We start from the raw sequence: 121,896 nt of genomic DNA on the forward strand, positions 1-121,896 counted from the left end.
CGTTGATAAAGGCTTTGTAGTCAGTAGGTCTGATTGTTTTCAACAGCCATTGTAAAGAAAGTAGATGCTACCATTTCGCCACTTAGTAATAAAGTTCGCAAGCATCAACAACCTATACAAAACTGTAAGACGCTGTGTGGCTGTTCAAATCTCCCGTCTGTGAGAATTGTGGTGCTGAAGACAGAGATTCTTCACACCACTCAAAGGTCCAGTGTGCAACACTTTAGTTTATGAGCAAAACTTGAATATACTACCCAGAAGTACATTTTCATAAGTGTATAATCACTTTAAAATGTATATTGTTTTGCTTTTGTAGCCTTAGAATAAGCCTTTTATGTGCACTTCAGGCTAATGTTGAGCTTTAATCATGTCTCTACAGCAGCCTGAAAGGACAAACCACCAGGAGCATGGGTTTCACATGGGTGGAAGACTTTCCTCAAGATTTTGAAGTGAATTTGTGTCCATTCATTGTGTAGGACATTTATGAGGTCAGGCACTGATGTTGGACGAGGTGGCCTGGCTCACGATCTCTGTTCCAGTTCATCCCAAAAGGTGCTCGATGGGGTTGGGGTCAGGGCTCTGTGCGGGCCAGTCAAGTTCTTCCACACCAAACTCAAAGTCAAACCAGTATTTTTTCTTTGTCATGACTGATGTTGTTTCTGTTCCAACATCAGTCATGTTGGAACAGAAAAGGACCTTCCTCAAACTGTTGAAGTATAAAATTGTCCAAAAAAAGAGACTGTCCTTCATTGGAGATCAGAGGCTAAAAGACCAAAGCCTGATTAAAACGCGTGATTTCTGAATACTTAACAGGTGCAGCCAAATACTTTTGTCTATGCAGTGTATATTATGTAGAATCCATGTCCACAGCAGTGAGCAGTAACTGGCCTCAGGCTTCCTTCAGGCAGACAGCAGGTTTGGGATACATCACCATCCTCCCTCTGTTCTCCAGCGCAGCACACTCTGTTTCATTCCTCCACAGATTGAAAAGGAGAAACAGCTTTGGACGTCAGCGAAAGTTCTGAAAGTGCACCGCGTACGTGAAAGTGTTCTTCTGTTCCAAATATTTGTCTAATTATCCCGAGTTAGAGCGACGGCGAGCTCGTGTGAATGCTAAGTGACTCTCGAAGGAGACGCCTGCAGAATGTCCGTCCTCGGAGGCAGGCTGCAGTCACCGAGTAAGTCCAACTCCCACTGGACACAAACACCTCCTGTTGTTGTTGTTGTTGTTGCTGCTGCTGCCGATGAAACGACCTTGGACTTGTTGTGCAGGAAGAATGAGAAATCAAGCTCATGACGAGTCTTGTTTACTATCAACACTCGGCTGCCGCCGATATTGAAGTCCTCGGAGAGCCACACGTTTGCGGCATCAGTGAGTCTGTGTGGAGCTTCAGAGCTGCGGCTTATTATTGAGTTGTTTAAAGCACAGATGCCTCAACAGTTGCCAGTAACTTTATTTAAATCAACTCATGAATGGGTCGGCTGATAAGAAAAACAAAACATAATTTAAAAAAAACAGCCAATATGAGCCGTTTACAGGCATTTTAGTCTCAGCTTTGTCCACATGAAAATCATGATTTTACCTCACATACTGTATACTTGTATACACACACTAGTATAGTGAAATTAGATCAGGATGGATCGTGAGATAAGGTGACTCTAATTATTATTATTATTTTTTGTTTCCATTTCACCTCAAAATTTCTCCGCTCCACCCGAGAACAGTATTTCTGATTTTCCTCCAATCACCACCAGAGGAAGCTCACAGCACGTACCGCAGTTAGAGTACCTTGCTTTTACAAACAGGATTACATGTTTTTAAAGGTCCAATATGTTTTAGCATGTCAAAATAGAAACATTACCTTCAGTAATGCACAGTAAAGTAATGTCTTTGTTCTTGTAATGTCTTAGACCAGCATTGTGGGGACCAGGTTAGCACCGCTAATATCTTTATTTATATTATAATAATGATCATTGCAATTGTAAAGGCCCATCTGCATGTTAATATGTCAAGTTATAAGTGTTTTTAGCTATCGTCGACGTGACAGTTCGCTATTTCCTGTTTAAACGGAAGTTTATTTTGAAAGTCTGTAGGTGTGTGGCGTTGATGCAACTTAACAGCGAAAAATACGAAGAAAACGGAGAAACGTTACAGGATAAACATTACAAAGATTAAGAGACAACGCATTTAAGATAACAGTAAGAAAGATTATTAGCATCTATAAAGAGTGCCAACAAGGTAAATATTGTTTTGTGTCTTTGATTTAATGCTATGTGAACTTTTGTGTCCGCTAGCTTACTTAGTGATGGAGCTCCATCTGATATCACTGCAATGTTATTTGCTACGTAAATGCTAATGTTGTGTATTTTCTTCGAAATCAATAAACTTTTTTACCATCGGTAATGGCTCCCCCTTTCTTTGACTGGATGCTACAGCGATGTACATTTATCTTCTTAACTTAGAGCGGAAGTGTTCGATGTTTTTTGGTGTTGTTGGCCTTATTATTCCGCGTCTGTGTGGTGTTTGTAAAGCATGTACTCGGCGTCCTTCATCTGAAAACAAACAAAACTGTGAGACAACCTGAGAATTCTCTTCTGAAGCTTTTTCGCAGACATTTCTTTGAGTTTTCAGTCAAACTACAACCTGCAAAGTAAAAATATCTTTCTTCACATATTTCTGTCTCATGTGTCACAAACACAGCACGCCCTGTTCCTGTTTCAAAGTAAAAGCACTCAAGTGTTTTTTTTTATTTCTCTGATATCAGTCCAGCTCTGTTGTTTATTGGCATTAACAGTATAACATTGTACACATACAGATCGCTTCCACATTCTAACAGTACATATTACTGCTGTGTACTTGTGTGGAATAAAATCTCTGATTTACAATTCACATAAGAGTCTAAGACTGTAAAAGCATTAAAAGCTTTGCTTCGGCTTCATTTTGCGACCGTCCTGAGGAGTAATTATAATCTGCACTACGAGTGGCTTAAGTCATCAAACGGTCTCTGTCCTGCATGCGACGCCTGAGCAAACACACAGAGAGGAAGCCATATAGTGAGTGTAGTAACTGAGGAGGATTTACCCCGAAAGCCACTGATTAAAGTGTACTGGATTTTTTTTTTTTTTTTTTTAAAAAGTGACTGAATACAGAGAGAGCTGACTGTGAGGATTTCATGGCTCGCTGGAATGGCAGACGTTGAATTTAAGGAACTGACAATTGTTGGGAATGTAAAGAATCAGAAAATAGATTCACACACACACATACACACACTGTACTCACATGTACATGTTGGAGGTTTCAATGGAAACACTTTGTCTTTCACTGTGAACAAAGTGATGAGAGAATCTTCAAGCAGCAGACATTCAAATCATTAATTATGCAAATTCTTACCTGAATTGAGGAGAGTTTGATTGCGGTGGGTAATCCATCCATCCGTCCATCGTCTTCCGCTTTATCCTCCACATGAGGGTCGCAGGGCTGCTGGTATCAGCTTGGACTGGCGAGTACAAGATTGGGTATACCCTGGACAGGTCAAAGGGAAATCCAATTAATCTCTGCATGATTCTGGACTGTGGGAGGGAAATCAGAGAACCCAGAGAAAACCCCCACACAGGAAACAGTGAGGAAACAGTGCCCTACAGTGGAGACCCGGGTTCACGACGCGGTCAGAACAAGCAAAGAGTTTGCATGTTCTCCCCGTGTGTGCGTGGGTTTTCTCCGGGTTCTCTAGTTTACTCCGACAGTCCAAAAACATGCAGATTAGGGGATTATGTAAATTGGACACTCTAAATCAGTGGTCAGCAATTGGTCCGCCAGATTAAATTATTTTATTATCTTCACAAAAAAGTGCTGATTGAAATAAATTATGTTGACAAATAAATTCAAGTGTTTATTTGCATATTTTAGGTTCAAAGAAGAAGCAGTAATTCTTAAAACTGAAATAATGCACAATAAATATTAAGAGTATGTACCACACACTATTAAGGATAGTTTATAACTCAACAATTCCAATGACGGCACCTCCAAGTATGAAACTAATCAATATTTTCATTAAAGGGTCAAACTCAGATGACCTGGGGTGGGTCAATGAAAATCTTGTTTGGTCGTGAGGGGGTCAGTTATGTGAAAGAGTAAATAGAGGTGGATGATGTGAACTAAAAATCGTACCAAAAATCATATTTCGTTTTAAATTTCGTCAGTAGTCTAGCTCCTTGTTGGCAGGTTTAATGTGGAGGTCTCACTCAAGTGGTTGGTCGCAAAAGATAGAACGGGGGGGCCACATGTGGTCAGCAGGCCGCAAGTTTTACAACCTACAACAGTGATGATATCAGGGGCTTTTTTACCTTGTGTTGAAACTTTTAGTCTCCTGAGCTCAAGTCTGAAGGAAGTTTCTGATGAAGTGACAGACGAGATCAACAGGTGGAGCATCTCCTCTACGCTCTGCGCTTTTGTTTCCACTGGGATTGTCTGTTACACTGAGCCGCTGCAGATGAGAGAGTGCAGCGAGCAGCATGTTCGTACGTACGGTGACACCGAGGCAGTGATGCTCGTCTCTCTCTGCTGCTCCTGTCGCCTCTTCCTCCTCCTCCTCACATGCCCGCCCCTTCCTGTTGGTGCAGAGACAAAGAGTAAAACTACAGCTCCCAGTAAAACCAGTTAGAGCCAACACTTTCTGTCTGACTCAACTGATAAACTCTTTCAAAGGATTATCAGCAGTAAACAGCAGCACAGCTGCATCACCATCTATAATGGAAAAAAGATTAGTGGAAATTTACATAACTCAGGGAGACTGACTCTCTCTCTCTCTGTCTCTCTGTGTCTCCGCATGCTTTTCTTTTCATTTCTCTCGTTTGATCCTGCAGCTTTGATGGCAGCATTATTCTTGGCTCCAGAGTTAAACCTGTTAACTTGCTTTACACAGAGTGAAAAAGAAAGAAAGAAGAAGAGTCTCCCTCATTTAATCCACACTGCTGTAATTTCCAGGAGAGTCGTGTCGCGCTCTGGAAGGATTCAGCTAAACTGTGATTAGTGAATGAAACATGGAGGGAAATGTCTTTTCCTTTCAGAGCGGCTCTGCAGACACAAACAAACACACAGAAGAGTTGTCTGTCTTTTCCACTTCATGGTCTGAAGAAGACATTGAAGGTGAGGAAGGGCGGGTCACTGTCATTACATCATCTGTGTGTGTGTGTGTACCTGGTATTCCTCATGTTGTGGGGACCAACATCTGTTTACACAGTCACATTATGTGTCTTCTTATGAGGGCAAAAATACAGTCCCCATAACATAAATGACTACATTTTAAGGTGAAGACATGTTTTAAAGTTAGGTTAAGGTTAAGATAAGGGTCAGGATTAGGATTAGGCCAGTAGTAGTTATGGTTTACGGTTAGAGGAAGTCTCCAGGAAATGAATGTAAATCAATGCAATGTCCTCTGAAGTCATGGGAACCGGTGTATGTGTGTAACCTATGTTTGAGTGGACATTTTCGAGCTTGTGGAGACATTTTGTCTGGGCCCCACAACTTTAAAGGGCCCTTTCAGGGTTAAGACCTGGTTTTAGGGTAAGGGTTAGGCACTTAGTTAAGTGATGGTTAAGGTTAGGGTAAGGGGCGAGGGAATTTGTTTCCGCTTTAGAACCTTTTGTGGCATAAACACTGACCTTGTCAGGACCAGTCGTCTGGTTAAGCTTATTTGAGTTGAGGTTAGGTTAAGGTAAGGGTTAAACGGGATAAGGCTTTGTTGAGGCCGTCCAAATGAATGGAAGTCAATGCGGTGTCCTAAGAAGAATAGCTGTGAGGGGAAGCTCTTCAGCTCACAGCACATTTGTTTTCTCCAACTATTAATAGTAAATGTCAGCCTGAAGCAACGCAGACAAATCTCTTCTTCCAGGATTCACCTGCACAGCCTCAGCACAGGAAGTCACCTGTCAGCTGCTTCACATTTAAAGACTTTCATGACAGTGTTTTGAAATCACCTTTCCTCTCACTGCTTTTGGGTTTTGCCCGAGTCGGTGTGAGAGATTTAAATTGTGCTACTGTACTTTTAAAAGGACAGGAGCAAAGAAAGACGGTTTAATGTGTCAGAGAGGCAGCCATTATGTAAATGACTCCAGGAATCAAAGCGTGTGATATTTGCTGCCAGCACTTGTTGACAGTAAAGGACTGGTGAGGTGGAACTTGCCGGGAGTAATCAGGCAAGACAGCGGCGGCACGACGCCGACACCGTGGACAAACTTAACTGAGCATGTGAAATCACGACGTGTCAATTGGTCCTGCTTTTATTCGACAGCCTCCCCGCGGAGCAGGAAGCTCAGCGATCTAACCGAGCGTGCGATGTTAACAGATGCTGTGACGATATGCAGCATTTATTTAATGATTTCACACGAGGTTCAACGGCTCCAACAACAACACCACCAAAAAAACAAAAGCAAAGCATGAGCAGTGACCAATCAGCCTCACATTAGTCTGTGCAGTACATAGTGGAATTACAGTGGGATAAATCCGGAAGATTTTTGACACTGGTGCTAATCGGCTCTATTATTTCCTAATGTTTAACATGGACGGAGACAGTTTTACTCTCCGGCTGCTGCTGAAAGTGTTATTCACTGCGTCACCACCATCACTGAACATCTTAATTTGACCTCAGGTTAAGAGTCTTTCGTACAGTTGGAGCGCTCGGCTGATTTGTAGAAGAAAACACGGTCTGTTGAGCAGCAGCCAGCGACTTGTCATGTCATTAAAAGTGTTCCAGATATTCTTTTCACAGTGGTATTTAAATAATCTTTTTATAACAAATAACCAACACCAATGTTTTGGGGACAAGACTCAGCCGTACACCTGCATCTACAGGAAAAGGGACACTCTTTCGAGGATGCCAACGTTCGTATTTTGGGCAGAGAAGACAGATGGTTTGAGAGAGAGAGAGAGAGAGAGAGTAGAGGAAGCCATCTATGTGCATTCAGAGCGACTTTCCTTGAACAGAAAGGTGGATTCAAACACTGATTGTCAGCCACCTACAAAGCTCTTTGACACCACGTGACTTTAAAGACTCTCATGGTAATCAAGAATGACCCTAATGAATCATATGACCTTAGCAACTCACATGGCGGTAAGTTAATGACCCCAAGGCGCCACCAAGGGTTTGAAAACCAAAGGCACTGCTTTGGGATGAGAGGGGAAACGTCTTCAAGAACTGAAGTCCTGATTTTATGGTGATCTGTCATTATCAGGTGAGATGACCAGTGATGCAACCTCTGGAGTCAGTGATGAGTTAAGTCGAATGATTTTATTGGACAGCTCAGATCGCTCACTTCGGTTTTCCCTGCTTCTTTCCTCGTGATTCTGAGGACTCTGACCTTGCTTTTCCTCTAACAGACAGTGTTAGACAGCCCACAATCTCCCCACTACAAGACATTGAACCATCACAAAGACTCCCAACGCTGTTAAATCCGAGTAAACATCCTGCAAAGTTCTGCTTTAAGTGGCTACAATCAGTTTTTCCCTTCTGTCACTGCTGGCAGGTGTTGGTATGTTGTCAGCGACAAGCACGACGGCATCAGTGTTGATCATATGCCAAAGCCTCATTTAACCACGCTTTTTAAAAAAAACCATGCATCATTTCACATAATCCAAATGTTCAATCCATTCTGTTGCGCATCATCTCTACCAGGAAAAAGTTTCTCCCGACAGGAAACTCATTTAAAGTCACTTCTGTTGTGTTTTTGTTTTATTGCTCAGTCTGCGGGGAGGGTCTGTATCCGCGTATCGATCAACCCGCAGCGCCGCAAATGTCACAGTGGATCAGCAGCTTGGCGTTTTCTTGATGAATCTCATTAACTCGGCAACTCGGCTTCTCCACCTCTCCGCTGACGAGCATGACATCAAACCAAAATGTCAGGAGAAAACTTGCCACCTTTGCTCCAAGCAATTAAATAGTTAGGAGCCAATCGATTTTCTGTGTGAAGTCATTACGTGCGTGTTTTCATTTTCAGCCGGCGAAACAAGTACACTGCTCAAACACCGACAGCAGGGATTATACTACTTCATATTACTCACTGAACAATGAAACAACAACAACACAGACACCTAATCATTTGGAATAGGTTTTAAAACTATTATTTTAACAGTTCATTCATTTGCAATTGTCTATAATCAAGGTCAAAGGGTTATTTATAGCACACATTTGCACATGCTTAAAATAGGGTTGAAATGTGGTTAAAAGAAAAACAAACAAACAAAACATAGGAAAGAAGTTAAAAAAAAATCATGAAAATGCATAGATAAAAACCAGCAACTGTTTCCACGATTGATTGGATGGAACTTTTTTGAAATTTGAGCCTGTTAAATATGAATTTTAATTATATTTTTGTCCAGTTTCTTTACTCCATGCAACAAAGAAACTAGAAATGGGAAAATTGTTGGTTTGTAGGAAAACCAAGACATTTGGTAATGTCGTGAGAACTGATGAACATGGACAAAACGACTCATAATTGAGAAATGAATCAACACATAACTCATTCATGTAAGTTGTAGCCTAATGTTGTCCAAACCTCAGCAAGTCTTCTTTTAATCTTACATGAAGCATTTGCAGATTAATGCAGTTGTTGAAAGTCAGTGATTATTTACCTTTAGTTGCAGCACTTGTAAACACGAGTCCACCTGTGTGTTGTGTTACTTGTTAATGACCACCTGAAATCCCACCGCTGCATCAGCAGGTCATCAAAAACATCCACAAAGGTTCCACCTGCTCCTCCTTTCTGCAGAAATCCTCTCCAGCAGCAGTTAAAACCACCTGAATGCTATTTTCCGGTACGTGGGCAAATGGAAGTTGTGCGTTTGCATTTTCTACATGTGGAAAAATGCAACGCCACGACTTTCATTTGAAAAGAGAAATAGATGTTATTTTGAGTCGCTCCGGTGAAGGAGAGCAGATTCAGGGGAAATAGAACACGGGTCTGAAGGAGCAGGGTGTGAGATTTATTCAGAGTTTTCTGATAAGCGATAAATAGAAGGGGAAATTCAGAGCGGTGCTCAGAGGATGAGAACATCCTGAGCAGAATCTGCTGTGGCCGTGTTTTTTTGTTTCCTTCAAGCATCGCCTGAGTAATTAATATCAGTTATTAAAACTGGCCATAGTTTGGTTTTGAAACAAAGCAAATGATGCAATTCTGGCGTCTTTGTGGGACACACGTCGTAAGATTCACATCACTTTTTGGTACGGCTGACATGACATTTGCATTTACTCCCACTTTTGCATTGAAAAATAAATAAATAAATTGAGTTATGCAAATGTTTTGCAGTATGACTGATTTATTACCCTGGCTGCGCTGCACCTGACATGTAAAGACGCACATCGCTGCTCTGCACGGAGGTAAGTAGCACACCTCGCACACATTATGGGTCAAATTTGCTCATTTAAAAGGCACTTTAGCTGAAAAAAAAAAGTGAAAATGATTAATATCCAAAACAACTGTTTAACACAGGGGTCAGCAACTGCATCAGCTCCTTGCCTGGCAGATGAATTAAAAAGTTTTTAATTTTTTTTTTTTTTGTTAAAGAATTCAGAGCTTTTATTCTGAAAAACAAAAATATGAATGAGAATTCCTGTTGCTGATAAAAGTCTGATTTCAAAAATAAAAATGAAACAGTGCAGTTGTAATGGATAGCCATGTTCGGAGAGTAAATGTCCATAAAATTATATTAGAATATGTTCGGCTCAAAGAAGAAGCAGTGATTCTAAACACTGAAATGACACACAATAATTATTAATGGTGTAAACCATGTTGTTAAACAATACATAGATAAGATAGATAAACTAAATTCTCCACTTGAAGAAAACAAACAAAAACACACTCCAGGCTGTGAGGTGCATTCAGTGACACTCAGAAGTTTTAATACTTCTGCAAACACGCATGCTGTCCACGAAACAAACACATGCTGCTGCTGCTGCCACCATGTAGACATAGATGCTATGCTAATTAGGTAGTATTGTTCTACTCACTGATGAAACATTGCTCAGTTTCTTGACTGATGTTGTTTTTATTCCCTTTGACAATGTGAAGTAGCCATTAAAAGAATCATCCTCTATGGGGTTCTTCATGCTTCAAATTGGTATTCTATTGGCCTTCTGAAAATCTGCCACTGGTCGACATCTTGTCCAAACGCACCATTACTGGTAGAAACCAGAGGCTGGTTAACAAGATAGCGTCAAGGTCACAGGGATTTGGGGGTATTTGGTGGAAAAGAGTTGAAGTGCACTGTGTTTTAACACACCTGAATGCCAGAACAGGCCACCTGGCTGCTCTGGCATTCAGCCTGTGTTAAGAGCAGAGTGGTGAGCTGGTGCTGGCAACAGAGATGTCTGTGGGGAGGGAGTGTAATCATCATGCAGAGCTGCTAACAGGAGTCACAGATGAACCTCTGCAGCAGATCCAGTCAGTGTGAGTTTGAGTGCGTGTTTGGAGCTCCAAAGGGGAGATGTCATCATTACCATGCAGAAGTAGTCGTCACAGCGGAGGTCCTGTCTGGATCTGCGTGTACGGATGGAAGGGACAGTTCCTCTGAACACACACAGACACAACCTGTCACTGTCATCTCCCATCCTCTGTGGCCGTTCAATGAAAGATAAATGAATGTGGGAAATCGTGTTCATTAATGCAATAGACAGTCAGACATTCAGTCAGAAAACACCTCAAAGTGCAATACCTGTTCAATGCATGGCTGTTATTTTACTGCTATGTCTTGCATTTCTGATCCAACAACGTCAAAGTCCAGTTTGATGCCTGTCAAGTGACCGTTGGACAGTTACACGAATAACAGACATTCCTTACATTCAGAGCTGCAACTTTCACACCTAAAACCCGTCCCACATTAGAGGACAATTGGCCAGATTTCAGTCCCGATCAGTCCCCTCCGACAATTGTGATTTTAGACCAATTTGAACAGATTATCTGGCCAAACGATCCTGTAGTGTCAGGTATCGATATATATACGACTGAACACAAATTGGGGTGTGAGCTGAAACGAGCAAATAACCAATGAGAGTGAGTTGACCGGGAAACGGATGTTGCATACCTTTGATTAGAACCGTAACTTGCAAACGGTAAGTCACATGAGTTTCTGTGATCTGGAGTCCGATTTAAAAATCCTGTGGTACTTTCTTTATGTAGAAACTGGAGGCAGATTCCCAAAGATGTCACTATTTTTAGTCGTGCGAGTTATGAAATTTGATTCCTCAAATCCTTTTTTTTTTCTTTTCTGTCTGTAATGTGGGGTAGAATCACCAAGTCACCAAAAATAGGTTCTCAATCTCAGTAAATAAAGGTCTGCCTGTCTTGAAAACTGTCCCTCCTGTCCTGCAGCTTTCCTTCCTTGCAATCGCCTGATTCTCGCTCATGAACCTGCTCTCCTGCTCCCAATCCCCTCATCAGCTGCCAGGTTGTTTGGTGTTTTCAACCTCTCTCCATCCCTGAATCTGCGCCAGCCTCATTCCCGTTCTTCCCGGTTTTTTCAATTCCCTCACCTCGTCTTGTCAGAACTGTTTTGCCTCCTTGTTTTTAAAAACCTCCATGTTCACTTCTTGCTACCTGTGCTGGACTGTGTTTGTGGTGAGTTCAGACCGCTCTCCAGCAGAACTGGGCAGTGTATTCTACATACTATCCACAGTTCGAGCATAGAGTCAGTGTTAAGCACTACAAACTGTTAGTGATGTGCACTCAAACCTTTCCAGCAATCCAGGCCAGATTCCTGTGTTTGACATTCCCCATGCAGCCACATATACAGCATCAGTTTATCTCTATCAGCAGGAGCCACGAAGCACTGAGGCTGAAAGGAAGTGAAGTGTGGGTGTTGAGCTGGAAAAGGCCCTGCAGGGAGTCACTGACCGATCAGAGCCTGAAACTGGGCCTGGAGAACCTGGACATACAACCACAGCAACAGTTATTTTTTATTAATATTATGTACTTTTACCATTAACAAAAGATCCTCTTCATTCTGTAAAGCACAAGCTCACAAAGAATGGATGTTACTGTATCTGTCCCAATTAAAAAAACATGAAATTAATTATACATAAACGCTGCAGGTGGCTACATGAGGCGTAAAGTTCTCGGCTCCATCGCCAGTGTCCGATACCTTCGTGTCATTAAAATACAGAATATTCACATGAACTGCAATAACATTTAAATAATTCACAGCGGTTATCGGCGGCTGATTTTTGTATTATTTTTCTGTCTGGTATAATATGCAGTGGACTGAACACACCCCCCAAAACAACCAGAGTATTCCACAGTAATAGTTATAGGCTCTTATCATGACTTTACGTCCTTTTCAAAATATAAATTCAGCTTTTATTCAAGCCAACAATTCTATAAACCATCCAGGATACATTTCTCTGCTGAATGCTGAGTGTGACTGCTGAATGCGTCCTGATCATAATGACCACATAATGCACGTGTACATGATATTATCTGGTTAATGTGTAGGAGAAAAAAAAAATCCACATACCTGAATAGAATTAAAACTCCTCTGAATAAGACTTTATTCAGGTCAAATCACCAGAGGAATCTGCGGTTGTCCTGACCTCATTTCTAAAGGTGCAACACTATAAGTGGAGCGATTTACAATTAGGGCGGCACTTAAAAAAAGAAAAAGGAAAAAGTATGAGAACATGCAAGGAAAGCAAAAACTCTGTTGTGCCTCCAGTGAAGGTTTACACTATTCTGAGACTAAGTAGGTAATAACAGCAACAGCAGTTAACGTGCAAACACAAGGTGTAAAAGACTGCTATAACATATTCTAATGCAACATTTTATTGTGTTTTAAATGGAACTGGAGCTTGTTGAAATTAAAACGCTCCATTTTCACTCATGACACTTTTATACTGTATAAAAATGAACGTAGTGTTCAGTTTGCAACTTGAAAATTGCAAATGTTTTTCTAATACCATGACAGTGAAACTTTTTTCCTCTGGAGTGTGTGTGTGTGTGTGTGTGTGTTTGTGGGGTGGGGGGTGGGTGGGTTACAGGGCTATTGGCTGATTCATCTGCTCTCTGCTTGTTCGTGCTTCAAACTGCTGTCACTCTATTGGCCTTTAAAAGTCCACAATCGTTCAGACAAAGTGGCGACGGGTCGCGACGTCATTCATGAGGATCTCAACTCCCGCTCTGAGGCCTAAAGAACTGGTGTTTTCAGATGTCACCGAAAAAAGCAGCCTCCCCATTTCACCTGTGAAAAAAGAAAAACAGCCAAACATGTCATCCACAAAATTCCACATCATGTATCTGCCATTGGCTGCAGTGATTTCTGAAGATTGACACAGTAAAACCCATTAAAAAACCACAAAGAATATGCCCCTCTATTAAAGGTCTTTATTCCAGTTTGATAAAGCCGACAGCATTTACTTTGCAAACTTACATTCACAACCTTCCATCTACCTGATTCACAGGTAAACCACCTCATCCACAGTTCATTACTTCACACCTCACGTCACTTCACCCTCTTTACCTTATTCTTAACACTCCAGGCAAATGTACTTATATTTACTATTTGTACAACATGTTGTCAGTAAATTCATTCATCCATCCAACCTCCCCCCTCCCCCCACACACACAGACACACATGCACACACACACAAACATATACACTGTACAAATGTATCAATGGAGACACGTTCAAGGGCCGTTTGCTTTGTATCCATGAGGAGAAAAGCAACAGCTGAGTACCAGTGTTGGTTTTCAGGTTTATGTTCTGACCACTGTGAGATGATTTGTTCTAAAAAGCCAAGAGGAGAAGGTGGCATGCAGATATATAATACGGAGTTCTGTTAAAGGGATAGTTCAAGTTTGGTTGAAGTGTGGTTGTATGCAGTGCCGTCACACAGAGACCCAACTGTGCCAAGAACCAGTTTAAGGCAGGCACAGTGCTTTATCTCACGGTCAGGCAGACTTTTCTGACTGGAAAGAGAAGTTTGTAAACCGTTCACTCTCACGTTCTCCAAATAGAAAGCTAGTGTTCAGGAGTTGTTAGTCTACTGCTGCCTTGTTATCAGCTAAGTTTGTGTCTCTTAAGTAAATCCAAACAAAGGATTTCACTTACTGAAGTCACAAAATAAGATATCGGAGCGTTCTGAACAGCAGTGGATCAGCAACGCCTGTGTGCTGTGATGTAAAATTGCACATTCTCTCTATGGACTTTGGTGCAGGGAGTGAGCAGTTAAATAAAATAAAATTCAAATTCAGATTCCAGGAAAAAAGGCTGTCTGACGTCAAGATAAAGTGGCATTCTTTTTCAAACAAACATATCGTAGTCTAAATCAGGCATAGATTTTATTAGGTCAGCCTTTTGATAAGTCTTTCTTTTCTTCTTAGCGTCACTGCTTGCAGCCATGTCAGCAAGCTTGCTGGGTTAGCGCCTTTAAATGATCCCTTTAACCTGATGTGTTCAAAAGAGCATTAGTCCAGTATATCAGGGGAGAAAGAAGAGAAAGGGGGCAGAGATGGATGCAGAGAGAAAGAGAAGAAAAAAATCTTTTAAAATCAAACAGAAAATAAAAATGGGAACACAATGAGTACTGAAAGACAAAAAGATTTTCTTGTAAAATAATAATCCACATCCCTTCTCCTTGTTCCGCCTCTAACGTCTTTCTCGCTTAGTGTCTAAACTCTAAAGCAAAGCTGTCATTTACCCAGGAAAGATACAGTACAAACACGTCATATTCAGCATCATAAACCTCCAATACTGACACCTCCTGTGTGATGGAGGCTGCTGAGGCTCCTTTGCTCTCAGCGTGTTTGTGCAGTGGTCCAGGCCTGTTTGGTTCCGTGTTTTATTTAAAATCCAGTGTCAGGACAGGAGGACGTCACCTTTGCAGTACAGAGGCGACACAAATGCAGCGACAGAAGAAAACGAGAAACTGAAAAAGTGCAATGAGTCAAAAATGTTTTGGTCACTAGTTTGGTCCACATATTGTGTGTTTGGAGAAGCCGCTGCCCACAGGTTGGTTTGAGATAAAGATGAAGTCGACAACAATGAGCAGAACCGGGCTGTGTGTGTGTGGTTTTTTTTTTAGCAGGGCCATGCTGCGTTATTGGAGAGAAAATAGAACACGTAGGCTTATCCTCTGTTGCCTCCGTCTACCTGCCAAAAAAGCTCTCGTACTCCAGCAGTGTCAGCTCCACTATCTGGTTCTGGTAGACCATGTGGACGGCCATGTTCCAGGTCTCCGTCTCAGGCCGCAGCAGTGTCGGGCCGAACACGATGGCCATGCTTTGAGTGTTCATACGGTTTTCTTCACCATGATCGATCACCCTGGAGGAAAGACAAACTGTTAGATTCTCTACACGCTGAGAAAAAACACAAAATAAAACCTATCAAAAGTTTCAGCCCATCAAACTATAATCATAATTTCAGGCACTGACCTTTAACATTACCTTTAACGACAAACAATAACAGTTTAAAGCATGTTTAGCCTTTTATTCAACTATGTATCAAACTGGAAGTATTGATGGACAGCTCATAAAATCAGTACATCCCTAGTATACACATTTTTAAGTGTTCTAAGTAAGGTTGTCTTTGAATTAAAAAAAAACACAGATGTTTTTCTTACTTCCTCATGTGTTTGAAGAGAACCTGCATGGTGTCATGGTTTGGCTTAGGCAGTTGTTTGATCAAGTTTTTGATGGACTGAACCCGCTGCTTGTAGTCTGATATTTCTGTAGAGCAAAAAAAGAAAACAAACAAGTATTAAAGCCTTGGTAGAAACATGTGAACCATCAGAGTAATGCGTATTTACATTGTCTTTGCTGGTACTATACTATATAGACCCAGACAAACTGAATAGTACTTAATCTTTATGGAAGTCATTTTATAAATAGGGTTTAGTGATCTCAGTGGTGCTTTTTGACTTTTATTTTTCAACAATAATATAACTGAGGTAAAGGAAGTATCTATCTCCCAGTATTCAGTTTAAATTTCAGCACAAAAAAACAGGCTTAATGAACTTCTTTCCATGATTGGAAGAGATTTCAATAAAATGCCAGTTTGGGGAGTTTTGCCGCAGTAAATGCTTCTGTTATCCTTTATATACTAAGTGTGTTGCTGAGTGAGTGCAGAGACATATTTGTGGTGCAGCACATACTGATGGCATTGACAAAGTCATGGAAGAGAGTGTAGGTGAAGAGCGGCTCTGGCAGCTCTCTGAAGTACATCTTTAACGCTCCTGTGGTCACATGGATGTCCTCCCACTTCCCGTCTTCCAGGCTCACCTTCTCATCTGGACACACACATACAAACCACTGTTTTAGGAAAAAGTCAAGTAAAATATTTACATTACACAAGTCTTTTTTACTTTAATCTCCAACCAAGGATTACAGAAAAACAACTTCATCGCTCACTCAGTCACTGTCTCCAATCCCAGCTGATTGGGCAGGGTAAAACCTGTACAGGTGTCAGTTCATCGCAGGGCCGACAAACAAGCGTTTGGTCCCACATTCAGACCTACGGTCAATTTAGAGTGTCCAATTATCCAAATCTGCATGTTTCTGGACTGTGGGAGGAAGCTGCAGTACCCAGAGAAAACCCCCCCACCACAACCTAAAAACTCCACCCAGAAAGGCTCAGACCTTCATGCTGTGAGGCAACAATGCTGGCCACTGTGCTGTGTAGCCAACTATTTAATCAATTTTTGCAAAACGTTGTGGGTATAAAATGAGGATGATCGAACATTTAAAAAATAATAATAATAATTTAAAAAATCACTTTCATGTGAGATAAGAAGAAAATAATATAATATAATATAATTTGATGATCTACATTGTAGTTGCCAAGTCAGTAAAGCAACGCAGTGTTAGTGCACAGTGTCTTACCGTGATTGACAGCATATCGTAGTTTCTGTATGACGGCCAGATTTCCACTGACTCTGTACAGACCATCCACATGCAGACCTGCAGGGCATGATGGGAGAAAAACACCAGTGAAGAGAAATCTATAATCTATCAATACTGTCAGACATAGTTGAGTATTTATACTACTTTACAACTTGTTAGGGAGTAACCGCTTATCAAACATTAGCTGTATAATCACGTAACAGTAAACCAATCCCATCTTTTACAACAGGCACATTTACAGAAACTAGAAACCTTTCCTCCTAATGCAGATGTGATGGTAAACACACACATGTAGACTCACCACTGTTCTCCACATGGTCGATGCACATCCTTACAAAGTGTGGCACTGTGCTGTTCTCCCTTTGACACAAACTGGACAAACTGCAGCCAAACACCTGATCTGAAGACACATAGTAACAAAAGACAGCATCACAAACAGTCCAAGGTCCTCGGTCAGCTGTCTACTACTTCCAAATTTGATTGTTGATGGTGTGCAGTTAAAAAAAATGTTTTCAGATGTGTGATAAAGCATTTTCATGGCAATTCTTAGCTTAGAATCAGGAGATTTTTCTCAGCAAATAAAGAATCATCTTAATCTAAAATGCAGAATCACCAATAAATCACTATTTTCATGTTTCATGTATTTAATCTAATAAATGTATAAAAGTACAACTTAAAAGTCTCTGTTACCTTTGATGTATCCCTTATCTCTGACGGACTGTAGTGTCGGACGGCGGATGAGGAACTTCTTCAGCTTGTGTCTGGTCTTCTTGTTGTCGGAGGAGTCCATGCTGGTGGAGGTCTTCATGGCTGCTGAGGAAAAAGGAGATATGAAAGTGTAGTCCACTACTCGTCTCAGCACGCTGACCGCCATTACGGCTGCTCTGTGTTTTAGAGGAATGACACTGATAAGCAGTTGTTTTATAGAGCGGGTGATACTGATACGTCATCGAGCTGTTTTTGTACTTTGTGCTTTCGATATGCGCTGCCAAATCTGTCCTACAGTCATAATTATTCTACTTTATTCAACATTTAAATCTTAATAATCCACTTTACAACAACTTTACCTTACTTTATAAGAAGTGTTTAAAAACATAACGTAATAACAGAAGTTTAAAGCCATAAAGAGCACAGACCTCTGCCTTTCTTTGAGTCTCTATGTTCTTTCTCCTTGTCATGTTTCTCAGAACCAGGAGACTCGGGCATGTCCTCCTCGATGGCCTCATCAGACTCACAAGCCTAAAAACACACACAAACACAAACAAGATATTGTTGATGTAAAGACGTTCACGTTGCTACATCGCTGGACTCCCAGGGCAGGAAAACAACAAAGTACAGCTACATTTTTTCAAGTCGAATCGGTTTGATTTCACTTGTGATCAACACACCAATGTGTTGAAGTAACTTTGTTATTTCCTGTGTTTCCACACGATGGAGTTCCTGAGATAATGATTTTAGCTTCTTCAATAATGACTATTTTACTTTCAGTTTTTCAGTAGGGTGGCTAATATTCAGCAACATTTCCAAATCTTTCCACCTATAAACATCACACATTGATATCATAGTGTGGATACAATGAGCAGCTCCTAATAAGTTCAATATAACATGAAAACACATTTCAACATTATTTATATACAAAAACAAAGTCCTCTATTCATCTAAAATGAAGTCACAATCAAACAACACATGTATATTATGTTTTTGACCTTTGTTTCCTTAAGTAAACTAACTCTGAGAAAGCGTTGTTCCTTACGTGGGTGCTGATCGTGTCCTGCAGCGCTCTGAACCACTCAGAGATGACATTTTCATTTTCTGACTGGATCAGCAAGTCTGTTCCCTGCCGAGTCTTCAGCTGCAAACAGGAGAGCGACACACAACAATGGTGAGATCGTTTTATTTCTTCACATAGTATGTTCACAATGAGCATGGACTCTTAAAACTCGTAAAAATATTTACTTAAAACCCTTCAGAGGATTTCTGAAACATTGTTTTTTGTATTTAGGACCTTTTTGCACTTTGAAGTTGTTTTTCAAAGGAAAATACAAACAAGCAAAAGATCAGAGAGCATGCGAATGTGAAGTGAGCTCTGTCCCACCTCTAATACGTGCTTCTTGCTGGATTTGTCCTTGGAGGCCCATTCCACTGAGCCGCCCTTCAGATCCACAGTGAACTCGGGTTTGGACTGGTTTCCTCCAAACTGGAGAGGAGAAAAGAATCCGAACAGGGCAGAGTAAACACCTTTGTCACATATCTTACTCATTTTAAATGTGACAATTTATGCAGCTGTAAAAAATAAAGCTGTAGCCTTATAGCTCTGGCTTTGACTGTCGTTGCAGTTGTAGTGCTGAACCTTTAAATACAAACAAAGGTCTATTACACTCACGCCGTCTTCAAAAGAGTTAACACAACGCTGACTAAGCCTATCAGCTCCACATGACACTCTGCGTGTTTCTCAATATGACGGTGTTTAGATCTCGCTCCACCTGGCGACATTCACACGCTGCACACAGGAAGTGATTTGTTTTATATCAAGAGAGATGGAGGCAACAGTGTACTAGTAAAGCGAGTCGGCTGCAAACAAGGGGGTATGACTGAAAACACAAAGAGGCGCCAACGTCGATCAGCAGTTTGACTTCTCGCCCTCACTCGCTCCTGCTCTGCTGGTGTGTATACTCAAACACTCCCTTAGTCAGGTATAACATAAAAAAAATAAATAAACTGCAGCCTTTAACTGAATAGCCGAACAACTGACAAACCCATTAGTTCTACACAGTGTATACACTTATTTGGCAGTTCATTAAAACCACCAACTGCAACCACTAGCAGGCTCTGATTCAGCTGTGTTGTGATGATTTCAGAGGATGTAGCTTGTGCTGCTCCATTACACACAGAAGTGATTGTGTTATGTTGTCTCATGTCACTGATATAAAGGGGGTGAATAAAAAAAAACACCTTTAAGGATGAAAATGACACAGTTCAGCACTGTATCAACACCTGACTGTCAAACAAAACCGGATCGTTAAAACCTGCAGGAAGGAGGATTTAATGGTTCTCTCTCACAGTAGACAGCAATCGATTTAGATAGGTGAACCCAGTAAACTGCCAAGTGAGCGTATATTCTTCAATTCCTTTAATTTAAAGCCTCTCTTAATGTTTTGGCATACTGGGCTTAAGGAAAAACACAGAGTCGCCATTTATTTTATCCTGACAGCTCATTTATTGCAGGGAAAACTTTGCAGTAAAGACTCAGGAGTGTGTTCCAGCCTCCACACACATGCACATGCACATGCACACATGCACACAACTAAAAACGGAAAGTAATGCTGCCTGTGTGTCATGCTCCGTCCACGTAACAAGACGCATGACGGCAGACTTCCATCTGAACTTTAAAACTTCTCAGCTTTTCCGACTGAATCCGTTTCTCTAAACTCTGCCCTCCATGTTGTCAACCCTTAGCTTTGATGTGACCGATAACAAAGGGGTCCGGGGTCAGAGCACGACAGACAGGACAGATGTGTCATGCAGAGAAGGAGGTAGAGAAGAAGTAGAGAAGCACACATAAGGAAGGAGAAAGCACATACAGAGGAGGCTTGAGGGAGCTCAGTGCAGCCATGGCAGACAGCAGGATGCTTCTTAGCAGACGGCCTCCAATTACTCAACAGTGACAGGAGAAATTCAGGGAAGGAGTCACTGTGATAGTATGACTGCATGAAAGGATCGAGGAGGGGCAGTGAAGAAAACAGAGTGAGGGGGTGAGATAAAGAGATGGAGGCATGGAAAGAGAAGGGACAAGAAACATCCAGGAAGAAGAAAGTTCAAATTTAACTTGTAATGACCCTGTAATGACCTTATAAAAACCTTGAAAGCTTTTTTTTTTTTTTAGGAACTGCACTGACAAACCAAACAACACCCTCTTTACAGAGCCTGGTTGAAACTAAAGAACAGAAACAACAACAACACAGAGATGAAACAGACTTGTCCTTGCCTCCCTTTTCAATGCCTGAATGGCTGAGAACAACTCTTCTTTTGTTAGTACTGTACCTATGTCTAGACATACAGACTGAATCACTAACATGATGAGAAACATTTTTTCCGTACAGAAAACCGTTTCTATCACTCACCCAGCTGCTTCCACCTCCTTGTCCTTTGGCAAACAGCATTATGGACCCTTGGAGAACTGTCCAGGAGGAGGTCCAGTTCTTTCTGCAGCAGACAGTTCATGGACAACAGTCATCAAACGTGTACTTTCTCCTTTATGTGTGCTCACATTTACAAGAATTTAGACAAAGGTTTTCCTATAACTTTGGGCAAAGAGAGAATTAACTTAGGAATCACAGTGGCACAAGCATCTCAAAGTTTTGATAGACAGCTGCACTCAACAGCAGATTTACTGTCACTCCTATAGATGTGAAAATATTATTTACAGCAACGTAGCTAATAAACAAAAACGTACAGTTTGATTTCAATGTTCGCACTGTGATCCAAATACAAACTATATCCTGTGGCACAGCACGGCATTCAGAATCAGAATACTTTATTGGTAAATCACAATCTATTTTGATCACAAACAAACTGCAACGAACATCACCAGATCAACAGAAGGGCACATACTGTTACACCCTGCTCAATTAGACACAGCAAAAGTGTCAGAGTCAGAGTCACTCACCGCACTTTTTTGCCATTCTCTGTGATTTTTGTCACATTCAGAACCCCACACTTTTCAGATGGCTGGAGGAACAAAAACAAGCATTAGAGTGCAAACGAAACAAAACAACACTTTACAGAGACTCTACAGAGACACAGCAGGATCGCAAAGGACAAAGCTGCTGTCAAAGCTTAATATTGGTGAACAATAAGTAAAACACCACCACCAAAAAACACCATGCAACCAGAAAAATCATTCCCTCAGGAAAGGCAAGTGACCATAAAGAGTGGACTGGAGAGTGTATACAGATGCCAACGTACATTACATTTAATTATTCTATCAGAGCTGCATTTAGCCAGTGATTATTTGCCTTTTCTGATTATGAGAAAAATGGGTTATCAACCCAACCATAAACCGAGCCAGATAATGACATAAATGTCTATAATGGCGTATTTCCACCGGCTCTACTCGCCTCGCCACGGCACAGTTTAAGTAGCGTTTCCACTAGCATAGTACAAGGTACTATTTTTAGGTTCCAAAAGCGTGCCGAGTAGGTACTATGCGATGATTGATCAGACTGCAGGAAGAGACGGCCGACACAGAATTCAAGCCGAACTGTAGATCAATTAAAACTACTTAACAATCCTAAAAACGTGGGTTAATCTCCAACAACTACCAGGAGATCGCGACTGGCATCACAGACCCTGCCGCTGTGTTTCAGTCCAGTGACTGTGTCAGACGGAGTCTGTGCTCCGGTCATGGAGGAAGTACTATTAACTGATTCTGTAGTGGAGATGCAACCTAAACCGTGCCGTGTCGAGGTGAGGCGAGTAGAGCCGGTGGAAATACGCTATTAATGACATTGACATTTGACCAATCTTCAGTGTTTCTTCGCAGACTCCAGTTTAAGATTTCTTAAAGAAGTAAGTGGGTGAATAAGGTGCTCATGCATCATCAGTGTGTTATGTACAGTAGACAATGTTCAGTTGGAGAGGGAGACGGGAAATGTCAAGGTAATTTATGGAATATTTTGATGCAAAAGGAGACAGCAGAAAAAACAAGTATTATAACATTATTACTGTATGCTATATTTGGATTGTTTTCAGTGGTATACCATGCTGTCAGACAGCCATTTTTAAGTATAACCCAGACAATTTATCCGCTGGATATACAACTTCTGCACTATGGCGTTAATGCATGTAGGAATAGGGTGACAGTTTTTCCCTCTCCAAACAGGTGAATGTGGTCTATTGTATGTAACACACCAACTATGCTTAAGAACCTCAAACCCTCCACAAAAAAAATCCCCCTGAACTATCTCTTTAACCATTTCCCAGACCAGTGTAGGAACCTTGTAGTAAGCTGCAACATGTGTCACTGCCTGTAACACAGGGACTGAGTTAAATAAACCCCTGCAGGACAGAGTCTGGTGGGTGACGTGAGCAGGTGGAAGTTAGGGGTGAGTACTAACAGAGTCAGGGGGCTTTGGAGACGAAGGGCAGGAGTCAGAGTCAGGAGAGGAGGGTATGGGACCCAGAGGTGCATCCTAGTGAGGAGACAGGAATGGACAAAAAAGAAAAAAAGAAAAGAAAAACAAACACTGTGTCACATGAGGTAACAACAGAGTGTTAATGAGACGATGATGAGATGAGATGTGATGAAGAAGACAAAGACAAGTGTGATTAGCATTGAGACGATGGTGGTGATGATGATGATGATGACAGTGATTTCCAGGAGAAATTAATGGATTATTAATCAGATATGCATACAATAGTGTTTTTTGAAAGGTTCATGCATATAAAAAGGTACTTCATGTGTTTCATATGTGTGATATTGTATTTTCTAAGAATGTTTCCGTCGCTGTGGTCAAGTTCTTTAAAGCTGCAGTAGGCAGGGTCATGGTTCCCACTATTTCCTTCAAATCAATTTTCCAGGATATTTTCACCTGCTGCAGTTTGACTTACCCCGCCCCTAAAAAGTCTAACTTAAAATATTTGCGGTGTATGACTATAACTTTAACTTACCTATGAAATGATCTCTAACATACTTAGAAGTTCTAGAAATAAAAGAAAAATCACAGAATAATAATTTATGGTGTAGCACTTGATTAGCATAACCATCTTAGCCATCATTTCAGTCTGGCTTTTATGTTGCGTCTTACTTTTATAAATGTATGTTATGTTATTATTGTGAGTGTATTTTTTGTTGTATTATTATTTGCTCTGCTATCAATATTTTATTTATATATATTATTATTAGATTTTAGTGTTTTACTGTTTCTGGGTAAATAAAATTTACATATTTTATGTCTTCATCACTATAATATTAAGTTAAAATCTTTTATACTTTTAAGTGCATTATTTTATTGACTTTTTTATTGCTCAGTGTGCAATAGTTGCCAAGTGCATTTTTACTTTATTTGCTTGTTTTTGTTTAATCAGTCAAATTGCAGAGCACTTTACACAGCATTTGATAAGTTTGAAAGGTGCTACATAAAGACATTTTGACTAACACGTTAATTCAGCACAGCTGGGAAAAAGAATGGCCAATAGGAGGTGCTCTCTCATTGTCACTCTCTTTGTTGTGTAATTGATTATAGAAGGCCAGATTTCCTCAAGGTCTAGGGGAGGTGCTTATGTCTAGTTCTCTCTCTGATCACTTGGTTTACATGAAGCTGAAATGTAAATAACAAAAAAACAAGCTGCCTACCACAACTCTGAAGATGAACTTTATGATTGATTGTCCAATTTTTAAGTGAAATGATTTAAAAAAAACAAACAAAAAAACTGGTTCAATCAACTCAGGAAAACATGCAAGAAAAAAAAAGTGATTCAACACGAAGATGTGTAATTATGACTCATGTATTGTGATTGTCTGATTGTCTGTCTTTTAGGTTTAAGGATTAAGGGATAAGACAGTGATTTGTCGGTATGACGGACTACTGACTTTGTGTTTGTACGGGTGTAGGCGGGCAGAGACTGCGCGGAAACGTCTGGTTTTTAACAGCCGCTGCAATGTAACAAGTCTACAACTGAAACTGTTGACTTAACAACCGTTTTCACAACAGATAGCAGCAACACGGTACAGTATGTATCCAGGATTGAATAAGCACAACTGACAAATGTTAGAAATGGGTTTAAAAATTTACTTTTTAGGAGAGTTTTTGTTTAAATATTAGACAATATTTAGTGTTTTCTTTGCAGATGCGGGTGTCAGACCTTGTCGTTTGGCTCTTCAACGTGAGAACTATGTCTCCACTTGGTCAGGACGATGGGCTCCAAGTGTCTCCTGTCCAGACTGCGAGTTTTTGGAGCATCTCCAGAAGGCTGGGGAGGGGAGATATTGTACTGAAAGAAGGAAATGGGGAATCACAAAGCATAAGCATTCAGTAATCTTTGTTTTTCCTAAATTAAACTGAATACATCTAAAAAAAACAGGTTTGAGCTGATATGTTTGTGCCTTAATCTGCCGCATGCTTTCATTTTGTTACAAATAGATTTTCCGCTCATAAATAATCATTGCAATGTGGGTAAACAAGGATAAGCACAGCATCTCCATGAAGTAAATGTACATCCTGTAACATGCTGTTTATACATACCTGTCAAATTACACTATCACACTAATTAGAACACATCCGCAAATACTGGATTAAATGTCAACATTATTTTACTAGTAAGTCAAATTGAAAATAGAATCTTAAAATACAACTAACATAATAGGTTGATTATTGACAAGAAAACGTGATATGATATGGCACTGATCGAAAAAACCCTAAATATAATAAATACGTTTATTTCTTCTTTAAGGGAGGAGAATATTTGTAACACAGTGGAAGAATTATGTTTTTCAAATTGCTGGCTATGTCTAACTGGTAAATGCACCTGCATTAATGTGTTGTGAACAGCCAAGTAGTTTTGGTTTGAACGAATAAAGGTTTGTCTTTCGTCTCCTGCTTGTTGTGGACAGAGTGTCGAACAAAGTAAACTATTTAAAATTATGACTGTGGGGAAAAAAAAATGTTGTAGGTATTGAGCAACAAGAAAACAAAAAACAAAAGAATCAGTTATCAGTCAAAATATTAGCTGTAGCACTTGTGATCACATCAATTATGCTCTCATGCTTTTGTAGGTTGATAACTGGACACAATATAATTTTTCAGTAATTAGGGTCTAAATTTGACCATTATTTTGAAGTGTTTTACCTTTGGCAGCTCCCATTCTGACCTGGAACCATCGGCGCTGTAGTAATAAGGTCGGCCCTGTTCATCAACATGTTTTAACCACTGGTGACACACATGGAGTAACAACATCAACATCAAACACGCTGATCAAACACGCTAAAAATAAATAAATAAATAAAAACATTTTTGCATCATTCACCACATGAGGTGTTAAACGTTAAAAGTGGTTGATATTGCTTTTTTAAATTTATATGCATTTAAGCTCCTGAATGTTTGCCGTGAGTGCCTTCTAAGAGCTAAACATTCTGTATTGTCGACATTTCTCCTGTGGTGGTTATATCTCTCTCTCCAGCTGTGGTGTTACAACATTGTTGAATCGGTGCAAGAAGGAAATATAGGCGGAGAAAATCATCACAAATTCCATTAATTCTTTCATCCCCAGAAACCACCAGAGTCAAGAGGCAGAAGATGAGCACTGTGCAGCGGGTACCTTCTCGTTAGTATGGTCGCTGACGAACAGCCTGTGGCCGTGCTCATCCATCTCCTCCGACCAACCACGCGGCGGCGAGCCATACTGACTGTCAGACTGGCTAGAGTAGGTACTGAAGCAGGTGTCCTCCGATGACAGAGGCTTAAGTCGACCGATGGACAGCGAAAGGAGGGGGAGGAAAGAAGGCGAGAGCGAGAGAGGAGTAGTCTAGCATAAGTGTGAAGAGAGAGAGGAAGAGAGAAGAGACAGGGCATCTTTCACCATGACGTTATAGAGGAAAATAAGCAGTCAAGCACCCACAACCAGTACACCATTAGATTTTACAGAACAGAAAACCAGAAACCCCATAAGAGAGTCATTGTGGACTGTGTAAATCTAGAGGTGGTTGCTACAGTTAACTGAGTGACAGTGGGAGCTTTACACCTGTAGGTGGCAGTGTGGTGCATTGTGCATGTACTGGAATTGGGAAGAAAATGAGAAGTGACCACCTCATGACCCAGTCTGGTATGTGTCAGAGTACTGCATGTGTGCACATGAAAGAATCTTTCACTTAGTCATAATTGTGACTCTTGAAAATTGTAACACTGCCCTGTGCAATTTCCAAAATTGCAAGTCTATTTGTATCTACACGTGGGACTTTTTGTTTCATCACAACTTTTCAATGAAACACATGTGGTGTTGATACAGCATACATGTCGGAGGGATTTTATTTTCTCTGAAATACATTTTGCCTGACACTTAACTCTGTCTTATATGCTGCATTTTTAGCGTTTTTAAATCTGTCTCTGGCTGAGAATATACAAAAGCGTGGGTGGATTTCTCTTAATTCTTTTGGCTGACTATACTTTGGTCTTTTTTTGTGGTTGTACCTCCTGTTCTGCAGTAAAAATGTATGTTTTGTGAGGATTTTAATTTAAATAATAAATTATTAATTAAATTAATTATTAATTAAATTTTAATTGCACAGATCTTGAGATACAGTATATTGTCCGTTTGTCCTTGTTATTAAGTTTTTAGTGATGTTGTACTTGTCTCCCTTTCTGACTGGCTTTGAGTCTCCTTTGCACTTCAAGAAATTGATAACTTAAGCCTTGCCGGAAGATTTGCACACTGTCTAAAACTAACTCAGTGCTGACATGGGGAATAAACTACATCCTCCGTTTATTTAAGGTACTGAAAAAAAAATTGACCATCTTCAAAACATCACTATGTGGTCACATCATTGGCTTAGTGTTTTCATAACACACAAGCTAAGTAGAATGCACTTGTAAGCTGGGGAGTGTTTTCAGTCGTGTTTTAAGTCATGTCACTGGAACCTCTTCATAAACAGAAAGTCTACATTTGTATGGGCATACAGGGCATGTTTTGTACCTCAGAGCTCTCTCCTGCACTGTGGTTTTCTCCTCTGGAGTTGCCGCTACTGGTCTCCCTGGCTCGAGGCGGCTTCCAGGTCCTCTCTTGGGTGGAGCGGTTGTAGTAGAAGTGCCTGCCACTCTGGTCCTTGTAACTCTCCCAGTCACCCAAAGTCTGAAGGGGGGAGCCTGAGGGCAGAGGGGGCATGTGTGTCTGGCTGATCTTCAGCTCCTTGAGATTGGTGTAGACGGGCGAGTCACCGTGGCCATGGCCTGATGAAGACACTGTCTGATGGAGGGAGAAAGAAGCATAGAAAGCAAAAGGTAAAACAGTGAATCATTTGTGACTGGATTTCAGTCTGTTACAGGGGTGGGCGATAGGACCTAAAAAAAAATCTAATTTCACAGTTTTACATTTTGATATTACAATAAAAGGCATCATTTTTTCCTCTATCTCTGTGCTGCCTGTCTAGTAAATTCCGGTCATACTTTGAAACAAAACACATTCTCGCTCTTGTTTTGGTCAAAAGACAAAAGAGGATGAACTCCTATTGAGTAATCACTGCTTGAAAATACAATATGAGATCGAGTATGTATGTGTGGATTACTAGACTGGACCCTTGGACCCTTGTTTAAATGGGAATGGAACTGCAGATGTGTATGTGGATGCAGAAATGAGAATTGATGCAACAGCACATCAGAGAAACTTGTTGTGGTTTGGGTTAGACACCTAATGTGAAACACAAGGGCTTGGTGTGTTCTCTCTCAGACCTGAGCTGTGCTGTTATTATTGATTATCCGTGACACATCTACCTGTAGCAGCTGCTGCTCTACTCTCCTTCACTGAGTCAGCCACTAAACCACTAAAAAAAACAACAAAAAAACATATCCAAAGTCTGAGTCCTCGCCTCCAATTTCCATGTCCGAATGTAGTCAATGCTTGAATCCGAGTCCTGGACCAAAAGCAAACCATGTGCCTATTTCTCACGATAATGACAATATTGCAAAATCAATATTAGAATGTGTTATTTTTGCAAACTCTGCAATTAGTGATAGTAAAAATGACCTCTGCATTTATCCCATCCATTTTACACCCCAGTAGTGATTACGCACACAAGCCTGGTGCAGGAGCAGTGGGCAGCACTTATCTGTGCCCAGGGAGCAATCACAATGGTGACGGTGATGTCACCGGTATACTGGCCACCCCTAGTCTGTTGCATAATCAGGGAAAAGATCCTGGACAGCGTGATGCAACACAACCACATCTCTCACAGTGTAAAATCAACAGCTGCACATGCAAGCTGCTGCACACCTTCATACAAAACACCTGTCAACACCCTCAGCACCGACATCAAACCTCCACACTGTCAACGCCATGTTCCCACTGAACTGAAAACGTATTAAATGACAGAATCTTTACAGCAATGTTGGTGCAAGGCAGTGAGTGGCACAGGAACTTAAAGTGTCAAACAAGCTGACATAATCTTTGCTGACCAACGAGGAGCAGAGAACTGAGTGAATCTGGAGAAGGAGCACGGGGGGAAGTGCTGCTCTTATATAAGTGAGAGTAGCAGATAAGGTAAAAATAGGGAAGTAAAACTGACTATGAAGACGCATGCTGAAAAATTAGGACACTTTGTCCAAGAAGGGAAGCTGTGGAAATCAGGAGATTAAATTAAAGTTATCTTTTGTGTGAGCTTATAAAGCATGACACAAAGTTATTCCACCAATATTCCTGTAACCTGCTGGAGTCAAGATTCAAACCCCTGATGGAGGATTGATCCAGCAAATGGATGACTTGTCATGTTTATTTCATGCTAGTTTTACAAAGAAGCGGCCAGTCTGCAGAGCAAAAAATAGTAGACAGGTTCATAAATAATGCTGTGACCTGGAGGGCTTTTAACATTGGCTCTGTGATGCTTTTATTGCACAGGGATCAATAGGGATGAAATATACAGGAGCCCAGTGAACAGCTGGAGGTACGCATGAAAATACACATGAATATTCAGCAGATGAGGAGAAGCCTGTGAAGTTTGCTCAATACCACAGCATGAGGAAATTACAAAACACTAGTAAATATACAATTGTTTCAACCTGCATGTATTAGAAAGAGATTGGTTAGAAAGGCAAGACAACAATTGAGAACCTCTCCACTGAGGTAAACCAGACCTCCCAAGTACAAGCGTGCTATCACCAAAAAGGTCTGTGATGCTAAAACTGTACACTTTGAAAAAATATTCTGCTTTAATGTTAAGTGGGGTCCAAACAAATATATATATAAAGTATTACCTCTATCATTGAGCAGCTAGTAAACACATCGTCCTCTTCATGTGCCAAGATTGCCCTGAGAAAACTTTTCCTCAGACGGATCATTGCAATTTTTGTCCCGTTTTGATATTTGCAGCTTGAGTGGTGCTGTCAGCCGGTGTTCAAGCCTGGCTTCACTGTTCTGTGCTTTTCCTGCTCATGTGAGATTCAGTGCATGAATCCGTCAAAGAGGAAGTCCTGGTAGTCAATCTGCCGTTAAAAGACAGTTAGGTCGCATCCCACCTCGGTGTCTGCCACAAAACTACATTTCCCCTTCAACTCTGTTCTGGTGTGCAACTTGACAAACATCTTATATGCTCAAACTGCAACTTAAAGTTTACACTGACTGTCCCTGATGAGAAATGACTAGTATTAAATGCTTATGGTGATTTCTTTGGTCTTGGCTCCTAATTGGTGTCCTTTGTTGTACAGTGAGAGGTTCAAACATGGCCATTATCACAAACATGCAAGTGAGAAAATTGAATAAAAACAATTGCGTTATAAAAGTCCCATTATAGTTGGACTAAAACAATATTTTTTTGCAGAGCAATGTAGGTTATGTTAAGTAACAGCTGCATGAAGCTATCAGGTTGGCTCATTAAAAATGCACGGTATGTCTCTGTGAAAGCAGCAGCATATTCCTGAGCAGCTGGTGAGAACAGACCGACCGCCTAATCAATACCAAGCTCTCAGATCAATGACCCGCAGTGGAACACAAATACGGTGACCTCTCATTCTGAGGAAGATGCCCTCTTGGATAGAACACTGTGCTTAAAGGAAAGGTCGCTGACTGGACAAGTGTCATGGTGTATGACAGTGCAACTTAACTAGATAAAAGATGTGCTGTTTTAATGCAAGGGAAATGTCAGGTGATTAAAGCTACATCCAAACTAGGGCTGCAATGCAAATCAATTATTAATCGATTACAAAATGAATTGTCAATTATTTTGAGAATTGATAGTAATAGACAGATTAATCGCTTTACTAATTGCAGCCCTTATAGAAACTAATATGTTTTAAGTTTTTCCAGCACCTTGAATGGAAAAATATGGGCAGCGTTTGGATGGCCTGAAAAAAACATCTTTGAGAGTAGTGGCCCAAAATGGCCCACTTGTAGTAGTGGCATTTTGACTGGTGCCAATCATCTACGAACTGTTCTTTTCTTTCTTGTGTTTTTCTTTAAAAATATCAATTATCAATACAAAATATAAGTCAGTCCTTTAGATGGCACCCTGACGACAAGTTTGTGGAGTTACAGAGCAACACACCAGCCATGAAGCAGGAGGAGGAGGAGGTGGAGCTACACAGGTTCACCTCCTCTCTCCTCCCCTTTTCACTTTGACACAGATGAACCTGCTCTGCTGCATACCACAGGGAGCTGGGAACACCAAACAGGCACACAAGCAATATAAAGACACTGGATCCAAAGCTTTAAATTAAGGTTAGACCAACACATACATGCACACATGCAAGCTCATACACATGCTCAGACATGCTCTCACACACACACACACAAACACAACCGTTAACATGCACAATGAAAACACCAACCTCTTTAACTTCCTTGTGTGCTCAAATTTTATTTTCACTGGGACATAAAGCCACGCACATTTGGACAGTCTAACCAAAGCTGACCTTGACTACAATCAGTTAATGTCTAACCTATAACCAAACCACAATTCTAATGTTGGCCTTAAACTTCACCAATCCCTCAGAGATAAGGTTTTGGTCCTGACAAGAATAGTGTTTATGCCAGAAAACATCTAGAAGATGACATAACTGTAAAAAATGTATGTCAATGATTGAAATAATCCTAAATTGTGGCACCATAAAAGAAAATATGATTTCCATCCATCTAAGCTGATTAAATATAGCAATTTGGGCTGAGACAAGTTACCAGCATATACTGCAGGTACTACAGCAACAATCCATGTGGCACAAATAACTAGTGAAACCAGTCATGAGGCGTGACAACGGCTGATCGAAACAGGAAGACAGGAAGAGTTGTGGACATGGAAAATTGCCAGGCTTTCTTTCCTGATGTGATTACATCACAGATACTATGACACTGTAAAAGCATGACAAGGTAATTAGGTAATGTAAACAAATAACATATCAAAGGTTTTTAGGATTTTAATGCTGTGACATGGTAGTTTACTAACTAATTATTGTTATTATAGCTTTTGTTTCAGTGTGTTCCCTTAGTCTAACACTTCAAGTTCTGACTGAAGGACTAGGTGCATAAAAAGGGAAGAAAAAGGAACCTGTCGAAACTGATTACACTTGCTAGGAGTTAACCAGAAACAGAGATAAAAACACAACATAAAGACGAATGACAGCCGACCCTAAAGAAAAACACACACGTCCATTATAGCATGGTGAGTCTTTCACTCTGTTCGGAGGTCATATCAGTAAATCTGACTGAACAGGGATTAAAACAAACTACCCACAAAACACTGCAAGTCAACACAAAAAGCTCTTAAAATAGTGGCACCACCCAAGGCAGTTACACAACTCCAGTGTGATTACATTCAACAGGAGAAAAAGGAAACGCAGAAAAGCCCAGGAGAGCTTGTACCCGAGGGACCTCGTGAAGCTTTGAGGCTGCACTGATTGAACACACCGTGTTTTATCTTAAAGAATCTACAGTAACTAGGCTCTTAAAACATGTGTTACACATTCAATGTTTAAATCAGAAAAGAAATCAAACACAATGTTTGTTTGCTGTTTTTATTCCCATTGCAGCTTGATCTAACCGTGTCTTCAAACCAGGGCTGAGAATTCCCACTCAGGCCCTTCATATATAAATGCTGTTTTAGAAATTTGTATTAAATTCACTTTATTCCATTTAAGTTAATTTCATATTGATGGGATTTGAAAGATTGGCAAGTTCATTTGCTAAAACTGAGCTGTGACATGTCTCAAATCTTACCTCAAGATAAGATTTAGTACAAATGTACCCAAAAGACTGTGGCACAAGTTTCTCATGTCCACTTCATTGATTTCACAGCAGTGCATCACATTTCCTACAGCATTGGATGCTATGTGGGGTCTGTATACAGTTGACTGGATTGAGTCAAGAATGAGTCAAGTACACACAAATGAATTAAAGGAAAGTAAGACTGGATTAGTCAACAGTGTCCAAATCGGAGCAAAATGATCTTTTCCAGTACTGCAGTTTTTGACCATATGTTTGTGAATGTGGAGCAAATGCAGATGTCTGGATGCTGCTGCTGCTGCTGCTCTGCCCTTCTCCCCACAGAGGACAACAGTTATTCCTCGATGCTCAAGAATCACAGACACCCTTTTCAAAATGCAGGAAAGTCTCAATATACAAGAGGCACTTTTGAGCTTTGGTTTTGTGGCTTACAGTTCCAACCAGAGATGGCTAAAACAAGTGAGGAAAAGTGTGTTCATAAAAACTCAATGACATCTTTTTTCTCTCTGGGACTGAGAATTTACTTGCAGTGACACATGAACTTTTTCTCACACATTCTTTAAAAAAAAAAAAAAGGATCTTCAGAGTTGACTCAGCCTCACATGTAAGATCAGTGCTGTGTGTCAGAGGCTCCAGAGGGAGTAGAGAGCACTGAGGAGGATCACGACTGAATGATTCATCCTCCTTTTCCATCTACCTGACTGGTCACAGCTAGTGATGCTAATTCTCCATCACTGTGGATGGCTAAATGCTGGAGGGGGTCCCCACTAAGGATGGTGGGGCTGATTTTGTAAAAGGTGGACAGGTGTGGTCAGTGGTCAGGATGCAAAGGGAAAATTGGATGTGACTTAAGATTATGCCTAGTAGCTTTTCACTCTCACTCAGAGGCTCTCCTATTGTCATTTGATGCATAACCACTGTTGCCAGTAGGGCTGCACTGATTTGTTAATGATTCATTGATTATAAAATTAGTTGGCAGTTACAAATTTAAATAAATATAATTCGAAATAATTGAAAATGAATAATATTGGTTTGTGGACAAAACAAAAATATTTGAAATATTCATTTTAAGGTTGGACATTTCATAGACCAAAAACAACTAATGAATGAATCATTTGCAGCCCTAGTTGCCAAGAAGAAAATTAAGCTTTTTTTTCCACACTGGTGGCTTTTCACGTTTTCACAAAGACCCAGTAGAGAGCAGACTATCTGCTGTCCCGTGTTTGTTGACCTCTGTGACCACATCACAACGGGGTTTCAGATCCAATCTAAACCACCACTGATGGATGTCTACATCTTGACACCTGTTATCTTAATCCACCTCTGTTCAGCCGTTAAAGCTGAGCAGCGGGATGAAGATATGAAGCAGAGATAAAGAGGCTCTGTCAATGCCAGTCTCAACATTTTTGTGCAGGTAATGTCAGGACATTTTGTTATTTTTACTACCAAACCACGAATATTAAAGCTCCAGTGCGGAATCTCTGTCGTCCCCCGGAGGAATCCTGAGTGATGACCAAAAATGCGGCTCAACACATAACTTTACAGTTCTATTTACTAATATTCTCAGTCAAAACTGGACGTTTCATGCAGCTGAACTTATTAAACAAGATAAGCTAATGAAAATGGACTTCAACACACAACTGGACTTGTATCACAACTTGTCAGATCATATTACAACACACACAGCTTCACTGTTGAACCAGCTGGGTTCACTGAATAAGTTCAGACTGAAGCCAGTGGTGGGAGAAACAAGACTGAGTATTATTCATTCAAACACAGACAAAGTTCCTTTAAGGCCATGTCCAGATGTATTTGATGTTCATTCATGGACATAAATGAGGTTATATGCCCATTAACCCAGAGAAACAGGGACACATCGCTGCCATGATGCTCAGCTGAGCTCAGTGTGTGTGACAGAAATAAAAGGAGACGCATTGGAGCGCAGTCATTATCTAAGTAGACTTTATTCATCCAAAAATGACCAGGCTGCCTTGAGTGATGATACTAGCTGGAGCAAAGTCAGGGGACTTCTTATGACACATTTAGTTAAGTTAAGTGCTCCTCTTGGTGCTGCTATGAGAGCCTTACCTCCTACATTTTGGTGCCAAGTAAAGGGATTACAAATCTGTTTGAGTTACGCTGTTAGACTTGTACTTTCAATTATTTAAGTATTTGTTAAATATTGAAAATTGTGGCTCTCAGTGAAAACTTACCTCTTAAATAGGTGCCCAAACTGAGTGGAGCTTCCATTTGTCTATAAACTTTTAATATCTAATTTTCTTTCTAAATTATTTTTCTGACATGGAACTGAAAGGATCAATAAACAAATATACCAATAAGACTTACTTACTACTTAATCCGAGGGCCTTTCCACATTTATGTTTGAAAATAATTTGAGATAGATTATTGCTGATTTCATGGAATTAAAATTTTTTCAGATGTTCACATTTGAATTTTTCTATTTAAGTTTTTTTTTGTTTTAAACTGTTGTTCTTATTTAATTTTAATTTTTAGTTCTTAACTTATTTTGATGGCAGTATTACTTTTACTGTCTTGTGAATCACTTTGTAATTAAATTTTCCAGATCATTATCTGTGGCTACAGCCCATTATTTCTTAGTAGAACCCATTACAAATTAGATTTTTACAGGCTGGATATTGAGAAGCTGTAGGTGTGGACAGACTCACTTAGCAACAAACACAAACACCACACCAACATCAGTCTCACAGCTTTAGGTCATTGCCCATAACGGTTTCTTTCCACTTCTGGACCAAAGAAAAACCACCGTCTTCTCCTTTAATAATGGCTGTGAGGTCAAACATGTGGGTGAATGGTCAAACGCATGAAGGACTAATGATAGAGGCAGTCTGAGGGACTGCACATCAAATATAGGCTTTATACATAGTATACAATATGAAACACTCCATGTTGATGCCTAAGCTTCATCCATTAATATTATCAACAGAGTGTCATGGACAAACACTGGAAAATAACTAAGAGGAACATTTCAGAGCTGGGACAAAACATGATCTGATAAAACGGTTTAATGTGGCTAAACATTAACGAAAACACTAAGCGTCATTCAAATATTTGAGGCAAAAACGCAAGAGTAGACCTCATAAATGACTGTGCGCTGGAAAAGGAGTGAGTCACGCCTTGACATGACACAAGTGGCCTTTTACTAGCGCCACAAATTGTGGAAACACCCCAAAATCACAGGGATTGCTGTAACTGAGATGGATATTTTTCATAAATGGCAGAAAATGAGTAGCGCTATACATATATATGTATATATACATATGGATATATACATATGGATATATATATATACACATATACATATATACATATATATACACAAATATATACATACATATATATACATATATACACATATATAAATATAATACATATAGTTCAACAACACCTGAGATGTGTTCACCAGACAGCATGCGCTGAAATAGCTTTAAAAGCAGTTGAAACTTACCCACTCAGTAGCCTGAAGCAACTTTTTCAGTTCTACCAACATGAAGGAGGTCAGTGCAGCACTGGCCTGATTAGTTAAAGTAGGTTATTGGCCCGACAGTTATTTTAAGCCAACTGAGGTTTATTCAGAAACTTACAGGCAGATGTGGGGTGAAATAACACGTTTCTTCATTCCAGAAACAGCACTGGTTCTTGCTGATTGATTTTGATATGCAGCAGTTTCACCAGCATGAGATAGAGTCATCATGCTAGTATAACCCAGTCAACTTTCTTCTTGTAATATCTAGTTTTGTCCACATTTAAAAAACAATGGAGTAGGAGTTCAGAATAGCAAGACATATCTTTTAAGAGAATGGCTGCCTCTGGTATCATTGAAAAACAGACATAAAAGTTCTCTTCTGGAAAATCTCTTTCATGTTCTAGCAAAACACAAATATCCCAAAATGAATAATTAACAAAAATCAAAATAAATTGAAACCTTAGGAATATGGACTCACAGTCAAGTAACAGCCAATTTCTCAACACTTAAAACAGATTATTTACTGTGTTTTTTGAGGTACAGATGTTGTTTGAGTCCTGGACATTTAAAAAGTCAACCAATATGTTAATTGGCAAATATAAGCTAAACTATATATTTTATAGATTGAACTAATTTTGATAATTTATTTAGAATGGGAGAGTAATTAGTACATTTGTAGATAAAGAAAATAATTGTTATGTGACAAACCAAAGGTGCACTCTGGGTTATATTTAATAGTCTAGAACTAATTGGAAAACATCAGTGGAGCAAGTTATGCCTTCAGGACCAAGAGCCACTTTGACACACTGCGATAGAGCAAGTGAATATACAAATAACTGTGATGTGTGAAAGCTGAGCAACAGCACGCAGAGACAAAACAACAGAGCAATTAAAGTTTAGTGTAATTAAGCTCGACGATGAGCCCAAAAGCTGCCTCCAAAGTGTTTTCACACAGCGAATGACAGAGCAAGGTAACTGGTGTTTGAGGGAAGAGGAAATAATGTGCAGCCATAGAGCCCATCAACTCAATGAGGAGACAGAAACAGACTAACAATCCCCTCTCCCTGATTTCACTTGTCGGAGGACAACTACCCATAATAAAAAATAACTCCTGCATTAGTTTTATTACTCTTTCCTGTTTCTCTTTGCCCGTGTGTAGTCTGCTGTGTTTGCCGTCAGAACCTCATTGATCATTGTGTATCCCAGTTAAACCACAGAACAATGCAGATGGAAGAGCTGCCTCTGAATGAAAGGACAACATGAGTGTTATCTCTGGAAAAGGAAGCAGCTGACTTTGCTGTGCCCTTTGTTTTCCTTTCATTATTCTTCACTACCTGAACTTGCATTAGTGCTGCTTTTCATGTACATCTATACTTCATTGTGTTTTCTTGTCCAATAGGTTCAAAACACGAGATGAATATTTCTGTATCCTTTGGTCACCTCGATCAAGTGCCAACATGTTTCTGCTCACTACAAAGAATGTGGTGTAGAAGAAGAAAGAAAAAGACATGCACTCATAATTTTCACCTCCTCCAGCTACACTGAGACGGCCACGTGTCCTGGTCTAAAGCCACATGTCTCAACAGTGCACCTCTTTAAAGATGAGGAGGAGAGTACAGGGCAAGTATGAGGAAGAAACAAGCACGAAGAGAGTTCCAAAGGGTAAGGATGCTCCTCCCATCAACCAGTAGCATGTCAGAACATCTCTTATGATAAATGACTTTATCAGCACAAATTTAGAGCAAACATTATGTAAATGGGATGAAGACAGTTCTTGGTACTAGTACGATAGAAAGTTAAAAAGTCTTTGTCACTCAAAAATACTTTTAACTATGTTTTAAAGCAATTCCTTAGTAATGAGCTCAAAAAATACTCATGATCAGTCCAACACTGGCTGGGTATGGCTTTTGCAACAGCACAAATACATTGTTTACAGCTTAGTAGTTTAAAAGATGGGTGTCAGAGATCGGAAACACAGCAGATCGGCACCCGTTGTCCACAGTTGTACTGAAACACAAATAGTGGCCAACTACTGTGTCTGTGAAACAGGGTGCTGCTGCTAAATATAAATATATGTTCATACGGCGAAGAACAAACTTTTTGTTTCAAGAACAGAGTGTGGGCAATATGAGAAGAATATGAGAAGGTAAAAAAATGCTGTGCACATGTGTTTTGAGCTGCTGGTGCAGGTCTCTTGGCTGTTTTCCATCTAAATCTAGATCTATGTGGAGCTACATGGCGAGAGACGAGCCAGCTGCTGGCAGTGATCACTGACCATACTAATCCTGCACTGGGTCATTCTCATATGTACACAGGGACATAGAGATATAAAAAATAAATAAATAAATAAAAATTAAATCTGCACTTTCCAATTATTCAGAAGTAAGATTCAATTTCTGAGATACCACAGTACCTGACTGCTATTTCCTTCAAACATGTTCCAACCTGAAGTTAAAAAAAAAAAAAAAAAGATAGAATTTACCCAAGAGAGGCATTCGGTAACACCAAGGCTTATGTGGCGCTAGGTATGAGGCAATGGTATAAAGTAGCATAACACAAGAATCAGTCTGAAAGCAATGCAAGACATTTTCCTGAATAACTGATTTATGCATTATTCTTTATGTTAAAACAAAAACTGGGGGACATAATTTTTGGTGTCACGTGTTGTCTTTCTGCTTTCGGTTTTGCTGCCAACATGAGACACTGAGTAGCCTTTGTAGACACTGAAATGAAATGAATTATATATATATTCCAACAACATGGTTTTACTGAAAGTATTAATGGGGATTTTTTAATGTATTTTTTGTAATATGTATATTGTGCATGTTGACATTGCAATAACTGCACATTTTTGATGCAGTGCTAGTGTCACCGCATAAAAACATGAGGAATACTTACATGAGCAACCATCAAAACATGAACTACTTTTATTCTAATGCAAGGATGAGAACTTAACTTAAGCTGAAGTGAAGAATTCATGTTTAGACTTTGGGTGACATGTCTCCACAGTTATCCTTGTACTTCTGACCTTGTCGGTGACCATTTAGATGCTGCTATATCACATTCATCTAATTTAGTGGCATGTCATGACATGGCATGTCTGTTCTGACTGTGCCCTTCAACTACAGCACTGCGTCAGGATATACGCGCTCCTTCTCCCTCTCTCCTTCCGTGTGTGTGTGTGTGTGTGTGTGTGTGTGTGGACACATCTTTAATATGATAAAAGACAACTCCAGAGCTGATGACGTTTGCATACTGTCTTCCTGTAAGTAATACCTTTGCCACTTGTCATACTGTAGCACAGCAAACACAAGATTGTCTTTCAATAATTACAAATGACCAGACAACAGTGGGTAGAGAGACCAGCACACCTTTATGAAAGATAACAACAAGCATTGTGTGGTTTGACTTTGTATTCACAAAAGGCACACACTAGAATCCAACTGTCCTTGAGGGGAAAAGAATGCTTGCTTTTTTTCTTTTCAGAATAGCAGCAATTCACTGGGCCTGAACCTGTATTTCAGGTCCTGAATGCAAATGAACTAAAGTGTGCATCATGTCTCAGACTTGACAGAAAAAAGGAGTTGATAAGTTTCATTTGTGGGATTTAAAGACATCTGCAGATAAGTACAGATGATGTGAATGTATTAAGTTGTGAATTATCAGCAGGGGAGAGGGAGAGGAAGAGGAAAAGGAAGGAAGGAGGAATAGGCAGACAAGGCTCCTGAAATAATCTACTAATCTAATCTGGAATAGAATTTTCCCAGGGGCACAGTCCACACAGGAAGTTAAGGAGCTTTTATCCTGCAGGAGATGAGTTGACATTAAACCAAGGAGAGCTGACAGTGTGCAGCCAATTCCACAGCATGACTCTGCAGCTCTGTTATCTTTGTTCCTCCAAAGCACTCATATCACAGTCAGAGTATTTTAAAGCTAATTTTCTGCACAGATCGCCCTGAAATCTTTGCAAATTGTTCAGGATTCAAGCAGCAGGCAGACATTCGCCACAGCTGCATCAGGGTTTGAACTTGCAGGTTTGAAACAATTCGGCAACAACTTGGCCTAAACATGTCTCAGTTAAGTAATTTATGATTAAACAAAAAAAGAAGGCCTTGAGCAATGAAGAAAACATAGAGCCTGTTTCATCTTTAGTACATCTTAACCTAGAACAATGCCACAATCGTCACAAAATGAATGTATATAAGATGTAAATAGCTTTTGGTCAAATCTATGTTAAATAGCTCTATATTCTGACACCATATCGCTGATATAAGGTCTAGTACCATGGCTGTTTCAGTCTCTGGCTCTTTTTCAAGTATCTCACAACACTTGGTCAAATCAAAAGTTGAGTCTCTGCTTGTTGAGCTGGTTGTCTCTGAGTAAATGTTAAAGGCAGCACCAGATGGGAAATTAGTTTGCTGACATCAGCTTTAAAACTAAATATTTAATAAAGAAAAAAAAACATATATGCAAAACAATATGTAAAAACAATGCTCTGGAGATATGTTGACAAAATTAACAATCTTTCTGTGCCAGAGTCAGAAAAATGGCTGTATCCACAAAAACAAAAAACAAAACACCGCATCAATGAATAAACATCAAGTGTAACGTGTACTGCAGCTTAAACAGCAGTGAAAGTGTCAACTGCTAATTTTCCTATATCTAAAAGATCAAATTCATTTTCTGAATTATTACATGACTAAAATAGAAAACTCAGAGAGAGCTTTGCTTTCATGAAAAGAAACAATAATCAGATCAAGACTGGACGACAGTACAGTAAGAAAAAGAAAACTCTTGTTCCTGTTTTTTCCAAATGTATCATCTTTGACTCTGAACGTAACTTGAGGGCAAAGTGGACACTAAACAGTGCTGTCTTCTGGAAAGTGAGAAATTATAGTGGGGGCTGTCATCAGCTAGACACACACAAGTACACATGGGCAGGGCCACAAGCAAACCTTTATTTATATTGGACAGGGAGATTATATGGTGGAAATGGCTCTCTGTCATTTAGTGGCTGCTCAGAGATACTGGTTTGGAAAGAGCTGATCACAGTGAAAGGGCAGCCTTTGAGAAGCTGAGATAAAAGAAGTCTCATCTTCTCATTTACAATTAACTCTAAAGGCAGATTTATTAAACACGTGTATTGTTTAATTGTTTAAACAATACATGTGTTGTTTAATACAGATCATAAACAGCTAGAATATCTGTAACAGTAATTGCTATATTATTATTATTTTAGGGTAGATAGTACATCTAAGTATTTGCAAAGTAAGAGAAAACCTCGAAAAAGGAAATGTTTTATGAGCTCAAACAGCCTGTGTCCAGCTTTATATCAAGATATATCTTGTACTGTATATCAAACAGTCTCAAAATATCACAATAATATTGAAAAGCAATAACGCCCTGTCCCAACTGTGTATACAGTCACTGTTTTATTCGGTCTGTGTCTGCAACTCCACCCTGTCCTCGTCCTCCATCCCATTATTCTCTGCTGCCCTGAGCTCGTCTCACCAGCCAGCTGTCCAAACAAATGCTTTGTGGCCGGAGCTTATATAATGAAGCATGGCCAGTGCTTAGCACATCCTCTTAGCTATCCTGTCGCATGCCATCATCAGTTCAAACATTTCAGGGTGACACCAACTGAACCTCCCGTCGGTCTCTTCTGGTGAACAATTTTATTGATTCAAGGAAAAAGTAGCTGAGGAGGCGTTCAGTGATCAATGTTATGGATCTCTTGAAGCGCTCAAGCTGAACAAATAGATAATAAACACATGTCTGCCCTGAGCAGGTAAACAAAAGCTGCAAGATCAGCTGATCTGGTGTGTGTGCACGTGTGTGTGTGAGAGAGACACACACAGAGATACAGACATGAGAGAGAGAACAGTCACATAAGCTGTGAGTGCGTGTTTGACTGGAAGCTTCTGTGGGCAACTTCAGTGCTTCCTCCACTTGCATTTACATCATGATATCTGTATGGATGAGCCAATAAAACACTCTGATACTGGCCAAAATCACTCTATTGGACATTAGGAAATAAATATGTGAAGTCTGATAATGTTCATAAACCTTAAATAAAGCATATATGCTTCACTTAACACAGGCACCATGCTGTAAAGAGAGATATCTGCCATGTCAGGGATGGTGGGCAGGCCTGACACTTGGTGCTGCAGGTAGTTATCAAAGCAGTGCTGTCATGGCTAACTACATAGCAAGAGTTGCTATTATTACCAAAGTGATGTTTGCTGTGTTCACCATTGTTGGGCACACCCTGTACGACAACATCAACAGTAGGGAGAAAAATCCTGTTTGAGAGCTCTGTTTTGGCAGTGCAGTATTTGAGCTAACGCACGTATGTGCAAGCACCTGTGTTGGAATATGTGCACTATGTGATTTGATTGGTCAACACTCATGCTGCTGCTTGGAAAGTTGAGCATTTCTCAGATTCTTAAGCATGCAACATGAGCCAAGTAAAGGAGACCCACAATGCAGTTTGGCAACACTTACAGTCAACAGAATTATTGTGCGTAAGCGTGAGACAGCAATGACAGCTGCATCAGTGTTTTTTCAATAATTAATCTTTTCAGCTTCTTAAATGTGAATATTTTCTGGTATAACAAAGAAATCATTCAAACTGAATAATTTTTGATTTGTGGACAAAACAAGACATTCAAGAACATCATCACTTCCAGATTTGGTAAACACTGATCAACATTTTACAACATGTTCTGACATGTTACGGAAACAAACAAGTACTAATCGTATTAGTCAAAATAATTAACAGGTTGAAGGATTGATTATTAAAGTTGCAGTATGAGTTGCAGTCCTACAAACAGCTAAGTTGTTGAAAAGATAATAAAGTCAGACCGGACAGATCAATATCAGGTGTAAATTCAAGGATGTGATATAAGCATCGTATAGGACACAAAAAAGTGATCTAGCTAACTCTAGATATTGGTGCATAATACTGTAGACACAGCACTTAATTCAAAGAGTGAAACACACACTGAATTTAACTGCATCAGCTGCTATCTGTATTTCCTACTGACTTAAATGCTCTGCTGCAAGTTGGATTTTGTTAAAAAAAACATTTACAGACATCAGTCACTCACTGCAGTGGTTTACTTTTACACAGCAGAACAACATACTATACAGGGGGTTGCTCTGACTTGGCAGAAAATGCACATGCAGCTGTGTGAAGAGAGCTGCTGCTGACTGATGCATGTGATGGTTCCTGCAGTTTTGTGAGTGTGATAAAAAAAAGCTGCCTTACCGTCTCATTCTCATCTGGGTACATACTGTCCTGTAGGTGAGTTGCCGCTGCAGAGGAAAAAGTGTAAATGGCCAGTGGAGCTGATGAGGACAAAGATGATGCAGCGAAACGCGGCAGCCTCTGCCTATTCACACACTCTCTGTCTGACTGACATGACACTGTGGTACAGAAGATAACTGAGGCCCTGTACACACACTCACACATGCACACACCAACTCTTATTCACTCACACATTCTTACATAAACAGAGAGAGAGACAGTGAGAGAGAGAGAGAGAGGGAGAGAGAGAGAGAGAGAGAGAGCGATCAGTGATGCTGACTCTCCCACAGCTGCCACATAACTCACAGCTTGACCTGCTCTCCTGTAATGCCTGCACAACAAACAGCCTTTGCTGACATAATAACCAACATGCATTTTTACACACACACACACAATAGCAGCTCTCAGAGAGATTAAGAAAAGCTCCATGAAGAGGGGAACAAAGTGCCCCTTGCCCTACCAAGACACTTCTCATCTTTGTTTCTCATCAAAGAAGCGATACAGGGCATAGTCGCAATTTACACTGGATTAACCCACATAATCACTATCAAGGATATTTGTTTTACTACTGGCAGCTGTGTTTGTCTTTAAAGCTTCCAATCCCTCAATCCAACGCTATGGAAGTTACAGTATCCATCTATAAGATTCTAACGTGGAGAAATAATCTGTTTGAGTTAAACCTTCTGATCTTCTTCACAAGTTGATTTCTGGAAAAGCTGACAAATCTTCACAACACTCCCACTACAAATGCAGCTGTTATTTAGTGATATGATATATGATGCTATTAAGGATACACTTGTATGTTACCCCAGGCCAAACGCTGACAAATACTAGGGGTGGGAATCGTCAGAGACACCACAATGCAGCATATACTGTAAATCATGATACATTATCACGAGTGTCTGCGAAATCATATATTGCGATATACTGACACAACAGCACCTGACTGAAACGTCAATTGATTTATGTTTATTTGCAACATCAGTAAAAAAAAAAGCATTATATGTTAAAGAAAATGGATATCTGGTGTCTCAAAAGCGATATAATATCACAACACGAAATATTCACCGTATCCATTTTTTCCCCTAACCAAATTTACAATCCATTTAACTTAAACTTTTGTCATACAGAGTAATGATAGTAACAAAAACTTTCTATCCATCCCTTTAAAGATTTGATTTAACATGTGTTATTCTCTTGTGTAATGTGAGCAGGGTTTTTGCTTCATGATAAAAAGGGACTGCATTTCATTGTACTGCATTAGGGTGTCAAACTTGGTCTTAACGGTGCTCTGTTACACAACAGTTAAACACACTGAGAAGGGTTGGGTCAGCCGCCTGACGACTGCAGCTCTGTGTGTGTCTCAGGTGGAGATCAGTACAGAGCAGTACTTTAAAGCCCTCAGAGCTGCTTCATAACACTGGTGACACACACACACACAAACTGACACCACCACAGACTGCAGAGCTCCACTGAGACTTGAACTGAATTAACTGCTGTTTGCTGATGGTGATTTTCCTGAAGGTGGGAGGGTGTTTATGTGAACCAGAAAATGATCCTTAATGATTTACTTCACAATAAAAACTATTTCAGCTTGACATGAAGACATGAAGAGGACGTCTGGGAAAGTGTCTTAGCTGCTTATTTAAATTTACTGATACTAACACTCCCCTTCTGTCAACAGCCGTAAGACATGCATTTCATTTCAACAATACTTTTCAGTCGCCAACAGTATGAGCGGCTAACTAATGTGTGTTTGGTTGAAATGGATCATAACATTCAACAGTGATTACGATTATTATTTTACGGACCAAATTGTTTTAAGAAGCTGAAAAATCAAATGTAATGTAATTTATTTATTTCTGAAAAACACATTCATGGTAATCCTAATGTTTGGTAATGATGGCTATGAAATACACAATAACAGGATAAAAGAATTCCCAGGAATTATTTATAGTACAAATCAAAGCCAAGTGAAGTGAAAATATTGAGGGAAGATTTACTCCTGAAAACCTGAAATGAAGGAAATAAATCCTTTGACCTGCCACAGTCGACATGTGACATAATAAATGAATGTACAGAAAAATTATTAAACTCTTTAGTTGAAATTGTTTTCATACTTTATTTATTGAAGGCTATCAAGACATGAAGATGATTGAATGTGCGTGTGAGCTGTGTCTGCTCATGTGTGAGTTGATAAATAACTAAACAGACATGACTGAGCGACTGTACAGACTGGCTGAAGGAGGATTCATATATTACTAATTTTATGTGCACTGGATGAACATTAATATACATGGATATGTTCAATCACTTCATGTAGAGTCAGGTGTGACAGTGTAAACAAAAAAACATATGTCAACTCCACTTCCTGCCACGCAACAAAAATCAGTGAATTGAGGAGGTGCTTCCTCCAATCAATCATCCTGCTCAGAGGGTTTTAGCTGATTACAGCTGTCATGAAGAACGATGGGAGACTGCAGGGTAGTGATGGTGTTACTGACTGTGAGAGAGAGAAGGGGTTAGCCTTAGGTGTGTGTTTCTTCCAACAGTGAATGCAGAGAAACCACAAATTATTGTTCATTTCTCAGATGATCTGACCGACAGCCTGCAAACACAAACTGGTTCAGGAACACAGTAAAGTCAAGCCATTTTCCTGATGCTGTATGTGAAACTCTTAATGTCCTGAGATGCAGGACTAAACAATTTGGCGACAATTTCTCGTTGCATTTTTTTCTGACAGACATTGCATATCAATTATGACTGCATTAGGACATGAAACAAAAAGTCATATTTAATATATTTAAAATGTGTGTTTAGTTTGTAATAATTGTATAACGTTTTTACAAATGAAGCATAATAGAGTCTCAATTACATCCATATGTGGAAAAAAAGGCTTTAATAATGATATGTCATTGCCAAATTCAAGTACTAGAGAATGTTCACTCCCCAACACTGGCATCAGCACTAGCCTGTGAAACTCTGCATGGGGTGTATGGCATACTCAGTGATGATCCAAAAGGAAGAGAGATGTCGTAATGCTGAAAGGATGAGGCCGTGCAGTGAAGCAACAAATTAAAACACACTGAGACCTTGACAACCATTACACTTAGTGGCTGTAGGGAAACATCTGCTTCAATGGACACAATGTCTAATCCACCGAGACAAGGGGCTTCAAGATGTTTTCAAGGTGTCAGGTGATATCTCAATTGGTGAGTTCTCACAAGGAATCAGTGGCTGATGGGCATATAAAAAAAAAAAAACCTCACTTCAGATGCTGAATAGTTTTCATAAAACCACTTCCTACTAAAATGCCAGTAAAGGCCATATATAACTGTTACCCTAACTTTTAACTTGACCTCAGCTAAAGGACTATCGTATCTTAAAATTAACTTCTTCCTGAAGCTACTTCACAGCAAAGGCTTTTATAAAACCCATTTTTACTTTAAAGAAGAAATAGAACCTTGAATTTACAGCATAGCTTCAATCAAGAAACAATCTCCTCTCTAGGATTTTGTTCTTGGATTTTTACATCATTGCATTAACCCTTCTGTTACCATGTTCTCATAGCCAACAGGATTTGGCATGCGTACTTCTCATTACTGCAACTCCAAGACCATTTGGGATATCTAGAAAACTCAAAAACTATGGACTGGCGATCTGTCCAGGGTGTGACCCCGCCTTTCGCCCCACTGTCAGCTGAGATTGGCACAACACCCCCACGCGACCCTCATGTGGAGGATAAAGCTGTAGAAGATAGATGAATGGATACCGGAAAGCAGAGAAATAGAGCTTTGTGCCCAAATACTTGTCATTACGGTAGCCCTCAGGATTTCCACAGAACAGCTGTCCAAATAACTGACAAGATTCACAAGCGCATCATACGTTTGTGACATCAGCTTATCAGTACCGTAATTCCTAAATGGTTGAATAACTGCCAGACAGTCAGAGTGAATCTTGGAAAAAGAGGCAGAAGCACTCACTCATTGAACATTTTTTGACAATACTTCAGCTATAAAATCAAAATAAATCCAGACGGCCTGATTATCATGATGGTCATAAGAGGGTTAAACAGAATTTCTGAATAGCATCAAAGAGGTGAGAAATTGAAAGTGGATAATGTGGAATGACACAAAACAAAAGATCAAGAACAGCAGCAATCTACCAAGTGTTATTTCTGATCATTTTGCTGATTATTGCAATGTGCCCCTCATTCTAGATTATATACTTGCTGCTATTAAAAGTGAACCAATCACACATGTACTGACAAAGTAGGCCTTCAGTGTCAACAGATATGAGAATGGTGAGGAGTTGTACAGCTCTGCAGACACACTTGTCACTGCTTGGTCACAAAGCTTATCATAAGGAGCTGCATGAGCCATCAATAAGGACCAAGGCCTGGCAGCTGGAGACTCAACACACTGCTCTACTTTCTGCTTTTACACTGCTGCTCTGATTTAAAGTTCAGTAAATCTCCTGCTATCACAGGCTCACTTTCACCCTCGGTCTTTTTTCCCACAAGAAGCACAGTCTGTACATTTCAGGAAGTCCCGCCTCTCATCTGTGGTGTTATCAGCAGCAGCGTGTCGTTAGGACAGAGGAAAAACAAACAATCAACCCACTGAAACTGGGACAGTTTCACGTCACCATCACCCACTATGCAGCACACAGGAGTTTAGTGGGATCCGCCTGACCAAACAATAATAAATCAATAAAAGGAATACCATTGTGGTAACCATTCTGTCATTAAAAGGTCCTTCCTGAAATATACCAGATAAGGTGGATGAGGAGTAACTCATCATTTCTTTACCTGCAACAGGACACCACAGTGCATGACCACACACTATCACACTGCATGTGAAAATGGAAGCCATGCTGCGACAGACAGATGGACATATGTACCTCCATATTATATGATATATGATAAGGGATAACCAAAAAATAATTACTGTGCATTTGGCTGCTACCTCCCCAAAACACTGCCTCAAAATGTCAATATGACAGCAGATGTTAAACTAAAAAAATTTTGTGCCGAGTTTCACCGCGATACATTTAAGTTGCTTAACACTGTGGTCGGCATTTATGTACAGTTGTGTTTGGCTTCACCCACATGAGACTGAGAGGGCGAGCATGTAGCCACCATTGCTAAGTTAACCACTAAGTTAGTATGTAAATGTATGTGCAATGAGTTAGTGAGAGTGAAATTATCTTAAAGGAACACAACACCTGTTTAGCCACTGGTGCAGTGGCCATCGTTTCTCTCTGTATTAAGTATTAATTTGAGGTGACGGAGTGTGCAATTGTCTTCCTCATATCTTGTCTTCCTCTGTATAGTTTTGTTCATACCACAGTATTTCATTGGTGCAGCCCAAAGTTTTTGTTTTATTTCTGAACTGCAGGTTTTGCCAGTGACCATCTGTGATTAAATCACATTAGCGTAAAGCTATTGCACTGCTGTTGTGATAACTCACAGTCTAACACACATGATACTTACATGACACTGACACAAAACAGTGACTGTACTGTGTACCAGGTGTCCTGATATCCAAGCCAAACGACATATTTCCTGTTGACATTGTTCAGCGGTGCCTCACTCACATTACCAGGCACCAAGTTCGCCTTTACTGTGATCATTTAAGTTGTGGATCGAATGACTCACAGTGTGAGAAAATCACACAGTGTTTATTTGCAGACAAAGCTGGACTGGTTGGTCATACACAACCAAAAACAAGCTTGACAACTCTGACCTTTCTACAGCCATTGATATGGCAAACTGAATGGTCGAGGGAGGAAGGAACACCATTATGAACTTTCCAGAGAATTTCCAAAACTTACGTACGTGTTCACTTTAAGGTGACCTTTAACAAACACATCACACTGAATGACAGTGACGTCACTGGGTGACTTGCAGTATCTCGCTGAAATCTGAGGGAGTAAAAATATGGGCCAAAGTGACTAACACGGCGACTGAAAGTCTAAAAGAAAAGGTTACACTTTGTATACGTTGAGTCTCACATAAATCAGTGCCTGTATGATTTAGGAATACTTTGCTTTGACTGTGACTGAAAGCAATATTTTTCTTGTTGAAAACTATGACCAAACATGTTGAAGGTTACTTTGCGGGTTCAACCCAGAACAAGTAGCTATTGTTCCTTCAGTTTCTTTGACAGTGTGTATTTATGTATATGCAGTATATATATATATTTTAACTAAGTGCTAAAAAAAACATTTGCAGCACTTCCTCACATCTTAGTCACATGGTGACATTTGCCTATGCTCAGTAGAGCATTTATGTCACAGTAAGGGTTAGCGGATCACATTTCTTCTTCCGAAAAGTCAAATATACAAAGACGAATAACTGAGTAGTTGTACAGTGCAGTGTGTCAGTACATCAGTACAGTTAGTGCTGTGATATTTGTGAGGTGTATTCTTATTCAGGCAAAAATTACAATAACTGTAAAACTCCTATATTCAATAAAAGTGTAACTTGAAAAAACGTAACTCCCTCTTTCCCACAGTTGGACACACACACACACACAAATATACAAAAAGTGGTATACACCCAGTGGCAACATGACACAGAGCCAGTTTCTATTTTCTTACTAGCTTTTGTTCAGCAACAGACTGAGCTAGTCCAGGAACAAGAACCCTCACTGACCAAGCTCACAAGCAAAGAGCTGCCTCATTTCACTGCGGCTTTCAGGTGAAAGGCCTAAGGCCTAAGGTTCAGTTACACATTGTTACCGTGTTCACTGAAACATGTAAATAGATGACGAAAGGGAAAACTAACTACAACTATAACAAGAGAACGAGTAAAAGGAGCCAACTGTTCAAACAGCTTCACCAACAGAGACCCAGTGAATGATCCAGAAAATAGCTTGTTCTCCAACACTATTGTGGGAACAAGCAGAAGGTGAACCCCATAATACCTGTGGTTCATTACACTGCACTCATGCATACATGCTGGAGGCTTCATCTGTAACGTTGCTCATTCAGTTTAAATGCTTTGGGCGTTGCTGAACTACGTTGTGGATCTGTTGCCTTATGTTGCCTGCAGTAGAAATTAAGAAATGCTCAAACTTAAAAGCGGCAGCGAGCTGCCAAGCAATGACCCATCAAATCACACTCTGCAAATATTGCACTAGAGGCATCAGCATTTGAGCCTACACCCTATACCCACGGTTCTCAAACTGTGGAACGTGTACCACCAGTGGTACGCAAGCCTCCTCCAGTGGAAAATCAGAAATATTGTTCTACTGTACACTGTACCAGGGTATGTGATGTGAGTGGAGCGGAGCAAGTTTGAGTGCAGTATCTATAGTATCTGTATTATAGTACATATAGTATAGCAGTATCTGAAATAAATGTGAGGAAGAGGAGGAGGATGAGCAAATTATCTTATTGGGAATAAATCTGCCATCTGTGCATAGTCTGTAGCTGACTGCTCGGCCTATTCACACCACTGCATATTAATATTGGTGATAATGGTGTTACTTTAAGAGCTCAATAGTTTCTCAGGTGGTATTTGGTATTTGAGAACCACTGCCCTACACCATCAAAACAGAGCTCCTGAACATGGACAGTCTCCTTGTTGTACTACAGACAATATAAAACTTCTTAGTAACCAAAATGATCCAGATAGGGAAACTGGGTCTCAGAAGATAAATGAGCCCAAAGTTTTTATGCGTATGAAAACATTCGACAAACACTAGAAGAAGAAGTTCTCGATTTTTACCTGGAGATGTTCAGTGGAAGAGCTGCTCAGTTCGTCTCCAGATTCCGAGTCATTGGTGGGCCTCTCCTCTTCTGCTGAGTCATAGTTTTGGGTGCTGTCAACATCCAGTGGGGCCCTTGCCATTTCTGGGGATCGAGCTCGGGCACGGGGCAGAGTGCTGGACCCTCCTCTGTGGGCGGGCGGGAGACCTCCACCCTGAACAAGGATGTCATGCAGAGCTCGGTCGTGGTCTGTGGGGGCATGGCGGTGGTTACTGTCCCTGCGTTGGGTGGGGGGACTAAAGTGACCAGAGGAGCTGGTCTGTGCGGATGGAGATCGGCGGGAGTTGGACTCACGTCTGTGAAGGTCCTCTGCAGGCCGATCCTGGAGACCCAGCTCCAGGCTAGTTGGCTTTACCCAGAGTGAACCTCCACTTTGAGGAGGTGCATTGCTGGTGGCAGCAGGAGGATGTGGGAATGGTTTAAGTGGTGGCATTAGGGCTTTGCGGACCTCCCGGACATACTGAGCTGGCACATAAAATGGTTTAGTCCCCTCATCTTTCCTCACCTGCCACCAGTCCTCGTTGGTTTTCTTGATCAGCATGTAGCAATCCCCCTGCCGGATGGTGATGAGGCGGTCTTTGCTGGACTTGTATTCATAGTCATACTCCACCTCGATGTAGACTTCTCCCGGGGCAATAGGCAGCTCTGCCATGATGCCTCTGACTGTCCACACACCTCAGCTCACCGCAAGAGTGAGATGTTTTTTAGCATTGCGTCATGAGCAGACCTAAAGAAAAACAACAAACAATTATGATTTTAAATAAATATTGTCACACTTTGTGATGTCACTTTATGTCCCATAATAGTATTCTAATCCTGGGTCCTTTGGTAAATGGTATCAAATTATTTCATGCTTGTACCAAGCATTACGTCTGCAGGATACTAATGAAACATTTCACATACAAAAATGCTGGCAATATTAATTTGGATAAATAAACAAATATGTGTTCCTTATGGTCCTAACACACACCCTTGTTGGCAAAATTAAAACAAGTTATCTACATTTACAGTGGTCATTCAAAACTAGCACGTATAAATGTCGACTAAGTATTAACAAATATATTTTCCTCTAAAAAAACTAAGATTCACTATAATAATTACAGCATGATAAGAAGTATTTCGCCTAATATCGTACAAAAAAATACTATAACATATTTCGGGATTTGTGGATAATCTCACTCTAGCGTCAAACCATTTCAAATAAATATAAAATGTATTATAATTTAATACAATATTTAAAAGTACACACGAGAAATGCAATCCTGGCTTATACTGTCTATACTTTACTCACAAGTGTGTGAACCTGTGAGTAAAGGTGATTGTTTATCACTATTAGCTTAGGTGATGTATTTAGAAATTAGAAAATACTCCTCTTTCCTTTTCTCTGTCTCTCTGTCTAACACAATAAAAACACAGGCTGCCATGTCTTTTGAGGCCTATATTTCACTAACTAATCAGAACAATTGAATATGACCTAATCTGAAGGACATTAGCCCCTCTTCAAAAGCTGACCATTCAGTCCATTAATTACTGCAAAGTAGCACATGAGATCAAAAAGGAGGTGGGGAAACAATAATGTGATTCACATGATCTCACTTCTTACACAAGTGTATCTCTGCCCCTCTCTCTTCCTGTCTGACCGCAACTGAGGCATGTTGCTGCTGAGGGGAGAGATTAGTGAAATCACACACGCATACTTTCCTGCTGGAGTCACATCTGAGTACACACACACACACACACAGACACACTCTTACAACATGAGGTGAGGCTGCAACACACCTTGAGCAACCTGAACTTTGAAATGCTCACGCTTTAACTGCCAGGGACAAGAAGCATGCACGTTTTAAAAGTGATTCTTCTATCTGTGGTGAACTCTGAAGGCAAACGTGACTTCAGTGTTAACAGACCAATGGAAAAATGACAAAAACAGAGGCCAAAGAAAAGATAATGTTATCATGCACGTGTTGCCGTTGGGCAGGAATGTGACACGGTTAGATGTTGTCAAAAACTGCCTCAGGGAACCTCTAGTAGTATGTTTTTTTGTTTGTTTTTTTGTATTGACAAAGATGCAGTGCTAGTGGTACTAGCTGGGCCCAGTGGTGCAAGTAGGAACAAAAGATTTTATGCTCTGACAAGTTCAAGTTGACTTGTTTCAAGAAAATGTTAAATTCTTGAAACGTTGGGAGGTAAATCTAAGATCCAGGAAAAGTATCTTAAATGTCTTTTAGTTTACTTGAATTGTTAAATTACATAATTAATGGGGGTTTAGCTGTTACTGATATTTAGACTGAAGAGCTTGCTACATACCTGCTTTAACAAAATAAAAGTGAATTCATTGTTTGACTGAGCAGTGCACAGAGAATTGATTTATTTTAATAAAACGTACACAAAAAATATACTATTAATAATATTAATATTATAATAAGTATAATATTTAGTTAGCTCAGTCTACCTTTGGGTTGTGAAGTACATAATAAACTTGTCAATTTGCTCTCTGGAAAATCATAGAATATATCATATATCACATAGAACAATCAAGACGAATCAACAATGAAACACTTTTCTTGAGGTTCTGGTAAAGATTAAATCACAAAGTCAACCTCAAACATCTGAATCATTTCTGGCACTTCAACGGTGTTTACACTGACAGGACAAAACTGTAATAAAGCGAAAAATAATCTCATGCTGAAGTTCATCTTATTTCCCCTGCCACCGAAAACAACATTAAGTTTGGCTGAATGTATTTCAAACTGCAGAGCATCAACAACCCAGACAGTGTTCCTAAAGAAAGTGATGCAGACACAACCTCATTTCATTGATACGACTTGGCAGGATATTACAGTGTCAGTTGCTGTTAGAGCAGGATATTACAATGACAATCACACCTACAACATGACAAAGTGGGTCACATCACAAGTGAACATTTCACTTAATAAAGCTGTAATCCTTTAATGGTTTTAATTATGATTACGATCGAAATAAAGAAACAAAAACAAAGCTTCTTTCTTCCATGTGTTGTTCAGTGGAGTCTCTTTAGTGTTGGGCACTAAACAAACCACACACCAACTAACCTCATCAGCAAAGTCTGTATGGTTATTCTATCCCTATGGTTTAATTTATAGCTGAACGATTAATCAGCATATATCGAAACTGAAATAAAGCCATTTGCAATGTCCTGCAGACATTTAATGAAGGTAGTCTTCTTCGATTCAGATTCCTTTCAATCACAATTTTATTAAATCTGTCTCAAGCGTCACTTACATCACATATTACAGTAATGTGTTTTAATTTTAGCTGGGATGGTCAGCAGTGGAATGTGGAGCAACTTCCTGCTCTCATTTTAATCCATGCACTTTAGATCTTCTCCACTTCTCCTTCATTCATCAAACAAAACACACGTGTTAAGGCCCATCTTCCTCTTCTACTTCGGGGAATGAGCTACATCTCTGGCGTAACTTCTTGCATGCCTCATGACAGCCAGTCTGGGAATCAGTCACAAGCACTGTTAGATCTCAGTCAAATGGCGTGTTTCCAACAGCCCAACTCACCTCGGCTAATTGTATTGAGGTTCCTGATCAATACAGAGGTTTCAAATTTGGTTTATGCATTGGCTTCTTTTTTGTAGTAAAAGTGAAATGTAAGCTCTGACCGGTTTGTTCAAGGTACATACAAGTTGCAAGGATTTTAAGTACATAGAGTATGTGTAAAAGGCTTATTCTATGGCTACAAAAAACAATGTAATATAATTTTAATATAAATGTAACCCCCCACTGAATGTTACACACTGAATCTTTAAAAGATAATAGTGTCCAAAGAACCGTAAATGTGGATTCAGAAGCTGTCTACATTCCCACCACAGTTTCATAATGAGCCATACTTTTTTTCTCAGGTGCATGTGTATTAGCTTAATAAAGCACTGTTATTAGGTGTGAATAGGCCAAGAGTAAGTGAATTACTCTTGATACAAGGACAGGAGAGATCGTATCACCAGAGAAAAACCAGGTTCAGGCTAAAGGTGCTCACATCATCCATTAGTCAAGTGAAACAACAAACTTCCTCAGTCACAATACACAGAGTACAGCAGGCTAATTACGCATTAAGCCAGGTGGCTGGGCATATTGTTACATGAAGTGGTAGCCTTCCTCGTTAACCTGTGACCTCCTCATTCAGATGGAAGGGCTGATGGGAGGAAGTGCAGATGATGTGTGGAGTTGAGTCCTTTGTTAACAATAGCAACTTCTCAATTATTGGATGTGTGCAGATGTATGGGTTTTAGGAAACACTGATTGACTTTTTTTTCTCCATTATTTTCTTAAACAACAAAGCAATTTTGCTTGATAACATAATAACAGCCCTCAAATATATCCAGTTTAATGTGATATAAAATAGAAACAATGAACAAATGATTACTGATTAATTCAATAGTTGCTGATTATTTTCAATTAACCATCTGCTCACTGCAGCACTCTATGTAAATATACTCAACATGAACCATATTTACAATAGGTTTAAAATAAATATTGATGAAGCATCACTTCATATATTTTTATTTTCCCAACCTTATCAAATGATAAACAGATTGTAATTCCATGTGATTTCTGAGAATTCATGTGAAAAACAATGCTTTCAAAATGTCATTACCCAAATGACTTCAGCCCAGCATGTCTGCAAATAACACACATGCTTTACTGATACTTTCAGAGTTCTCTAGTTCTTCATATTGAAAGGGATTCAGCAGGCTAAGTGACTGGGGGTTGTCGTCTCTTTCACTTATCCCTATCTAGATTAAGTACACGTAACAGTGTGGCCATTTAGCAGACAGCACAAATCTTCTCAGAAACCAATCAGCAAAATCAGAGGAAGCACCCTAATCTAAAGTGATGGTAATAAGATTACCAGGAGACATGGGGGGTGGACAAGTAGGTAGGCAGTATGAAACCAGCCAGAGTTATAGGACATGAAGTCGGGGCCCTGGTCTGTTGATTTTGTATGTTGGAGGTGCTGGGAAATGATTGCAGAAGAATTCATGTGTCTGGAAGTATTTAAATCCATACAGGCTTTAGAAATGTGTCGTTGTCAGCACGTGTGGGAAACACACCCTCACATTTTCTCATGTGTCAGCAGAACAGCACCTTGGAGTGGGTTTGTTTTTTAAGATAACTCTATGAAATGTTGACATGGACAAGAGAGACAACAGAGTCACTCCCCTGCTTCAGGTCTCACATGATTCTTGTTAGGCAGACTGTATACTGGGTGGCCACAGTTCATTTGAATTAGTTATATTAACTAAAGGAAGGGGAAATCAAGTTGAAGAGAGCCGACTGGAAATATTAGTATTTAAAAAAAAAATTGACAAAATCAAAACACACAATGAGTTCACTGGACACTATTTTAGTCTTTTGTTTAGCCACTCAGTCACTTTTTTTTTACTCCCATTGGTGAGTTATTTGGGTCACAACAGGAAGCTGTTTTAAGTAACAAAACAAAACAAGTCAACAATGGCCAAGGACCCAGCACAATACTAACTGAACATGTGATGATATGTCCCCAACACTGGTGTGGCAGCTAGGGGTGGGAATCACAGGGAAAGTAAACAAAACATCTGTGAAAAATAAAAAGCACAGGATTTCTCTATTTATTTCCAACATAGAGACCAAATTGCATAAAGTCTATGTATTAAACGTGGGTGGGGCTTCTCTTAACATAGCTTTCTCCGCCATTATGCCGCCGTAGACTCCCTTGTCTTCGGCCAGGTAACTTCCACCCAAGTTTCCCTCATTAATTTGAGCAGCGCCGCCACAAGGAGACATGAAATAGCTTTGTTTGGTCAGTGAAAATGGCAGGGACTGTTTACTTTAGAGTGCCTTCATTTGTTAATTAAAATAGAGATGTGTGCGTCCGCTTATAGATTGTCGTATTGATATATCATATATCATTTTGACCCACCCCTAGAGTCAGCAAGCATGCCATCTTGGAGCCATGTACATGTCACAATAACTGAAGAGGTGAGACAACTGCACCAATTATTAAAAATGGCAATTAGTCTTACACCAAGAATGAGCAGAAGTGGTTAAGTAGTTCACTGTGACCTTGAGATTCAGTCACACCGAATATAGGCCTTCACTGGCCCGAACAGCTGGGATTCAGCACAGACTGTCCCACTTAGACACTTCTCACCACAATGTTCCTCAAAACTCAACTCCCTGAGGTTCTCTGCTGTTACTGTCATAGCCACAGTCTGTCACACTTCAACAAACCACAGCTGCCACTCACTTACAGTGGGCTTATGAGGGTGAGGAGAGAACTGAGGGCTCACAACATAAACAAAACACAGAGACAACATGTTCAGTGGCCAGTGCATCATCTCGCTATGAATGACAGCAGGCAGTGAAATATTAAATCTACCAAACAGTTGACCTTTCTTTTCACACTTCACAACAATGACCTGCTTACCAGCTTCAAGTTGAATCAGATACACATGTGATGCAACAAATATCATGATATGATTCATTGCTTTCAACCATCTGATTATCATTTAACCAACTCAGAGAGAATACATCTGATAATCAAATTGCAAGTTGCAACAGAGAAAATACCCAACAAAGTTTTAAATGGCTTGATTTTGTTCTGAATAGAAGCGCAAAAATACTGTATTTGCAGTAAAGATAATTGACATATTTAGTAAGCAAATACCTAACCCTAAGTCATTGAAAATGTTTGTGGTACTGTTTACATGGACAGCAATATTTCAATATTAACTCAGTTAAATTGACAGTCAAGTAGCATTTTCGATTACCTCCTTCACCCCAATAAGGTATTAAAAATAACTAATGAGATCATGCTTAAATACATGCACTTTTTACACAGATTATAATGCCTTATTGGATTTTTACAGCCAGTAGAAGTGTGTCATGACTGTAATATGCACTGCAACATGTAAGCAGACACATAAATTAAACATTCATTTGGCAATTCATGCAAACTTATTCAAAATAATGTCTAATTGTGTTGACATGGACACCGACAATGTGACTTTTGACATTAGTCTACATCCTGTTAAAAATACTGGCCTTTACTTTTAACAGAACACAGGTAGATTTATTTCAAAACATAAATAAAGTTGTGTAAATGGGGTGTCTTATTCAGATTACTGTCTTAATCTGATTAATATCCTAATGTTGCTGCCATGCATGTAACCACAGGTAACGAACTAACCAACCAATCAATCAACAAGGCTGTCAGATGCACGATACTAGACTTTTTGCCGATATATCGGGGGTGGTAGCAGCTTATTTAGCCTGCTCACATCGGCAATGTGTTTGCCTATATCCAATAACACGTTTAAAAGCCAATATCTGACGATACCAATATCTTGCAGATAGCACTACCAGTGAATACTATGATTTATTTACAGATGTATTGCGGGACATTAAATTTGTGCAGACAACATAATTCAACAAAGAGATTACTGTACAACAGTAATTGACAATTTACAATGAAAGCGTCCATTCTTTGAATTGAAAGAAGTGATAATGACCATTTGAATATCTGTGCTGGAGTAAAAAGGTAAATTTGAGTAGTGGCATTTCTCCATGACAGCGTGATTTCACTGCTGTTTAAACATAACTGATAAATATTTCCTGTAGACAAACATGTTTCAGTCAGTAAAGGCTTTTCAGCAACTGAATGGTTCAACACTGATTCCAATGGGTTGTAATAACTGTAACTTCTGTCAGGCGTGTATTTTCCATACTGTGATAATAAGGATGTTTTCCCTGGACGGGAAAACTCTAACCGTAAATTATAATTGCTCCTATTAAACTTAATTAGCCGTGTTAGTTGTCATTTGTACTTTCACTGTGGTTGTAAAAGCCACACTTTCAACCTAAACCCAGTGTTTATGTGGTGTTAAGCTGAACTTGCTGTCAGGACGTCCGTCTGTCCTGTCGCTAACGTTAGCTAGCTAATTAGCTGTGTGGCTAAAACATTCCTGAGTGTCCCGAGCAGCGCCGCACCTTCACTTACCTTCTTCACTGCGGGAACGAGACAGTCCACGGCGGGGAGAAGACACAGTCCCGGGTGACGGTAGAATCCCCTGCTAACTTCCTCCGTCGACAGTATCAAACGCTTTCTCCACTTGACTCGTCGGGTTAGTCCGATAATAACGGCGTCGTTCCCGTTTCTCCTGTTCTTCTCAATAATCTCCTACAATACTCGTGCCCGTGCACTCACCCACTCACTCACTACACTTACTCTGCTCTCACAACTTTGGCAACTACCTTCTGCCAAAGAGCGTCTATGCAAAAGAGGTGTTACTCCACCTTTTTTTTCCAAGACAAACTTTGACCGTCTTCCGGTTGGCACATGCCCTTTGAGTTAATTTGACCGCGGTCTGAATCAAAATATCAAGCAACGAGACAAACAGGTACGTAAAAGAGCTATTTTACGTACCTGTCATTACAACTTTGGGCCCACATTAAACGAATAATATCCAGCGTCTGTCGCGTCATTTAATTAGCATAGGATTCACTGAATAAACGAAACTGCGCAATGGTTTCGGACGAGCGGAAAAATAGTCAGAGTGAGTCCTCTCCTCCTTGTATAACTTTGACTCTACGTACGGTCCGAGTTCGCAGGTGTTAAGGACGCAGAGCGATAGAATCAGCGTCACCTAGTGTTAACGAAGCGCACATGCAGACACTGCGGCACACATGTCGTATAATCTGGAAATTAGATTTTAAATATGAAGATTTAAAAATGGCTGTATGTGTTTTTTAGGTGAAGTTTTACATTACATAGTTGCACTTTCAGAATAGTGTAGCACATTTGTTATTATTCACAAATAAGGGTAATAATCACATGTATTCACTGTTGTGACTCAACACTCAACTCAATGTGATTTCCTAATGAAAGGTAAAATGAAAGCATTTTCTTGGCACCACTTGGTGTAGAAGAAAGGATATATTATTGGGGTTAAATATGAATGGATGAAAATAAATGGTTCCTTAGAGTCCATGGCTACAGACCATTTGTGAGCCCTTGACAATGATGTTTGGGTTGCCATGTTTGTTGTCAGTATTTCCAGCAGAGATAAAGGATGGACATGGCAGGTTTCTTTTTTTCTCTCACCATCTGATGCCCTTACCAATATCTATTACTGACTTAATGTGGATCTATAATTCATTTTGAACTATTCATTGTCCAAGTATAGTGTCTTAAATAACACTCTCAAATAAGTGGTAGCTGTTTAACTTTATATTCAGTCCCTACAGTTTAATGACTTTTACTATAAATTTAAACACTTCCAAATTAAAAGCATCCAAAATGAAAGACAGTCCATATGTTCTGACTCCCAATATTCCAACATCATTTGGTTTATGACAACACAATGAACAAAAATGTTGACCCAACACAAAAACAGGCCACATGAGCGCTGGGGCACTTTTTTCATAATTATTTAATCACACATACATTTACATCATGCAGTCAATCCAAAACTGTGATCTCATTAACTTCCCATCTCCGTCCGTATCAGAGCCCTGCCATTGTGTCCCAGTTCTCCAGGAATGATCCAGTACCTTTGTCCATTGATGGATCCTCAAAACTGTCCTTTTAAAAATTGACCAACTATTACACAGTAATAAAAAAAAGTGGATACACTTTTGTTTTTTTTATTATTATTTAGAATTATGCAAAATTCAAATTAATTCAGGAACAACATCAATAATATTCTCTGCTGTTTATTTATTATGTATTCCCCATATTTCATATCACGGTTTCTTTTTTTTTTGGTGAAAGGTCAAAGGATCAACATGATTGAGGTCCATGATGCTGCTCAGCTAATCTAGAAGATTACACAGAGGGAATAAACCATTATCGATAGACATCAAACACTTGTCCTGTCATAGACACGGGGAGCTACTCCTCTCGGCAGCTCATAGAAAGAAATTATTACTACATAAATTATTTGCCGTCAACAGTTTCATGAACATGACTTTGGATTTTTTTTTTTTAAAGTTCCAGTCAAAAACAGACACACATGGAGTGTTTTTAGTTTTTTTTCTGAGTGCAGATATTGTGAAGAAGTGCTATTAAACTGGACTTTCCTGTTCAGAGATGACAGGTTGCAGTACGACATTTTAATATGAGAAAGCCGCACTTCTCCTCCTCCACCATGTCCAGCTACATTTGTTCCCCCGGTCTGAAACCAAAGTGTCCTTTTCCAAATGAGGTTTCTATGATTTCCCTGTTGCACTCCGATATAGAGTAAATATGCAATGCAAAGTTTACCATGCGTGTTCAGAAAATTCATCTCTGAATGTTGGCAGGAAAAATACCATTTTGTTTTCAAGATCAATCCAAGAAGCCCTCAAAGAGAAAATACACCATGTTAGTGAAACTGCAGCCGACAGAGGAGGAGCGGGACAAAGCCGAACTTAGCATGGCAGGATCACCACGGTTTACTCACAAACACCTGCCAGCCGACTGATATTCAGTGTTTTTTTGTTTTGCTTTTTTGTTTTGTTTTTTTTTACAGTATATTGCACTTGCACAACATGTTAGTGTTCTCGTGCTGGGATTACAATCACAACGAGATCTTTGCGCCACTGTACCGGGGCGCCACAGGGTTAAAGACAAGAGGGGAAACAAAAAGCTGAGGTGGGAATTAAAATGACAAAAAAATTATAATTAAGAACACTAAAAAAAACAAAACAACAAACAAAACATAATAAATCCTACAACCCCTGACTAAGTTTTTGTTAAATAAACCCTTCCTCCAGATAATGACAGATAATTGTGCAATTTTAAGACCCTGCTCTCCTGATTGGCTGATCAGCGGCGAGGGTCCAACATCATCGACATCACCCTCCTGCCCGTCTGCCCGCTGCTCCCCCTTCAAATATGTATCTACCAACAATGAAAAGATACAGCAAATAAAACCAGCAACGACACGTCAAGGTTTGGGCAAATTTACAACCGGAAAAGGTTAAAGTTGGAAAGAAAAATGACAAGAGTGTTTTGAGTCGTGTGTGGTTTTCGAGGGAGGGAAGAATGAAAATGGATTATTCATAAAGGGATGGGCGTGGGAATTATCTGACAAACTTCACTTGGCAATTCTGCACTCCAAGAAAACAAACTCCAGGGGATGACATGAGCTACGCGACACGTTCAAGGAGCCTCGTAAATGTCATCACTTCTGCTAACACACACCACAAATGAGGTGGTCATGAGGTCATTGGAGTTTTTCTCTTTCTTTTCATTTTTTTTAATGAATTAAATCACTGATTAAATGCCGTTCCGATTGACTTTCTATAATCGGACGAATAATTGGGGGACTGAAAAACACGAATATAAAAGTGAGGGGAGAAGAGTGAGTGACAGTGACCCAGCTAAGACAGGACGAGCGCCTGAAGTGTATGTGCCCCGATGTGCGGAGGGAGATAAATAGCGTCCATTGATACAGCATGATTAACCACTGAGAGGAATAAGAACAATACGTTTATCTACTTAGCATAAAAGGTGGAAGTTTGTTTCCTTAATAGGATCTTTCTCCTGTTTTCCTTACTGTCCTACATTCTTTACATCCTTCTCATCAAGTCACCAACAACAAGTATAGGTTTTCCTTTTTAACTTAATGATAAAAACAGTGGGCCTCCACAGGTATTTAGCTCATTACATCTACAGTACACTGTCTTACATCGTGGATTTTTCTTTTCTCCAAATCCTTCTTTTATACCAGATTCCCATCCAGTTCTCTTTCTCCAGGGAGGCTTGTGCAGTGGTGCCAATTTTATATCTGTACAATAAAACACAACGGAACAGTAGTGCTCGACACTATCTAGTCAATTTCGAAACTGTACTCTTTTTTTTGGTAGTTTTTGTTTTTCCTTAAAGAAGCATGTAAAATCTAGCCAGAGAAAAAAGTGTGGTTAACAACCAATAATAGTAATAATGAAATGTACAGAGTTAGGCTATAGGGTCAAGCTATTTCTCTTGGTAGGGTCTCCATTCAGGTGTTTTTGTGTGTGTGTGTGTCCGGATCTTGCTACCATTACATTCAGCTTGGCACAGTGCAGAACTACTTGCACAATGATGACAGATGACAAGACACTGTGCAAATTAAAAATGAAAACTAAACCCACGCTACACATTTTATGAGTCAGGCGCAGTTTCGCTTGCCAAGGGTGCATAATCTTGCCTTTTTGCAAATTTAAACTTATCTTTGTCTTCTTTTTTCTTTTTCTTTTTTATTTACTATATCCAGTGAGAGAAAAGGAGATCAGTCATGGTGAGAATTGGGGGGAGGGAAAGAGGTGGGAGAGTGTGGGGATGAGGTGGTGAAGAGGATGAGCTGTACAGGCCAGGAATATTTATATATATATATTTATAATTCAGAAACTCCTTCTTGGCTCCAAAGCAGCGACAAGGAGCCTCTTTACTGTAATGGAATGACAGGTTGTTGGGGTGGGCGAGGGGGGCATGACATTGGCTTCTTCTTCTTCTGTGGTGCTGTCCTTCGATCCCACTGCTCTTCAGCTGCAGATGAACAGAAAACACACCGTTAGCCAATATCATATTTCGAAAATGGGACGTTTTACAATTTGTAATACTGGGCAGTGTGATAAAAAAGCTCATACAATAAAGTTATTGGTGTGATTTTCTATTTGTTGGATGGCCGTTAATGGGAAAAATCATTAATATTTCATGTGAGGGACTCAAAAAGTGCCCTCTCGCTCACTAACATACACTCCCAGTGATTTATTTTGGGAAGCCTGACAGTCACTCTCATGATTTCTAGTGACCTTTTACAAGATTCTTTTTACATTATATTACTATATAACAATTTTCAATTAAAAAATATATTTTTTTTGTGAAACTGCAACATTTTTTGATACTGTCTGTAATAGTTTTTGGTTAAAATTTTTTTTTTTACAATATTTTATATATGTTTTTCTAACTTTAGTTTTTAACATTATTAGATATATTGAGATTATTAGACATTACAATGGTTTTTTTGGTCATTCATTTGTAGCATTAGTTCCTCTGTGTACTGTGTCGTCATCAATTTGCGTCTGTGTTCTGTAAAGTTGGTTACAGGGCTAAATATTTACTAATCCTAAGCATATTTATATAATTCCAGTTCACCATTATCACAGTGATTCACTCATTTTGGTCCAGACAATAAAAAAAGTCTCAATAAAGCAACGGTACATTTTATTATACCTAGTTAAATGTGGCATGTGATTAATACGTGAAGTTCTCTTTTTTTCTCTATCCAGCCACTCGATGCATTAACAGAGACAAAACATGAAAGTTCAGTTGTCCAGGAGTTTATGAAACTTTGATTTGTGTCTCCTCAGATAAGTCTCAGCATAATGTCCATGTGAGCCCTTGTCCTGCCTCCTTCATGCTCAAGCTAGATATCCTACTGTTGTGAATGCATCTGATGCCGACAATCTCTCCCTGTATGTGTCATTATGTGAATGACAAACTCTGGAAAATGTTAAATGAACCCAATTTTCCATGTCTGAAAACAGCATCAGTGACGTTTTGTTGGTCCACTTACTTCTTGTCTGGTTTGCTGGTGCTTCCTCCCCTGATGGACACCGTCTGGCTGTTCTGGTAGAAGCTTCCACCGCTGCGGTTGATGTTGGGGTGGGTGGGAGACGCCACTGTGTGCTGCCCGGGTCGGATGGGTTTAGCTGACGGTGGGATGAAGACAAGATTTAGGACTCTTTTTTTTACACAAATGTCAAACCTAACAGCTGAGCTCACAGGGATTCTGGCCAATACCTACAACAGACCCAAACACGTCAGTGAAATAAAATTGTACCAGAGCCAACAGGAGTGACTGTCAGTGACTCCGCATACACGTTAGCGTGTAATGTTTGTATGCATCAGGGGGAGACAAAAAGCATTTATGCCGTGTGGTGCTAATGTTTTAGGCACTGCAGTTTTAAACTGTACGTAGAAATCCAAGAAAGAGTAAAATGTCAGACAAAGTTTGATCTGTGGCTGAAATTGGATTCAAGATTTTTTATTGTTACACTGTTCATGCCGGTCAGCTGAAATAAAGACCTCCCTCTCTGAATTAAACCAAGTAGACTGTTGTCGTGTTTTTCACTACTAACCGATCTGGGCCGAATGTCCCCTCCTGGCCATGTTTTTGGCTCTGACAGCTTCCTTGATGCGGTCCACCTCCTGCTGGTAGCGCTTGCGGTCGCGGGCGGCGTTCTCCTTGGCCTCCTTCAGAGCAGACTCCAGGGCCTTGACCCGCTCAGCCGTAGCACGAAGACGTTTTTCCAGTTTTGGAAGCTCACAGCGCAGGTCTGCATTATCACGCACCAGCTGCGGGACAGTTAACACACTTTTTAGTTGCCAATTGCGATGCACCCCTGACAAAAATGTCTTGGTTTCAAACTGTTTGGAGGATGGGAATCATCCTGGGATGCATGTGCATGTGCGAGTCCCCCCTACCTGTTTGTGAACCTTGGTGAGCTGTTCAAGATTGTTTTCAAGAAAGGAGATTTTCTGTTTCTGTGCAGCGCTGCCGCCTGTGTCGTCCGAGTCCATCTCAGCGCTCTGCACAACAAATAAGCACGATGATTACTACTACAGAAATGGACATATACCTGCTTTACTTTCATTTGATTTGAATAGGTTCTTCTTCTTAACTATCAGATGGAACCAAACCATTGAAAACGTTACCTTTTTCACTCTGGTGGCCAGATCCTGAACAAAAAGTTTCCTCAGGTTGTGCAGGGTCTGCAGCTCCTTAGCCTGGGATGAGAATAGTCAAATATAAAAGACTTTAATAAGACAAAGATCAACGCTGGATTTGTTTAACATGAGTTTATGGGCGTTGAAAGTGATTTTTCATTTTTGCAAGAAAATGTACTACCAGATGTTTAAAAAGACACAAACTCACCACTGTCTCTTCCAGACCCTTCAGGTCCTGTCTGGCCTGCTCCCTTCTGTCATGCATCACCCTGAAGAACAACAACAAAACATAGTTTTTAAGAAAAGACGAGAAAAATCATGCTGTATGAAATATCCGTTGCAGTCACTATTTCGGGCAATTGTGTGTGTAAACGTACGTGAGGTCGTGAAGCTTGCGGCTCTTGTCCTGGTCGGCACTTTTAAGTTTCTCATGCTCCACTCTGAGACGCTCCTGCTCCAGCATGATCTTCTGGTTCAGACTGAAAGAAAGAGAAACATTATTAACTGCCTCATCCAAGTAAATCGCCAACATGCATTGCTTTCTTTGTGATTTTAAATGACCCTTTATCAGGTTGTAGTAAAAGAATGAATTTTAGACATAAACTGAATCCTTACTCCTGCAGTTCAGTGATCAGTTTTTCTTTGTCGTCCAGCTCATCTCTCAGGCTGCTGATCTGTTTCTGGTGAGCCTCACGGTGAGAGTGAATCTGCTTCTCCACTGCTTCCTGATTTCACACACACACAAAATGTACAGAAAATTTATTTCAAAGAATACATTACAAAAATATAATAAAGAAAACCAGCAGGCTGGAACATGCCCTTATTGCTGTTTTTTTAAATATGTATGTTCACTTTCTGTGGTTAATTTCTTTTGCCCTGATAGCAGCACTAATTTAATATAATGTTTAAACTAATTAAGAAAGACACTGTAAAATTCCTTGCTCTACACCAGTAAACTGCTCTGGTATTAATGTTTAATGGAGCAGAGGGACAAACCTTGACTTCATTTGCCGTCTGGATCTCATTCTCTTTCTCCATAGCATGAACTTTCTCTGTAAAACAAAAACATATAGATTTCATTGTCAGATTTCTGAACACCATGAAAGTATTAGTCCTTCACAGCAGGTCCCAACAACTGTGCCTTAACTTGAAGAGACACGCTCCTGATTTCAGATTAAAGTCATTGTACGTAAAATGCTGAATTATCTCTTACCCTGAGCGCTGATTTTGACAAGCTCTTCATTGAGCGCGTCAACATTTTCCTCCAGCTGCCTCTTCTTGTGCTCAACATTGTGCAGGTACTCAGTTAGGGACTTGATTTTAGCCTCATGCTGTAGAAACAAGACACAAAACAGATAGTAAATAATGACACATTCTAATGATTTGTGTATATTCAGTTATGCTTAGTGGTGTCAAGTTAATTGTAGCTACCAATGTCAAATATTGGACATGCACCAAAAATTCGGCCACCAATATTTATTATCAATGTACTATATGTGTATGTATATATATATATATATATATAATTGCAATGCCTTGACTTTAGTGAGGTAAATACACCAAGTCCCAGCCATAAGAATAAAATCACATTAAAGAAAAAACAACGGTACAGAACTGGTATAATAATTTCTTTTGTGTTTCGGTCAACAATTTTCATTTCGGTGCATCCCTATCGAATATTTAAATTCTAACGCTATTAGTGCAGTAACGTCTTGTTTACTTCCTGTGGGGGCTCTCGTTAGACCATACAAATGCAACCACACCATCCAAACAAGCAGCAGCAACACCTAACCTTTTAAGTTAAAGACACTATTAAACAATATTACCAGAATTCATGTCATCTTTGTGTTAATGCTTCATTAACTAACTGATTGATTTAACATTTAGCCATCAATTACAACCAGCTTCAGTATTCAGACAAAACAGTTAATTACCTTTTAATAAATCGCTCAACAGCCGCGGTTCCCACATACCTGAGAGATGCGCAGCTGGCAGGCAGCGAGCTCCTTTTCGTTCTCGTCCATTTTCTTATTGCTCTCTGACTGAGTGTTCTCCAGCTGCTTGCAGCGCTTCGCCATGGTCTTCACCTCACTCTTCATCTTACTGATGTAGAGACGAGCCACCGTGAACTCCTCGTCGATGAGACCGCTGCCTCCGTCGTGTTGCTAGAAAGACCAACAAAAAGAGGGTTAAGAGCAGGGAAAAGACCAAAAACAGCCAATTAAAAACTGGATAAAATGGTAACTTTGCACTAACATTATTTTGCTATGGTAACAGTGCAGAAACAATCTCTGTACCTTGATGTCATTGCTGCCCACTGCAATACCAATCTCGGCCAAGTCTTTGAGCAGTGACGACATCATCTCAGTCACCCTCTTCTTCTGGTGGTTGGACATCTCCTTCAGCTTCTGGAGCTCAGAGTCCAGCGACGACAGAATGGACTAGAGGAAAAAAGAAGATTTAAACATCAAATATATAGAAAAATATGGATAAAGGCAGATTATTGGGAGGTACACTGTGTTGACGCCAGTAATAATTCAGATTCTCAGATGAATATGGCACCAAGTGAGAGGTCACGCATTTCACCAGTACAAGTGGATAATTAGTCTAATCAAGATCAAATACTCTGTCAAATTCTGTGACCATTGGCTTTAATTTATTTATTTATTATGCATGTATTACGTTTTAAATACTGTGAGAAAGGAAGAGGCTGGAGCAGCATTAAATTGACTTATGCATCAGCAGGTTCTGTTATTCCTAGAGGCTGCACAAGTCTAAATTTAGCGTTGCATGTCCGTGTTAACAGTAAGTCATTAATATTAAAGCATTACAGTGCCTCACCGATTTCTGGCTGAGCTCTTCGCTGATGGCCTCAAACTCCTTGGTCTTATCTTCCACCTCCTGACTCTTCTGGTCATAGTTGACGGCCAGCTCCTCCAAAGCCTGCAGCACCTCCTTCACCTCATCCTTGGAGGCCTCGTTCTCCGCCTGCAGGCGGTTCAGCTCCACCTGCAAGTTCTCGTGATCACGGCGGGAGGAGGCCAGAAGCTGCATGGACGGGTGAGAAACGTAATTAGAGCTGCAGCAATTAGTCAGTGTTTGTTATAATATGGATGAATAAGCAATTTGCATTGTAATTTGGCCTCTTATGAAACAGGGTTCAGCCCTGCTGACTTTTCTCTGGTATTTCAGACGTGTGCGACAGTCATGAAAGCGTCAGAAGCCCTCAGGCAGGGAGTTAGAATTCAACGGTGTATAAATCTGTGAAAGACCTTAATGAGAATGAGTAATCGCTGTAATTGCAAAAAAAAGAAATTGAAATTGTAACGGATGTTTCGTGATCATGAAAACGGGGCTGAAATGAATGACACTAACACATATCAGCCACGACATTAAAACCTGTCACTGCATTTAAAGGTGCAATGTGTAAGAATTAGGAGAGTTAATCAACAGAAACTGAATATACTTCCCATAACGCATGCAAGTCTTTCATTAGTTACAATCTGTATTCTCACTTTTAGACGTCACTAGTTCTTACACACTGGCCCTTTAATGTTGTGGCTCATCTATGGCCTTTAAAAAAAATCTTCATTCAGAACCATCATTCATTCTCTCTGTATCCTCATGGCGTGTGAGCATAAAGAAGAACTGAATCTGCCAGAACAATAAATCCAGTTCCAGGTTTCAATGCTGTGGCTAATTTGTGTGAACATGACTTGACAGTTTCATGTGCTGAGTCTTTCCACAGATCCGAGGTCTGCAAAGATAAAAAGCCAGGCCACATGTTGATCTTCGTGTACTCACCTCCTCCTGGTCCAGCATCTGCTGCTTCAGTTTCTCTGCCAGCTGGCTCTGTTGGTTGATCTCCTCATCCTGTAATGTTCAAAGACACACAGCAACATTAGCAAGAACACAAGGGCAGCGAGTGCAATGAGTATTTTCATAATTAATTTATCCGTTGATTACTTTCCACATTAATCAATTACTTGTTCAGTCCACAGAGTCTCCGGAAATGTCAGTAAACCTTAAAATGACAACATTCTCAAATATCTTGTTTCATCTAAAACTAAAACATGTTTATTTATTTCTGCTTTCTATCTGATAATGAAGCAAAGAAAACCAAAAAAATAAGATGACAGATCAAGCGACAAAAGCTTTAGAACAAATAGCAAATGTGTTTGTTTTTTGTTATAAGAATATGTGTATTACTAATCCTAGAATGATGTTCTCACCTTATCATCCAGCTGTTTATAAAGCTTGGTCAGCTCAGCCTCACACTTGTCCTTCTCCACATCGGTGAGGCGAACTCCGGGCACGTTGGGTGTGGAAGCTGGCTTGTCGTTGAGTATGTTGTCGAGGGCCAGAACCTCAGCGTTGGCCTTCTCCTTATCAAACTGCTCTTCCACTGGCACACTCTCACCTGAGGTGGGCGATCAGATTATGGTCAATATGTTGTTCAGAGCAGTGTTTCCCAAACCTTCTACATTGGGGGACCCACGTTGCAAACATGACCCAAATCACCTTATTATTACAAGCGCAAATTTGTGCATAAAGTTGCGGCTAAAACACACATAACTCTGAAGTATCAGTAACTAATGATTTGTTTGACGACCCAGTCTTGGGGAATCTCTAGATTCTAGAGCATAAAGAGTTCATCTAAAAAAATAAAAATAGAGCATATCCTCACCATTTCTCCAGCGGTTGAGCTCATTCTCCAACCAGGTGACGGTGCTCCTCAGGGTCTTATTCTTCTCTTTCTCCCTCTCATACTTCTGCTTCCACTGCTCTGCTGTGAGCTCAATGTTCACAACGACTGTGTTCTTGATAGTCTTTGCTCTGGATGTAGAATAAAAATGGATCAATATTACCACCTTAGCTGCGGTCTCTCAGAAAGTATCGACATCACATATGGACTCATTCAACTCTGGTTTAGCTCGGAACTCAAATATTGAGGTCCTAGAAAAAAACAAACAATACAGAACACTTCAAACATGATATAACTGGACAGCTAACCTTTGTCCAAACATGAGTGTGGATTTGGTTTCAGCCTCATTATAGGAGGAAGGTGAGCAGCAGATAACAATGGTGGTCCGACAGTTACCACCCAGCGAGTCCTGCAGGATACGGGTCATCTTGCTGTCTCGATATGGGATGTAGGCCTGGCAATCACACAAGAACAGAAGAACAATATATAAATACAGAGAATGAACTGGGAAGAAGAGACTACAGTCAAGTACAGCAGGCTAACTATATTAGAGAGTTAAGTTGAATAAAATTACTGACTGATGCATAAAACATCTTCTTTTATAGGGTCACATCAACATTGACCAACTGCCAAAATCAATTAAACCCTCATTGGGGAGAAGGAGCACAGATGCTGTTTAATATAGCAAATGTCCTATTTTTAGTGAGTGTAGCTGTAGTTTAGGGATGTGGTTCCCATTCCTCAAGCCTGGGCCAGTATTGGGCCTTGGGCTTGGTTGAACTGGGTCGCAAAATCCATGCATTGTTGTAGTGTATTTTTCTTTTCCTTAGAAATGTCAAACTTTTTATTCCATATCCCAAGTGTCAGCCACTCATACTCATAATGCCAAGCTATAACCACCTTGTCTGTGATAAAAAGGCCAAGGGCTTATAGTGGTGATACATTAAGTATAGTATTATGTCATCAGTAATGGAACACTATCGGCTCTGTAGCCCCACAAATGTGATAACTTCTGCCCAGTCCATGTAGTCAAACAGGTTTGAAATCGCTGGTGTAGGGCACATTTGTGTAAGTAGATTGATTTTTGGCTTGAAGGAGAGGCCTCCATTTACATTATTGTACGCAATTTCCTCTGAGAAACCCTACAATTGTGGTAATTACCAAAAAGCGACGAAAGTAATAAGAAAACAAATGAAACAAAGTGTTGTTCTGATTCTCCATCTTCCTGAAACCAAAGACGAGGCCAGTGGTCACACCAGCACTCAGCCAACAGAGTGCTATAACTTATCTTACAGCTCTTGTTAGCTTAGTTATGTCAGAAGCATCAATATTCTGTTGCTGACACAAGTAGCTGAGCAGAGGCACCGTGCTATAAATCTTCAGACACCAGTACACTCGTCCAGGCGTCGTACAATGGTTCATCTGTTTATACCCTCACAGATATATCAGCAGCCGTCCGCCCCAGGTTGTTTACAGAGTGCAGGGGGACGAGAACAATCCATTCATTGATCAAATTGAAAACTGTGAAATTGGTACAGAATAGCTTAAGTCAAACACTGCTTGGAGGAAAGTTTGTGTCTCCTCAAATTATAGTTAAAAAAGGTTGAGATGAAAAAAGCTGCTGGTTCACAAATGTAACACGTCACTCTGAGGCCGTGGAGCTAATGAAAGGAACAGTCAGCAATATCAACTCATATCTGACATGAAAGAAGAGTCACCTGAGGTCTGAACTGATCCAATACTTTATAAGCTGATTTAGGTAGATGATGATGATGACGACGAGAAAATCAAATTTGAACACATTATGATATGTAGTTGAGATTAAAGCTTGACAGAAAAGGTAGTTAAGTGTGTTGTCGTAAACCACCCCATTCCCACTAGTTAGAAAAAACAGTTCCAACAGGTTTTTTTCTCATAGAGAATCAGTTTAATCAGCATTAATTCCCAGGTCATATTACTCTGCATTGCACGCAGGTATTAGTATTGTGACGCAAGGCCCGGGTGAACAAAGTCATTTCTACGTAGTCTGCTGTATTTCGGGCAGCAATGCAAAATCTAATGTCATTTTCAGATGCAACACTAAGACGTTCTTCCGGTCATGAGCGTAGTAGTAGATCTATTGACTAATTTTGGTGTGAAAGAGCATTTACAGTATAAACGTAAGCACTAAAACCCCGCAGAAGAACGTGATATCTACACGATGGCAGCAGACGAAACACTGACCGTTCCCTCAGCCAGAGCGGAGATGACGTTTCCCAGGGAGGACAGGGACTTGTTGATGTTCTTGGCTTCATCCAGCAAAGCTCCCTCCGCTCCCGTTTTACTGACCTGAAAATCACACGGAACAAACAGCAACAACCTCAGCACAATCCCGTGCAGTCAAACAAAGAACAAAGTGTAATCTGAGTCGGAGAAAACTGAATTACAAGAAGACAATAACCGTGAAATGGATCTATTCTTGTATGAGAAGGGATATGCCTAATTGGGCCAATAACAGGTGGCTTAGCTTTCCTTTGCAGCTTCATACCTTTTCACTACCAGCCAGATCCACCAGGTAGAGTTTACCACTGAGCTTTTGCTCCGTCTGAGTGTTCTCTTGTTTGACATTTATCAGGAAGATACTGTGACTCCTGGAGCTGTGTTCATTCATGTCTACAAGAGGGAGAATTTTGTGTTAAAAAAAGTCTCTGTGTTTATGAGACAGATTATTTGGTAAAAACAGAATGGTATCTTACTTGTAACTGCTACATGTCTGTTAGATTTTCCTTCATCAATTGTATCCATGACCTCCTCTGGGCTGCAGACAAACCTCTCAGTGCAGCCCTTTAAAAAAGAAAAGGACACAAGGTGAGATTAATGGCTCGAACAGCTTTTACCAGATATTTGACGTGAAACAGCAGACTAGATCTGACCTTGACATAGGGTACTCTGTTTTTGTCTTCATGCACTGACAAATTGGTCTTCGACACTGGAAATAAAAGGGAAAAACAAGTCAGAGGACAAAACACTAAGCATGTCGTCTTGAACAGTTCTGTGCCATTCAAGTCAGGGTTTGAAATTATGTGTAAAAACTTTAAAACCTAGAACTTATTAAGGACTTAGCAAATTGTGTCCTTAAGAAGATGAATAAGAAAATTCAGAAATGGTGATTAAACTGTACGCCTGGGAACTTCAAATATTACATGCAGCCTTTGCTTCCCCTCCTACTGCCAGTTTTTAAATGACCCCTGGTCAACACTGTTCAAATGGACTTGGATATCCATGGAAGCTCATTTCCCATCAGGAAATTACTTTGAAAATCCCTTCACTCTGGCCAATTTTGAGGATTTCAAATGAAAAACTTCCACTCTGCAGGTTCATATTACTTGACATAGACCCATCATCTAATCATGACCAAGCGTTGTGATGCATTTTCGTCTTTCAAAACATAAATGGAGTCTTCACTAAAACAGCGGTGGAGAACCAAACAGTGAAAGACTAAACTACAAGATTCAAGAATAATGTGAGTATTTTCATCTTTTACGTTTTATAAGCATTAGTCAAGTTTATGACCAATCACTTTAGTGTCCATTTTATATTTGACAAATAACAGCAATGGCATCATATTTGCAGCCAACCTGCTCCATATTTTATACATTTGCATCAGCTTGCTCCGTCGAGAGATGTGAAATGTGCCACAGCCACTTACCATCCAACAGGTCCCGGATCTTGTCTAAGTAGATTTCAAAATATGAAACCTAAAATATGAAAATGAGACAGAGGAAGAGCCTTATTATTTCACAATCCAGCAAAAATTCTAAACTCTAGTTTAACCGTTTATAATAGATGGGACATGTTCCAATTATTGCTGCCCGGGGACAAACCACATAGATGACTACAACATGAATGGATGGCATTAAAACAGTCGTGCAGACTATCGTAAGGGAAAAATGTCTGGTAACCATGACATTCTGAAGAAAAGTGGTTATTTTTGGCTGGATGGCAACAGCAGCAGCCAGCCCAACACAACAAAGATGCAAGCCACTCCACACACTGGTCTATGGTGTGTGAAAACACTGCCTGATGACATGAGAGAAACGGTTGGTGCCAGTGTGTAAAACTCCCAGCACTCATCATGCCTACCATTGTCTTAGTTTGTTTTTAACATCATAATGAGGGTAACATAATCAAAAATACCAATAAATTCATTCTTGACAAAAAGTGAGTGGTTGTCCCAACACAGAATAAATTCCCTCAGAGACGCTTTGTTTACGAGCGAGGGACTGACGAGCAGTCCTCTGGCCACAACTGTGGTCAGTGTGGAAGCATAAAAACAAAAGCGGCGTGTATAAACAGATAACAAAAAAACATATTTTTCGTCTTACTTTGATGTGGAACTCCAGATTTTCATCCATGGAATAGATGTAGTTAAAAATGTCTTGAACTATCCTGGGGATGATACCCATTGAATCTGTGTCATGGAGATTCCCCTGCAAACAGAGGGCAAATTAATGTCATGTTATGAACAAACATGGATGATTTCATTCAACGCACATTTCAGTTGAGAGTCCAATGAGTAAAGTTAATCCTTACCTCCATGGTATGTGTTTTACCAGATGATGTCTGTCCATATGCAAAAATGGTTCCATTGTATCCCTCCAGAACATCTATAGAACACCAAGCAGAGTGTGTTGAAGTAATGATTCAAAAAAGTGGTTGTGGTTAAGTTAATCATGGGCTGTGAACATACTGGAAAAAATACAAAAAGGAACACATCACCTTTTACAATCTTCTGGGCGCAGGCGTTGTACACTTGTTCCTGTGATGTATTTGACTGAAACACTCTGTCGAACGCGTATGGTTTACCCTGAAATAAACAAGAGGAAGAAGAGTGAGCGACAGATACAATATACAAACACCCAGCACTCTATTCAAGACAATATTCTGTGCACACAACAAAACACGATGTACTGACATCAGGGCTGCAACCATCATTAAATTAATCACTTAATAATTGATTACTAAATTAATCGTCAACTATTTTGTATCATTAAAACAAGTTTTCAGATTTTTCAGCTTCTTAAATGTGAATATTTTCTGGTTTCTTTGCTCCATACAATGAAGAAATCGTCAAAACTGAATCATTTTGGTTTGTGGACAAAACAAGACATTTGAGAGTATCATCATTTCCAGGTTTGAAAAACACTGAACACATTTTCTGACATTTTACATATCAAACAAGTACCTGGTCTTGGTCTACAAGTACTACCTTTTTATCTTAATAATACATTTAAAAATAAAGGACAACCTTATCTTACTTGATTAATTGAGACAATAATCAACAGATTGATCAATTGTGAAATCAATCGTTAGTTGTAATGCTAATTAACATGAATTTGGCGTCGTGAAAAGAGACGAGATATGTTAGATCTAGTTTTCCCCTGGTTTTAAAGACTGTTGCAGTAATGATATTGCAGTCAACTATTATGCTATCAAATAAAATTCATGAAATCAGACATTAAAATTATATGAGAAGTCAGGTCACAACTCTTCTTCATACACCCTTTATTAAATATTAAAAAGAATACAGAAATAGCTGAAAATGTGGTTTCTTTTTTACTTCATAAAATATTTCATTCAGTATTTACAATTTATTGTCACTGGCCTGTGAGAAGAAATCTTTTCATGAGCTCATACAAAACAACTTCTCTACCTTGTTTCTCATAATACCTGCCTGACTGAAGTGCGCAACTATTTGTTTTAAATATTTCTCAGCCATTTTGTCAATATTTGACAGCAACGACAATCCTTCCTTGGAAAAAAAGTGGTACAATGGAAACAATGTTTTAGTTAGGGCTGGAAACATTTATCACGTTTTTACAAGTTCCATAAATTAATATTTTGTGGCTCCTTTGCTCTTCTATGACCGCAAACAATATCTCAGGTCTGTGGACGGAACAGAACACGTTTTTTGAGGTCATAGTCTATTGAGGTTTGGAAAACAACAAGCATCAGTTTTTGCTTTTTATAGATGAATAGTAACACCTTAACCCAGGAATAAATAAACAGATGAATTGACACTCTGAAAATAACCATTGCTTGCCTTGCAGCCCCAGCACGAGTAAACAACTTTCAAACAAGGAAGTCTCAAACTGTTTGCAAATAAACTCATCCTCAGTGGTGGCAGCAGCATTTTACTTTTCCTGTAAAAATCAGGATCCTCGTCCTCTTTCAGCTTCTCTCGTCGCATTTATTGGCACACCATTTATAACAAACTAATCTAGACCCTGAGCTTTTCCCACTCACTTAAGAGCCAGCCTGCGTCAAAGGTTGTGATATTCCACAGTTGGCCAAAACTTCAAAAGAACATTTACAGTGAAAGAGTGATCAATAGATGGACTTAGGAAGGCAACTGCCTGGGATTAAAAAGTGATGCTATATGCAATTCTGAGGTTCAGCTTGGATGGCACACCATCTTCTTTGGAGGTTTGAAGTCTCAGCTGACTCATCGCCAGCCTGATGTGGGTGGGGTTCTGGATGTGATGTATTAGGAGCTTTTGAACAAGACAGCTAATACATGCAATACCGCAGGTTGCAAAACGTTTGCAATGTTTGAGTGGCAAGGGATTCAAATGGACAGGTTCAGTGTAAACACCTGTGAGTGCAAGAGGAAGCTGAGCACAAGTAGCTAGTGTCACCTTGGAGACAGCCATGGTTGGGGCACAGTCGTTAAGACTCCATGTTAACAAATTCACATCAAGCAAAAACCAACTAATATCTCAGTCAGTGAAAAAGGATTCAGACTACTGCTCCTGTTGCAATACCCTCAGAAAGATGGTCACATCTAAAGTGCAGTTTGGTGCAACAGAGACCAGCAGCATCTAAAGATGTAGATAGTTCACTCCAGCTCGCTATATCCTAGCAATTAACCCCCTAAGAGCTGCCATTCGCCTTGTTATCTATGATAATAATAGGATAATTTGCTGATTATAAAATTACAGTGAAAATAATTGTTAAATGTATTCACAAGTGCTGTGTCATGTTTACTCTTCCTGTTATGACAATTCATAAGATAAGCTATTCAGGGGGCACAGTCCAGGGTTATTCTCCAGCATTCACGTGAGTCTAGTTGTATGATGCACAAAGACTATGTGGATTTATAATGCTTCCTGGTCCACAGCTGGCTTGGGGAAAAAAAGTTGATTTCTTCTAAATGATTTTAGTTGAATTGTTTTTTTTCCTCTCATGCAGATCCACCTCTACAGTATCTAAAAGTATAGTCCTGCTGTTGCAGGACATTCCAGAATGCTTTACGCAAATAGTAGATGCAACAACAAAGCTGAGGAGAATGAGGTGATCTTGAACATGCACAACTGACAGGAAGGTAATGGATGAATGAATAATTCACATGCTCCATACTTACACTTCACTGACAAAACTAGCTTGAGAAACTGGGCAAGTTACGACTAGAGGTCAACCTATATGGTTTTTTTCTACAACTGAGGCTGATCTTTAGAAATCAGGGCAGTTTGGCCAATTTTATTTTTCCCTCCATCTATCAAAATATAACAGATTAATAACAATAATAATGACGATAAATAATATGATTGCTAAAGAATGACGCAACACTAGTGATTGAGTCATTAAATCCTCATTTACTCATTTATACTAACAGAGTTTAAACTGCAACCAGTGGAGTCTAGCCCTAGTGGGTATTTAATAAATTCTTAATTCCTGATTAGCTTCGCCAGCAAACCAGAAGACTACGTCCAAATTTAATACATGGCCCACGGCAACAACACCAATTCCCACTTATCAGGAAACTGAGGCTTACTCCCTTTATGGACACAAGCAAAATTTCTTCACTTCACAACAGGCAAAGTGACAAAGTGATTAAGCATTGATGTTGAGGCTTCAGTCCTAATAAGAGGTTCCACACCCTAGGTTGCTCCATGATGGATAAGATATATGAGATAACTGTGGACAAGAGCATCAGCAAGTGTACATCACCATCATAATTTCCCTCCCTACCCAGAGAGATTGCCCAGCACCTGGCCAACTGCCTGCTCTGATTGGTTGCACAGCTAGTAACCAGGAGAGAAAACACAAGAGGGATTACCCAAGAGGCCTGGGATGCTGCTTACTGGCACTATATTGTTGTACATCCCAAAGTAGATGCACCAGCAGTGGCTACTAGGATCTGGGCTGCAGCTCTTGCAGCTCTCACAATGTGCACTGTTATTTGGGCACAAACATGACTGGCATTCTGAACTGGGCAGGGCCACATTGTGTCCGAGGGGCACAGACAATATGCTATTGGTTATAGGCCTGAAGTCATCCTTTATGATTGTAGATAAATATTATTTTTTAAATTTGCAGCATTTGGTGCTCACTGATGTAAGTTATGATTGTTCATTATTCAATATTGGTACATCAATGTTCATAATCATGTGGAATTCTAGCAGTGATCCTCAATCTAGCAGCAGCTCAGGGGAAAACGTTTCCGTAGACGTGTTTCCATAGGTTTTATATATATATATATATATATATATATATAAATAAGACGAGGACACCAAAGTCCACAAAGAGAACGACAGCCTGTTGTTAAGAAAAACTAATGTTTAACCAGATCCGTTTTTAAATGACACGCCACTGACTTTTGCACATCACATGTCACAACTTGATGTGAGGCCGGACTTACGTTTCTTTTTTATTTACTACCACTACCACTAACAGTCCAAAGGAATATGAAAATACCAAACTTTTTTTTTGACGCATGTTTAAGGCATGCTACAGAATATAATGGCATGAATACAGGTTGCACAGTGTCTTTTTAAGACACTGTACAAGCCCATGATGACAAAGCATGACAAACACCAAGTTGACCACAAAGCAAATACTTTCTTCATTCAGTAAAGTGGAGGCACTGACATTTATAAAGGCATTTCCTCCTTTTGTCAAGGTTGAAACTGTGCCCTTGCAATTATCCTTATCAAATGCTGGGGGGTCTGCCGAATTCCGGGGCACTTAACCCAAGACAACAAACTATGCTCACAGTTTATTATTTTTGTGCAATCAATGCATGTTATGTTTTAACCAGGATTTTCAGTTGAGGCTCCCTGATGTACATCATGGTTAAAACATAGATGCAATTGAAAACAAAATGTTGCTGATTGGGTCATTAAGTGCAGTGTGTCCAGATATTACAGGCCAATTGATCATCTTTAACCAGCAGATAACTGTCAAAGATATGTTTACATTCTCTGACTCCTATTTTGTAACTTGGGCTTTTAGTTTATTTGTTTGGTTCCGTTTGGTGGGGGTATATTAAAGAGCTCTTGGTCAACATGGGGGCTTGTTATATTGTCAGCTGGTCAACTAGCTAATGTTAGCTTTAATTAAGCCACAGTATTAAAACTAGCTAGCTAGCCAAGGCCGGCTAATCTGTCAACTACCAGCTGGCCTAGCCTGCTAGCCAACAGTGGGCTAGCCACCTCGAAATCAAAGCTGGTTGACATGTTATGCTGACGCAAACAGTTCACCATTAATGCATATATTGTTAGATATGAAGGGTTACTCATAACATTGTGTTGCGATAAGAAATGAAGTGAATATCGTGCAGGATTGTCAGGCTAACGCTGACGACATTTAAACCAGCCGATGTGTTGGTGGCTTTGTTGAATGACAGCTCGCTAGCCGTGACAGGGCAACAGTGATATTTAACGACAACAGCACGTCGACAAGCTAATTTAAACCGCGCATTGTACGCTGCTGTCGAAAGTCCAGCAATATTAGCTTATCATGTAACGAGTTAAGTGTAATTAAAAGGTGTGTGTTGGGCCAGAAGCAGGCAGCAGCCTCAGGAGAGAAACAGCGCAGCGGTCTACAGGTCAACCCGATGCTAACGTTAGCTAACAAGCTAACTACGGTAGCCACAAGACAATCAAAAATGGCGTACCACAGACAGCGCCAGTGGGCTGTGTCTCACAAGCGGCTAAAGGCCATTATCAAAACAACTCACCGCGATAATAACGGTCTCTTCCCCTTGAAACTTGGGAATGTATCTGTCGCCTCTGGTCACCTCGGAGCTGTTGAGGGGCCTAAAACGGCACATCACTTTGATGGTGCACTCCGCCGGGTCGGCCATCTTCCACGGTTCACAAATGGAAATTCACCAATAAAATTAAAAGTATATCCTGGATCCCAGCGGCGGCCGCGCGGGACGAAATGGGAGGCTGAGCCCCTCAGTCCCAACGTCAGGTTTTCAAAAAGGTCGATGAAAACCTGTGGGGCATTCAACAGAAATCCCTGTGTTAGTCTCAGACGGTTCCTGCTCCTGTTAGGAAGCCATGATACCGGCGGATGAGCGGCTGGTCACCTCACCCCTGCTGCTGCTGTGGATGTGGATCTCTATGACGTCACCCCGGCGCTCCCCTTCTCACTGTTTTGTTAAAATCATTAAAGAAATCTCTTAAAAATCAAATGAGACTCTATCTTGAAACACTGAAAGAATTGTCGTATTAAACTATTAGTATTTACAAAGCTTTACATTCCTATCTTTAAAAAAAAAATGTACATACACACTGTATATGAGCGTTATAGCCTAAAGAAAAACCCTGATTTTTGATTGTTTGTGTTGTTGGCATACCTACTTTGGTTTTGGCGTTTTACACCAATTAGCACTCTCTATGTTGCACTAGTCCTCACAATTACATGTCTCTGCCCTCTGGATATAATGATCAGTTGTCTTCCTTTGTTACTGTTGCCTTTCATCCATGTGCAGTAAAAGATGACACAACCACAAAGATTAATGTAAGTACTGGATGATTGAATCCAGAAAAGGGTATTAATGAAATGCTAGAATAATTTCAGAATGATTAGTGCCCAGCATCAAATCTGTGCATGGGTAGCCGGGGAAAATGAATTTCAACTTTAACTTGTGCTGTCCATTTGTTTCCTGTGGAAAATATAGCTATTTTTATTTGTTTTGTGACAATTACTCGAAATGCATGTATTAGTACTGGATGAAGAATGTGAGTTCGGCAGCAGAACTTTGAGTGAAACTTTGCATTGATAGTCCATTAGTAAGCAACGGGTATAGATAAAAAAAAAGAAAAGATAATAAGTTGACGCTTGTTCAACTGATGACTGTCATACAATTAACTGACTGCCAGGAAACTATAAATTGTGCTCTACATATACTCTGATTGTGCCAGCATCGTATTAGTTGACTTTCTATCTCTGCTTATAGCCTATAGTCTGTCACTTGGATAAGTAAACAGTAACAACATACCACAAGTATGACACATTCTTAGTTGCTTAGTTGACAGTCAATGGACTAATAGTAAGGATAATACAGTTGCAAATGTGATGTGTCAGGACCTTCTAATTATAGTGTAAAACAGCTGAGAACATTGGATATAAATAAGTGTCAACTGATTATCTGTTGACATGAGTGGCTGAACATGTGCATTTCATATCCACATCAAATTGTGTGTATGTGTTGTGTGTTTTTAAAGTAGCCCTGTACATGATACAAACAAGTTACAGGCCTATAATTACAAAAATTCACACTAACAATTACCAAGAATATGAGATTTTGACATAAAGTACACACTAATATAGTAATATAGCGTACACATAGTATGACAAGTATAACCCAGTAATAATAATAATAGAGGTTGCGCATCCATGTTGTGTGGGCAAGCCTTTTTGAAGACCATGAATCTAATTCCAACTTAAGATCCTGTGGTTTTTCTTTTAAGTACTTTGAATATACATTGATTTACTGTAAATATTTGTGTGAAGTGGAGCAAAAGTTTCCATTTGATGTGCAACCATAAATAACTGAGATCTAGACGTTTCACTGATGGCCTGAATGAAGCACTGGAGCAGGCCAACACAAGAGGCATGTTTTATTTATGTCGCTTTGAGGGAAATATGAGGGGAACAATTAGTAACACTGGAGCAGTTGTTACACCCCAAACAGGATATACAGCACAGTACATGTCGCCTGTGACTCAGCTGTCTATACTGCTATGAGCGCTGCAGCTGTACGACCTCACTCCTCCGGAATAAAATAGCATGATGTCTGACCTCATTCAACAGATGCCATAACGTAGCAAAATGCTGTGGCAAACCACAAGTGGCTGCTGGATACATTTCCTCACCACTCCCCGAAACACAGAGGGCTATCCTTTTTCATGCTCGACTTCTCATAGCTCACCCAAATACCAGTTCTACTGGCCCACTTGTGTGTTCACAGAGGGAGCGAGAGGGCGTGGCGCTGCTCTGCGAGCTAACAGGGTAGTCTGGTTGTTAGAGAGCGACAAGTCCCCTAAGACCAGATCGTCTACTGTTCAGCATTTATGGGTTTGGGAGAGAAAAAAGGAAGGGTTACTCAGTAATCTGAGCTGGTTTCATACTTTTATCTTCTTCACTTTGCTACTTTGAATTAGGGAACACACACACACACACACTCACTAAGGGGCTCAAAACACAAGCCTATTAGTTGACAGCTGTGTCTGAGTTATTATTGTCTTGTTACGTGTAGATTTACTTTCATTGTTAATACACCAGGCTGCAGGCAATGGTGTCTTTTTTTGTTGTTTTTGAGAAGACAATTGCATTCTTCTATATTCTCTGTCATGTGTCTACAAATTCCAGTCCATTCCTTTGAATTTTTCTACAGTAGAAAACAAGTCTGGTTAATAAAGGGGAAATTGAAGATAAAACAAGTATAGAAAATCCTGACTACAAACTCCTTCATATATTACATTAAAAGTTAAACTGGAGCACATGTTTGATGTGCATGGTAAAAACATTATTGCGTAATGCCATTTCACATTTTCATATGACGGCTGTTCCTGCACTATTAGAGGATTGAGACTCCCTTAACTTTTGACATGACTGGTCCCAAAGTCATCTGACAAAACAGCTAACTCCTCCAACAACTGTCTAAAGAATGGGAAATATGTGACTGATTTAAATCATACTTCATTTGTAGATGAAATTGTAACATCAAATTGAAGATACACAATTATAAACTTAAAACTGCATCATGTAGTGACAAAATTACACTGCATGATATCAACTTCCCTGAAATGGATTAAGCCTAATGTTAAGTCAACACAACGGTGATACGCAGATGTTGAGTCAATGATCAAACAACACCATTTTAAGTACAGTACTACAATCCAACAATACAAATACACATAGCTAAAAAAACTGTATGCATTATTGACAATAGAATGTGTCCTAGAACTGACCCCTGGGGCACACCATATAATATAATATAATAAATTAAAATAAGGACTTTTATTAAGGGCACCAGTCTGTGCAGTGCAGTAGAAATGCCACAGACATATCGCTAAACGAGCCACATCCCCATATAATATGATGTAATACAATAAAATATGAAACAAATCAAGTGTGTTGATGAGGAATTGGATTTGCCAAAATGTCCTAGATTTGGCTTTTTGATGGAACATGAGTCTAAAGGGTTTCTGTAGTCAGGTTATCATTGTGTTATCAGAAAAGCCAAAGCCAAAGCACACAACAATGATCCAACAGCTCATCAGTCCCAACCACTAGAATGACTGGTTTCATATGAATTGATTGAGAGCGGGGTGTGAGTCAGCACTTTGGAACAACAGAAATTAAGATTTTTGTTCTTGATGAACAGGGAAAGGGGAACAACAGAAAATATGACGAGCGTTGAAGACAGAGGATGGTGGGCCAGTAAAACTGAATATATTCTGGTGGTTGCAGGAAATATGGTCGGTTTGGGCAATGTGTGGAGATTCCCTTACCTCTGCTACAAGAACGGTGGAGGTGAATCATGCAAACTTTTTTGTATTAGCAGAGATGTTTTTATTTTGATGAATGTTTGGGGACTGGTGGTTAAATGCAACAACTTTTCAGGAGCTTTTCTTGTGCCATATTGTCTGTTTGCTGCTGTGGTTGGGATTCCTCTGTTCTTGCTGGAGTCTGCAATGGGTCAATACACACAGGAAGGATGCGTCACCTGCTGGAAGAAGCTGCTTCCTCTGGCAAAAGGTGAGTTGCATGCCCAGGTCAGCAGAGAAGCAATATTAGAAAATAAAAACAAACGGTTAAAAAAATCAATTCTAAATGTTTCAGACCACATTTCCAGAAAAGTTGGGACACTTTCAAAATTCTATAAAAACTTAAATGTGTGATAAGGTAATGTACAATTCTTGTTGTGTACAACCATGAAGTGAACATAGTCTTCCAGTACCAATGCATAAGTAGAAATATAGTGAATATGCACCGGGGGGTGACTCCGCCCCCCCATGAAAGCATAGCACATATGGCTGGATGTCAGTGTGATTGACAGCTAGTATTGTTCAGGTGGTGCATCTAAAATTGCTTTGGCAAAATGACAGGCTTGAAAACGGGTTTAGATTGTTGCGGGTGGTCACAACTGGTTTTCAAGACTTGAGCTTCTCAACAACGCGCGGTTACCATTGTCACTCCACGTCTACACAGCCACACTGTTGTAACAGAATGTACAGAATGACACCTGGCACTGACATGGAGTTTGCGGTAAAAGACGTTGTCTCGATGGGACCATATACGTCTCTCCAAACTTTTACTCATCTATGTGATCACACATTCACACATGGCAGTTTTTGCACCTTTTGTTAAATAAAAGAAGGTTTGCCATTCAACAAGTTGTAGATTTTAATTTCTGTTGCATTTTAAGTTGGTGTCCAAACTTTTCTTGACTTTGAAATTGTACTTGTGGACTTTTCTCTCCTTAGGAATAGGATACGGGCAATTAGTGTTGAGACTTTATGACTTCAGCTACGTTATTGTCCAAGTCTGGACTCTTGTCTACCTGTTTTTTTCATTCACACCCCAGCTGCCCTGGGCCAGCTGTGACCACGCCTGGAATTCAGGTAAAGGGAAAACTGTGGAGTTTGATTTCATTTTCTCTTACAGTGAAATTCATATATCATTCAGATGATTTATGCCCTGACATGTGTACCTTATGTTCTTTAAAATGAGCCAACTGTGTCAGTCTATCGTCACCAAACGTCTCTGTAAATCAGACCACGTCGATCAACAACACTAACACCACCTCTGCTTCTCTTGAGTTCTGGGAGTGAGTCCAAATTTCTTTTCTTTTTTTTTTAATGACATTTCACTGTGTTAAAGATAATATACCAACCCATTCTAGACATTTATTATAAAATAGTGCAACCCTAAACTTCTCTACACAGGCGGCGGGTTTTAGGCATGTCTGGTGGAATTGAGGAGCTGGGCAGTGTGAGATGGGAGCTGGCCTTGGCTCTTCTATTCTGCTGGGTGTGTTGCTACTTCAGTATCTGGAAAGGTATCAGGTCCACAGGAAAGGTGACATGATTTTATACACTCAAAGTTGCACATTGTTATTACCACCATTAAATCTGCATTATTTCTTTCTAATTTTAAGGTAGTATACTTCACTGCAACTTTCCCCTACGCGATGCTTCTGATTCTGCTCATCAGGGGAGTGACTTTACCTGGAGCATGGGACGGAATTCGTTATTACCTTTATCCAGATTTTAAACACCTGGTTAATCTTGAGGTATTTTATTATGATTCTGCACATTATTACCATGTACAGGACACAAGAGGCAGGCAGACTCTGCAAGTGAAGGAGTGGTTTTTACAGGGACTTTGTACAAAAATGACATTGTTGTGGCCGAAAATGCCCATACTTTGCTAAAGAAATTTACAGAAATATCCTCTACTGCTGAACGATACTCCCCAGCTAGACTTGTGTATATAATGCACCTTCTTTAATCATGACAGGTCTGGATAGAAGCAGGATCTCAAATATGCTTCTCCTATAGTTTGGCTTCGGGACTCCTAATTGTTTTGAGCAGTCATAATGAGTACAAAAACAACTGTTACAAGTAAGTAATCATTTTATTTTGAAAGGTTGGTTTACAATAAAGAAAATAAAGATATAATATGCCAAATTTCTGCATTAAAATATCGAAAAACAACAATAAAAATTGTACGTAATTTATACAAAATGTTTCCAAAATGTTATTTTAAAGGTAACACACAATTCGATCACCTTTCTCCGATGTTTTGTGTCACTGAGCCATGCGCGTATCGCTGAGTCAGTTGAAGCCTGAGATGCTTGGCTGGTGAGCAACGCTGTAAGTGTACCTTGTGTGTCTGTCAGGCAACAGTGAGGGGCATTACTGAGCAGTGGTATATGACGTTCTCAGGATGAAAACAGGTTGGAAGTAATAGTATGGCCCGCACATAATCTGTTGTGTTTCTATTACGTGGTTGGAATGGTAAAGCCCTGGGTCAGGCTTGCTTTTAGAAACTGACAACAGTACCTTTACAAACAAAATAAACAAAATAAACAATCAATGTTGTACTGGAACATAAAGCGTAAATGACTCTACATTTTACGAATTGAATGTGTTCTATTGTGTTTGTGTGTCAATGCAGAGACTGCTTTTGGCTGTGTCTGCTGAACAGTGGGACCAGTTTCTTTGCAGGATTCGTCATCTTCTCTCTTCTTGGATTCATGGCACAGAAACAAAGGGTCACTGTTGACAAAGTAGCTGAGTCAGGTAAACAATGCATCTTAAAGCTCGGGCATTTCATTTCATTTCATTTCTCAAACACAACATTTCATCAGACAGGACAATATTTCACTAGTGCAGTGACTCTCAACCTGTTATGCACCACAGTACGTTTTTGATATTGTAAAAAAAACATGAAATCTGAGCCTGTTTAGGTGAAGATAAATGCAGAGCTCTTCAGTTAGGCTTGAAAACCCAAGCTGGCACAGATAAGTTGTGGAAAATGGGAGTAATGTTGAAGTAGCGTTGTTAGTCATAGTTGATTCCTAGGTAGCAGCCACTGTCTTGTCTTGTCAGAATCAAGATCTTAAAAATCAACTGCTGAGCTAAATGGGAACTCAGTGGAGTGTTAACCAATTATATCACACAGGGCAGCTGTGTCGATAAGTCCTTGCCATTTTTGGGTAAGTGGGAACATCTCAAGAGTAGACTTTTCCAGATGTTGACAGAAGAAGACCTTCGAAGGACATCCGCCTGTTTTGTTTGTGCCTTTAACAGATTCACACATTTAGTTAAAGTTCCAACCCGAGTTTTGGGGGTGTAGCGTTAACAAAAAATGGGATGTACTGGTTGTTTTTCAAGCAGCTAGCTATTCCTTATTTTTCACATTTTCAGACACTGGTTTTCCAGTTTTAGGCCTAAATGCACAACAAATAATGCTCTTCAAATGTCTTCTTATCACTGTCTGATTCACAGGTCCTGGTTTGTCCTTCATCGTGTACTCTGAGGCTACAGCTATGATGCCTTTGCCACAGTTCTGGAGTGTCTGCTTTTTCCTGATGGTCTTTTTCCTCAGTGTCGACACTCATGTGAATGATTTTGCTGCTATAACTGATATAACTGGAGCTTCATGGCCACAAAATGTCAATGGTTTATTTTTGTCTCCAGTTTGTGACAGTAGAGTGTTTTATCACATCACTGACCGACTTGTTTCCGAGGCATTTGCGTGGACCAGGAAGATATGAGGTCTTTCTCTTTCTCGTCTGTTTGTTCGTCTTTCTCATACAACTGACCTTAGTCACTGAGGTGAGCGGAATTTTTTTTTGTCTTAATGACAGTTACATTTTCAAAAAGAAAAAATACTTCTCATGTTAAAACCTTGTCTCTTTCTGCTGTAGGGAGGGATATACGTGTTCCTACTCATCGATTATTATGGTTGTACCAGGGCCTATCATTATTTTATGATTTTATCAGAGTCTGTGGCTCTTGCCTGGTGTTTTGGTAAATATAATTCCTATTTGAATGTTATTCTCAGTGTATGTCTGCAGCATGAATGTTTGAGTGTTGGATTTAGTTTTATAGAGCTTGTTGGTGTTGGTTGGATTTCCTTAATGTAACAAATTATTCCGATAAGATGGTTGGATGATTTCTTTTATTATTTTGTGCTACCTTAATGAAAGTCTTATGTCACTATCATAAAACCTAAAGCTGGTGTCATTCACAGTCTGTACATTTCTCAGGTTCTGACCAGATTATGAACAGCATTGAGGACATGACAGGACACAGACCATCTATTTTCTTCCACGTGTGCTGGAAATACATTCTTCCCGTGTTGTCACTGGTGAGAGAAACATGTTTTAATGAACAATATTTTAGCTGCATTGTTCTAATTCTAAGAGCAGTGGTGTTCCTAGGGATTTGTCTTTAGTATACAGAATTTAAGGGGGTTGCAAAAAATGTTGCTGTGAAATAAATGAATTAGCTGTTCTGAGCCTCAGACAATTGCCTTCTTTACCTACCCTGAGTCAAAGTTCATTGTGAAAAATCTGGATAAAAGTGGTCTAATGGTGTTCAAGTAGTAGTAGCAGGATAATAGTGCACATTTCACACATTTTTCTAAAAGAGCTGAAGGTGCTGCACATAAAAAGCGTAACGATAAATCCTACTATGAGAAACATGAGCATCTGTACAAGTCTCTGGTCAATCCATCCATAGTTACTGAGACCTATCAGTGTAGATCAAAGTGAACAGTCAATGGAATCACACTGCTGCTATACATTATTTTCTAAAGAACTGAGAGCTTAATACTGTTATATGATCTAGCAAGACTAGTTTTTCCTGACAATTTGGTTGTTTTTCATGACTAACACCTACCTCACACAATATTATTCTCAATTTTCTGGTTGCTGAACTGGTAGTCACTTAGGACATAATTTAAAAGACTGATCATTTCCTGGTGCATGATTATTAATCTCCAGAGTCCAGGTTACGGTGGCTGAAACGCAAACAGAAATACAAAACCAGGTCATGATATCAAAAACTTTGAACCATGATTAAGATCTTCAAACTGTGGGTATGCATGGCATACAATATTTGTTTACCCATGGGTATTTGAAAAGGTGTACTATGTACTTTCACATTTGGAACTCTTCATCATTTTAACTTTTACAGACTTCCTTCATCTTGTACCTTGTTGGTTACACACACCTCAAGATTAATGACTGGTACGTCTATCCTGACTGGGCGTATACACTGGGGTGGGCAATGACCCTCTCCTCTATTCTCATCGGGCCACTGTGGGCAGCTGGACAGTGGTGGGTGACACCAGGAACCTTTGCACAGGTCAGTGTCCTCTCATTCTGCATCTCATAATATCTGGCCACTCACAAATTGACATTCTCCGATTCCAATGAAACCCAAGTTGTAGGCTCAATCTCTCCTTGTGGGTGAACTTCTGATGCACACCTGTTGCCTGATGAAGGACCTCAAGACCTCAACTGTGTCCTGCTCAATAGCACTTGCTGTAGGCAAGGCTGCTCATTCTGATCATGAGCAATGTTGGAAACAGCAGTAGTGAGGTGCTGCCATGTTGCAGTGGCTGTCCTCTGACAGCCAAAATGACCTTTGTGAGTGTCATTGAAGTGAAAGTAGTTTAAACCTCCTCACTTGTCATGTTCTCTTTTTGTCTTCCAGCGATGGACCGTCCTTCGTCGTCCTGTTGCAGATCGAGCCAGGCAGACGAGAGAAACGGGAGAGGAAGGGACGACCGTTGAACTGATGACGTCTAGAGTGACAGCCTAATGTGCTCGAAATGTCACATTGACAACACACATCCTGTATTTGGTCAATCATAAGAGGAAATGCATGTTACTTATCATTTCATCATGTAGCAGCAATCCTTAACCATCAAATTGATCCCAGTCCTCACAAAGTTAGTTTTTACTTTGTGACTTTGTGTCAGGACATATTCTTTAGTAATACACTTTCTACCATTTGATTTTAAACAAGGTAATCGATGTAATTCTGAAATCTGTCACCGTATTCTCATATCCCATCTTTGACTTTACTGTACATCACCGTCTACTTCTTCATCATTGGTGTCTCATTAAAGATATCTTCAATTCAGTATTTTGTGCATTACAGATGCATCTCTCTGATCATCTTTAGAGATGTTCTGACAAACCATCCAATGACTCAGGAGGGGAAAGCAGGGTTCTACTTAGCCATAAGCAAAGGTCCCACCAGCAGAAAAAAAGACTTTCAAACAATCTACTATACTACCCACTTTTTTTTTGGTTAAAAACATATTAGAAATTCTGCTCCTAATATACCTGTTGCCCACATTACAGTGGTATTTTAGGGCCCCCAAATTGGAGGAGTATAACTGTCTGTTGTCTGTGGTTTTATCTGAAAATCTTCTGAAAATCAGCTGTGAACAAAAGGCTCTGCCAACACTTTCAGTACATTTTTCATCTCGTCATTTGTGTTTCTCATTGGTAATATACTCTGAAACTAAGCAAACAAATGCAGAAGAGATAATCAACCTTCTGTATACACTGGCAACTGAAGCATCACACATTTTTAGATGTATTAGTGCTCAAACACTTGTCTGAATGCATATATATGCATTTATTTTTTTAAAATCTGATATTGACTTTTTTTTTTAATGTGAACATTGATGAAGTCTCATAGAATTAGCTCCACAAGCATTCCAGAGACAGCTTCAAGTCAATACTGATCATCGAACCTGTAAACTCCAACGCAGACCCACTTGCCTGGTGGTATCACAACCTGAGTAGTTTTCCAGAAAGAAGTGGACAAGGGCATGGGTGCAATAATACCACATTGTACATTATGTACTATTATCCAACTCTAAATCACCATGGGGAAATACCTTTACCACAAAAGCCCTTACCTAGTGAGTTTTTCTAATGAGCCACCTCCTTAGCCCCCAAGGTCCCAGGCAATTGTGTGGTTTGGATTCTGTGAATAGTTTGATTTGAAGAACATAACAACAGGGCAATTTGCCAAATACCAAATACAGCAGCCTTAGACTTAAGAAAAAATGGCTAAAATTACAATAGTCAGAGATATTACATTTGCACAAATTTGCACTTGATGTCATGATTAATATTGTGAATGGATGAGGGTGGGTTGTGATAAGGGATGTTTCTTTTTGAGTGTTTTGTGCCTTAACTACGGTGGCCCTGAGTCAGGGCGCTGCAAATATCACAACACAGCACATTCAGAAAAAATGTGCTGCAAATATCACAACACAGCACATTAAGAATAAACGTGCTGCAAACCCCACAACACAACACATTAATAAAAATCACACTGCAAATATCACAACACAACAGAAGTGTTTCCAGGGGACACTTGACACTGATGCACACAGGTCTCCACACCTGCAGGGAGGGGGATCTCTGTACAGTAAACATCTCGTGGGTAAGTTTATAATGTTAAAGTTACACAGGATGTAGATAATATCCATCGCTGCCGTATTTATGACTTCAAATTATGTTATTTTTGAACCGTTTAAAATAATTTATTATCTTATTTTAAAAATCCTGTTGCCTGTCTGCTTGTTCCGGATGGTTTCAATGCATTTAACATGGCTTGAATGCAGTTGTTTACTGTAGAGAGGTCCCCCTGCGTGCAGGTGTGATGATGAGTAATATTTGCAGCATGTTTTTTCCTTAATGTGTTGTGATATTAGCAGCGCCCTGACCTCTCAGGGCGACCAATGCAGTGGATTCTACTGCTAAAAATAAACCTAGACATTCACTGTCAGGACTTCACAGTCACATGTTTAGCTTCTCACAAACTTAAAATGTGTGCTCTGCCAAGAGTAATGAAGTACTCCCTCAACGGCTGCCTGACTACATGTGACAATCTACCTGTGTCTGCACCTTACAGTTCTGTGTTTCCTGGATGCAGTTGGGGCAAGTGACACTTTGGTAAAAGACAGAAAACTTACCAAAGTACTTTTGTAAAAAAAAAAAAACTTGGAAATGTCAAGTAAGTAAGTCTCTATTTAAACTGCTGTGGGATCCTGAATAATGTTTTTGGTAAAACCTTTTGTTTTTGTTCTTGTGTGAATAAGGTCTATTACAGCAGCTTTACTCACGCCATACTTGAGCATCACAAACTGAACTCAACTCATCGACCTCTTGCTCCTCTTGTTTAGTGACAGAATTCCAAGTCAAATTCCAGAGATCACAGAATTTGACAGACACAAAAACAACACAGCTTGTGCTGCCAAGGCCCTCTTGGAATAAAGAATAGCACAAACAGGTTAAACGGCTTCAAGTGCAGCAATCTCAAACAGATGAGTTTTGAGTGTGGATTTAAAGAGTGGAAGTGAATTGATATTTCTTAATTTGGGTAGTAATGAGTTAAAGTAGACGGGCGGAGGGAACAGTCAAGTGGTGGAGGGGGAAACAGAGCAATTGAAAAACCAGACAATCAGGATTTTACTTGAGCCTGTCAGTAAGGGTGGAGGGTGGGAGTTTGGAAGTGGGTTTAATGGTGAGGTAGAGCTGGGTGTCATCCATGTAGCAGTGGAAGCCAATGTTATATTTGTGTACAATTATTGCCAAGGGGAAGGAGGTAAATTATGAAGAAGAGGGTCCCCAGGATTCAGCCCTGGGGCACACCTGAACTAACAGTGGAAGGCTGGGAAGATAGGATTTAAACCAGTCCAGTGGGGTGAGAGTGATGCCAGAGAAAGATAACCTTTTGAGGAGAGTGATGTGACCGCACTCAGGTCAAGGACGATGAGAATAGTGAGTAGACCAGAATCGGGTGCCATTAGGATTATGCCATTAGGTCGTCTGTGATTTTTACGGGTACAGTTTCTGTGCTATGGAGGGGGCGGAAACCGAACTGGAACTTTTCACTTCCTACCTTGTGTTGATGTTATGCCCCAGTCTAGGGGGCTTAGGACAGAACAAGATAAGGCCTCATCTTCCCCAAGTCCCAAGTGACCACAAACTATTTTAATTGTATATTCAGAAAAAGAACGATTTATTTACCAAAAGTAGGTTTAAATGACAAAATTAGATGAACTGAGGTATAGGCTTCAGGGTGGACTAAGGCCAAAATAACAAACAAAAAAAGTCCCTGTCTAGAAAATAATAAACCTTACCTAATCAACTAAATGACAGGAAACTTACCTCCCAAACTAAATAAACAGGAGAAAACGCTGCAACAAAACTGACAGTCCACCCCTACTGCTCGAAGAAGAACTAAACTACACAAAAGGTCTACAAAGCTGATGTGTGGCCGGTTGGGAGAGGGGGCGGATGAGGAAAAGTGTGTGCTGCCATGCTGCCGTCTGACGTCCACCAAATCGGCTAATTATGTATTAGGTGGTGGTGGAGTACAGCCAATCAAGAGCCAGGGCCCAGAACCACTCCACCAATCCTGGCATGGCTATGGCACACACCTATTTGCCTAGGAGATTGAAGGAAGAAAAAAACACAGGGCACACACAGCAGTTTGACTGAAAAATAATGACTACAGTCATAACAGTTGATGATTTTATGGTTTTTGCAAAATGATATTTGCGGTCATCAGACCGGTTTTTGCACATACAAAAAGTCACTAGTGATCACACTCACACTGCTCTGTCTCTGCACAGCACAGCACAGCACAGCAGTGAGCTCCTGCAGCAGGTTCAGTAAGATGAACCGGGAAATCAGGAAACGAGAACATCAGGGACAGCTTGGAGACAGAGGACAGTGGACCAGTAAAACTGAATATATTCTAGTGGTTGCTGGAAATGTGGTCGGTTTGGGCAACGTGTGGAGATTTCCTTATCTCTGCTACAAGAATGGTGGAGGTGAACAATGTACATTGCTAAATGTTTTGAAGAGAGGTGAGTGACCTAAGACTCAATATCCACATATTTCTGTATAGGAGCCTTCCTGGTGCCGTATTGTCTGTTAGCTGTGGTGGTTGGGATTCCTCTGTTCCTGCTGGAGACTGCAATGGGTCAGTACACACAGGAAGGATTTATCACCAGTTGGAAAAAACTGTGCCCACTGGCACAAGGTGAGTTGATGCTTTTTTTTTATTTTTAAAATGTCCATAGTTTGGCTTCCAATAAAAAAACAAACAAACAGTGAGTTTTTCTATGGCAGCCATACGAAATTGATAGGGACAGGCAACCAGCATGCGTTCTGAAACTGGGGAAAGCTAAATTGCAATTTTCTGTGCAGTGACATGGGGAAGAGTACGAAGGAGTATTAGGGCCGGCCAAGGGGAAAAAGCAGGCAAATAAATAAAATAAATCAATCAATCCGGCACAAGAAAAAAAAAGGCAGGCAAAAAAAAAAAAAAGCGACTGACGTGGATTGTGAAGGTGATTTTCTGAAGTGGTGAAACTGTATTTGTAACTGATTTTGTATCATATCAATAACGTCAGTACCCCTGCATCTGCCCCGTTCCAGCTATTTCATTTTGTATGAATAAGGCCACCTCCTCCAAGTTTGTATGGTTTATCCTCCTGAACAAACCAAATTTCCGTCTCTTCAGCATCCTAATATCACCGCACCGTGTTTATGAGCCAAAAGAGAGAGAATTTCCTTATTATTATAGCTGATTCTGAAGTACCACTTAATTGACGCATCTGTAGAGGCAGCCATAGCCATTGACTATAGTACTTTGATATTTCCTAAATGAATTTATTTTTATGCATGACTTTTTTTTTTTCTTTTTTGCCTGAGATATTTTTTTCTTGTGTTGGATTTTTTTTGGCTGGCCCTAAAACTCCTTCGTAGAAGAGGGAGTGGCATTTTAGTCAAACTATCAACTGGCATCATCTGAATCTGTTTTTATACCAATTTGACAACTATTCCACCTCCAAATGTGTGAAAGCGTGTCTGTTTTTCTGTGTTTTTTAATGCACAAGTTGAACATGCAAATAAAAATAATAAAAATAGGCTGATGGAAACCCGTCGCCATTGATGTGATTTACCTTCAATTTTACATTCCAGGGATTGGATATGGATATTTCATGATGAAAGTTTATGACTTCAGCTACATATTAGTCCAGGTGTGGGCTCTCTTCTACCTGGTGTTCTCTTTCCGATCTGAACTGCCATGGGCCAACTGTGACAACACCTGGAACACAGGTGGTTCATTCATTTTTACTGCACATATTTGTCACATGTAATGTTTTGTAATCACGCCTTTCTTCTCACACACAGCTGATTGTCTTGGTCTTTTTAATTCATCTAACCTGACAGTGAGTCAGACCAACGCCACCTCTGCTGCAACTGAGTTCTGGGAGTGAGTCTTTAACGTCTGCATTCATGTTCAGCACTATTCTTACGTTAAACGTTATTCCAGCTGTGGGAAAAATAAACATTTGCCCTCGCCTTAGGTGAAAATGTACATATATACACAGAACATACTGCAATGAGCTGAGTTAATGTGTTTCTGTTATGAATTCACCAGTTATGCAAATGGTTACAGGTCTTTTGTGTTATGCACTACTGTGGTTCAGTTGAGACTTATTGGGGTGGGATTGTCTCGCGAAAGGGGGAGAGACAACCCGAGGTTGATGTTGTTGCTCTTGTGTGTTGTTGTGTGGCTAAAACGTACAGCGAGGTCACGGCCAACAGTGACCGAAGTTAAGCTGTATTTTTTTGGCAAATAAATGCACAGAAGTTGCAAGCCAGTAATCGCCTCCTTATTCAATGCTGCAGCACGGAGTGTTACAGTACATACACTTTCGTAGAACAGAAATGTATGTATGTTCTGTGCATGCTTCACTATTGTGTGTCTTTTGTATTTTAAATTGTAAAATGATGTTTTCAAGTGTTTCCTTAACCCTTGTCGCACTGTGTTTTTGCCTCACGTGAGCGGAGATCATTGTATTTTTTTAAGTGTTGTTTTTTTTCTATTTCCATTGGCAGTTTTGACCTAATTATGAAAAGCACTTCTGCAGTCGGCTTCACCTGCATGAGTGTCTGTAGCATCAAAGCTGTTGGAAAAATTCTGATGTTCTGTGGTTTTAAACGAATGCCCTCCTCAGACGCCGGGTGTTGGCCATGTCTGGAGGTATTGAAGAGCTGGGCAGTGTTCGGTGGGAGCTGGCTCTGTGTCTACTGGCCAGCTGGGTCGGCTGCTATTTCTGTATTTGGAAAGGAGTCCGATCTTCTGGGAAGGTGAGCGGATATTTGTTTCAGCGTTTTAAAAAATCCCTTCAAATATTATGAAACATTTGAAAAATAAATAACTCTTTTGTACTTAGGTGGCATACTTCACAGCCACGTTCCCTTATGTGATGCTGTTGATACTCCTCATCAGAGGCCTAACTCTGCCTGGAGCCTGGGATGGCATTTATTTTTACCTGTATCCAGAGTTGGAGAAGCTGGCTGACCTGGAGGTGACGTATTTGACACTAACTTTAGAACTATTTTGGGACGTACTGGAGATGAAAATACTGGAAAATATAGCATGTGGTGTCTTATTTACATGATGTTAGTTTGGAATTGCAATGCCCCTTATATAATTATAATTAATCCAGCTCGTTCAAAACGCTGCATTCACATGGACTCGGAGGCATGAGCACATTAAGCCAATTCTGTCTACCCTGCACTGGCTCCCTGTGTGCTACCAGATTGACATTAAAATCACTAAATCTGCAGATCAGCTCCTCTTAGTTGTACCAAAAACAAGGCTGAAGCTTAGAAGGTACCAAGCTTTCTCTGTTTCCACCCCTAAATTGTGGAATGAGCTCCCACTCCACATCAGGCAGACTTAAATCTCGTTAAAAAGCACATTATTTTCTTTTATCCCAGTTTGAGTTCTATTTTATGTCTGTGTTTTTATTATCTTTTTCTAAATGCTTATTTTATTGTCTTTTATGTGTGACTTGTGTATTGTTAATCTTTTTTTATTCTGTTTGTTGATTCTGTATCTTGTGTACTACACTTTGGTCCACCCTGTGGATTCCTATATCTACCTTTTTTGACAGATCGGCTCCAAAACTGACCTCATATAATAAACAGAGGTATTTCCACAGGTATTTATGAGAGTTGGAATGCTTCTGTCATTACAGGTCTGGTTAGAGGCGGGTTCTCAAATATTTTTCTCCTACAGCCTGACTATTGGGACACTGAATGTTTTAGGCAGCTATTGTGAGTACAACAACAACTGTTACAAGTAAGTGAAAGTTAAGTTTGACATTAAGTTCACAAGTTACCACACACACACACACACGTATATAATGAAACTTGCAGCCTTTTTTGTCCTTTTCAGAAGGATTTAACCTCTGCTCAAAAAAATGTTTGGCCAAACACCAGTATCTTTGATTTTATCAGCTTTATTCTGAACAAAGGCATACAAAACTAGAGAAAGCACTCAGAGAGCACTAACCAATGTGTGTTACCGTGATATTAGCAATTGCGTAAGTCCAACTAAAACATAACTTGCGATTGTTGTCAATTGAATTTCTCAAAGTTGGACGAACAAACCCCCGATAATGAGATAATGTGAATGGGAGTTGAGTTGCTCCTGCATGCACAGTCCCACCACAGTCGGACTCCAGCCAATATTTTAGACCGATATGAACAATCGAAATGTGAAAATAAAAAATAAAATGTCTCTCGTCTGTGTGTGACACTGACCTTTAGGGACTGCTTTTGGCTGTGTCTGCTGAACAGCGCCACCAGTTTTGTCGCCGGATTCGTCGTCTTCTCCGTTCTTGGATTCATGGCTCAGAAACAGGGTGTGAGCGTCAGAAATGTGACCGAGTCAGGTACAAGTGACCTAACCTTTTGACGGCACCTGTTTTGAAAAGACACAGAGCATCGATGATCTGCTTGTGGAATCTTTTATTGGCAGGTCCTGGTTTGGCCTTCATCGCTTACCCTCAAGCAACAGCAATGATGCCTCTGCCACAGCTCTGGACCGTCTGTTTCTTCCTGATGCTCATCCTTTTGACGGTCGACACACATGTAAGACCGATGATTGACCAACCACATAAGAGGTAGATGCAGCAAACACAGTCTCAGCTCATTTCATTCCTCCTCGCAGTTTGTGACGGTCGAGAGCGTCATCACCTCCGTGAGCGACTTGTATCCGAAGCTGTTTCACGCGACGGGACGACACGAGATCTTCGTCCTTGTCGTCTGTGCCTCGTTTTTTCTCCTTCATCTGACCATGGTCACTGAGGTAGAGAAAACACTGACCTTAACCCTGAGAACACAGAGCATTTAGGCTGCTCCCATAACTATGTTAAAACATTATACAGAGGCTATAGGAATGTGCAGTTTACAGTGTCTTATATTATATTTGATATAAATGAATGAACTGATGATTTCTTTTTCATTTTCACCAACTATATAGACACACCTTTTTTACATTGGATTGAATCTGTTTGATTTATCTTACTGTCACATACACAAAAACAGAGATCAAATAGTTCTCAAAGCTTGAAATTGTAAAAACATTCATTGACAGTGTAGACTTGAAGAAATACATTATAAGAGTGTCTAAAAAACAAATTTATTAAATTTCCATTTTTACTGATGTTAAGGCATGCCATTGCGCAAAAGTCTTTTATCAGTCTATGTATGCCACTGAAAAATAGATAATTAAAAACATTTATAAATAAAGAGGCAATTTACCAAGGATATGTGCTACGTGAGCGCTAAGGTTTAAAACACAAACACAGATTGGTTTTGTGTAATGTTGTGAAGGTTGATTACGTGTGTCTTTTCCAGGGAGGCATTTATGTCTTCCAGCTGATTGACTATTATGGTTGTACCAGAGCCTGTCAGGACTTCATGGCTGTATGCCAGTGTGTGGCCATAGCCTGGATCTTTGGTGAGTAAAAAATCATTTACCAGGTGACTCAATTGTGATTTTATTATTCTATTACTTTTAAACACTTAGTCAGAGTCAAATAAATTTAAGAGGTGAAATGGAATCTATCCAAAATATAGGATATCCATGTACTGCAATGTCAATGCATTGATCAACACTGCATGGGATTTGCTGTGAAAGGTGTTACTCCCGTCATTTCAATTTTCCCTTAAGAGATAAAATGTATCATTCGAGATTTAAGTTAATGGTATGAAAATGTTTTTGGTTGCACATTTTTTCCTTAGGCTCACAAACATCATCATAACATACATTTAAAAAACACACAATATTTCACCCCATTAACTTCACAGGTGTACAGGACGTGACGGGAAAAACACACAAATTAAGCCATAAACTCACAATAACATGCCGAACTTTAGTGAATCAAGACTACATAGTGCCTGCTTCATGTAATTATTGAAATAACAGTTTCCTATGTATAGGCTCAATTGTTTTCTATGAATGTTGCAGTTTATGAAATGGTCTATATCTAATCTATCTAATGTTAAAATACAGTGGTGTAAATAGGTCGAGCAAAGTAAATAAATGTAACCCATGAGTTTCTGCGTTGTGTTGTGTCGAGCGAGGCACACATAGGAGTTGACTTCTGGAAGATTTATTCCCCTTTTCAAAGGAAACAGAACGTCCACAATGTACAGTTATCTCACTCAAGCTCCATAAATTCAAAACTATTTATGAATACATGTGGAAATTATCAAATGTAAATAAAGCACAAAACAGCTTCAGAGAGATTAGTTAAATAAAAACAGTAAATAAAATATATACATCAGTAAATAACAAAATATATTAAGAAAAAAGGGTCACAGTACAGCAATTTGCCCTTTTTCCTCTCCCTCCAATCAAATAATTTTATATATGTATATATACATATATACATTTTATATATATATATATATATATATATATTATATATATATATATATATATATATATATATATATATATATATATATATAACAAAAACTTCATAACATACATACCTTTTCAAAGGAAACAGGCTGCACACACCCACATATCAATCATACAGCGGCATTCAAGATGTCAACACAGGCACGCAGCGGTGTTTTTAACCCATGCTCAAACTCACGGGGCCAGGAAACCCCGTAATAACCGCCGCTAGCATTAAGCTAATTCACGCAAGCTCATTTTGAACACATTTTTAACTTACCTGCACAACGGGAATTTAACCGGCATGCTTATTAACAGCACGTCACAAAGCAGTGTGCATTATGATAGACGTTCAGGTTTAAGAGCGACAAACAAAAAGCTTGTAAAAAAATCAAAGGGAGAGAGAAATGTAAACATAACTTTTTAGCTCCAAGCATCAGTGCTCACTGAAGCAAGACACACACAATGTGCAACGCTTAATTACTCCCCAGGGAAACAAAAAGGTATGGTATGGAAAATAATAATGTGGAACCTATTTACAATAGAAAACAATTTTGGGGGAGTTCACAATAGAAAATGATGTGAATAGATTACCAAAATAAAATAAAATAAAATTTTATCTTGGCTACACAAACAACTCTACTTCTGATTTCCCGTGCCACTGGTGATACATATGCCACAGTTTGGGAACCTCATGCCTCATTTCTTGGTCACTCACTGCACGTTTATCAGTCTAAAACGATGTGAATCTGATGTTTCATCAGGCGGTGACCACTTTTGTAACATCATCAAGGACATGGCGGGACAGAGGCCTTGTCTTCTGTTTAAAGTGTGTTGGAAATACATCGTCCCTCTGCTGTCGCTGGTGAGACAAAGAGACAAAAGCCTCCTTCCCTCAACTGTTTCATGTGCTTTCTTGACCAGTTTCTTTACTAAGTGCATTTAAAAGTGTCTTTGCAGTACAATTAATTTTATTTTTTGTACACTTTTGTGTTTCTCATCTTCACAGGTGTCCTTTTTCTTGTACCTGGTCGATTACAAACACCTGAAGATTAACGATCACTACATATACCCTGACTGGGCGTATGCACTGGGATGGACTATGACTCTGTCCTCTGTCCTCATGGTGCCACTTTGGGCAGGTGGACAAATGTGTCTGACAAAGGGAACCTTTGTACAGGTTAGCGTTGATTTAGATTTGGTTCATGTGAGGTAAAATAACTGCACTAAATCTCTCCACAAATATATATTTACATAAACACCTTATTTTTTTTTTCCCTTTCCTTTCAGCGTCTGTCCATCCTTTGTCGTCCTGTGAAACCTCCAGCCCGTCATACAGAAAACTGCAAACTGGACGAGCAGGCAACAGTTGAACTTAATATGACCTGTGAAGCTACATGAACACACTTGTCCCTCAAATACTGCACATTCATATCTGCTGTCTTATTTTATATTTTGTTTTGAAACGTGTCGTTTGTCCACATTTTCAGGTTTAGAGGAACGTAAGTCTGGATGTAAAAAAAACAGATCAGTATCCCGTTAGAACGTCAAAGTTTATCGTTTCACATCATCACATGATCATTTGGTTTAAACATGATTCTTTCACATTACAATGTAAAATCCTAAAGTGATGCATTTCACGTTAGAACATCAAAACAGGGTTCCCACGCGTTGGTTGACATCAAAATTCAAAGATTTTCAAGGACTTTCCAGGACCAATTCCCTCAAATCCAAAGAGCGAAAGTACTGCCACAGGTTAAGACAGGACAACTTCATCCAATTCGTCCACTTCCTTTCAACAAAATTCAAGCACAAGGGCCTTGAATTTGTTTTTTTTTTAATTTACAAACTTTCAAGGATTTCCAGGACCCGTGAGAACCCCGTATAAAGTTTATTTTAAACGCTATAACATGAGGTTTATTACATAAGCTTGTGAAACACATCACGTGATATTGATCTTTTTTTAGTGGCAGGAACATGCTGCCGTAGGATGTATGACACAAAAACCAAACGAGATGTAACATCAAATATAATCACAGTATTACAACTCTTAAACAAAGGCGCAAATACAGTTTTCAACCATGTTTATTGAGTATTCATATTTTCGAGTGCTTGGGAAATTAAAATGTTTGCCACCATGAAGTGTTTGTTTCATTTTAGAGTCAGTTAAGAAGTTGGTCGTCTCAGTCGTATTCTCTCATTTCTTCTGGAAAAATCCCATGATGGACGCTTGTTTAGTCCCTTTATTTGCACTTGCTGTTTTCTTCTGACCTTTCTTCTCGTCCTCCTTGTTACTCGCTGTTAATTTAGCGGGGAAGGGATTCTTCGGCGCTTGTTTGACCGGAACGTCTTCTTCTGCCTCAGAGTATGACTCGCTCTCGTAGCCTTTCTCTGTCACTGTGAGTGGAAATGACAAAAACATTAAATAAAAAAGGAAAGCTGGTGAGAATGTGACTGTAGTCTGTGGAGATGTCATACAATTCTCATTCATACAAATCCAGAAGCACATTTTCAATACAAGAGCTGAAAATACACACAAATTATAATGAAACTGAAAGTTGATTAAAGTCATCAAAACTAAGTTTTCACACATTAGGGGTCTCATAGTACGAGTTTTCCAGGATGTGTGAGAGCCCTGCCACACAATCATTTTGATAAAGTTTCCATTTCCGTCTAATTCTCATACCAATGCAGCCTTCGTCGTCCAAAAAGGTCCGGGATTTCAGGACTCGTCTCCTTTTCCTCGTCTTCATCACCGGGAGACTCGGCTGCAAAAAAAAACACGAATGTGACAGCGAATTAACTTTTAATACATGAAAAAAAGATATAATTTGCAGTTATAACATCAGCACAACAATACTGAGCACTTACATGTGAATGTGAAACAGGTTCGATCTCTTTCTTAGGTTGAGGTAATGACTCTTTTATTTCCATCTGCTGTGGAGAATCTGGAATGACTGCATACGTGAAAAAATTAGAGATTATCTGAAAATTATTTTTATTGGGTGTAATTACATTACAAAAGAGAGCAACAACCATGTTGAAAAAAGGTACTTTCAGAACTCAGTTCTTCAATACAGGCTTCAAAGATGTTGAATGAGTAAAAAGAAGAAGAACAAAGTGAAAGTAAAGCACTCACCATCTTCATCGCTGCTGTCTGGTTCTGGTTTCTTAATCCTTCGCCTCTTTTTCTTCTCCATTTTTTCCTCCTCGCTGTCAGAATCTTCAATTCGCTTCGTTTTGCTTTAACAATTGTTGAACATTTGACAATTCAATTATTTTTGCCTGCAATGAATCAAGTTCCTCCTTAAACACCTTTGTTATGACACTTATGGTCATTACAGAGGAGGATTAGGGCCACATATTTTTTTTGGAAACAAAATTAAAAAAAAAACAAGCCAGAATTCTGACTTAAATCTCAGAATTCTGGACTTTTTATTTATTTTGTTTCCAAAATCATTTTCACATGTGGCCCTAATCCTCTTCCATACATAATAACACACAAGCCACAAAGGTGTTGATTGGGAAGGATCACTATGAACCAAATTATTCAAATAAATATTATAAAATTGAACACACACACACGCACCTCCTGGAATCTTTCTTGGTGTTTTTTGTTGATTGCCCTGCAGCAGCTTCTTGTTTCTCTTCAGGCGGTGAACTGGGACGTTGCTGTGGTGCTGTGCTCGATGACTGAGCTGCTGCTGCTGCTGCTGCTGCTGCTGCTGCTGCTGCTGCTGCTGCTGCTGCCGTCTCCTCCTCTTTAACACTTTTGTCAGGTTTTTCTGCGGAATATTTTAAAATTTTTCAATGCAGTCAGTCAACATGACCACATGGTTACCACATACTACTACTGTGTTCCTAATTACATAATTTTTTCAAAAAATAATAATATATATTAAAATAGTCGCCAGGCGGCTATTTTGCTTCTACTTCTCACTTGGTCTTCTTCAGCAGAACATGGTGTCAATTTTGTTCCTATTTTTGAGGAAAACCGACAAGTTTGTATAGCAAATATCAGTGGACACCAGTGTGACTGACAGCTGGTATCGTCCAATAGGAGCCTAGTTTTCATGAAAAGTTCATATCTGCAGATTTTTTAGCAGCTGACTGATAAATCTGTCTAGCACTGATAAAAAAAAAAAGATACAGGTTTAGGATTTGGAATATTACTCACTCGCTTTTTGAGTCCCAAAGAAGTTTGTCATTGGACTGGCTTTTACAGCTGGTTTGCTTTTGGGGACATCAACCTAAAAATAAATTCAAATCACAACAGTAAAAATCTACTTACATCCTTTCACTGGTTAAACATAATCAATTTTTTTTGTAAGGAGAAGAGGCAAAGGAAAAAAGGAAGAGGCTGTAACAACAAAACAGATGCAAACAGCTGTAAAGAGAGTCGTACCACAGGTGCATCTGCTTCTTCTTTCTGTTTTGACTTGACCTCTCTGCTGCTGTCCTGGTTCTTAGAAGCAGTTTTATTCGCAAACATTCCCATGATGCCTTTTTGCTGCTTGGCGGGTGGTTTGGAAGTGAGGGGCAGGTCCCCGTTCATGCTGGATTTTTTCACTGCAGGCTCTGGTGTGGGAGCCTGTGGCGTTTGTCTCGTCTGCTGCAGCTCCACAGACGACAGTGGCACCGCACTGGCGCAGCGGATCGCACTGTATCTGCAAAGGAAGCGGAAACTTTTAAAGTAAATATCGGACGTGCCACAATTCAAACTAAGACTTTTTAGGGTGTTTTTGTCTCCCCTGATTAGTCATGCAAAAATATCAATTAAAGGGGTATGCAACCTTAAAAAAAAGTACATTTGGTTTTATTGTGCACAACATGATAACAGACAACCATTTCCAATAGCCCATTAGAACAGGTTTTACTTTAGTCAGCATTCTTCAGTTCCGAACAGCATCCATAGGGACACAAATCTACTAAACACTAATCTCCTTTTCATTAGCTTCATGTTTGGAAGCATAATCTGGCATAATTTCACCAAGATGCACATTCATCTTGCAGCCGTGAATGTTTTTAGATAACCTGAAACTTGGGACACCACTCTTTTTTTTCCCGTTACATCCTTTAATTAATTTAATTTGAAAAGGACAGTTGTTTATTTGCCAGTGAGTTTGGGAGAGAAGTAAAACATACCTAAAAAGTTACATCTTCACTGATCTCTACTGTGCTGTCGTTTTCTTTTTCCTCATTCCTTATTTCTGGTGCATTGCTGACATCACATTTCGTGCATGGACAAAAACAAACAAAAACACTCTGGCATGATAGTTCTCTGAGGACAGTTAGTCTTCTCAACAAGGCTTTTCAAGTGAAATATTAGCAGGACTGGCATTTGTCAATATGGCAAAGGGAGCCTCAACCCAAACAATCTATTCAACATACCTGCTGCAGTTTTTAAGATTGTCTCTCACAGCATCATAGTCAACACTGTAGAGAGGACTGCTGTCTTTCAGTAAAGCTTTCTGGACACTGTAGACGTGGACGCTAACGATCAAACTCATCTTAGCTTTGAAATCTGCAAAGTAAAACAAACAAAATGTATTAGCCTTGGAATAACCCGCCCCAAAAGAGTAATAAATACATTCTCTGGGACACAACTTTTACTGACCCTCCAGTTGTTCTTCTCTGACAACAGACACCTTGTGGCTCTGAAAAGCAAAATGGCAATACATTTAATTAAACGGAGGTTTCATGAGTACAAAAAGATGCAAACGGTGACAACTGTGACTCACTGTTTGGCCATTGTCCACCATCTTCCCCGACACAAGGTAAGTGGCATGAAGCTGACCCGAACTTTCCTTCCTCTTGTGATCCAGGTAGTGGAAGAGCATCCTGAAGATGAGACACGCACCGAATCATGTTCTGTGACATTTAACCTGACTCCAACACACACACACACACACACACACACAGGTCTCATGACCAAATAATTCATTTAGCAAAAGTTTCCATCCAATGATGATTAGACTGCATATTTTTGGGCTCTGATTCATGTTCTGCTTATATCCCACTGTATTTTGTTTAGGGCTGCAACAATTATTCAATGAATCCATTATTAATTGATTATTTGGTCAATTCATTGGTTTGAGTGGTTTTTCAATAATTAAGACAAGCTTTCTGATTTTTCAGCATCTTGAATGTGAATATTTATTCACTCGTGACAAAGAAATCACAACAACTCAATCATTTTGGTTTGTACATCATCAATTCCAAGTTTTCTAGCATTTTACGGACCAAACAAGCACTCAATTAATGGAGAAAGTAACCACAAATGAATCGATTATGAAAGGTAATAGGAAACTTTGAACTTGTACTTTTGAAACTCAAATCTTAAACATTAGATTTATATTATTATACAGGAATGAAAGAAAAAAAAACATTGTTTGTAAACTCTTACATGGATATAGACTAGATTGTTATTGAATTAAAAATGGCATATTCCTTTACTCTCCATCATAGAGAGGGAACACTCACTGTTTTGCAGTGTTGACATGGACTCCAAGTGTTAGACTCAGCCATTTGTAAGTGACCTGATAAACAGACGAAAACACCTCGTTTACCACATAAAAAGGAGCAAAGGAGAAAGATACCAAAGACAAAACTGCACATGAGTGTCCACACACTTTTCAAATTAACGTCAGAATCTGTCCTATTTGTCATTAACTGTATTTTCGTTCGCTTCTATTCCCTGGAGTGAGGTTTAGACCTTAAATACTGTCCGTCATTTTTATAAAATCCAGAAAGACAACCGTTGACGGCTAACGGCAATAGCAAGCGTTCATCGGACATATAAACTACAGTTTTTACGACAATCGTAACGCTATTATTAAGTCAATTCGTAAGCCGAAGAGGCTAAAAGACCACAGAGGATGATATGACGTTGTAAGTAATACCCCACCGATACATATATTGCCATGACATGCAAGCAAATATTAAATGTACAGTTTTGTCAGTTCAACATAACGTTACGTGCGTGCAATTTGCGCGCGCCAGAAAAGAGACATAAGACGCGACTTACTATTTTGTCGTGGTCGTTCACGTATTCATCAATATTATCCAAGTAAAGCTCGTCCATTTTGTCTGATAATCCGTGAACGTGAGACAGTTTATTGAATATATTCAACTGCGCGGGAACGCCGTTTATTTACTTCCTGTTAAATGTCACATGTCTTCTTTCTGTTTCCTGTGAAGCTGGAGGAGGACCGCGGCCTCTACAGGCCATCAGAGGCAACAGCAGGTAACTTTATATATTATTATTTTAAAAACTGAAATTCTGATTGACCTCAGTTATTATTTTATTTTATTTTATTTTATTTTTTAAATCTTTGAGATTTCCAATCTCAAATATGTAATTTAATTCACTTCATATCAGTTCAGCAAATATTTTTTGGTGAATATTCTCATGATTGTGAAATTCTAATGAGAGTTTGAATCACATCAGAGAATGTATCTCACGTTCACTGAGGTGTCACTTCTCACACAGAGGAATTCATTTATTCATGGACGTGATGACTTTAATTACAACCAAAGATAAGGATGATTCACTAAAATAAGTACACTTATCAACACGTCAGAGCAGCAGTGTCAGCAGTTATATATGGAGAACAGGATGTTCCTGTGCAGGGCGCAGGGAGGAGACGAGCAGCAGTTATTACTGCAACTCAATAAAGATGATTTATGAATTCTAATGAGTTGTTGTTTCACAAAAGGACGGACCTGAAATATTAAAGCGTCAGTGACCTCCTCACCAAGTGTGGCTGTTTCCAAACAAATCGCCGGTCAACGTGAGGGCAACTTCCACCGAGCATCGCCAACCTGTTATCACCATCCATCTGCAGCAGGTGAAGCTCATTATGGCTGGAAATGAGATGAGTGGAGTCGCTCATACGTCACTTATTAGGATGAATGTGACGATGGGCAGAAGACGGACAGCAGCTGTTTGTTCCTGAGGTTCGTTTACGATCAGAACAATAATGAAAACGTAAAGCTCTTCTCTACACAGGAGAAGATGAAAAAGAAGAAAACACAGCTAATGCAGTCAGTCATACAGATTTTATTTGCAAAAGCAATCAATAATTGAAAGTTTCCAAAATAAACAAAGGTCAAATGATTGAATACATAAAATAAAATGAGTCAACAGTAAAATTTTAATGAAACAAAATATTAAATTATGGAAGTATGAGATAAAGAAAGGAGTAAATTAAACTACACAAAAGCCAGACTAAATAGTTAGGTTATTAGGTTAATTTGCAGGGAATCATATCTGAGTCCATGAGCAGCAAGTCAGTGTACGTGACATCCTTTGATGGAAGTGTCACACAGGAAGGTGGAAATGTGCAACAGAGGAGGGAAAACGTTTCCCCTGTGGTGACGGAGACAGAGACGTGTCATTTCACGGTGAAGACGCAGATTAAAACAGATCCAAATCCTCAGATGCATTGGATTTGGTGAAGGGAAGAGAAGAAGTTGAACATCAGTCCTATTTGCCTTTGTTGGTCACTAGAAGCTGCTCTGATTCATTGGCTTCTATGGCTTTGTAAAATTGTAAAAAAAAAAAAAAGAAAACCCTCTGCTCTGTACATTATGTTCTGGATACATTGAAATTGAAAAAAACATCTTTATCACACCAGGAGGTGTTGATGGGAGTCAGTGGTGCCTGAAGGTGTCACACTGTGGAGGTTTAATAGCATTTATTATCACCTATGGAAGAAACCTTCATCTCATGTGGACCTTAACTTTTCTGGACAGTTTTCACACGTACATACAAAAGGCTTCTTCTAACGCTACGACAACCAAACCATTAATATTTATGCACTTACACAAACATACCTATGGCTGGTCTATTCACATAAATCCTCCTAAGTGTATTGGACACTTAAGCCCTTAAGCACACTTTGCATCACCATAATTACGCGATGATTTGTGCTATCGGAAAGATTCCAACAGTTTCTGAAAGCTGAGAAGTTGCAGAAGACAGTTGGAAAACATGTACTTAAGTGGCCTGTTTTTGGACATTTTTGGAGACAAAGACTCAATCAAATGTTATGTTAAATGTTATCATGGACAACTACAGTGTTTTTTTTCCTCAATGAACTGTTAATACACTATTTTAACATGCAGATGGACATTTTGAGGCTCAGGTGTTAAAGGGTTAAGATATTAGGGCTGGACAGGGGTGAGGTGGTTAGTGCTGGTGCCTCACAGTAGAAAGGCTCTGTTTGAATAGTTAGATATTCCCACTTTTGAGTGCATGAGTATACGACTTCCACCCACAGTCCAACAACATGCAGACTGTGGTAATAGTTGACTCTAAAATGGATTTTTAGGTGTGAATGGTTGTTTGTCTCTGAACGTGGGTCCTCTGGTGGACAGTTGACTTGTCCAGCGTGTGTCCCTGCCTCTCCAGTGGCCCCACTGAGACCCTCAAAGGATCAACGGCATAGATAATGATAGATGGGAACTGAAGTGATTATCACAAACAACAGTCACAAAGAGGTGACAGTGTTAAGCTGCCAGGTGTTCCTTTCATTTCTTTTCTCCACGCCGGTGCCGCATGCCGTCACCATTTGTTTTTTTCGTATCAGAGAATCAAAGAGGAAATGAAATGCTGCGACGCCTTTTCTGCTACAACATCTAATGGTCTCACAGACAGATCTTTGTTGTGCTGCCGGCAACATGATCCATCATTACCCACCCGCATGTGCATGTGCATGTGCACACACACACACATTCTTGTGCAGTTATCTTAGTGACGACACACATAGACATAATGCATTCCCTTGCATTATCCTAACCTAACTTAAATAAGCAACCGTTTTCTTCTGAGAAAGGAATTTGATGAGATCTTTGGTTCAAAACCTTCGATAACGGATTTTCTTTATCAGCAATATCCTGGCACAAGGAGGCAAATGCAAAGCATTTGGAAAAGTAAAATGAGTTTCTTTTATTGTGAGGTTTAAATATCTTTTCTACTGAGGAAACTGTCTGTTGCCGCTGCTGCTCTCTGGCCTCTGATATCACACTCTGTCAGCCACGATGCAACAGAACCACAGAGCGATAGCTGTGCTCTTAGAGGAATGCATAAGGAATGCATTAGATATCTGTGGTGCTGCCTGCAGATGCATTTCACGAGCCTGAGCTCTCTGACAGTCTTCAGGATTACCTCAATGGGAAATTCTGATTGGTTTAAGATTTGAAGCCCCCAAATGCCAGCTGCTCTGGGGCTGGAGGGGTGAGTTATCAGCTTAAATCCAATGCCGGTGACTTCCTCAGCCATGTGGCAGCAGTCACACTGGCCATCACGGCTCTGATGGAGCAGGCATGTGTGAAATAACGTGTAGAGATCAGATCCGATCCACGTCCACAGAGAAACACCAGCAGACGAGTGAAAAGACGGTGTGGTTCAGGAGCGCAGGCTCGTTTGCTCGATGTCAGGAGATGCACGGTGACATACGACACACCACACACCACACATCACAAACACAAACTGAGAAGATTGCATTTACATGGCAGTGGGAAAAAAAAAAATCATCAAATCTTTGTGTTGGCCCAGCTAAAATCTGAGCTTTGACACAGAAATAACAGAAGAAGCTGCTTCACAGGAGAAGAAGACAACAGTGAGAAGCTTAAAAATGCTTTTGCAGATATTAAAAGATTATTTGAACTGTCAATTATTCTACAGTGCTATTTTATATCATAAATATATGTGGGTCCCTCGCTACAAAGGTTCATTCATTTTCCTTCATCTTTCTTTTATCATAAACACCACATTGTTTATTATCCTACACTGTGATCATTAGTATTTATTATACCTTTCGGTGCATTTATATATATCTCTCTACCGTGCTTTCAATTTCTTTATGTCCTATTATGGTAGTGACCTGCTGAAAAAAAAGTTACCATCTATCCATCTGTCCACCCCTACTGACCTTTATCCTGTGCATCAAGTCAAGTATAAAAGATCTCCATATTCTTCTTCCCAGTAACATCTTCCAGCTCCTTCTGGGGGATCCTGAGGCAATCCCAGGCCAGATAAGACAGGCAACCTCTCCCGTATGTTCTGGGTCTAGCCTCGGGCCTCCTACTAAGCAGGATTGCTTGCAAGGACCTGCTGTGCAATCACAGAAGCCATGGGGATTGACAAGGGGTCAGGGTGCAGTATAATCCTGATTATGATGGTAGCTGGTGGTGTAGCTGCTCGCTAACAAAACTGTACGTAGTTTCCATTTTTTGTGCTTTTGTTCAGATTGAAATTTAAGATGGAAAATCTGGTGTACAACTACAGGGTTTTTTCCTCAATAAAAAACGTTTTTACTTCATGCAGTAAATTGTAAATAACAGCCAGATATTGAAGGTTTTACTGGAAAACTGGGCAAAATCACTTTAGTTTTTATGGTTAAAATAAGCAATAGAGTCCTTATAACCATGAGCCTGAATTCCCAGCCACTTGCTGCTTTTACTCTGAATGATCATCCAGTCTGGATGTCACAGATCTTGCATATATGATGAAATAACTTTTTCATTAACGCTGAAATTACATGGAAGCGTTTTTTTTTGCTCCTCCACTGTAGAACTTTCCGGCCTCAGAGAGGCTGTCGTGGCAGCGCCTCAGGCCCAGAGTCAGGCTCTGTCAGAGGGGACAATCATTAGCTGTTTTCCCCTGAGGAGCGTCTTCCCCTCAGCGCCTGTTCCACTTCAACCTCAGCTCTTTGTGGCTCACGCTGATAAGGCCAAGCTAATATCGACTAATTCTTGGGCTGCATGGGGAATGATAAACACATGCAGGCTGAGCTGCTGTCCTCTCCATCAGCACAACAGAAACTGGAATCTAGCCTCCGGCTATTGTTATTCTACAATGGAGGATAGTGTACGCACAGCTGAAATCCTGCCCAGGTGCTTGGAACAAAACACGAGGCAGTGAAAGGGTGACAGAGCGACTTAATGGTTACAATAGCTGTGCCATAAATGAAATGTCATGGTTATAAAGCCTGTTTCAGCCGGTGTCCACGCTGCCAAAACATCCTTGGGGAAGATACATCTGTCATGTAAAATCACAAGAGAATACGCTTTCACCTGTAATATAACATATAATATTATTATACGCTATATTACATATAACAATAATAATAATATTATAAGTAATATAGCATATAATATTATTATATGCTATATTACATCTAACAATATTAATATTGTAAGTAATATTGCATATTATATTATACAAGTCACACTTGGCCACTATTTTCTCACATTTTTTAATGAGTTAAAGTTTAAGAATGTGCTTCTTGAATGTTTAACATTTGCTGGTAATTAAGTTAAATTATATTCTAATCTTACGTGAACACGCCTGCTGTCTGCTGACAAGGCTGATTTGATTCTAAACACTTATATTAGGGCTTTGAATTAATAAATGAAGTCACTCTAATGCGGTCATCAAGACTAGATAGGTGTAACTACAGACCATTAACTTCGACTCAACACTGCACGATTAGCGATGGCCCTTAATGTGGCCTCCATGAGAACGTTGGTGTGGGAGTGGATAGGGTGAGGGAAAAGAGACTGGCCCGTGTTCCTGGTTTACAAATGAAGCACTGGGTCACAGTCCTTATGATTTCAGTCACACACGTGTCTCTCCATTTGTTTTAAACTTTAATTGTGGGTGCATGTGGGTCATAACATACAGAAGAGATGCTGCAGAGTGAGACACATGGAGGTATGGAGGATAAGTTTGGCTGCAGTCATGTCCTCCGATTCCTCAATTCCTCAGATTGCCCACACGTTGCTTGTTTTTAATATATTGGAGCAAACAACCTATTTACCATTACCATTTAAACAAGAACATTTCAAAATAGATCCACCTTCAGAACTATCATTTAAAAATGTGATAAGACTCATGCCCACATTTCATTTGAACATTTTATAGATTATTTCTGGAGGCGTTTTCTACACAGAGCTAATCTGACGCTTTTAATCAGCTCAGGGTGAAGTTGAAGTTTTGTCTGAAAATGGAATTGCTAATCTGATGGGTGTACATAAATATACTAATGTCAACATATATGAGGGAACAGAAAAAAAGCTGTCATAAGAGCAAGCTCAACAGATCGACAATGTGTTTGAAACAAATTGGCTCAATTTAGCTTTTAGAGGTGTCTGTTTGACAAACAGCTTCCACTGTTTACCTGTGCTACTAGTCCTGCAGCCCTGATTTAACCCAGGTTAACCTCCCCAATCACACAAACACACAGAAAGACAATAGCATTTTTTCAATGTTTCCAGTAAGATTGAGTGTCGTTATCTGTCTTTTACTGCAGGAATTTCTGTGAGGTGCAAAGATCCAGACACAGACAGTCACATTTGTAAGAAACCTCTGAAGTCCTACTTCTACTTATAAGACTAGAATCCACTCCTGAAACTTTCTGTGGGTTTGCTTTTGGGTTTTCATGTGTCTTGCTTTAGATGTGCGGTGTACGTCTTCCGTCTTCTCTGGTATTAGATCAAATGCGGCACTCACTTTGACTGTGAACACTGAGAAAAGAGATAGTTCAGGAAACACTGGAGAATGAGCCACTGCATTCATCGCATCAAAAAAAGTATCACTGCAGCCCTGGACTTTAAAGCAGCTAAGGTCTCTTCACACTCCTGCCATCGAGGAGTCAGGAGAACATCCTTATGTGACTGGAAAAAGTGAGAATGAGCCAAAACAATAAATCTCTGAGCCATAAAACCAAAACAATAAACAAACAATAGGATATTAGTGTTTCTCAGAGCTGAGGGGAACTCCAACTCTTAGACTGATTCATTATCAATACAAGAGAAAGTACACAGAGAGTGTCAACATTAGCAAATGGGGCTCATTTTCACATCCACATCACCAAAATCCATGTGTTCTCTATGTGAAGACACTGAATAGGTTTTTTTCCCTGCGGTGACCTCGGCGGTGATTGGACAAATGCAGCAAAAACGTCACTTTCACGGAAGCTCAGCTTCTCTGGGAGTCAATGGAGCGGTGGGCTGGCGTGGACGCTGGGCTTCTGCATGAAAACTGTCCAGTTTTTGATTGACAGCGGAAACTTTTCTGCCTCAGCCCTGAGTGGATTTTGAAAGCGAAGTCTGTTGACAAATAGCTGGTTGATATAGACCATTTTCATTTGTACATATACGCTATAAATAAACTGTGTTTTCTTGTTCTAGTTGTTCGTTTGCAGAATTCATGAATAAATAACTGGGCCTGAAATGAGCTTCTGATGCCACTGATGGACTCGTACAGCATTTGGGGACATTAAAAATGTTGCATATGAGAAGAATTATAATCATTTCATTTTATAGGAAAGCAAACAAACACAAACCATGACTCTCTTTGCCACCACTCTACCTCTCAGTACTCCAACTCTAGACAACAGATCAAAGTCTGCAGAAAGTTTTTGATGGAGAGTGACAGACGGATCAACAGGTGGAGCATCTCCTCTACGCTCAGTGGTTTTGTTTCCACTGGGAGAATCTAAACTTAGCGTCTGTGCACTGAGCTGCTGCAGATAAGAGAGTGCAGCGAGACGCATGTACGTACGACGACGCTGAGGTGCTGACACTCGTCTCTCTCTCACGCCGCCACTTCCTGTTGGTGCGGAGACAAAGAGGGAAAAAGCTACAGCTCCCACTCAAACCAGTTTGAGCCAACACTTTCTGTCTGACGCTCCTGATAGAATCCAGTGGAGACTGGACTCTTCCAAAGGGTTATCAGCAGCAAACAGCAGCACCGCTCTCAGCATCTACACTGGAAAAAAAGATTAGTGGAAATTTACATCACTCAGAGACACTCTCTTGGCATATTTTCATTTCTCTGCTTTAATCCTGCATTATTGGCAGCATTATTCTCAGCTCCAGTGTTAAACCTGTTCATTTTTACCCTGCTGTGAGTCAACAAAAACACGCACGCCCCACATGTCGCCCTCAGCTGGGTTTGGCTCCAGCAGCCCTGCAACCCCAATGAGGATGAATGAAAGACTCCACTCAGGTATACTTGACCAAGGCAACATGCTCTTAACCCTTCCTGTCGCTGAGGTCAAGGTTTGAATGGTCTTTTCAGGATTCTTCCATCACTAGATTGTTGTAAGAATTGAAAGCTATCAGCTCTTCAGGGTGAAAGAATTCCATCTCAAAGCTAAGCTAAGCTTCTTTTTCTTTCTTTCTTTTTTTTTTGCTGCAGTAATTTAGGGGAATTTAGAACCTGCAAATCTAACGATGACAGGTCATTCAGAATGAGCAGTTAGGGACAACAAGTATGTAAATCCCAAACTAATCTTTAGAAACATAATTGATCCCACACACACCCGAGACTCATGAATTAAACCATGGGAGATTCACTCAACAATGAACAACAGTTTTTCCTCCATAGTGTCAGAGAGACGGCTATTATGCAAATGACTCCAAAAATCAAAGCGTGTGATTTTTGCCACTAGAACTTGTTGACAGTAAAGGACCGGTGAGGTGGAACTTGTTGGGAGTAATCAGGCAAGAAGCTCGACGCCGACGCCGTGGACAAATTTAACTGAGCATGTGAAATCACAACGTGTCATTCGTTCCTGCTTTTATTCGACGGCTCAGCGATCTAACCGAGCGTGCTATATTAACAGATGCTGCAACAATCTGCAAGGCTTGTTTAATGATTTCATTCGGGGGGGGGCTTCAAAGGCTCCGACAACACAACAAAAGCAAAGCATGAGCAATGACCAATCAGCCTCCAGGAGAACGCCACAGAGACGCGCGTTACTCGCGTTATTCTGCGAAGTGACTACATTTACTGCACGCGTTGAAGAGTGGCGATACACAGTTAGCACTTCATGCTAATATGCTGTATTAGTTTGCCCTTGATGGAGAAGTCTGTGCCTTCAGGCATGTTGGATAACATCTGGTGCCTGCCACTGTGTGACACAGTTGCACCCAGCAGACACTCGTGAGCGCTGCCGTCCAAAACCACAGAATAGCAGAATAGCACGCGGCTGCAGATGCTCTCATTGATACCTGAGGATATCTAGAAGGATTTCTCTCCCTCAAAGCTGCGACATCAAAAGGGAACATCTCCAAGGACTTTTATTTCCAGGAAATGATTTACCTGGGGAAAAGAATTCTCGTTAATCTGTGTGGTTTAAGTCATACGAGCCTTGTCCGTCCACTCGTCGTACATTCTTTTCTTTTGCTCCATATGTTTGAAATGACCTACATCGACATGAACGAGTTCTTCTTTTGTTGTCTTCTTAAGCTGCAGCTGCAAAACGTGTTCCACCGATCAAAGTCCTGACTCGCCAGTAGGGTCTTCATTTGGTCAAAGTTTTGCGTTGAGGGAAAGGTTTCAAGTTCCTGCAGAGTAAACAATTTTTGGGACCATGAATGAATATTTAAACTGAATAAAACATCTGAAACATTGTTATTTGTAAAGCCAGTGTCTCCCTTTTCTCTGATGACATATCATGGTCACTTTATGTTTTTAATTCAATGCATTTCTTGCATAAAGGACCAAAACTCTGGTGGTTTCCAGCTCCTTCCTCCTCCAACACTCTTTCTGTCTCTTTGTCTTTCAAGGTGAGACTTGGCATTTTGCAGCCGTTCGTCTATTGAGTCCACTGGAAACCTATTACTGTAGAAACCTGATTAAAAGCACACAAGAGTGCATTTCTTGCCTCTCAGGCACGTAAGAGCATCAAAGCCCGAACTGCTGTGGTTGTAAATGAATGACTTTTTTTCCACAGGAGTCGTTAAGAGACAGCACATTTGAACATCTGACTTCACATAAGTATGCTAATGCTTCACATGATCGTTGGAAAAGTGGCTAAAGAGGAATAAATAATACAGCGATACATGCATTAGTTTGATTGGAAATTAAAGCGAGGCGCCGCGAGCGGTGACAGGGGGAGAAGTTAACTGCCGATCCCCGTCTCACTCCGCGGTTTGAAACGACGCTGAAGTCACCATCAAGGGCATTCACAACCGTCGAGCTCGATGACACGCGTGCAAAAATGGAGATTCAGCTAATGAATCAGAGGTCACCGGATTTCACAGTGAAGCGCGTTTCGGTGAGCGGAGACGGAGAGCGGAGCGATGCCGAGCGTCACATTAGCATTTATTAAACGGAGAACTGGGACCATGAATTCCAAAAGACGACGGGTGGGTTTAGTCAGGGTCAATTTACTCCAATAAGTCCTTCAGAAAATGAATATTCAGATTTGCACGTTGCATCCAAGTTAACTGCCTGCAATAACAGATTATTTATGAACCGGCCTGAAGCAGTGCAAATGCACATGTCAAACGAGACCAGCTTCACTGCGTGGATTCTAGTGGATTCAAGTAATTGACTCTGACAGCACTGCATTGGCTCCACTGTACATAGTCGTTGTCAGTATTCCCACTGCAGGGTAATTAGTGTCATTATAATCCTCTTTGAATTGGAGCTTCATTTCGAGTTGATGACTAATAGACTCGTCTTTTCCAGATGATGAGCTTTTGTGGGCATGAAGGAGTAAGACGCTCAAACGTGGTACTTTCTGTCTGTTCAAGCACCCGTAAAACAATTAACACGTGAGCCTTGTTTAATGAAGAAGAAGTTTGACATGAATGGGAAAACATAGCTTTTTTTAGGATCCCCGTGTGTTTGTAGGTTTTCTCCAGATTCCACCCAAAGTCCAAAAACATGCAACATGGGGATTAGGTAAATTGGTGGACTGGCGATCTGTCCAGGGTGTGCCCCACCTGAGATGGGCACAGCACACCCCGCAACTCTCTGGTGGAGGATAAAGTGGTAGATGATGGATGGATGGATGGTTTGGAACATGCAGAATTAATGGTATTCTGTGTTTTGGTTCACACTATTCTTTGTATAGTTTGAGGAAATGAAGGCGATGATAACTATTATCACATTGTAACAGTGTGAACATCTCAGAAACACATAGGAAATGAACTGAACAGTGTCATCTCACTCCATCACACTCATCTTCACACAGTCAGAGCACATTTAAACTGAGTGCGACCTCCCAAGCAGCGTTGTACTACTTTGTAATGCTAAACAGTTGCAAGTCAGACTGTGCTGAGTGCAGAAAAGATCTAAGTATCAGATTCTCCCTTCTTCATTTGATGAGGCCCCTGGATGAGTGAGCTGCAAACAGCTCAGTGTGTGTGTGTGTGTGTTTGAGTTTGCAGAAATTACAGCAAGAGGGCAAAAGGTGTATTTGAAGGAGCTGCTGTGTGGAGGAGAAGTTTGTGTGTATTTAAAAGTGTCGATGAACTTTCTGTGTCTCACTCTAGGACAGTTTTTACTCACCTCTGCTTAATGAAATCCAAACAAATGTGGAAGTATTACTTTACAGACGAGCAAACAGGTAACGGGTTTCATTCCGGGGAAAAAGTTTTCACAAAGAAATGACATACTACTCGATGAGTTTGGTGACTCGTGTTTGGAGAGCGAAGAAACTATACGCCTCGTTTGCAGTAAACGAATCATCACGAGCATCTAATCGAATACAGAATATGAAAATCTGTTTAACTCAATTTGGGTTTTATTTTTTGTGTGGCACTAAATCCCGACACGGATTAATAACGTAGAGAGAAATCCACTTGAGTGGCAGTGGAGAGAGAAAAGTCTTCCAACAGAAATAAAGCAGCAGAAGCACGTGATGTTATTCATGCTCATAATTGACCACGAGGATGAGCAATAGCATGAAAGAATGAATGAATGAGTGAATGTGTGACAACACAAACTGCTAATGCGACACAGGAAACCTGCAGAACTGCACAACCGTCTACAACCTTTTTGTGACATTGGAAAGTTTGCACAATTATTGGTGACTGCAGACTCACCACAGATCAGGACGTCTTCTTTTTCTTTTTCTGCAAGTTGTAATTGTGGACAATTGGGACTGAAAATGGTGTAGTGTGAACATGGCACACTTGCCAAGGCCAAGCAGGGTTAAGAAAGAGAGAAAAGATTGGACAGGCTGCCAACAAACAAACAAACAACTATTCACAAAAGCTAAATCTGGATTAATGTCTCATGCTGTCTCTCTCTCTCTCTCTCTCTGTATGACCTGGACCATTCGTCTTTTGAGCCAAATGGTCCTTGAACACATCTCAGTCAAGTGGAAGGATGATTTCCTCAAGTGTCATCATGTCGACCACTGCAGTCTGAATGTTGCTCTCAGACGTGACTGTTGGCGGTTTGACCACAGATGATCTCCTTCAGCTAAAGGTGAAGGATGTGTCAACCGAGCCGGAGCTCTTGTTTGTGAGGACAATAGATGCACACTTGAGACGATGGGTGAAAAGTACACGACTTTCATGAAATCCTTCATGACATCCAGGGATACAAACAGAAGCCTTGTGCATTGTTTTCCTCATAATAACGGCTGCAACCAGACCAGATCTTTAGCTTGATGGAAGACGGTTTACCCCACGGTGAGAAATGAAGTAATACATTGTTTTTGCATGAAATTAAAAACTGGGGGGGAACAAAGCTTGATAAGTGGTATCCTGTAGCAACGAATGAAGAACTATGAGCCGCACATTTTATACCCACAGGCGGTTTAATGTGCTCTGAATAATGCAGAAACAGCATTAGATGAGCAAAAGTACAGCAGGAGACCTTTAAAGCACAAATTAAAAGGATGGAAACCAAAACAAAGTCGAAATGAGATATCATGTGAAATGAGTCTGATGACTGAAAAGCTGCCACAGGCACTGAAGTGTTTTAAAGAGAACATCAATGTGTGTTTCACTCATGTCGGTGGAATTGTGATGGCATTCATTTGGAAATGGGCTTTCTTCACCACTGACAACATACAACATTTAAATGTGATGAATCATTTCAGGTTCACAGCTGAATGACCCTTATTGGCCAATGGTCAGTGAGTGAGACGAGCTTTGATCAAAACTGCACATCCTGCAGTCCAAAGGCTACAATAATAGTCTGATTAAGGATATTTGACATCAAAGTTCGTCCTGTGCAGATCTCATTCTACAGCTGCCGTAAATGACAATATCTATAATCTTTATTTAGCTGTCATTCCCTCCAAGCACAAAGGTACATTTAAGACATTTCAAAGACATCTACAGAAATAATCCTCAGGCAAAAGTCTTGGTGCCAGTATATGTGGATGACACTCAAATGTACGTATAGCTCCCTTCATTAAATGATTTTTTTGTAAAATACGGAGGATGAAGCAGTAGATAATGACAACTGTCTCAAAAGTTGTTTTAAGATGGTGTTTTCATAGTTTCCCGCCTGTTTTAACAGTCACAATAAAGCATCACAAAGGCATTTCATCATCTTAAAACATCACAAAAGTCAAGAACTTTGTCATTAAACAAGACCTGGTTTTGGCATTTCTTCATGCAACTGATCCACTTTTAAGTATATGAAGCGACAGAAACCTTTTTTTTTTAGAAGGACTTTTTATAAATGCTATAATATTAAGACTGGTGGAAATCAACTGGGAAGATTTTCAAACTGTGCAAGGCATCGTCTTACACCTCTGTGTACATCCTGCTGTCAATAGACAAAGAAGAAAAAAACTGCCAAAAACGTACCATTATTGGTGCTTTTATCACCATTTAAATAGTTTACTCTTTGACTTGACTTTGAAGTTAAAATTATCAAAGGACAAATGCAATAGTATGTCATAAATCTAGCATCTTTTTAAAGAAAGGTAACAACACTGCAGGCTAATACTTCTACAGTAAGCTAACTGGTGGGAAAGCTAACGGAAAATCTAGCTGAGCCGCTCAGAGTCTGCGTGGGTCAAAGATCAAAATCACAAAGATCCGAGAGGCAGCCGCTGCTTTCACTTCTCACTACTACACAGACCGGAGACGAGGCAACCATGTCCGACAGAAAGGCAGTGATTAAAAATGCAGACATGTCGGAGGACATGCAGCAGGACGCCGTGGAGTGTGCCACACAGGCCTTGGAGAAGTACAACATCGAGAAAGACATTGCGGCGTATATCAAAAAGGAGTTCGACAAGAAATACAACCCGACTTGGCACTGCATTGTCGGGAGGAACTTTGGCAGCTACGTGAGTCACGAAACCCAGCATTTCATTTACTTCTACCTGGGTCAGGTGGCCATCCTGCTGTTCAAGTCCGGCTGAGGGGGGCGCGCGGGGGGTGAGGGGGGCGTGATTTCTCCCCATCGCCACCAGACGATACATAACCAACTGACTTGACTCGACAAAGGCACTTACCATTCCTTGGCGTGGGGCTGCTGCCATTTCAAGGGAAAAAAAGAAGAACATGGCCATGTTGGATGAGACCAAAATCCCAGAACCATGGCAGAGGGTGGACCCCATCAAAACCCTTCAATCAGCAGTGGAGACCAGCGGAGGAGCTGTTTTTTTTTACCGGACGGGAAAAAAAAATAGAACTCAACTCAAAACATCGTCAGAAAATGAAAAGAAAAGCGATTCTCAACAAATTTCTCCACCGACTT

The 121,896-nt window shown here is 40.0% G+C and overlaps 6 protein-coding genes across 18 annotated transcripts; 3 read left to right on the forward strand and 3 right to left on the reverse strand.

The window, feature by feature from the left end:
- Positions 1-13,350: 13,350 nt before the first annotated feature.
- LOC122773576 (rho GTPase-activating protein 12-like) lies at positions 13,351-59,659 on the reverse strand. Of its 11 annotated transcripts, none has more exons than XM_044032366.1 (19): positions 59,409-59,659; positions 51,343-52,110; positions 27,568-27,837; positions 26,197-26,403; positions 25,728-25,808; positions 24,745-24,852; positions 24,473-24,535; positions 22,998-23,072; positions 21,548-21,609; positions 21,003-21,084; positions 18,977-19,078; positions 18,635-18,733; positions 18,018-18,120; positions 17,572-17,694; positions 17,183-17,281; positions 16,861-16,938; positions 16,134-16,268; positions 15,603-15,708; positions 13,351-15,304 (listed from the first exon to the last, which is right to left on the reverse strand). In XM_044032366.1, the coding sequence occupies exons 2-19, from the start codon at positions 52,033-52,035 to the stop codon at positions 15,130-15,132; spliced, it is 2,661 nt and encodes an 886-aa protein (XP_043888301.1). In that variant the 5' UTR covers positions 52,036-52,110; positions 59,409-59,659; the 3' UTR covers positions 13,351-15,129. The 11 variants fall into 11 exon arrangements, with proteins under 11 accessions (XP_043888301.1, XP_043888285.1, XP_043888294.1 ...); XM_044032350.1 differs by having other exon boundaries at positions 24,745-24,873; XM_044032359.1 differs by having other exon boundaries at positions 17,572-17,691; positions 24,745-24,873; positions 59,409-59,658.
- A 1,163-nt stretch (positions 59,660-60,822) lies between these two features.
- Positions 60,823-81,168, reverse strand: LOC122772142 (kinesin-1 heavy chain). The gene is made up of 26 exons (XM_044029873.1): positions 80,810-81,168; positions 75,568-75,655; positions 75,382-75,455; positions 75,174-75,278; positions 74,498-74,546; positions 73,722-73,777; positions 73,545-73,632; positions 73,337-73,461; positions 73,033-73,137; positions 71,118-71,263; positions 70,792-70,940; positions 70,337-70,524; positions 69,909-69,977; positions 68,946-69,152; positions 68,402-68,545; positions 68,078-68,269; positions 67,318-67,435; positions 67,101-67,156; positions 66,720-66,829; positions 66,482-66,583; positions 66,313-66,373; positions 66,093-66,164; positions 65,862-65,966; positions 65,516-65,732; positions 64,951-65,086; positions 60,823-63,920 (listed from the first exon to the last, which is right to left on the reverse strand). Exons 1-26 carry the CDS (start codon positions 80,933-80,935, stop codon positions 63,917-63,919), a joined length of 2,892 nt encoding a protein of 963 aa, XP_043885808.1. The 5' UTR covers positions 80,936-81,168; the 3' UTR covers positions 60,823-63,916.
- Positions 81,169-84,494: 3,326 nt separating this feature from the next.
- Positions 84,495-90,405, forward strand: LOC122781679 (sodium- and chloride-dependent betaine transporter-like). The gene is made up of 14 exons (XM_044045622.1): positions 84,495-84,621; positions 84,712-84,846; positions 85,575-85,712; positions 85,822-85,918; positions 86,037-86,169; positions 86,249-86,383; positions 86,611-86,714; positions 87,271-87,395; positions 88,104-88,216; positions 88,296-88,433; positions 88,526-88,628; positions 88,868-88,968; positions 89,799-89,941; positions 90,321-90,405. Exons 1-14 carry the CDS (start codon positions 84,495-84,497, stop codon positions 90,403-90,405), a joined length of 1,677 nt encoding a protein of 558 aa, XP_043901557.1.
- A 3,911-nt stretch (positions 90,406-94,316) lies between these two features.
- LOC122781684 (sodium- and chloride-dependent GABA transporter 3-like) lies at positions 94,317-102,556 on the forward strand. The gene is made up of 14 exons (XM_044045634.1): positions 94,317-94,473; positions 94,551-94,685; positions 95,630-95,767; positions 95,882-95,924; positions 96,673-96,805; positions 96,892-97,026; positions 97,702-97,805; positions 98,276-98,400; positions 98,487-98,599; positions 98,679-98,816; positions 99,368-99,470; positions 101,183-101,283; positions 101,428-101,598; positions 101,709-102,556. The coding sequence occupies exons 1-14, from the start codon at positions 94,317-94,319 to the stop codon at positions 101,817-101,819; spliced, it is 1,707 nt and encodes a 568-aa protein (XP_043901569.1). The 3' UTR covers positions 101,820-102,556.
- Positions 102,486-107,586, reverse strand: pold3 (polymerase (DNA-directed), delta 3, accessory subunit). 3 transcript variants are annotated; one of them, XM_044024507.1, is made up of 13 exons: positions 107,446-107,586; positions 106,902-106,957; positions 106,160-106,259; positions 106,036-106,075; positions 105,810-105,942; positions 104,824-105,085; positions 104,596-104,668; positions 104,169-104,203; positions 104,008-104,132; positions 103,558-103,661; positions 103,290-103,375; positions 103,105-103,186; positions 102,486-102,815 (listed from the first exon to the last, which is right to left on the reverse strand). In XM_044024507.1, exons 1-13 carry the CDS (start codon positions 107,500-107,502, stop codon positions 102,616-102,618), a joined length of 1,353 nt encoding a protein of 450 aa, XP_043880442.1. In that variant the 5' UTR covers positions 107,503-107,586; the 3' UTR covers positions 102,486-102,615. The 3 variants fall into 3 exon arrangements, with proteins under 3 accessions (XP_043880442.1, XP_043880433.1, XP_043880424.1); XM_044024498.1 differs by having other exon boundaries at positions 104,008-104,138; XM_044024489.1 differs by having other exon boundaries at positions 104,008-104,203.
- Positions 107,587-121,288: 13,702 nt separating this feature from the next.
- Positions 121,289-121,558, forward strand: LOC122779002 (dynein light chain 2, cytoplasmic-like). The gene has a single exon (XM_044041189.1). The coding sequence runs from the start codon at positions 121,289-121,291 to the stop codon at positions 121,556-121,558; it is 270 nt and encodes an 89-aa protein (XP_043897124.1).
- The last annotated feature ends 338 nt before the right edge of the window (positions 121,559-121,896 follow it).

Source organism: Solea senegalensis, linkage group LG1 (assembly GCF_019176455.1).
Source record: "Solea senegalensis isolate Sse05_10M linkage group LG1, IFAPA_SoseM_1, whole genome shotgun sequence".
NCBI lineage: Eukaryota > Metazoa > Chordata > Actinopteri > Pleuronectiformes > Soleidae > Solea > Solea senegalensis.

Excerpts from the sequence above, each read along its gene's own strand:
- pold3 (XM_044024489.1), bottom strand. The coding sequence starts at position 107,502 with ATGGACGAGCTTTACTTGGATAATATTGATGAATACGTGAACGACCAC. Across the intron at positions 105,086-105,809 it reads AATCTTAAAAACTGCAGCAG|ATACAGTGCGATCCGCTGCG; the intron begins GTATGTTGAATA and ends CTTCCTTTGCAG. Across the intron at positions 104,204-104,595 it reads CTTTGGGACTCAAAAAGCGA|AAAAACCTGACAAAAGTGTT; the intron begins GTGAGTAATATT and ends AATATTCCGCAG.
- LOC122781679 (XM_044045622.1), top strand. The coding sequence starts at position 84,495 with ATGACGAGCGTTGAAGACAGAGGATGGTGGGCCAGTAAAACTGAATAT. Across the intron at positions 86,170-86,248 it reads GTATCAGGTCCACAGGAAAG|GTAGTATACTTCACTGCAAC; the intron begins GTGACATGATTT and ends TCTAATTTTAAG. Across the intron at positions 88,217-88,295 it reads TCCTCAGTGTCGACACTCAT|TTTGTGACAGTAGAGTGTTT; the intron begins GTGAATGATTTT and ends TTTTGTCTCCAG.
- LOC122773576 (XM_044032350.1), bottom strand. The coding sequence starts at position 52,035 with ATGGCAGAGCTGCCTATTGCCCCGGGAGAAGTCTACATCGAGGTGGAG. Across the intron at positions 18,734-18,976 it reads GCAAGAAGCACGTATTAGAG|CTGAAGACTCGGCAGGGAAC; the intron begins GTGGGACAGAGC and ends TCCTGTTTGCAG. Across the intron at positions 16,269-16,860 it reads ACGATATGCTGTCAATCACG|ATGAGAAGGTGAGCCTGGAA; the intron begins GTAAGACACTGT and ends GTGTGTGTCCAG.
- LOC122781684 (XM_044045634.1), top strand. The coding sequence starts at position 94,317 with ATGAACCGGGAAATCAGGAAACGAGAACATCAGGGACAGCTTGGAGAC. Across the intron at positions 96,806-96,891 it reads GAGTCCGATCTTCTGGGAAG|GTGGCATACTTCACAGCCAC; the intron begins GTGAGCGGATAT and ends TTTTGTACTTAG. Across the intron at positions 98,401-98,486 it reads CAGAAATGTGACCGAGTCAG|GTCCTGGTTTGGCCTTCATC; the intron begins GTACAAGTGACC and ends TTTTATTGGCAG.
- LOC122772142 (XM_044029873.1), bottom strand. The coding sequence starts at position 80,935 with ATGGCCGACCCGGCGGAGTGCACCATCAAAGTGATGTGCCGTTTTAGG. Across the intron at positions 73,138-73,336 it reads ATCTGGCTGGTAGTGAAAAG|GTCAGTAAAACGGGAGCGGA; the intron begins GTATGAAGCTGC and ends TGTGATTTTCAG. Across the intron at positions 69,153-69,908 it reads AGATGCTGGACCAGGAGGAG|CTTCTGGCCTCCTCCCGCCG; the intron begins GTGAGTACACGA and ends CCGTCCATGCAG.
- LOC122779002 (XM_044041189.1), top strand. The coding sequence starts at position 121,289 with ATGTCCGACAGAAAGGCAGTGATTAAAAATGCAGACATGTCGGAGGAC.